Source organism: Parasteatoda tepidariorum, chromosome 3 (assembly GCF_043381705.1).
Source record: "Parasteatoda tepidariorum isolate YZ-2023 chromosome 3, CAS_Ptep_4.0, whole genome shotgun sequence".
NCBI classification, from domain to species: domain Eukaryota; kingdom Metazoa; phylum Arthropoda; class Arachnida; order Araneae; family Theridiidae; genus Parasteatoda; species Parasteatoda tepidariorum.
Window position 1 is genome coordinate 94037634 of NC_092206.1, and position 144179 is coordinate 94181812.

General features: G+C 28.9%; 4 protein-coding genes across 6 annotated transcripts in view; 2 read left to right on the forward strand and 2 right to left on the reverse strand.

Moving 5' to 3' along the window:
• Nucleotides 1–7870: 7870 nt before the first annotated feature.
• LOC107451737 (cysteine and glycine-rich protein 1) lies at nucleotides 7871–66447 on the reverse strand. Its single transcript, XM_071179017.1, has 6 exons — nucleotides 63058–66447; nucleotides 25851–25982; nucleotides 24031–24208; nucleotides 22498–22648; nucleotides 19393–19489; nucleotides 7871–14056 (listed from the first exon to the last, which is right to left on the reverse strand). Exons 2-6 carry the CDS (start codon nucleotides 25945–25947, stop codon nucleotides 13983–13985), a joined length of 597 nt encoding a protein of 198 aa, XP_071035118.1. The 5' UTR covers nucleotides 25948–25982; nucleotides 63058–66447; the 3' UTR covers nucleotides 7871–13982.
• Nucleotides 50213–69880, reverse strand: LOC139424773 (uncharacterized). 2 transcript variants are annotated; one of them, XM_016067929.3, is made up of 3 exons: nucleotides 69756–69807; nucleotides 56593–56676; nucleotides 50213–51398 (listed from the first exon to the last, which is right to left on the reverse strand). In XM_016067929.3, the coding sequence occupies exon 3, from the start codon at nucleotides 51382–51384 to the stop codon at nucleotides 50308–50310; it is 1077 nt and encodes a 358-aa protein (XP_015923415.2). In that variant the 5' UTR covers nucleotides 51385–51398; nucleotides 56593–56676; nucleotides 69756–69807; the 3' UTR covers nucleotides 50213–50307. The 2 variants fall into 2 exon arrangements, with proteins under 2 accessions (XP_015923415.2, XP_015923414.2); XM_016067928.3 differs by lacking the exon at nucleotides 56593–56676 and having other exon boundaries at nucleotides 69756–69880.
• Nucleotides 69881–70027: 147 nt separating this feature from the next.
• LOC107451735 (palmitoyltransferase ZDHHC17) lies at nucleotides 70028–109689 on the forward strand. The gene is made up of 13 exons (XM_071179280.1): nucleotides 70028–70148; nucleotides 71633–71934; nucleotides 74902–74972; nucleotides 76444–76582; nucleotides 78612–78774; nucleotides 81947–82066; nucleotides 84765–84904; nucleotides 88664–88764; nucleotides 90778–90915; nucleotides 94407–94490; nucleotides 95624–95775; nucleotides 96725–96822; nucleotides 99217–109689. The coding sequence occupies exons 1-13, from the start codon at nucleotides 70047–70049 to the stop codon at nucleotides 99365–99367; spliced, it is 1761 nt and encodes a 586-aa protein (XP_071035381.1). The 5' UTR covers nucleotides 70028–70046; the 3' UTR covers nucleotides 99368–109689.
• Nucleotides 109690–120396: 10707 nt separating this feature from the next.
• LOC107451732 (serine/threonine-protein kinase BRSK2-like) overlaps nucleotides 120397–144179 on the forward strand; it is an 86186-nt gene continuing 62403 nt past the window's right edge. The window contains exon 1 of one of the 2 annotated variants that reach the window (XM_071179018.1): nucleotides 120397–120670. In XM_071179018.1, coding sequence (XP_071035119.1) covers nucleotides 120580–120670 — 91 coding nt within the window. In that variant the 5' untranslated portion in view covers nucleotides 120397–120579. The remainder of the gene's footprint in view (nucleotides 120671–144179) is intronic. The other variant, XM_071179019.1, reaches the window with a different exon arrangement.

Consider the following 144179-nt stretch of genomic DNA (forward strand, 5'->3'; position numbering starts at 1 on the left):
AATAAATAAATAATTAAAGTAAATTTATTTTCTTCTTTTTTTAAAATTTCTTCACGAAATTCTTTTTTAGAATTTCTTGATGTATTTAATTGCGTAACCATGGCTGCATATTATTTTATCTTGAATTCTCGAAAATGTTCTAAAAAATAGAAGGATTTTTTCCTAGAAACTGGAAAATAAAAATAAAGAAAAAAACTCGGAAATACAAACAAATTTTCTTCAGTAATATCTAAGCAATTATAATTATAATAAAATTACACTCAAATAAGAGAAAAAGCTCCTACCAATTCCAGTTTCATTTTAAAAGTGCTACCCAAACAATTTTCAGCATCTAATTTACATTTTAAATTGAACTTTCTCATTTACACTACTTTCTTTCTTCGTTCGTAAAGTGTTGATAAAAAAAAAAAACGGGGGGAAAAAACCAAAACAAATCTTGTTCGTAAAAAACTTTCTCGGCACAGCACTGATTAAGTGGTTCAGAGAATTTCAACTTAACACACGAGTATCTTGAAAAAGCAGGAAATGAAAAGCAAAAGGAGCAGAAAGGGTGTGAAACTTAATATTTTAAAAAAAAAAGGAAAAAAAATTCTTTTGGGCAGAAGTAGCTGGCAGAAGGGGGTAAAAAAAAGGGTAAAAGTACCCAGGCAGGAGAGGGATAATTACTAACCTGTATTTTCAACGTCAACACAAGTATAGTAATTAGCTGAAATTTTAATTAGCAGTTGCCCCTCCCCCCACTCCAGTGGGCTGACACAAGCAGAGTTTCTAATTAAGGAATTTTACTTCTTTCCTAAATATGATATCGAGATCGTCGCGAAGGCATAGGTTGCCTAATTAACTGCAACCATGAATAAAGTATAGGAGAATGCCTAATTGCTACGAGTTTTCTCCTTTCCCCATAGAATGGTTTATGTGGTCGAGAATCTTCTGAAAGCTGAGAAGGGTTGAGATGTTCACTCCCTGCTGTTGCTGTGTTGTCGGACACTGAGCATCAAAAATTTAGCTCACAGCGAGAAGATTAGGTTTCTGGAGGTAATTAATCATCGGTGGACATTGGAACAAATTCAACCAAGTCCGTGGAATGTTCTCGAATAATGAAAAGTTTTGGAGAAGTTAAGGAGCTACCTATATTTATTGATTCGATTTTCATGAAGCACTGTGAAGAAGTAGCAATGCTAAATAAGTAATTAACTTAATTAAAAAAACATTCATAAATGGCATTGTTTCAGCAGATTGTACAGCGAGCGAAAAATGTTAACACCTTGAATAACTTTTGGTCAAATGATTAGATTTTCACATTCTAGGACTCAATTTTAAAGGTGCGTTAGGCCTAACTTTTAATCTGTCAATTAGAGGAGCAGACGATAATATTAATACTTTTATAATACTTTATTGTAACGGGCTCTGGTAAAATTTTATTCACTAAAATATTTTCTAGAGAGAAGAAAACAATATATTTAAAAAAGGAAATATTAATTTTTTTAGCTAAGAATTTAAATTTCTTATCTAAATTTTAAAATGCTACTCATCTTTTAATTTTAAATATTTTTTCATTAAACTTTATACAACCGTTATTATTCTAAATAATCTATTTAGATAGAATACGATAAGGTAAGAAATTGTTTGAAATTCAAAAACAATAATGTTAATAATTCTGAGACAAATAAAGCAAATAAAGCAAAGTTTAAATTTTTTTTTAATTAATTTAATGGAAGGTTTAAAAATCCATTATATTCTTCAATTTTTATTAACACAGGCATGAAATAACTTAGAGTTCAATGCGTTCGAAAAGTGTTTTACAAGAAGCTAAAATTGCAGAATTGTACTTTAGATAAAACTCAAAGTTTTCAATTAACATAAGAACTATAGTCTAGAACTATGTATAAAAATTTCCTATTACTAAATAGATATTACAGCTCAGAAATTTTGCCGGCAAGTAGGAAATAGAATTAGGAAAAATTTGAACTGAATTAATCTTGATATTTTGGTCGACTTCTACTTTTTGGATTCTATTTTTATTCCATCTTTTGTTTCAGCAGATATGAATTTAAAAATTAGTTCATGTATTGCTACAAAAGAAAAAGAAAAAAAGAACTAATTTTAAAACATCAAATAATTGAACTACAATAGTTGTTGTTACTTTCGTCACGTGTTAAATCTTGAGTGTTGGTTGTGCCCATCTTAGTTTTCTTGACCTTTGGGCTCTGGGGTGCAAGAGCAGNAAACATCAAATAATTGAACTACAATAGTTGTTGTTACTTTCGTCACGTGTTAAATCTTGAGTGTTGGTTGTGGTTTAGTCATTTGTTTCTAGCAGTGACCAAGTCATATTAGGAGCTCATCCAGTGTCAAAATAGCACCGATGACAATTTTCAGTACACTGAAAAAATACAGTCGCGAAAAAAAATTCAGAATCCCTGACATTGAAAGATAAGGAACTCATGTTAATTCTCTGATTAAGGAGTAATATACAATTTTTACTAGAAGCAATACCGCTTCATTGTTTAGATACGTCGTACTGAATTGCAAAAATGAAAGCCTACTGTGCCCATCTTAGTTTTCTTGACCTTTGGGCTCTAGAGCAGATGTTCCGGTTAGATGGACAGCCCAACGCGGAATCCCCAGTGTTTAGTTCCCAAGCATGAACTACCAACATTCAAAATTATGCTTTAAGCAATTTTTCAGCACAGCCCATATTTGGGTCACTTACATTTGTTGATATTATAAGTACAGTTTCGAAAAAGGTCCACCTTGCATAACTTTTGATCTAATAATCGGATCTTCACGTTTTAGGACATCTTACTGCTTATAGGGGGTGATTTCAAATGCGGTAATTAATTAGTACAGACGATATTTTAAGTTACAACAACGCACTTTCTCTGAATAAACATACCTTTTTTTCGACGGTTTCGGAATTTTGACTCTCAAAATATAGGGGATAACTGCAATCTGAGAAATAGTTGGTCGGGAGAGCGATCCTAAGTTTGAACCCCTTAATGATAATTTTACTTTTGCACATTTCGCCATATCTGGAGAACTTTTTCAGCGAAATAAAAACTTTTTGCACACAATAATAAAATTAGCTTATCCGAAAATAATTCCATTAAAAAAAATTTTTAATTTTACAAAATGTTTGAATTTTTTTATTATTTTATTTAATAATAGTCAAAAAGTGTTTTGAATAGTAAGGTTTAAAGTCTTTTTACATCATTTTAAAGTATGTAATTTTACATGGCAAAATACAAAATTTGAAGGAAATCGGTTGAAAAGTTCCTGAGAAATAAAATTTTAAATATACGACTTTTTTAAAATTCAATTTCTTAGGAAATATTCTACCGATTTCCCTATAATTTTGTATTTTGTCATGTAATATTATATACTTCAAAATGATGTAAAAAATTATGTAACTCGCAACTCAAATTTTTTTTCCGACTCTTTTTTAAATAAAATAATAAATATTTACCAAAAGTATTTTTTTTATGGAATTATCGTTGGATAAACGAATTTTACAATTATTTGCAAACATTTTTCAATTCGCTTAAAAAGTTCTCGAATTATGACAAAATACGCAAAAAGTAATAATAACATTAAGGGGTCCCCAAACTTTGGACCGCTTTAATGATCAAACTATATGGGCACCATATTTCCCAGATTGCGGCGATCATTGGGGTCAGAAATCCGAATCCGTTGAAAAAAAAGCTAGGTATGTTTATTCAGAAAAAGTGAATTTTTGTGTCAGATTTCGTAACTTAAAATATCGGCTGCACTAATTGATAAGCCTACTTGAGATCGCCCTTAGAATCATTAAGATTAAATCCTAAATGTAAAGATCCCATCATTTGATCAAAAGTCATTCAAGCAAGCGAGTCGTTTTTTTGTGCACTGTAGGAGGTCTATTGAATTTAATAGCAATATAAGCTGGAAAGAGTGAAGAATATAAAATATCAATAATGTTAAAACTAAAATTTAATTTAACTCTGGTTTTTATCTGGAAAAAAATGTTCAAACGAAGCTTTCATTGATTCAGATTTTTGAAACATAAATCAAATTGCATTGAAGATATGACATGATCAAATGGCACGCCTAGATATAAAATTGTTTACCAGACAAATCGACGCAACAAACGGTTAATAGGCTTAAGGAACACAATCAAATACAAATAAGATATAACAGAAGACTATCATTATTGCTGTTTGCCAAAGAACTTTTCCTGCCATAGAGATTGGAGTTGTCTGCTACCATGGAAACAAGAAGCACATTTTAAATGAGATTTTGATCCTTCTCTCGGCAAAGTTAGTCGAAATCTGTTCTAAATATTTCCCTTACACCATTTTTTGAAATAGTTCAACTTCGCAACCAGACAGCTGGCTGGATAGTATTTTCCGAAAGTTTTACTCGACCTGGACCCTTATGAAAATNCCATAGAGATTGGAGTTGTCTGCTACCATGGAAACATGAAGCACATTTTAAATGAGATTTTGATCCTTCTCTCGGCAAAGTTAGTCGAAATCTGTTCTAAATATTTCCTTTACACCATTTTTTTAAATAATTCAACTTCGCAACCAGACAGCTGGCTGGATAGTTTTTCCGAAAGTTTCACTCGACCTGGAGTCTCCCAAAAATGGGCAAATATTTAAAGTAACAATTACCAAAATAGAAGGAGATAGAAATGTACAGTTCGCTTCAGTCTGCTTAGGTCAATTTTTTTCTTCAATTTCCATATGGTTTACTAAATTGGTCAACAGAGGCTGCTAACAATCGGAAAAAGTGTAAAATATTGTTTTCTGCTGCATGTTACACCATCATTCCAACTGCAATATTTACACGGACCTCTGTTGAATTTATTCTCAGACTACATTTGATTGTTGTTACAAATGGGAACAAATTTGAGAACATTACTTTACAGTTTTTCTAATATTTTTCAGCAGAGCCATCTGTTGACAAACTTCAAGACTAAGCTTGAAATTCTGTAATCAAATATCTTAATTTCAAAAGTAGAAGGAAGCAAACCGAAATTTTTTTATGATCTTCTGTTTTCCCTTAATTGACATTTGGAAAACATCCAGTATCTTTTCTTTAAAACTATTTGTCAACCCTGTTACTATTGTTCACGCGAATTCTGAAATACTCAATAATGGCATTGTCATAATACAACTACACTACACAATCAATCAACTCAGAAAGTATTTTTCGGAGCAAATTATTAAATTTCATTTAACTTCCAAGATCAAAATTCCTGCCCTATTTTTACCATGCAAAACAAAGAACGAGGAAGAAAAACCAAAACAAATAATAAACCCTTCAGTTTTATATATTATTTCGCTCTATAATCGCAAGCACCACCGTCTGTTTTGGGTGACCAACATAGCGTTACATTTAGTTTAGCTCTTCAAAGACTAAGATTTATGTTTGAAATATGAATGTGGGTAGAAAACTGCATACAAAGGAATAAAGACATTTAATATTCGATAATTAAGTCGAGAATTATTCGCTTTTAAACTTGTAAAAAATATCATGTGGACTGATCATCAGCCCGGTGCAACTACAGAGTTCAAATATAATATTGTTGGAATGGTCATTTTATAAATTTAAGGCAAGTTTTGTTTCCGAAATTTCAATTTGTTCAAAATTTATCGAAGTTTTAAGTGATTTCTTTTGCAATTTATTTTTTTTCTCACTTTATGTAATGATTCAATCCCTAGTTCTCGATATCTTTACTTTATGTGCTCGAGCACGACTTAATGTCAAAAGCATGAAAAAAATAAAATATGTGAAAGAGATTCGATGTTCCAAGATAAAAATCATAACATTTATATTAAAATTTTTCAATATACATATAAAACTCCAGAAAGATAGAAACCAATCGATCTCTTGTTTTTTTTTTTTTTTTTTTTTTATTTTTGCCTCGAATTTTTTCGTTTCCTCTTAAACATGGTCAGACGATCAAAATTGCGAGGTTTATCAACCATATTTAATGCCATACCTTTAGCAGAAATAGGTAAAAGTGACATTTCTGTAAGGTCACTGACATCTAAAATCTTAGTTTCAAACTGCGTGAATTGTGAGGCAAGTACTTGTCATTTTTAAAAATATTTTATCTCAAAAAAATCATTTTATAACCATTTTGTGAATGTTAACTCAAAAACCATTGTATACATAATTTCTCCTTAATTATTGCTTCCTAAAACCAACATTATTTTTTTAACCACGCACCCGTGGTTATGCTCCCTTTGAAATATCCAGGAAACTTGCAGTAAGTGGTAGAGAGACAGAGACTTTCCCGAAGTCTCTGTGGAAGTCGGGAACATCAAAAGAGTGTAAAATATGAGTCAGTCTGATTCCTATTATTCAAACCTTGCTACAATACAAGTTTACTCCTATTCCAAAAAAGAAAAACTTTAGACTGCTTGTAATACAAAACCGCATTACCGTAGAAAATACAAGTATATCTTATATTTTATAACCGTCGTTGAACAGCCGACCCAATTTTTGGGTTTACAACTACTAATGTTCAACTCCGTAGCCTTGTAATTTCGAACCAATCCAGAAGACAATAAAACTCCTGGATCAGTACCCCCCCCCAAAGGTATTGATTTGTTATGGGAAAGTGGAGGACTTAGCGACTCGACAGATTTAACAGGGTGAGTACCCAAATCGTTCAACAAAAAAAAGCACTTTTCAAGCACTAAACAAATATTTTTAAGCACCATTTACATTAGCAAAATGTAAAATTACCTTTTTTAAATTTTACAAGATCATGATTAAATAATTAGTTTCTGACAATGTACTTATCTCTTGATTACATAACCACCACAAAAAGATCGAAAGATTTTCGGTTCGATTTCAGAGGGTGAAAAATGAAGCATGAAATTGAGAATATCTGCCAAAATGCAGCAGAGTTGCATGAATCTCACCAAAACTAGCTCAGTAGATGCACATATGGACTCCCAAGTATTTCATCAAACATGTACAATGATTGGCGCTTTCATACGCTGAATAGAACAATGTGGAAACCACACTTTTGTATAATACATGGCAAAAATCGACATGGAAAAGAAAAAATCTCACTTTCGAAAAGGGAAAATTAAGCACTTTTTAAAAACACCAAATAAAAAAAGCACCTTTAAGGGCTTTTAAAAAACGTAAATCAAAATTAAGCACCTTTTAAAAACGCTATGCACCCTGTTTAACGTGCATCAGTCACCATTTACTACACAGGCAGTCTCCGGCCGGCTGGGATCGAACCCACAAACTCTTAGACCTGGGCCAAGTGCCCTACCAACCAGGTTATCCTGGCCCTTCTGTAGAAAATTTAATGCTGTTACAAAAGTAGTTTCACATGCCCAGATTATTCTTTCATCAAATGACCCTTCACCACAAACCAGTGAAACACTCTTTTTATAACAATACTAGCAAGATGAAGTTTCTGGAAATTTATTATAAAGCACCTATCAAGCTGTACGTTTTGAAAGATAGAAAGGAGAAAATACAAGGTGAAACTGATAAGAAGAGGAGATATTCTTTGGAACAAAAAAAAAGAAGAAAATTAGAATTGGAACAAGGTACGTATTAACATTTTAGTATGTAACATGTAAGTAAGAATTTGCTTTAATTGCAAAATAAGTAAATGGAAAACACAAAAAAATTGGAAAAAAAAAATCATCCTTATTTAATGGAACACAACATGATTTTTTTTTCAGAGGAGGTTCTAACCCCCCCCCCCCTGGATACACCAATGTGTGACTATAAAGCCATATTTAAGCAGCAGTTGGTACTGCTCCTCATGTGAATTCTCATTACGTATAATGCGTACTGAAAATAAAATAGTATTTAATTGTGTTGTATACTCCGATAAAGAGGACACAAGTTCAGATCTGCATTTTATTACTAAAATACAGTAATTTTTTAAAGGTTATAAATTTCACACACTACAAAAGGGTAGTTATTTTAGCTCGATATAACATTTTCTCAAAATATAACTATCAATTTAAATTACATACATTATTTCCAAGATGACGCTACATAATTCCTTGTTGAGTTAATACAAAGGTAGATAGTTCAACAAAATTACTATAATATTGGGGTACAAAGTTTAACTGCTTCTATAGTATATTAAAACAAAGTGGATAGTTATAAATCAGTCTTTGTGCAACAAATGACTTGTGACAAGGTAATAAATTATTGCACAAATAATGAAATAAAAGTTTACAACAGCATTTTTAAATCTTCGAATTTACAATTAATTTCAAAGAAAAATAAGCAGAAATAATGAAATTTAACAACAAAAAAAAAAAGCAAATGACAGAAAATAGGTTTATATTTTGTAAAACTTTTTCATTAACAATCTTTAGGTAAATCATCAAAAAAATGTCAGTTTACGATTCAAAACTTATTTAACTGAAATATAGTTATTACAGCAAATCAAATTTCAGTAATTGAAAAAAAAATCTTTATAAACATAGCCTTCTTCACGTATGGACACTACTTGATTCAGGTTATAAAATTTAACTTAACCCTATAAATAATAATAATAAAAAAAAAACACAATATTTCCGTTGTCATGTTTAAAACTTATCACACAACCATAGACATAAACAAGTTTTATAAAAATTGAGGTAGAATAAATGATTAAAATAAAAAAAATTCATAATAAAATCAAAGTTTAAATTAAAAAAGAAAATATTTTGAAAAGCATAATATAATCAACAATCTAAAATGTAACACATCTATTTACACATAAAACACTGAAAATGAAATAGAAAAAAAATAAACATATGATAATATTAAGAAATAAACAGAATAAAAATGCTTGGTCCACAAAAATTGGAATAATAAAAATAAAATTTCTTAGATAAAAAATATTTTGTTTCAAATAAAGAGGGTTTCCTTACAGAAAATTAATAAAATGGAAAATAAGTAAATATACGTATAAATAAATGAACACACATACCTGCCTATTAACAGTGTTTTTCAAAACTCTTTCACCGAGACAAATAAAAAAAATTTGAAGATGTTCCTAGCAGTCATGCTCAGTATTGATTTGTTAGATTTAAACATCCTTTTCACATTTTTTTTAATTCAATATATTAATTTATAATTCTAGTATATCCTTTCTGAGCTTTTTTTTCCAAAAGGATTCTAAAAATATATATTAAGGATGGTCGATACAAATCACCTTTTACAAATGCATAAGCAGATGTTTAAAGATTTTATAATTTATAAGACTCTTTATACAGTGATTATAATGATTTTTTTATAGCTATTTTTATACTTATGCTCTAAAATATTGGAAGAAAATTAACTTTCTATGCATTGAAACACTATACAATTGTCAATTAGATAATATGATTGTAGACAAGCTAAAATTGTTAATAAAATTCATTAGACGCAAATGAAAAAAAAAACAAAAACATATTTTATGCATATGCTGTTTCTATAAGTATTTATTGAACATTTTAACACTTCATGAGGGAGCTTTCAAACATCAATTCCTATTGAATGCCAACAAAATAGAACCACAAAAGGTAAATACTTGAAGGAATGAATAAGTTTTTTAATAAGAAAAAATGGAATTTATAACTTAACCCTCCGAAAGCCTTAAAGGAATACTCTTGCAATTAGTCCTGCAACTTTTTCTGCAAAACAACTTTCTTTTTCAAATGAAATTCTGAGAGAGATATCTTTAAACAGTCGAACACAGGTTCATATGCCAGTTAAAACTCTCTTAGAAGGTAGATAAATAAATAAAAAATTCTAAAAGCAAATTAAAAAAGTTTCCGAAATTCAGTAAAAATGGAATTCATATTTCGTACAGAGAGGTAGAAATGATATTTTGTGGAAATCTTTTGTACTGTACCATCATTATTTAATGTTACAATCAAACTACAAATTATAATTTTCATATCGTTCTGGTACCGTAGTCATAAATAAAAAAATTTCTACTCTTTTTCTTTTTTTGGTGTTATATTATCACTTTGACTAAGATTTTAATTTTAAAAAAAAAATGAAACAGAGATGCATGAATCTGTGATTATTTTTGTTATCTTGAGAATTACATTTTTTTCTCAAGAAAAAATATTATCTTCAAAACTAACAAACTTTACACAGTGTGGCAAAAAAACTCGGACAAAGTCATTTCATCACAGAATGTTAGAATGGAAATTACTAGTTTCTTTTTAATTCATATGTTCAATAAATTATAAAATGTTTTACATATATCTCTTAGTTTTTACATATCGTTTTTTTTTTTATGCCACGCAAAATCCATAAATTACACGCAAAGTAAGATGTAATCCATATGCCATGGATTGCATCATTTTTTACTTGTAATTCACAATCAAATTACATTTGTGCCTCAGAGGTAAAAATTCAAATAAACGTTTGTGTCCCTGCATTGCTGCGAAAGGCAACCAGTTTGCAACCAATGAAAAAAATTTTTTAGTAAAGGTATACTCTTATTAATATTTGTCATAACTTACAATAATTATAATTTTAATTAATCAAATTAACTAATAATATGCATAATTAAATTTTTTTTATTTATTAATTAATTAATTTTTAATAAAGTTATATTAAAAATTCTTTGTCCCAGTTTTTTTGCTGCACCTTCTATTTATTAAATCTCAAAAATATTTTCGTTGATATAATTACTAGTGGGTAAAAGTAATTAAAAGCAAAGGAAATGTAGATGGTTGTGAAAAATGATTACAATTCAAAATGTTGTATGCTGTTCAAATTAGTTATAACTAGTGCTAAGTGACATCACAATTTCAATATTATGATAGATTATTCGAAAATATAAACATTTCAGCTCTGCTGAGTTAAATTATTTTAACAATAGGCACACTTTTTACAACTGAATGGAATTAAAAAGTTTAAACATTTTTATCACTAATTATTTAAAACACTCAATGAGAAATTTTAAATATATAACAATAGATATTAAAAAAAGTTAGAATCGACATTCACCATAGCAATAAAGGTCGATGATAATGATCACTTCATTATTGAATTTGACAATTATCTTGTTGATAACGATTAAGATATTATGGTATTTGACAGTTACTGTTGCTTATAACAATCATGCTATTATTGATATTGATGTTTGCAGTATCAGAATACATTATAAGAATATATTTTAGAATATTACTGTAGTAGCATTTCAAAAAATATTGATTATTTCAGGAAATATTGCAGAACTCTGCTAGTAAATATTTTTATTGATATAAATAATGCCAAAATGCTCACTAAAAAACTATGACCATTCAACAATTTTTTGAAAAGTACAATTAAAATTTATGTTTCATAATCATGCAAAAACAAATTCTCTTATTCAAAGTATACTCTTTGAAAGTTCCCTCTTCAAAAAAAAAAAAAAAAGAAAAGAAAAAAATCATCCTCTACAGAAAATCTTTGTAAATATTCTGTTGGATTGAAAAATTAAGCTAATCAGACAGAAATTTCAAAAAAGTCAATTCTGAATATGTACTATGATAAATTTGCTTATTTTGCGGAAATAAACAGCCAAAGCATTTACAACACCATTAAAAAAATATATTTCCAATTCTCAGTATTATTTTGAAATACTTTTTTCCTTGAACAAGAAGTATGGCTATTTAGAGCTAAATAAAATGTTATCAAAATCTTGAGAATTTAATTACAGATCATTTGTTGTAAATTAGATTCGTACAAGATTAATTTTCAGTTTAGAGTTGATAGCCGAATAATGATAAAATATGGAGAATATAACATGAACGAAAAATATGGAGACTTTACTTACTCCAAAAAAAATACTGATTTCGTTACTATTTTATCTGATCAATGAAATTTTTTAAATCTTTGTGGAATGTTTGAAATATCAGAGCTCCAAGTTCACTAATTTATAACTACCCAGTACCAAACAATTCTTGAACATTGTCAACACTGAAATTTAAATTAGTTTTGTTTTAATCAGTCATACAAGCAATTTATGTCAAAACACAAAATAAAAATTTAATTATTAAACATTGTTTGGCATCATTATTTAAAATTTGAAGCTATTAACAACAACATGTAAACAGATTGTTTTGGCAACATTTTCTAGCAGTAAATTGAATTTGTAGGAAAAAAGTTGATCATAGGCAACATACAGTTAAAATTTCCAATATTAATTTAGTTCCTAAACTATTACTACACTAGATCAAATTTAACAAAGTGCAACTTTTTCATACAATATTAGTTGAGCTACAAACAATAGAAGATCTACATAAAGCCATTCTAGAAACTATAACTCGCTATAAACCATACTATTTTTGCCGGCGTAAACAATGAAAATTAACAACTAGTCTTTTTTCATTTTGTGATGTAGTGAAGTTAGCTGGTAACCAAGTTTACAGGGTTGCCACAGAAAAAAATGAACAAAATAGTTGCCAAAAACATGAAAATAGCAGCAAAAAACTAGGAAATAGTTGCCTAACTAAAAACAAAAATTCATCAAAAATATGACTAAAATTTTGCTAATGACTTAATTGTCATATACCATGATCATTCAGGTGGCAAATATGATAATTTTTATATAAACGTAAATGTTTATATACATAAAGTGATCACTCAAATTCAAAATTCAGGCATCGTAATATCGTATAAATTTTTTATTTTTTTAAAAAATCATGCGGAATTTCGTAGCAATAATCATTGAAAAGACGATCGAAAAATGAAATAGACTTACAATGGAGTCTGTGTAGATTGAACGAATTAAAAAGTGAAGACTCAAATTTGCAATTCAAAATTTTCACAATTTTTTATTTTTTGAGAAAAAAAAAGTTCAATGTGTTCAGAAACTATATTGTGGGGTGCCGATTTTCCATCCAATTTATGCTTTAAAAAAAACATTGCTAAGAGTTCTGAAAAGTCTCCTAATAGTCTCCTTTTCCTGAAAATAGATGCTTTTTTAGCCTTTTCAGGCAAAAAAATTGCCATAGTCGCCTCATGCCAAAAATAGTTGCATTTTAGTCGTCTGTGGCAACCCTGAATTTACAGGAAAAACATAAATATTTGCTACAAATTCGTTCAAAATCTAAACAAATACTTGCTTGTTCCTCTTTAATCTGTGGAACCTTTTTCCTACTACGAACAATAACTACAGTTAAGTCAAATGTTTACAGAGAAAGCGAAAAAGTTCAGAGGGTTCAACCCTCATTAGTTGCCTATTGCATTAGAGAAATTTCTGTAATTAAGCGAAAGTCATTCATTATTCACAGAAAATTAATTGCTAAGGTGGCTAAACACTCAAAAAAAAAAAAAAAAAAAACTAAAGCTTATGATTCTTGTTTTTGTTAATTTTAATATTTTCGATAATTTCAGTTATTTTCCTTTAAATAAGAGACACTTAAAAGTATTTTCATGTTTTAATTTAACTTCCATCTAATTATTATTTTAAAGTATTTAATTATCAATTAGCTCCAGATATATATATTGTGCATTTAACAGATAAGGTAAGCTTAATGATATGTGAAATGATCGATATAACTTAAAATTCTATAGAACACAAAGCCTGTTTCTCAAGATTTGCTTTATAAAGATCTTCTACAGTTATTATAACAATTGATATTAACAGTACTAATTATTCTAGTAGATTAAAATATATTTATATTATTACTAATAAAGTGAAAATAAATAAAAACATTATTAGTTAAAAGCAAAATCTACTGATGCTAACTATTAAATTTTGATTTAAAGTTGTGCTAAGATATAAACAAAATAATGCAACATAAATGCAACACAAAAAAGCACAATGTATACAAACAAACAATGAATAACGTATAGTTTGAAAAATGACAAGATATTAGGCAATTTACAAAATTAGTCTTTTTAAAATCAAAGCAAACCGCTTTTAGTGCAGCTGCCTTAAATCAGCTCTTTTGTTTCTTCTTGGAAATGTGTCATGAATAGATGCTATAAGGGACTGGGAAAAAAAAGATAAAAGTTCTTGTGCATCTCAATTAAGACATTTGGAGAGTGCCAGCTCCACTGCCATATCCATAGCCTTTGGGTCCATACATTTTCCCGTAGCAGGCTGGAAATTTAAAAAAAAATCATATATATTCATTAGAAAATACAGTTAAAGTCTGTTATAACAGCAATTCATAATAAAAGACAAAAATTGTTGCTATAGGGAGATTGCCGTTATAAGTAAGTGCTCATATTTAGTGTTCAAATGGCAATAATAAAACGAAAAATTTAATTGATATACAGGGAAACCTCCAAGAAAGATCACCTCTGCGTAGCGACCTTCTCTATTTAAGATCACTTTTGGGAGGCACTGAACTTTTTCCATAAACTTTATGCTGAAGAAAACATTAAGGAGAGACCATCAAAACCTCTCCCTACCAGTAACAGCAAACCTCCGCGGAACACGAAAATGCGGAAAAGGTCACATAAGGAAAACACAAAAAAATATTTTTTTTAAAAATAATTAGACTCAAAAGTGTTCAAGATATTTGTGAGTGGATCTTATTTAAAGAGCTCTTTTTGGCGATCTCTAAAGGAGATTAAAAAAATCTCATGCTGCAGTGCGAGTTGAAACTTAAATTCAATAAAAAAAGTTATTTCAGAAAAAAACTTAGCATCTCAAACAAACCTCTTCTTGTTTTTTAAAACAAACTATTTTTTATGATTTAAAATTAAATGCACACTTAAACAAATAAATAATTGTTTATTAAATTAAAACAGTTCTATCACTCACAATTGGTAAATTTGTTTTTACACATAACTTTATCTGTAGGAGTCATTTTTATTGATGGTAAATTTTATTCATTGATCCAACACAACTGGCTTTCAAGCATCAAGAAAATTACACCGAGTCAAATTAAAATCACTTTCAAAAAATCATGTACCTTCGATAACATTTTAAAGTCAATGGGGGTAACACCAAAGAATGACCAACCTCCATTAATGACTATTTTATTGTGGAATAAAGAGTATTGACTCCTGAGATGTTTCACTGCATTAACCTCGTTTTTTATTTTTATTTTGTACCACTATTTCGACTTACAATACGTCTCAGACAGGAATGTTCAAACAACAAATTTTTCAAATCATAGCAAGCTTTTAAAAGAAGAAATTGAAATAAAGTTATCATTGATAATAGGAATGCTGATCTTAACAATAAGTTGTTAAGAAAGGAATAAGGAGATGAACAAAAGGGGAAATGAAATGCAATATTTTTTAAACATAGTAAAAGTACTTTCTTTTTGTCATAAAGAATGTAATTTACCTGATGGTCACCGACACATTATTTAATAAAAATAAGACCTTCAAACTGTAAGAGGGAAATAATGTTTATAGCTTTTTGGTATTAATGTCAGAAATAAATAAAATCTTTCTATTTAAACCAAGTTCATATAATGCTTATTCAAATAACATAAAAGTGTATTCCCAACAAAATTTTTTGTTGTAATAGCAGAAAACTTTTAATATTTAACTCATACACTTTTTGTATAGTTTATATAGCAATTTAAAGTGACTTGGAAATCTTTTGCAATGGCAGACTTTTCATTATGTGCCACATTCATCAGATGAAATTTTCACTGTACATATAAAATGATTTCATTACAAAAACTAAATTTGAAGTAGTTTATAATCGCTTTAAGCCCATATAATGCGCCAAACAAAGGTCTATGCATTACAAAACTGATAACTATTCAAGTTTGACAATATAATAAAACAATAAATATATAAAAATAACAAAACAATAAATACAAAAAATGTTGTATTGCTAACAAAAATTTTAGCAAAACAGAAGCCACCACATCTGAGGGAATAAGGGTGGTGAAATCCATAATTATGAAAATATAAGGTTTAAGGAAGTAGAGGGGTAATTCCATGGTGATTGACATTACATTTTGATAGGTTTTCTTATTCATGACTATTTATTAATTTTTTTTTAAAAGTTGTATGAGATATTTTTCAATATCCTTATATTATTAGAAAAAGCTGTATATAAAGCTATGCATATAAGAAAAAGGAAAGAAAATTATAAATGATTTACTTAGAATATAAAGATAAAATATAACTGACGTTGCATAAAAAAAGACATGGAGTAAAACATTATATTTTTATTTTAAAATACTCCTTTTTTAAACAGAAAAGGGATTATTTTTTTTAAAATTTATTTAAAAGATTCTTCACATTAACAGGAAACATTGAAAGTACTCATAAAATGACATAGAAAAAGTGGCTAATACAGAAAAAGTTCTAGTGACTATGCTACAAATAAAAACTATATTAACATTTTAATAAACATTTTTTTTTATTAATATTATTATAAAATATTTAAAAACTACAATTTTATTTTTTTTAATCTAAAGTAGTTAATAAAAAAATTGGTTAATAGAGGAATAGCATTAAATGTTTATTGTTTCGTTATGTTGACCTTTGTATTATGGAATTGCCTTGAAGTCACTAAGGCAGCTCCAACATGTTTTAATAATAATAAAAACATGCTATGTTAATAATAAAAACATGTTATAATAATGTTAAAGCACATTCAAATGAAGAATCAGAAAGTTGATTCTTAAACTTTGATGATTAGGATAACAAAGTACAATACTGCAAATGAAAGTTATTTTAAAACATATTAAATGATAATGTAATTCAAATGATTATTTCAGCAAACCTTTACCATTAAAAATGACCATTCGCTATTTTTTCAAGAGTCATTTGGCTAGTTTTTAAAATTAATGATTACATTATTTATATATTTAGATTTTATAAAGGAACGCCACCGTTATGTTTTTTAAAGTATTTTTCTATAATAACTGCTCTGCTAACTTTCATTTTCTTATTTTTTCTTTATTTATATGATTTTAAGTAAAATAATACATAAATTTTGTTTACTTGATAGCATATGAATTTTTAAAAAAATAATACTAGTTTTATATTACATAGTATATAAACAAAGTATTAAAATGAAATCTCAATACCGTTTCACCATATGCAATTTGTATAGTGCTTATTAAAACATTACAAAATAGTATATATTATTCAAGTTTGTCTCAAAAATCAGATAAATTCCAGTAACAATTTTATTTTATATAACACGCTAAAAAATTACTAAAATGAAATCTAAATGTTAATACAAATTCATGGTTTAAGGTATTTATAAAAATTCAAAATAATAAATTATTTGAACTTGCTTCATTTTTTCATAAGCAGTAAATAATTATACAATTATGTAATTTACGTAACATTAATAATAAGCAGTAATATATTATAAAACAATTAAGTTATTTTCATAAAAATATTTTATTGTGAATTCTTGTTTCTCAATCTTTTGCTGAAAAGATTCCTAGTAAGTTACAGTGTTCTCCCTAAGCGTTTTTAGAAGGGCAGTCCGCCCTGAATGCCCTTTGAACCTTATACATGCACTCTCTTTGTCTTTTTTGTAACCATATAGAAAAAGAATTCCATTCCACTGTAGCCATTCTTAAATTTTTTTTTAAATCTTTTTTTCCCATTTTGCAATTTCATAATAACAGCTTTTAAAAATGGCGCAATCAGATTCTATACTAAATTTGCGCCTATTGGTAATCGAAATGGGCTACAAGTGAACTATAAAGAAAGCTATATGGAAGATACATTAAATAATGGTTAGGGTAAACTTTAGATAGGCTTAACTATGGAAGTTAGGGAAACTATATGGAATTGAAAACTTCATTGAACAGTTCTAAAAGAAAGCGCCATGGAAATTTCAAAGAACATTTTTGACAGTTAAATACAAAATGTATTAGAAAACGGGAAAATATCATATTACATTCCTATAAAACTAAGAAGAGAAAGAGAGGGTTAAGACATGGAACCGATCTTCTCCTCAGATGGTGTATTCGAGTGTTGCAATAGCGAATAATAGAAGACTAAAAAAGTTTAAGGTTAAAATACTTTTGACTAACAATAATTTTGAATTGCCCGAAATGCCCTCTTTTTTATATATCATAACAAGCATATTTTTAAATATATTTTATTAATAACACACAGTCGAATTATTATACTTTGATTTTCAAAATTATTATTATTCAAAAGAGAATCCTTGCTTAAACTTGTTCCATTGACATTTCATATAGAATATGCATGAATACCAATAATGATATTCTTAAAAGCTCTTCTAAGAGTACTTATTAGTTTTGACATACAAGATTTTTCAAGACACTTTCAATTGGTTGGAATGAATACATATAACCTATTTTATTGATTATTGAAAAGAAGTCAAATCAATTGAGATTCTCTTAATACAGTTAAAGATATATCTAACACAACTTTGTAAACCCTAAACCACATAAACTTTTTCAAGTGTAAACACTGAAAATAGTAGATAAGCTCTGTCGCAAAGGAAAATAAAAAAGCCACAGTTTAAGTGACTTACACTTGAAGCAATGAGATGATTTTAAACTATATAATCTTGCCGTGAAGAATTATCTGGGCTTTAGAACAGACAAATAACTTATGTATTTTAAAAGTTATTTAACTTTTTTAAAAATCATCAATTTGGCGACATTTTCCAACCCAGGTGAAAATTATCAAAATCACTGCCTAATTCTCAGTTTCTGCAAAATTTTATGAGCAGAGGTAATACAGCATTGGAGTAAGTTTCTAAATACTAAAAAAATTAGATCACAAACACTTTTCACTTCATTCAACTGTGGCTTTTCTCCATTCTGACGTTTTGCGTCATTTTCAAAGTAAACATAGACAGCGTTGGCTTTAGATAGGCTAAACTTGACCAAACAGTCATGAGTAACAGGTGCAAACTCACAGCAGTTATAAAAATACCATATTGTTCGCAAAAAAAAACATAATTTCGTATTACGACGTAGCTTTTGTAGAACAGCCTTGACTTTTAAAATCATTTGTTAAAAGGTGATAATTTCAAAAATAAAACTAATGAACATTAATTCATTTGTTTGTTATTAGTTCTAATGATCCAGAAAACTTTAATTTGTTTCCTTATAAATAATAAAAATTATTTTAAAACAGTTTATGATTGGTATGTTGTAGACTATTATTACTGCTATGTTTAGTAGGGAAATGTAAAGGCATGTTAAATGAACTATAAAATATTAAATTTTATTAAATGAAAAGAATTTCAAAGCATTCTTGCATTTCAAAGTTGGCATTATAAAAAATCTTTTACTCTACAAGCAAATCCAAATGATCTTTTCTATTTTATAATTACAAAATGTTAGAATGTTAGAGACTTTCATTAATAGTTTAAGTTAGTGACTGGTGCTAACTAGTTTTCTAATTAAATAACTACTGCAATTAAATAAGCAGAAGATGACTAAATTAAATAATAAAAATGAATGATAATGTTCAAATTTCCTTATTTATAATTCAGATTTATTAAACAATACATACTTTTGCAGTATATCTCTCCTTCTCTCTCACATAATGTCATCGATTCTAATCTCTTGTGGCACTCCTTGCAATTGAAGCATGTCGTCTTATGCCAGGCCTACAAAAATGGTTTATATGATGAAATGCAAAATTGCACAAGACAATATAGAAAGCATTTTTTATATACATAAGTATATACAAGATACTTTCTACACTGTCCCATAGTACAGAATAATTGTTAACTTATCAAAAAATAAATGTCCAGAATTAAAAATATTAACTTATCAAAAACCAAAAGCATTTGTTCTGGTTCTTAAAACTTGGAAAATTATGGCTGACTACTTTTACATGAGTGAGGATATGTAAAAACGTCACGATAAATATCTATTTTAGGAGTCAAAAGAAAAAAAAAAAGGAAAAATATATTTTTTAGAAAGATACAGCGATTGATGCTTTCAAAAACTAAATAATTAGAAAATAGACATTATATCGACATAAATTAAAAAATTTATACTTCAAATCATTTAGTTATACATTAATTTTACTTTCCTTATGATTTTAAAAAAATAATATAATAAATGTAAGAGTTAGTAAATATCAATTTGCCAAAACAACTAATGCTTTTCTAAATGCATATTAATTACAAATGTGCAGAAAATAAAACAAATCCATAAAACTCTCAGCCCAACTTTAAATAAAGTAATTATGGAATATATTAATTACTCATCTGATTAAATTGCTTTGATAACGATTGGTCAGCAACTGATACTCTTCTTTTATAATTTAAACATTAATGTGTCAACCCTAATAATTCTTTATTTCTTTTCAAGGATGATATAAAAATATGTATAAAAAGTGGTCATTTAAGAAAATCCTGTTTATTTAAAGAATTTTTTCAAAAAATGAAGTTAAAAAAAATACACACAATGAGGAGCTCAATACACACAAAAAATAACAAAATCATTTTTAACCTCTGATTTCCAGTGTCGATATTAATAAAGGAGAGAAGAAACTAAATTAAAACCAGTTCAGTTGAAGGTGCAGTTTAAATGTGATTTAGGTCATTCAAATATTAGGTAAGAACTTAAAGAGGGGAAGGGAATTTTGATAAGTTTACTTTTTACTGACAAGGAGGTGAAAAGGGTGTAAGTGGGAAGCTTTTTTAAGACTCTAAAATCTCTTTAATATCATTTTTTTTAAATGAAAAAAATTTTTTTTTTTAATTGGATATTTGATCAGGATTACATCTTAGCATGTGAAAATCTGATTAGTAGATCAAAAGTTATTAAGGGATTCTGTTTTTCAGTATAATGTGCAAGTTCAGGAAAAAGGGGAATAGAGTGGATAGTTTTTATGAAATTTCTAAAAAAGCTTACAAATCATTATTTTGAACATATCTTGTATTTTTTCAGTTAATATTTTATGACAGTTGTTGAACAGCCGACTCAATTTTCGGGTTTACGACTACTAATGTTCAACTCTGTAGCCATGTAATTTTGAAAACAATTCAGAAGACAAGGACTCCTGGATCAAGTATTGGGAGACATTTGCCTTCAAGGAGGACTTTTTGACGGAACTAACGCGCATTTGCGTTACACGGAGAGGTAGACCACGAGAACCTCCTACGGTTAGCCTGACGACAAGGGGACTGTTACCCATGATCCGTCTACCACTGAGGATATTTCACGTCAGCACTGTGGTTGGTGCAGGCCAGATGAGAAATTCGTATCGACTGGGATTCGAACCCGGTTCAACTCATTGGAAGGCGAACGCTCTATCCCCTGAGCCATCGCGGCTCAGGGGATAGAGCGATTTTCGTATTTACCCGAATTGAAAGTTACACCATGCGATTCGTACTCACGCAACTTAAAAATCGTGAATCGCAATTTCTATTCACGCGATCTAAAAAGCGTCGTCGCAATTCCTATCCACGCCTTTTTAAAACCAATATCACAATTCGTATTCAAGCGAGTTTAAAATCCATTGTCAAGATTTATATTCACGCGTTTTTAAAATCCAATTTTCTGATTCGTATCCACGCAGTTGTAATATCAAACATCAATTTTCGCATGTATACGTGATTTAGAAACTGCGAAATGTGATTCGTATTCGCGAGACCTAAAAATTATGCATCATGATTCGTATTCAACGCGATTTCAAAAAAAAAATCTATATCGCAATTTGTATTCTTGCGTTTTTAAAATCCAATATCGTGATTCATATTCACGTGATTTTAAAATCTAATATCGCGGCTCTTGAAGAAGTTAGGTTTACTCCTTGAATTAGTTACTATAACATGAAGTGCTGTTTTTACTAACATACAATTCTTCTTTTAGAAATTCTTCTTTTCTTTTGCTTGATTTATGTTTCGAACTTTCGAAATGACTATAAAGGTGTGATATATATTTATTGGAAGGTTATTTAATTATAAATGTTTGTTCAAAAAATTATATTAGATACGAAACATGCATTGATATTTTGCACCATCGAGATCGATCTTTTGCGCATAAAATTTTCGGTTTTTTTTACTTTGTGTCACAATTACCCCTGTCAGGGTGCGTAGCCAAATTATTCAACAAAAAATAAGAACAAAACTTAAAAGCACGTTTCAAGTACTTAAAAAATATTTTTAAGCACTTTAAAAAATATATCATAATTACGCAGGGTTGGAAAGTTTTTGAGAACTGACAATTTTATCTTGTTTTAAACGTCATGTCAAAATAATAATAATAATAATAAAAATAAATAAAAAAAAACCTTATGGCATTGTTTTTGACAATTGTCAAAAATCAAGAAATTTTGATTCATGTAAAACGAATGGCGTTTTCATATGCTACGGACTGCCAATACGCCGAAATAGATTGGGATTGAATTAATGGAGAAACCGTTGAATAGAACAATGTAAACAGTGTCTTTTTGCATAATTCGTAGCGAAATTCAACATTTTCAAGGAAAAATTTCATTCTCAAAAAGGGAAAATTAAGCACTTCTTAAAATCACTCAATGAAAAAAGCACCTTTAAGCACTTTTTAAAAACTCTACGCACCCTGCCTGTTACAGTAAAATATAAATTAAATGAAAAGGTGAAAGCAAATATGAATTATATAAAATAAATAAATACATTACCGATCCCCCACCCATCATTTTCTCAGCCATGTAGACAGCTTTTCCACATCGCGGGCAGATGTCTGCACCACCCCATTTCGGCTGTGATGACTTTGACACAACAGGAGCTTGTAAAGGAGCTACATGTGCCTGCGCTACAGCTGGGATATTGCTGCAATCAAGCAATAGTTTTAGACTCAGTAAAATATTAGCATATTCAAAATACAGTACACTCTCGATTATGTAACATCTACCAACATTTGCACTTCTTTGCACTGGACTCTCGTTCGTGAGAACGGGAGCTTGAAGAATCAACGTGCAGTAAACGATTACTAGTGCATGTTAAATCTGTCGGGCCACAAAGTCCTCCATGTTCCCATAACAAATCAACCTCTGGGGGTACTGAATTGGAGATTGATTGTTCGCTGGTTCAGGTCAAAATTACGATCTGTGGATGAATGAATGGATGTATGACTGGGTCCACCCTACAAGAGGGTGTGAACTCTTGGCCATAGATGGCACCACTAAAACAAGAACAATCTCACACCCTCTGCCATAATGGCAGACGACAACAACAATTAACGTTTTTTCTAATGGTAGTAAAAGCAATTGTTTTCACAATTGTAACCAGAACTTTTAAGTACCCAAAAAATTTTAAAAATTCTACCTAAAACATATTGCAAAATTAAAGTTCATCAGGGTCGAGAATCTTGCAATATCATACAGTAAACTGTAAATATTTTTAGTGTTTCTTCAAACCAAAAAAGGTTGCAACTACTTTACACATAAGTTTTGTAGTGAAACGCTACAGAAAACTTTTGGTTCTTCGTGTTTTATTACAAGAACCAACGATAGTTCCTAGTATAATGAAACACAGAGAATTTTTTGACACTAATTGGCACAAAGTAGCTCATAGCTACAAAGTAGTGTATAAATATTTTTAGAGTATAAACATGAAGTTTCAGAACATAAATAATGAAGGAAGATTTGCTTTGCTGAGAATACTTTGGAATAATCTTTTTTCTTTTTTTTTTAAAATATTTTTTTAATCTAAACTAAATTATTATTTTATTTGATATCTAACTAAAATAAAATATTGATTCAATGTCTTTACAAACTCTCGAAATTGAGATTGAATAAAAACAATTATGACTTTTTCTATAATTAGTTTATAATAATTAAATAATTATTTTAATCATTTTAGTTAACATTAAGTACTTTAGTTAATTGTTTTTGAATAGTAATAAGCATTATAAATATATTTTATCAGAGCCTTAATTAATGTGTGCAAAAAAAACTGACTTAAATAATAAAAAAAATCTATTTTAAATAAAAAAGAAACACTTTTTTTTATTTTTAAAAAATAGGAATTTAGCGAATCCTGAAAAAGACTTTAGTATGATGATATTCAACGATAATTGTGGACATTTGCTCATTTTGGTTCAAAGAGTCGATTCTTTCACTAAATTATAAACACATTTATTCTGTGATATGATTTATAACTGAGATAATGAATAAAAAAGAATGAGTTGTTCAACTTGAAATGTTAGTTACCAGGTGGGAGGTCCATTGCGGTAAGCATCGGCCGTGTCCATGGATAAAACGCCTGCCCCCACTCCATATCCATACCCTTTGGGACCAAAAAGTTTCCCATAACATGATTTGCAATAAATGTCTCCTTCATGTTCCGTTAAGTTGTTGCTGTCAAGTCGACGATTGCACTGTTTATTAGCTGTGAACAATAGACTCATTAAATAAGAAATACAAAAGAACAAAATTTATTTTATATGGAAGATCTCATTGTAAAACATTGAAAAAAAAGTTTTTCCCCTAGATCAGCGTTTCCCAAAGTGTGGTAGCGCACCCCCAGGGGTACGCGTTCGTATGCGAAATATCTTGCAACAAATGAAAATTTCAAAAATTTTTATTTAAAAACAAAGCTAGCCATGAAATTTTACGATTACGTATTTTTTATTGGCTATTTTTGGCAGAGTTAACAGTTAATAATTAGTGATGTCAACAGCCAGTTGTGATTGTTACATTAAAAATAGATTCATTTTTTTTTTATTAGTGGTACACAACATTACGAAACATTTAGAGAAGGTACACAAAAGTCATAAGTTTGGGAAACACTGCCCTAGATTGAAAGGACATTTTATTTTGTTTATTTATTTTACAATAACAACGGCTATTTTGTTAAGAGGCCTCTTTACCGAACTCAACTGTCGAGTAAAATTTAAAATATGTCTTTAATCCATTTCATTTAATTTTGACAAATAAACTGATGAGCCGTGGTTGCTTAGGAGATAGAGCGCTCGCCTTCCAATAAGGTGTACCGGGTTCGGATCCCAGCGATGACTGGTTGTTTTGAATTCTGCACCCGGCTCGCACCGACCACAGTGCTGACGTAAAATATCCTCAATGGTCAACGGAGCATGGGTTAGAGTCCCCTTGCCATCAGGTTCACCGTGGGAGGTTTTGGTTAATTTCCTCTCCATGTAACGCAAATGCGGGTTAGTTTAATCAAAACAGTCCTCCTCAAAGACAAATTTTTCCCAATACTTGATTCAGAAGATCCCTTGTCTTCTGCATTGGGTTCAAAGTTACAAGGCTACGGAGTTGAACATTAGTAGTCGTAAACCAAAATTGGGTCGGCTGTTCAACGACGGTTATAATAAATAAATAAACTGACGGCGAACAGTTGCTCTAATTGGCGGTACCTTTCAGAACATTTAAAATACAAATAACTGCAAACAATACACATATTTAATTGTAAAAACATAATATTACAGCAGAAAATAGATTTTCCTTATTTTTGATATTGCTTTTAAAAATTTTATTTCGTTGTAATAATTTTTTCATTCATTTAGTAATACGTATTAAAATGAAAATGTTTGATTTTTATGTATGGGAGAATTCAACTAAGTTTCAAATTTGGGAAGAAAAAAAAACAAGGGTAGGTGTTAATATTTTTACTGGCTATACAATATTTCTTACAATTTTAGAAGAATAAATTAATAATACAATTTTCATATTTCTTAAGAAATACTTAAAGAATCATTTTATATCTTCAGAAGTTAAAACATGCTATTTCTCACAAATATCAATGAAGTGTAAATCTTTTTGAGGTTAGAAGGACCGACAGATTACAAACGAAAAATAGTGTTTTTTGAACAACCTTTGCCAAAAAATGTAGATATAAATTTATAACTTGTAACAATTATTTGCGTTATTAGGTGCCTAGCTTAAATATTTATGGTAATATGGACATTTTTATATAAAACAAATGTCGTATGTTTTTGTAATAGCTTTAAAAATATTAAATTTCGATCATTAAATGCATAATTTTGAGAAAAATTGAAATGTGTTTTTACCGCAGCTGAAACAACTCTTGTGCCATGACTTTCCGATGGCAATCTTCTCTTCATTGAAATAAACAACGGTGCTGCATCGTGCACAGGATCCTGGCATGATGCAATAAATATATAGTATTTAATTTACACAACCTGCAATGAAAAAGCAAACAATCATTAGTTTTGAAAAGCAAACATAGACATACACTTTCTCTGTTTCATTATTCATTTAATAGGCAATTTAGATGCTCAATTTAGCTGTAATCCAAATAAAAGTTTGTTTTTATTCTATTAGTTTTAGTACTACAGGTTTCGTAGTGTATCTCAAAACAAAAATCAAGGTAACATTTTACAAACAAAAAAATTATAATAATCAGGACATTTTTGGGTACGATACACACACTAGACGATTTTTGTTGTTGTTGTCGTCAGCCATTAAGAGAGGGGATACGATTGTTCTTAGTATCCAGTGGCGCCATCTATGGCCAAGAATTTGACTTCTGCTACACCCATACATCACACCCGTTTTATAGGGCGGACCGAATCACATATCCATTCCTTCATTTTGACCTGAACCAGAGAACGATCAATCTCCAATTTAGTACCCCAGAGGTATAATTTGTTATGGGAGCATAGGGGACTTTGTGACCCGACAAATTTAACGTTCACCAGCCACCATTTACTACTCGGGGAGTTATCGGCAGGCTGGATTCGAACTCCAATTCTCACGAATGTGAGTCCAGCAAAAAATCTATTCTAATCCACTGCATTAAAAATTTCGTCAGTGTTTTCACTACAGCGCGAGAACATATTTTTCTCGCATATTTTTTTCTTTTCTCGCATTAAAAAATTATTACTGCGAGAAATTCGCGCATTCTATAAATCAATTTCAAAATCCGCGAATTTCTCGCATTTTAGAAGAAGCTTCGAATTACGCTATTTAGAATAAAATCCGTTTCACTTTTCTTCCTGGATCTCTCATTATTTTCAACATTTGCTCCGTTATCTAGCTTCCCTATTTACCAGTATTGTTCAGAACCTTTTCGAACAACAGAACACAACCGAACCACGGAACCCCTTTCAGAACACATTTCTCTGCAACCACGTGTTTACCGTAGGTAAGGTTTTTTCATGTAAGACGTTCAAATTTTTTATGCACTAATGTAAGATGGACAAATACCTAGTAAAGGCAAAATCTTCTATGATGATGCAGCAAGAATATTCAATGCTTTAAAAAATAGAAGACGTTAAAAATGTATTATAATAAAAGAAATGATTTTTTTTTCCAAGTCTATTTGTGTTTTTTAACTTTTTGGAAATCTCACTTAACTTTCTGAAATCTCACCCTGTTTTAGAGAAAGGGTGAGAAATTCTCACCCATTTTTTTTCTATGATGAAAACACTGAAGAGTCATATTTCTGTAACTGTCAGCTAACTACTATAAAGTACATGTACAACACTCAGTGTCTTCAAATAAAAAATTAATATTTTAAAAATATACAAATAATGATTTCGTACAAATCGATCACAAATGAATTTAAAAAGCGGTGTGGCTTCGCGTAGATACAGTGAGAATTCTGAAATGAATTTTCTGACTTTGGATCTTCGGAAAATTTGAATTTCCTAAACTAAACTTCGCAAATAGATTCAATATGAAAATAAATCGGAATAAGTTTATTTGAAAATTGATAACTAATAGTTATTTTCAGGAACAAATAAAAACTATATCGCAAATAATATAAATACTAAATACAAAAATAAATTATACGAAAAAGTAATCCATTGTAATAAAATAAAAACTGCGAGAGAGTTAAATGTCTTTATAACACTGGATAAATAATCATAGCTTAGAGCAAAAAAAAAGTGGGGGTAACTTTCGAACAAATGGGAATTTCGAAAAACAAAAAGTCTCGTTAAGTTCATAAATAAAAATAGTCACTTCAGAACATCAATATTTAACTTAGCAATTGTATTTCTACGTATTGCAGAATAGCTCACAAGGTAATTTTTTACTTCAAATTTAACAGCTAATATTTCACAAATTAATTAGCGAATAATAATTTTTTCATCGTTTTTCTACCCAGCTTCGTAATTTAAAATTTTTTAAGACTTATAGTTTTCGCGTAACAAAATAAAATGTAAAGCAAAAAATGCTTAACAAAAAAACTCATTTGAAAACATTTTATTACATTTTCAGGATCAGTTGAATTACGTTTAAAAAAAATTTTTTTTTTTTTGAATAAAATTGGCCAAATGGTAAAATTAATTTTTTCTAGGGAGCGTTTCTCTTACTCGTTAGTTCAATAAATTCAATTTCCAATCCAGCCTGGAAAAATTTCGCTTACCGTCGGGTTGACCATGGAATGTTTTCGTGTTTTTTCCTTTCGTGTAACGCAAATGTTTGCTTATTTAACGGAAAAATGTTTTCATTAAACCAAAATTGCCCCTTGACTGTTGCTTGATCTAAAAGTTGCTTCATCTTTGGAGAATTCATTACCAGAATACGGAGATAGGTTCATAACAATAAGGACAGCAAAACCGCTATGTGAATTTTATGTCCAACATTGGTTAAAAGATCTAGAATCTAACAGTTTAAGATATTGTATAAAAATAGGTCATAGGCAGGGAAAGAGGGCACAATTTTATTTAATCATTATTAGAGAGGGAACAATCATCCAAGTGCTTCCGGATGAAAATTAGGGAAAATCTTGCAAAATAAATCCATAATACATTTCGTCTTAGGGAATTAGGGAAATCTGAGAAATTAGAATTGGTCTATTAAATAGGTGAAGGGAAAAGGTCTTTCTCAAGGTTCAATTAAAGAGAAAAAATCAAAAATGTTAATTAATGCTTAACTTGAAGTCAAAAATAGATTAAAAGACAGGATGTGAATATTAAAGCGAGAGAAAGAGCGTTTAGTTTAGAATAATAGATTAATAAAAATATTTAAACAAAGGAATAATATAAAAAGATTAGTTGAAGCTTTTTATGTCACTCACTCACACACCCACACGCTCGGAAGCACACACGCGCACAAAAATATATATATTAATAATTTTTTACTCTTATTCCTCTCGTTTAATTAATCTTTAATATTTTGAATGTTTTCTCTATCTTTCTAACTCTCTATATATTATATAATCATTTCGTGAAACAAAAATCCAAATATATCATTTGAATGCTATATAACTAAACTAAATATAACTTTCAATCTAACTAAAAATTATGATGTAAAAGTCTCATTATGAAATCATTCGCTCCCCCCTGTTGAAATAATTGTGCAGAAAAATAATAATTTTTTTTCTTCTTTTTTTAGTTTTCAATAAAACATTTGTGTTCATTTAAAAAGACTGATTTAAAACCGTGCTAGTAATTTACAACAAAGGGGACATTGGAAACCTTAAATTGTAGCTGTAGTGTTGTTAGGGTACTTCAATTGAGAGTGGATAAAAGCGGAAGCCGTCAATTAAAAGTGTCCGAAAATGATGAACACTCGAATCGACCTTTAAAAAAACAACCAAATAAATCAAACTAAAAAATAAANATTTTTTTTTCTGTGTATAACATTATATTGCTAATTGTGTAAAATTTATTGAAATTTGCAATTTCAATCGTGGGGAGTGTTAATTCCCATTAAACATATAGATGGCGCTGTAAGCGTAAATTGAATTTAATTGTAGAACTGAGTGCTGGAAGCAGCAGTGTATGTGTAATGTGTATGAGTAACGGGCTCACGAGCGAGTCCGTAATGCTGGTACAAAATAAATGAGTATAAAATAAATACAGTCCAATTATTGTGTGTGAGCTATTGATCTGACCAAACTGGTCACTGCCCTAGATTGAAAGGACATTTTATTTTGTTTACTTATTTTACAATAACAACGGCTATTTTGGCCTCTCAACCGAACTCAACTGTCGTGTAAAATTTAAAATATGTCTTTAATTCATTTCATTTAATTATGACAAATACACTGATGAGCCGCGGTTGTTTAGGCGATAGAGCGTTCGTCTTCCATTGAGGTGTACCAGGTTCGGATCCCAGGGATAACTGGTTGTTTTGAATTCTGCACCCGGCTTGCACCGACTACAGTGCTGACGTAAAATATCCTCAGTGGTCAACGGATCCCCCTGCTATCAGGTTAACCGTGGGAGGCTTTGGTGGTTTTCCTCTCCATGTAACGCAAATTCGGGTCAGTTTAATCAAAAAAGTCCTCCACGAAGACAAATTTCTCCCAGTACTTGATTCAGAAGATCCCTTGTCTTCTGGATTGGGTTCAAAATAACAAGGTTACAGAGTTGAACATTAGTAGTCTTAAACCAATAAACTAATAAACAAATAAACTGATGGCGGACAGTTGCTCTAATTGGAGGTATCTTTCAGAACATCTAAAATACAAGGCGGTCATCTATTCTAGATTCTCTATTCATTTTTTCTTACAAAAGTATACTAATAAAGTTCTACAATCAGTAGTTTTTGAAGCGTAGTTAAATAGTATATAAAGTTTCTTGCTTTTAGATTTCTGATAAATATCTTTGCTTTTGCGTAATTTACATGAAAACTTTTTTTTTAATCAGATTAATTTTCAATAGTTAACATCGTAATAAAATTCAGTTCTATTAATCCAAAAAACTGACAAGTTTTGAACGACAGACTCTAAACCACGAATCGCAAAATTTTATTGTTTTCAAGATTTGAGAAAAATTCGTAGAAATTCTAAAAATTATCAATTATTACTGTTTCTCCTCATTTAACAAAAAGACACCTTTATTTTTCTAAAAGGAATTGTGTTGTCGAATTATATTATATGATCAAAAGTTCAAATACAAAAAATATCAAGAGAACGCTTATCAAAAATTTAACTTAAAATCCATGATGGCGACGATAGAGAGGCCTCTTAATTACATTTGGTAAATATAATTTATGTTACTTTGTAATTTGCATTGAACCAATTTTCAAATTTGTGTAAAAAAAAAAAAAGACCGCTTTTATAATACCTAATTGCGCGTAACAGCAAATAATATACATATTTAATCAGGCTGTGTAGCTAAATCTTTCAACAAAAAATAAGCACCTTTTAAGTACTTTTTGAGTACTCAAAAAATATTTTTAAGCACTATATACATTAACAAAATGCAAAATAATTTTCAAAGACTTTACGTGATCATGATAAAATAACTAGTTTCTGGCAAAGAACAGTTTTTTTTTTATTATATCAGCCATAATCGAGAGATTTTTCAGTTCGATATCAGAGGGTGGAAAATGAAGCCTGAAATTGAGAGTATCTTGCAAAATGCAGCAGAGTTGCTCATGAGAGTTCAATAATCTCACCGAACTCAACTCAGTAGACGCACAAGCGGACTCGCAAGTATTTCATCTAACATGTAAAATGTTGGCGATTTCAAACGCTATGGACCGACGGTACGCCGAACTGGATTGCGATTGAAATATTGGATAGGACAATGAGAAAATCACGCTTTTGCATAATACTTGGCGAAAATCGACATGGTAAAGAAAAAAATCTCATTGTGGAAAAGGGAAAATCAAGCACTTTTTAACGACACAAAATGAAAAAAGCACCTTTAAGGGCTTTTAAGAAACGAAAATCAAAAATAAGCACCTTAAGGACTTTTTAAAAACGCTACGCACCCTGTTAATTGTAAAAACATAATACTACAACAGAAAATAGATTTTCATTATTTTTGATATTGCTTTTAAAAATTTTATTTCGTTTTAATAATTTTTTCATTCATTTAGTAATACGTATTACAATGAAAATGCTTGATTTTTATGTATGGGAGAATTCAACTAAATTTCAAATTTGGAAGAAGAAAAAAACCAGGGTAGGTGTTAATATTTTTACTGGCTATACAATATTTTTTACAATTTTAGAAGAATAAATTAATAATACAATTTTCATATTTCTTAAGAAATACTTAAAGAATCATTTTATAACTTCAGAAGTTAGAATATATATTTATTGTAAAAATCATAAATATCAATGAAGTGTTAAATCTTTTTGAGGTTAGAAAGACCGACACATTACAAAAAGAAAATAGTGTTTTTGAACACCCTATGCCAAAAATGTAGCAATAAATTTATTACTTGTAACAATTATTTGTGTTATTATGTGCAATTATAGCACAAAATTTCGTAAGCCTAGCGTTAATATTTATGGAGATAAGGACATTTTTATCTAAAACAAATGTCGTATGTTTTTGTAATAATTTTAAAAATATTCAATAAAACTGAAAAATTTTTTTAGAGCAATTTAAAATTAATTACAAAATTTTTGCTTTAAAATTTGAAAAACACTCGTTGAAAACTAAGCAATGCAAAAATAATTAAAGTAGTTTATTTATAATAAGCATATGTCGAAAAAAATAAAAAAAATTTTTCCATAATGCTGTAGTGAATCAAATTTGGCTACTAATGAAAAAGTTTTGAATGTCTTAATTTAAAAAGTTTTAAGCAATTTTCAAACTAGTATTTTTACTTTTTAAAAGAAAGCTTTAAAGATTAAGGGGTTTTTTATAAACATTTTTTTTTTTGGTATCATAAGACAAATTAAATAACAAATGATAATACCATTCAATAAACGTTCATACACCAAAATAAAGGTGCATAAGGAAAGGAAATATACTTTTTTGGGGGTTGATCCCCAACAATGGCGGTGTTATTTTTAAGAATCATGGTGAAATCAAAATGAAATTTGCGAAAAAAAACCACTTGTTATTTTGAGCTTACTTTTAAAAAGTACGAAACTACTTGAAAATTGCTAAACTTTTTAAATTTCGAAGATATTCAAATCGGACTTACTTGAAATTGCTCTAAAAGTTTTGTTTAAGTTTATTGAATATTTTTAAAGTTACGGTAAAAGAATGTAAGACAAAAAAATTAGTTTTTTTTTTTAATAAAAATGTCTATATTTCCATAAATGTTTTGGCTAGACTTAAGAAATGTTGCGCAATTATTCCATGTAATAACTAAAACAATTGTTACAAGTTACAAATTTATGGCTACATTGTTTGGCTTAGGGTATTCAAAAAACACTATTTTCCATTTTTAATTTATTGCTGCCGGTCCCTCAAACCTCTAAGAGCTTTGAAATTCATTGAGAAGTACGAGAAATTGCATAACCTAAACACTTCTAAATTTATAAAATGATTTTTTAAGAAATACAAAAAAAAATGTAGAACATAAATATAAAAAAATGTGTTTCTACATTATTTTGTCTACCCCTGTATCTATCAATATATATTCGGCTTTAGAATAAAAGAACTAAATGTGAAATGCGATACAATTAAGCACAGAAATATATATATATATATATATATATTATTTAATAAACACACATTATCTACTTTATATTTTATTTTTCTTTTGCGTTATTTTTTCCCCTGCTGAAAAAAGTTACGTTCAATTTTAAATTTTATTGTATTTTGCGCANATGTCCTAGCAATTACACGGTAAATCAAGTAGCAATTTTAAAAAAAATGATCAGGTTTTGTTTTTAAACTAAACACCTCCAATCAAATTTCGATCATTAAATGCATAATTTTGAGAAAAATTGAAATGTGTTTTTACCGCAGCTGAAACAACTCTTGTGCCATGACTTTCCGATGGCAATCTTCTCTTCATTGAAATAAACAACGGTGCTGCATCGTGCACAGGATCCTGGCATGATGCAATAAATATATACTATTTAATTTACACAACCTGCAATGAAAAAGCAAAACAATCATTAGTTTTGAAAAGCAAACATAGACATACACGTTCTCTGTTTCATTATTCATTTAATAGGCAATTTAGATGCTCAATTTAGCTGTAATCCAAACAAAAGTTTGTTTGTTTTTATTCTATTACAGGTTTCGTAGTGTATCTCAAAACAAAAATCAAGGTAACATTTCACAAACAAAAAAATAATAATAATCAGGACATTTTTGGGTACGATACACACACTAGGCGATTTTTGTCGTTGTTGTCGTCAGCCATTAAGAGAGAGGATACGATTGTTCTTAGTATCCAATGGCGCCCTCTATGGCCAAGAATTTGACTTCTGCTACACCCATACATCACACCCGTTTTACAGGGCGGACCGAATCACATATCCATTCCGTCATTTTGACCTGAACCAGAGAACGATCAATCTCCAATTTAGTACCCCAGACGTACAATTTGTTATGGGAACATAGGGGACTTTGTGACCGGACAAATTTAGCGTTCACCAGCCACCATTTACTACTCGGGGAGTTATCGGCCGGCTGGATTCGAACTTCAATTCTCACGAATGTGAGTCCAGCAAAAAATCTATTCTAATCCACTGCATTAAAAATTTCGTTTTGTGAGGCATATTTCTGTAACTGAAAGGATAAAAAAGAACTAGAAAGTACATGTACAACACTCAGTGTTTTCAAATAAATAATTAATATTTTTAAAATGTACAATATACAAATAATGATTTTGTACAAATCGATCACAAATGAATTTAAAAAGCTGTGTGGCTTCGCGTAAATACAGTGAGAATTCTGAAATGAATTTTCTGACTTTGGATCTGAATTATCTTCGGAAAATTTGAATTTCCGAAACTAAACTTCGCAAATAGATTCAATATTAAAATAAATCGGAATAAGTTTACTTGAAAATTGATAACTTACAGTTATTTTCAGGAAACAATAAAAACTGTATCGCATACATAATATTAATAATTTTTTATTCTTATTCTTTTCGTTTCATTAATCTTTAATATTTTGAATGTTTTCTCTTCCTTTCTAACTCTCTATATATTATATAATCATTTCGTAAAACAAAATCCAAATATATCATTTGAATGCTATGTAACTAAATATAACAAAATATAACTAAACTAAATATAACTTCCAATCTAACTAAAAATTACGACGTAAAAGTCTCATTATTAAATCATTCGCTCCCCCTGTTGAAATAATTGTGCAGAAAAATAATAATTTTTTTTTCTTTTTTTAGTTTTCAATAAAACATTTGTGTTCATTTAAAAAGACTGATTTAAAACCGTGATAGTAATTTACAACAAAGGGGACATTGGAAACCTTAAATTGTAGCTGTAGTGTTAGGGTACTTCAATTGAGAGTGGATAAAAGCGGAAGCCGTCAATTAAAAGTGTCCGAAAATGATGAACACTCGAATCGACCTTTAAAAAAACAACCAAATAAATCAAACTAAAAAAAAAATAAATAAATAAATAAAAACATTTGAGTAACACTAGACTAAGAATGAAAAAGACAACGCCGTATATCTTGAAGTTGATAAAAAGAGAAAATCGAAAAAAAGACAGAAAAATTCAAGAGCTACTGAAAAAAAAAAAAAAAAAAGTGAGGCTTGGGATTTATTAGATGGATAAAAGATGACTTGATGTTGTGCGCATTTCTCTGTATCAGAAGATAATTAACTTAAGAATTACAAGCATATCTGTTTTGGATGAAAAAAAATTTATTGAAAATATATCTGTATTTTATCTGCTCTCTCAATACAATTATTATATAACAATAATAATAATTATTAAAATTTAATTATTAAATTAAATAAAAGAAAGAAAAAGAAGGTTGAAAGTTCGTTGCCAGTGTTGCACTGAGCGAATTTTTTGAGGCAAATTGTCAAAAAATTTAAGAATATAAACTTTTATTTGTAATTTATTATTGTACAAAAGTAACGATAAAAGTAGAAAATAGTTAAAAATTCAGAAAAATTGCAATTTCGTGTTGCATTTTTTTTATTTCTATCATTGAAAACTAAGAAGATTTAGCATAAATTCTGCTTAGATATACAACTCTAATATGGTTTCATAAAGTATTCTGTTTAAATGTTATATAAAACAGGTAGCTGTCAAAACTTCATCTTTCGGGAGAGCTACAAAAAAGTCTCAATCGAAGTGACTTAGATCACTTAGATTATGATAATACAAGGGCACATTAGCAAGAGCATTTTCGACAATGTTTAGCATATTTCACAAATCGTAACTAGAGTGATTGGTCGATTTTATGGCATATTGCAAAAATGGTTACAATGCATCTTTTAAGCTCGTGAAAAGTTGATGGTTCAGCATATTTTGCTCGGACATCGATGAAAAATGCTATTGTTTGATTTAAAAACACTTCTAGGCTTCATTGAGGCTAACTATCATCTAAGCGCATATAAACTCAATATTTTAAAAGATGTAACTATTTCACCATGTATAAATATTTGATCGCCAACGGCGAGTTCGGAAGTGAAAAATTTGAGCTCTGAGTTAAATTTTTAAGAATTTTCTGTTTGCAAGATAGATTTTAGAGATTTTCAATATGCAAGTTTGGAATTTGCGCACGATGGACGAATATCAATCCACTCCTATGCCTTGATTTTTTTGAATTTAATCCTACACTAAATTTAGTGTAGGATTATTTTTTGAATAATAAAACAAGGCGTCATTTGCAGGAAAAAAAAAGAGTTTTTTTTTAAAAAAAAAAAGCCGTAATATATCCCGGAGTGAAATTTCTTTGATTCGCTGATGGCTGGAATTCACCATGCAGAGATATAGTTTTGCTTGTTTTGTTTTGCTGATGCAATCCAAGAAGAATTTAATTTTTCCTTGCAAGATACAGAGTATTGATAAGAGTCGTACTATGCTCGGATGCCAATGTTCCATAGTAAATTTCATGTTATCAATTCAGTGAAACCAAACCATTGATGACGTTGATACAACAAATCTCTCAGAGACTGATGTTAAAAAGTGGTGCATTGGTGCTTTTTTTTTTTTCGAAAAATAAAAACATATTTTACTACACTATCTATCTTCATTTTTTTTAACAGCGGACTTTCAATGAATATGACAAATAGTCTTATTTCAGCTCAGCTCAAAGGAAGTGATTTCTACAGAATAAACAGGTTGTGGATTTTATTAATTTCTTTATTGATTTCAGTTTTAATTAAGTTTGTTAAGATCGTTCAAATCAAGTTAATTTTTTTTAAATGGGTAATTTTGCGCACCACTTTGTAAAACACTCTCAATATGACAGGTCATTGATTACAGGCCATTTTTACAATAGGAAATTTTATTTGGTTGTTTCTAAATTTTTGATTATTAAATTATTAACACGTCAAATAGTGAATATAATTTTTAACTTCAACTAAAAAACTCACAAAATCGATAATTGTTTGATTTAAGTTTGATTGTATATAATAATTTCAGTTACTTTTTTTCAAAATTACGTTTAATCTTCGAGATTTCAATGTCATTCCCTTATGTTAAATAAGTATTTTTAAGGCTGTTTTTCGAAAGCTCCGTCGTAATATTAAATGATACTTTTTTGAGAATATGCTATTTTTATAACTGCTGTGAGTTTGCAACTGTTACTCATGGTTGTTAGGTCAAATTTAGCCTGTATAAAGCAGTAAACGGTGTTTAGGATTACTTTGAAAATGGTGCAAACGTCAATACCACCCTTTTGTGAAAATGAAAAGAGTTTGTGGTCTAATTTTTTTAAAATTTAAAAACATACTCCAATGGTGCATTACCTAGGCTCATAAAGAAATTGTAAAAACTAAGAATAAGGCAGTGACTTTGATAATTTTTATCTAGGTGGGAAAATGTCACCAAATTGATGATTTTTAAAAAAGTTTAATAGCTTCTAAAATATTTTAGTTTTTTATCTTGTTTAAAGCCCAAATAATTCTCCAAGGCAAGATTTTATATGAAGTTGAAAATCATCGCAGTGCTTCAAGTGTAAGTCACTTAAACTAAGACTTCTTTTTTTTCTTCCTTGGCGACAGATCTTCGAAAAACAGAGTTAATGATTAATTCTTAAAAAAATTATTAGTAACTTTTAGCACAACTTTATAAAGCATTTGGCACACATTATATAACATTTTTCTCTAAATTGTTAATTCACATCACATTGACGTGAAAAGATAAAATTGTTCGAAAAGGAACGGGTACTCTTTATTTATGAGATACGACATAAATGGTGTTATTTCCTTACTTGTCTACAAATTTACTTCTTCCTTATCGATGGTAAACCACTCAAATTCACTTTGTAGCGATCAAATAGATCGTGTAGTGATAGAAGTGAGGAAAAATACAACATATTTAATTTTATTTTTTTTTAGAAAAAAAAAACTACTTGTATACGAATATTATCATACTGAGTTCCTCGAATCCGAAATACATTTTCATCCTCTTCATAGTGCGTGAGGCAAGCATGAAGGTCAAAAGTGGCATTAAACAGCTGGCTACCAGCATGGCATCATCGAATGAGGGGGTTTCAAGTGTTAGCAAAATGTGTACTTGAGTTTAGACAGGGAAATAAAAACATTTGAGNGGGGGGGGGGGAATGAAGATTCATAAAAACAAATTTCTTCCAGGATATAATAACGAATATGTAGAATTTTCAGGATCTGTAAGAAATGCGTAAAATATATCGATACCGCAATGATGTTAAATTGCTTTTATTTTTTAACAAGTTTTTTTCGTAGCTCTCTCGCCAAGGAAAATAAAGAAGCCACAGTTTAAGTGCCTTACACTTGAAGTAAAGCTACCATTTCAAACTGTATGTGCCATCTTGCGGTAAATAACTATCTGGGCTTTAAAATGAAAAAAAAAAACTAAAATAATTTTAAAGTTATTTAAACTCTTTTAAAAATCGATTTGACGGCACTGTTCCACAAAGATGAAAATTATCAAAATCACTGTCGTATTTTCAGAATTTGCAAATTTTCATGAGCCTATATTCAGCATTGGAGTAAGTTTTTAAATGTTGTAAACTCAGTTTAATTATGAAAATAGCAAATTATTCGTATAACAGTATCATTGCATATTACTACAGAATGACTTCGAAATTTATTATTTTTCCGTCATTCAAGCAGCAAAACGCTGGTTGATTGAGTTTAAAAATAAAACTTGCAGTCATTGTGATTTTTAATGCATTTACTATAAAGATTTCATACATTTATTTTAAAAAATAAAAATTGGCAATTCGAAATATCGAAATTTTCATGGGAAAATTAAATCATTAAATAATTTTCATCATTTTATTTTTCAATCCTTCGAAATAAAATTTTAAAAAATTCCAGATTTATTTTAATTAACCAATATTTAGTACATTTTTGGTGAGTAAAAAATTATTAAAAGAAATTAAATCATTTGAAAGTTTGAGAATACCATGAGGGCAGTTCAGTAGCCTGATGATATGCAACTGGCATGTTGAAAACGCCATTTTTATTTAAATTAACAACAACAAAAAATTTCTCCGGAAATTCTAATAAATTTATTTGAAAATTGTTGCTATTATAACTGCTTTTTCCACCTATTTTTCTCACTTTTTTTTAATTTTAAATAATGATTACTTTTTCATTGTTGTAAGAAACATTATCTATCTCTTTCGAGATCTTTATTTTATAAGCTCACACTAGATTTTGAAAGAACCTAAAAAATCGAGATAGATATTAGATGTCTCCAGGCATGAAGATTAACATTCATATTGAAATTTTTTAAAAATATGAAAAACTTAATTTTAAAAGATAAAGACCGTTGTCAATTTGAACTGTTAAATGCATCGTTAACAAGTAAAATTACTCCTCATTTGTCTTTTTTTTTCTTATAGAGCAAGACATTATGTATTCCTAATTTTAATTTTTTTCAAATACAGTTGTTTATTTATCAAATACAAGTTATTTTTTTACTTTGTTACGATTGACATGCAAACACAATGTTTTTTTTCCATAAAACTATAATAATTATAAATTTTATAAACAACGCGAGCTTTTCTTTATAAAAAAAAAATATCAATTTTAAAGAGAATGAATAATTAGAGCCATGATTAATTAGCAGCAGTCATGGGGTTTGATGAGCAGACCAAGCAGAGGGTATTGTTGTAGTAGTAGGTCATAAATATCACTGTGAGCGCGATTTTTTTTTGTTTTCCAGTGGCGCCATCTACAGCCAAAAATTAGACTTCATAACAGCCGCTTATTGGGCGGCCCCATTGTACATCCACTCATTCATCCACAGAACGTAATTTTGACCTGAACCTGAGAACGATAATGGCTTAGTGACCCCACAGATTTAACGTGCACCAGTCACCAATTACTACACGGGGTGTCTTCAGACGGCTGGATTCGAACTCCCAATCTCAAAAACGTGAATTCAGCACCCTAACAACCAGGCTATCCCAGTCCAAACGGTCTTCTGATTTGTTAAACAATCTGAAATTTGGCATAACGAACTCATTTGAGCTAGAAATGCGCAATCATTTTTTCTAGGAAAAGGTATCTGGATTGGGATCGATGACTTAATTATTTCTTAATGTAATAAGAGTAATCTTGCTTTGAAAGTTTAAAAACAGAGCATATGTATATTATTTTTAAATTTTAAAAAAAGCATTTTAAGTTTTGCAAACTTTAGCTTAAAGCTAGTTTTAAACTTTTTCTGCGGAAAATTTTTCTACTGTTAAGGGGCTGTTCAAATATTACGTGAACATAATTTTTGAATTCTGCCCCTTGTCAGCAAAAATAAGCAAATCACAAAACCCTCTCCCAAGCATACATAGCAATTGCATAATAACACCATTTTGCTTTAACTTTCACTTTAGTAATTTAAAATCAAATAAAATATATTAAATTTAAATAATTAAATTAAATTCAAATAAAAAACATATAACTTCGCCATGAAACAGATTTTACATTTTAATTCATCTTCTAAAATTAAGTGGAATATTCTTTTAAAAGTCTTTCGTGTTTTTCTTCAATTGTCAACATCTTGATCCCTTGAATCCTTGAAGAATTTTTGTTCAACTTTTTTCATACACAATTCTTCCAATCTTCTTTCTTAATTTCTAATTTAAAATTTATTTACAAGTGTAATTTTTACCTAAATTATTCGGTTATAACTTTTTATTATTGGAAAAAAATTGTTATTAGAATTTCAGGGAATCCATTCTCAGGGAAAAACGAAACAAGTAAATCCTGCAGCTGCTTACGTAATATTTTACTGTTCATCAAATATATCCTTGAGTTATATTTGTTTTGAACACGTTTTGGTCGAAAAACATTTTTTTAAAAAAGGTTGAAAGATTTATGTTTGTATATATCGAATTTTATTACAATGGCTTTTTTTTCCAAGTTTATTGAAATTTGTGAGAAAAAAAAACAGCTATAAAATTTCTTCCGCTAGTTTGTGTTTTCGAATTAATTTTTGGTTTAATGGCAGGGGTTCGCACTTTAACCATTTAAGGTCTCAACCAGGGGTGATTGTGAGCCCAATTCAAAAATCCTGAAAATTTCTAGAGTAAAATCATTAATGATCCCATTTCAAAAAATGTATGTCTTTATAAATTTAAATAATTTAAATTTTCAAAACATGAAACTCTAAATAAATTAAATGCAGTATAATTTAAATGAATAATTATGCATGAATTAACTTATATCTCTAATGACATTTATTATTCTACCAAAAAAATATTTACAAATGAAAGAGATGCCAAGTATGAATTCTAGTTCGAATATTTTTAAATAAAATATACAAGAATTTTTATACATAAATGAGATCGATGATTTCCGAAACTTCCGGATCACAGTTAGCTAAAAATCCAGAAATCTGGATGTTTTCCAGAGCACAATCATCTCTGTTTAGTATAGCTTCTAGGCTTTGAATTAGGTACTCAGATTTTGGGGAATCAAACATGATTAAAATAATAGTTCCTAATGATAAGATAAATTATTTTTCCAGTCGTGGTGGCTCAGAGGATAGAGCTCTCGCCTCCCAATGTGGTGCCCCGGGTTCGAATCTCAAAGATGGCTGGTCGTAACGAATTCAGCACCAGGCTCACACCGACCACAGAGCTGACGTAAAATATCCTCATTGGTAGACGAATCATGAGTAAGAATCTCCTCACCATAGGGTTAACCGCTGGAGGTTTTTCATGGTTTTCCTCTCCATGTAACGCAAATGTGGGATAGTTCCCTCAAAAAGGAAAATTTCTCAAAATGCTTGATGAAGGAGTTTCCTTGTCTTCTGGATTGAGTTCAAAATTACAAAGGCTACGGAATTAAACATTGATAGTCGTAAACTCAAAATTGGGCCCCCTGTTCAACGAAGGTTATAAAATATTTTTCCACATTTTTTTTTTATCTTTCTTCTCCAGTGTTCCATTTGAACAATGAAAGCCTTTAGAATGAGTTAAGAAAGACAGCTGATTAAATAACGACAGAAAACTGAGAAAACAGGAAAAAGGAGAATTTGTTTGAACAAATGGCATCGAATCACTCAAGTGACAACGCAGTTAAGAACTTCTCGAGGACGGAGTTTTAATGAAGTATTACCCACTTATTCACATAAAATGATGAATACGAGAAAGACAAACTGATTCCGGAAACAGCCGATAACTCCATCATGTATGGAACATTAGAGTTTGTAGAGGGAGTTAGGTTTCTGGTTTGAAACAACAATTTATCAATATCTCCACAGAAACTTGAATTTTAAATCATGGAAGTAAAATGAGATATTTACTTATATGTTGCTCAGCAGAAAGTTATCTCTTAAATACAATAAAAAACATTTAACATAAAAAAAAATAGAAACTTTTATTTTTAGCAATTTTCCTATTTAATGGGTTATTTTATAGCGAATTTCTTCACAATTCGATTATGAACGACGAGTGTCAGGCTGAAGTCATATTCTTGGCTAAAGATTGAGCCACTGAAGAACAGAAACGCGCCCTCTGCCTATAAATATATAATAATAATACTATTATTCAACCTGATATAAGCGGGCGGGAAAACTTAACAGAAGAGTTCATTTTATAGGTGGGGAAACGCGCAAAATATGAGAGTTAAATAAACTCTAGCAATATTTTTACCTTGGCCCAAGTTGGGCTCACAATTGACCCAATATAAGTCCTATATGAATATGCAACCAATTTGGGATGTCTAGATTTTTAATATTAGTCCTATATAGGGCCAATATCAGAATTAAAATCAGAATAGAACCTAAATTGGCAAATCGGGTGTATCTGACAACACTATATAGTCGATATTGGTTGTAAAGTGGTTGTAAAATATCGGGTGAATCGGACAATTCTATATAGGGCCAATATCGGCAAAATAACGGCCCTGCGAACCCTTTTTGAGCCAAGATTCGTGAATAATGGTGAATATCATCGTAAATATTGGTCAATATCATGCATGAATATCATCGTGAATATTGGTGAATATCATGAGAGCCCAAGTTATTTTGCTGCTAGATAGGGAAGAGTCTATATTCATTTTTCCCGATTAGACTTTCTTTGCCTCCCCCACCCTGAATAGCTGAAATAAACTCTACCGGTACGCTTAACTCTCAGTTTATACACGCGATGAGATATCCGTTAGCTCCACTTATTTTGTCAAAATTTCTTCATACAAATTTTCACTATCATTGGCATCAGCAATATTCTTGTTTTATGCTGGCCATTGGTGACCTGTTTGGCAAATTTAAAATACATATATATTGCTTAGAAAATCATTTGCATATATATTGCTGGATTTTTAGGTAAATATGCCGGGTATGTTTCTCATTACTTTGACGATCTCGGCGACTTTTTACATTCATACAGCTTCTACTGTAGAATTGACATTCGAGTTACCGGATAATGAAAAACAATGTTATTACGAAGACATTCAACAAGGAGTAAAATCTACTATTGAATTTCAAGTAAAAGACAAAATATTTTCTTTTTCCAATGTCTACAACTAATTAATGAAAATTTTCAAACTTTTTTGTCTGAGTCGTTTTATAGTTAGAGGCATTTCTTTCATTAGGAAAAAAAAAAGTTTTGTCCTTGTTTTTAATAAAAATACTATAAAGTAAAAACAGATGTAAATTAAACTATGGTCAAGACAACATAACTAATGTAAACCTGAAAATAATCGCTCGCCACGTATCGAGTCATCAAAAAAAGTGATCACTTCAATTAAATAAACAATTTTCTTTTTTCTTCCTTGAAAATCATTAAGGATAAAAGTACATCAATGCAGAAAGACTATGGAAAACAAAATTTTCATTAAAATATTTCATGCCTCCATTCAATATTTTGATCCTTCAGAATCCATCAATTAAAAATCAAAAGATTCATGTTACAGAAGATTCATGTTACCTTAATAATTCACATATTTCAAAATTGTGATGTATAACGTTAAATGAATTTACCCTCCCCGAATATTTTCAAGTATTTCAGTACATTTTACTACATTTTGTCACATATTTATATTATTTTTATAGTTGAATTAACTTTTTATAGCCATAGAGTATTTCTAATAAGACTTTTTTAAAAATACCAAGCTAAAGAAAAGTTTGCAAAAAGTAGCTAGCTATTAAATGAAAAAGACCTATCGATATCGGTCACCGACTCATTTTGTTTAACCCCTTCCTTCTCGCTCCCGTGAAAATGACGGGGCGAGGTTTCGCCTGCTATTTCTCGCTCCCGTGATATTGACAGGCTGGAGTGTTCAGTAGTAACGCAGCAATAAGAATAAAACCAATTCATATCTTTTGCCCGGAAAACATTTTATTTCTCATTTTACACACTAGATGGCAGTAACAGGATATTTTTAAGGTAATTGTAAAAAGATAGTTTATTTTAAAAACTAGATGTTAGAACTAATCAAATACGTAATATAAATACAAAAGCCAAAAAAATAGTCGCTGTAATGAACGTTTTCTTGAAAGCTAACCGATCGTTAAGGAGTTAAGAAAAAAGTGGCTACTAAGTTATTAGTGTCGTCCGGCCACTGGCCCTTAACTGAAATTTTAAATTTTCCGGTCTACCTTACATCAGGGATTAATGATTGGATATTCTACTGCCACATTTAATTTCTATTATCATGTCTTTATTATGATAAAATAGAAAGTTTTTTTATTTTTAATTTTTTAGTGTCTTGCGTACTACAGTCTGGCTTTCGCTAACAACGAATAGACTTAAGGAAGAAAAAAAATCTCCTNAAGGTAGGCGTGTTCACATCACGTCCGAAGGTCACCAATGTGGGGGCGGAGTTATCGACCATGCCAACCGTCATCTATCAAAAGGTACCTCGACATAGAGTCGAGTTAACATGTCTTATATACTAGTGAATTGTAGTTGTAATTTTGTAGTGGTAGATACGCTACACCTCCATTCAATATTTTGATCCTTCAGAATTCATCAATTAAAAATGATAAGATTCATGTTACAGAAGAGTTCCTTAATAATTCACATATTTCAAAATTGTGATGTATAACATTAAATGAATTTACCCTCCCCCTATATATATATATAGTGGTAGTGAATTTCACTCATTTTTTTTTTTTTTTCATTTTAGAATACTTTTTGTTTTATAAAAATAATATGTTCAAGAATTCTTTATTTATACTTCAATATATTCTAACTACAAATATAGGTGCATACATCTAAACTTGCAAGAGGATTTTACCTCCCGACAAAATCGCTTACCGTTTAAGGAATTTTTTTTTCTTTCTTTTTTTATTAAGAATTTAATTCTTTTCTACCATATAACTTTCAGTATGAAAGTGTCTTAAAGCCTGTGAGAATCTTATTAGAAATAGAAATATGACATTTCATCACCACTATTTTTAATTCAGGCGCAGTTCGCACGTCTAAAGTTCATACATTTTTCAGCCTCAGCATGACAGTCTAGAGCACATAAAATTCGTTTCTACACACAGTCTCTAATTGGTTCTGTCATATGCAAGATTTCTGAATCTATTGATGCTGATGATTTTAGGATAAATCCACGCTGAATGAAGTTGATGGTAAAAGAGTCAATCTTATATTAGGTCTTCCCCTTTCCAAGGGCAGTAAATTTATCACACGGCTTGGAACAACTATGACCTTCTACAGGCTGCAGTGCCTTGAAAGAAGAAATTTAGCAAAGCTAAGTTTACTAAGCTACTGGATCAGCTAGATCTTTTGATAAATATGGTACGGCCCTATTTAATTTCATTGGATTTAATAACTTAAATGATTAGTTGTTTACATTTATCATTCATAAGATTACATTAAATTCATCAAACATCATTTGCTTATACGATCACTCCAAAGATGGCTCGAAGAAAGACTTATCTATACGCTAGTATTTTTCTTACAAATGTCAATATTTTGAAGGTTTTGAGCGGTGGCAACTATGATGTTGATGTCCTCCTGGAGTCACCTACAGGAGATGTACTCTATCGTGGATTAAGAAGGCAGTACGACACTTACTATTGGACTGCTGATCTAACGGGGGAACACAAACTTTGTTTCAGCAATGAGTTTTCTACATTAACTCATAAAGTTGTATATTTTGATTTCATTGTGGGAGAAGATGAGAAACCTCTCCCTCACCTTGATCATCATTTAGAACAAGTAACTGAATTGACGGAAAAGGTGAGTCTTAATTTAATTGAAAGTAGCTTTTCAAAAATTACGTTTTTTAAGTTAAAAAAAACCTCGATTTTTGTGAGATAAAATTTCTCGTCTATGTCATAATAAATGTTTACCGGGTGTCCTCCAAAGGATTGACCTGATTTCAGAACTAAAATTCGCGGAAGCAAAGGTCAATAGAGGAATGAGAGCCATGATGACTCAGGGAATTGAGATTTCGTCTTCCAATGAGATGAAACGGGTTCGAATCCCTGGATACGATAAGAAAATATGGCTTGCAATGCTGACGTAAAATATCCTCAGCGGTAGACGGATCACGGTTTAGAGTCCCCTTGCCACCAGGTCAACCGTGGAAGGTTTTTGCGGTTTCTCTCGCCATGTAACGAAAGTGAGGGTTAGTGCCATTTGTAAAGTGGCTGNACTTACTATTGGACTGCTGATCTAACGGGGGAACACAAACTCTGTTTCAGCAATGAGTTTTCTACATTAACTCATAAAGTTGTATATTTTGATTTCATTGTGGGAGAAGATGAGAAACCTCTCCCTCACATTGATCATCATTTGGAACAAGTAACTGAATTGACGGAAAAGGTGAGTCTTAATTTAATTGAAAGTAGCTTATCAAAAATTACGTTTTTTAAGTTAAAAAAAAACTCGATTTTTGTGAGATAAAATTTCTCGTCTATGTCATAATAAATGTCTACCGGGTGTCCTCCAAAGGATTGACCTGATTTCAAAACTAAAATTCGCGGAAGCAAAGGTCAATAGAGGAATGAGAGCCATGATGGCTCGGGGAATTGAGATTTCGTCTTCCAATGAGGTGAAACGGGTTCGAATCCCTGGATACGATAAGAAAATATGGCTTGCATCGACCGCAATGCTGACATTAAATATCCTCAGATAAAATGATCACGGTTTAGAGTCCCCTTGCCGCCAGGTCAACCGTGGAAGGTTTTTGCGGTTTCTCTCTCCATGTAACGAAAGTGAGGGTTAGTTCCATCAAAAAGTCCCCGACAAAGACAAGTTTCACCCAGGCAAGAAAATAATATATTATATATATATTATTTTCTTAGACCAAATGAAATAGGTTTGATGTGCATCATAACGTTTACCTCATGTAAAATTTTAAATCTGTAAGCTTTGCCGTTTACTCGTATCGTTCGGACATAGGCATTTTATTTTATTATATACATAGTCTAAATTTCGCATGGGGCTCTTAGCCGAGAGATCCTTCTGCCTAGATTAAAATTTTAATTTCATTCTTTATTCAAGCTTGTACGCTACTGATGCATTAAATTTTAACAATAGTTTAGTTTTTATCAAAAAGGTTAGTTTTAAGCTTTTATCAATTCCCATCAAATTAATAAAGAGGCAGAAAAAATATCTACATTGTAATCGCCCAAGCAAAAATCTAACACAACACTCACACCGGTGTGCTAAGTACGGGTTGTACTGTTTGTATCAAGTGTACGTAGCCCGCAATGCTCCAGTCAGATTTTCAATCTTTGGGGGCTTATCAGACAAATTTACGATCTGATTGGTGCAGCAACAAGACGCGTGATGCGCACGCACAAACTTTACTGTGTAGATTTGTGAAACTTATATTTAAATGAAAGTAATACAGCTGAAGCCTCTCTTAATCGGGCCTTGATTATATGTAACAGACTGTGGTTCTGGCAATAACTTGTTTCTCATTTCAGTTGGGAAACTCGTCAATCAACGTACACGAATCTCTTAATGCCATTATAGCCTACCAAACGCACCATCGCCTCATGGAGACACTGAGTAGAAAGCGGGTAGGAGATCTGAATGCGTGTGTCAGCTATTGGTCCATGATGGAAACCATCATTATTCTTTTTATTGGCATCGGGCAAATTATTGTTCTCAGAAACTTTTTCAATGAGAAAACATGATTATCGTTAATAATACTATTTGAAAAAAAGTATTTTAAATGTAGAAAAATGTCACCAACTTTAATATGTGAGAAAATATGCCGTTCCTCCTGTTTTGTATGCTTTAAAATAGCATTAAAAAGTTTACAGAGTTCAAGAGTTTTCATGCTTAGTGTAATCTTTGGTGGTATATTTTTTTATAGCAGTAAAACAACCGAACAGAATTAGGTTATTCTTCTAAACAAACAAGCAATCCTGTTATTTCAATCCCCAAGAACTAAATGAAATTAATATAACTTGAGGAAATTTATACTTAAATAAAATACTATTGTAATGAAATAAAAGAAAAGAATGAAAAATGTTTAATATTATACTAAGAGTATGGTTAATACAAAGAGCTGTTATTAATTTCCTAGACTGATCTAAACTCCTGATAATATTTTGTGAATTATAAAACTAATTAAAAAGCACATGATGTATTACATTTCTATACTCGGGTGTAAAAAAATCAAAAACATTTAAAGTTCGAAATGCTTTTTAATTCTGACGTTGGAGATTCCTTATTGATTTCAACTTTCTTACACCTTGTTCCTACAACGAATTTGGATGATGCGGAGAAGAATTATTCACGTATTCTTGTTATTTTGAAAAAAAATCTCTTAAGAAAACTTTGTTTTAGCAATAGTAGAAAAATTGCAATATTTATGAATGTCAGAATTGAAGAACATTCCGAAGCAGAACTTTAAATGCTGTTTGTAAAATTTTGACGTCGGAAAACTGCAATGGTGGAAGTTACTTACAGATCATAATATTTTCAGGAGTCAGTCTTCAAAATTAATAGCTACAACGTATACAATAGCACCTAAATTATCTGACGTCAAAGAGATCTAACATACTTTTGGACAATCGAAATATTAGGATTATCGGGCTCCATTAATTGAATCTCGAACCATAGCCATTGGAAATGTAAAATAAATAAAAACATAATGTATGTGAGTTGAATGCTAAATTTCTAACCCATAACTGGAAATGTCATCGTAAGGGGCACTTCCCTCTTTTTTGAATGATGAACTTTTTTGAATAATTATTGAATGAATATCGATTGAATTATTATTGTCGAAAATTCATTTAAATTACTTCAGTGTTAGACCTTTAATTAGATTTTAAAGATTTGGCGAGTTTGTCAAAGTAATCGCGAAGTCTTTAAACTATGATTATAAATCTTTTACCGAACCAATTTAAATGCCAATTTTAACAATAATCACTAGAAAACATGAAATTAAAGTAATTTGATAAATGAAAGTTACTATTCATAAACACACCAAAAAAAAAGAATGCATAATAGGGAAGCGCCCTTACAGGCGTACGATGTCATTTCCAGCCATGAGTTCTCATGCAATTCTTAATCCTCATGATGTGCCCTACCTTCTCCAGGTTTGCTCTCTTTCTCCGCCATATTGTGTGTATATATATACACACATACACAAATAATAAAATAAAGTAATAAAAATAATATAAAGAGAAAGCTATAACAAGGGGAAAATCCAAAGTCTTCCTCAAGACACATCTACTGGAATAATTAATGCGATATTTCTGAATAAAGAATAATTATCCTAAGATATAAATTATTCTTTATATGTGTCGATATCGCAAAAAATATTTGTTGAAAAAGAGCATGAAAATTAAAAAAGAAAGCAGTAATCAAAATTACCGGCGTGTTGCAAAAAGCGGTTTAGGTTTAAATGTAGAATAATTAAACAATTAGCAAAATTCGCGAAGAGGTAAAATATTTGAAGTTGTGCTCACAGCTTGAATCGAATAATATAAAATTAAAAAATATATTTGGTAGATGAAAATATTAAGCAAGTAATATATTAGGGCTGCCATCTATGAGAAAACCAGAAAAAAGTTAAAAGCCCCTAGCGCAAATTGATTAATGGTTTATTGGGGCGACCATTCATGTCTTTTTTAATTAAAATCACACTTTTTTCTAAAAATATAACCCCTTCATATTTTACAGCGCACCCTACATTTCAGAGTGAAATTACTTCGTAAGGGTTTTGAATTTTTAAGAGAAAATAACAACAAGTCTTTTTTTTAAATTAAACTTTTTTAATCGACTTATTCAATAATAAATGTTAAGTATTTCAAAGATTTTATTAAAACAATTCAAGATTTTTCAAAAACTAGCAGAAAGAGAAATGTCTTTCTTCAAGATCTATTCCAAATGGAGCCGAAGGAAGCATACGATCTATTAAATCTAACTTCTTATGCTCATCTTTTTTAATAACAGGAATGTCTTGACAAGTGTGCAAACGGTCCAAAAATGTTCTTGCTGCTTTTGACGAACTTTTTAACCAGTCCGGTTGGATGTTATCAAACAACAGCAATTCAATATGTCGGCCCATTTCCAGGGAGTGTTGGGGGGAAATCGAGTCAACTTGACGCTTTTCTTGTAAATTATCCCCCAACTGAAATGATCTGGCAGAGTTCAAGTTTTTCATTTGCAGTCGGATCAGGTAATGACTACATACGTGCGCTGCAAGAGTTACAAGATCTGCTTGATTATTACACGTTCCTATATGTGCAGCCATTGTCCAAGTGCAGATCAAAATACCGTCTGTAAGGCAAGCGCCACGTAAGCTACTCAAAGGTCCAAACTGCATGACAGAATAAATTTTCATACTATTAATTTCTTTACGTAACTCTGTATCACATAGGCTGTTAGGTGCCAGCAGCCTATTCAAGCCAGTTCTAAAAGCAGATAACATGGGTGGGCTAAGCAAAGAATTCAGTATAAATTCCTTGCTATCTGCAGGCATCGTGATAACAGCATTTTCAGCTTTAGGGTTTTCTTTTGCATAACAAATAAACGATGATATTTCCTGCGAGTAAAATTCTGCCTTGGTCATCTTCTCTTCAGATGTAGATCTCAAATCGAAGAAGGCTGAATATCTTTTGTAGAGTTGTTCAACATCCATTGTAGTGTAGTGCAACAGGATCTGTAGATTAATTTTCTGGGTGAGGTCTGTGAAATCTTGACTCAAGTAATCAATCAGAGAGCTTGTTGTGCTGGGTTTTATGGGTAAATCTTGCTGACACACGTTAAAAAGGATGGAGTTGCGCAACGTGTTCAAATCAAACTCCCGCATTGGAACATTCAAACCATGGGGAGGAGTCTTTGGTTCATGCATCTTCCAAAATTCCTGCAGGTCAAAATTCTCCCCTCGATCGATGGAAATCACATCTTGAAACAAACTCATTTTGAATATTGGAACTGAAAGAGAAATGAAAAAAAAAAAATTATCATAAACTATCCCAGGCTCTATGAAGATGGCAGTGGCATGTTAGACTTATAAAGATAATGATTTCCATCATTAGATGCGTTAATATAAGTTTATTTTTATAATCATTAGGAATTGAAATTCGTTTTAAATTTTTCATCCAGATCTTCATTCAAATCAGGTTCATTTATTAATTCCACGTTCGTTGCAATTAATGTTTTACTCTTATCCTTTAATGCTACGCCTGAAACAGTAACTTTTTCTTCTTTTAGTTTTTGTGCTTTCCACGAATTGTTTTAAAAATCCCTTGTAATTTTTAAATTAAAAGAAAAAACTTACATTTAAATAAAAAGTAATACTTAAAATTCCCTGTCATTATACTTCTTTTGCTAGTGCATTAAGTTCATCTCGCTCTTTATGATATGCTTCTAGTAATTTTGATGTCTTTATATTTTTAATTCTTTAATACTGAGATAGACAACATAATATTTTTACAATCTGATTCACACATTTTGGAAAATATACAACTAACATTCGCTCTAAACTAAATTTTCTGTTCTAACATAAGTTTCAAAGTGTCCAATTTCTCAACCAATTTATTAATTATATATATTTTGCTGTTTTAGAAGTAAGTTTGATTGTTATTGAATGATAAAATATTAACCATATTAACTGTATTCAAATCATGAAGACCGAAAGAGAAGTACCGTGCTGAAAGTATTTTTTACCAAGTAACGGGAACTAAAATGCAGCTTAATGCAATGTCCATTAAAAATACGTAAACTCGAGAACAAATGGAAACAAACTGGAACAAAAAGATAATAAACAAGAATAAATATTAAAAAATCTGAAAGATTAAGAGCTAAGACACTCTAAAATATTTAATACAAATTAATAATGAAACAAAAAGAAGACAAAGTGACGATAAGAAAGTTCAGAAAGCAATTAATAAACCTAATTTTAAATCAAGGAACTATATTCAGTGAATATTTAGTAACTGTACATAATTATAAAACAACTGTAGAAATTGGATAAACCAATTTATATTGGTCAAGCAGTACTTGATTTAAGCAAGACCCTAATGTATGATTTCTAATATGTTTTAAAAAATGAATTCAAAGATAATATAAAATTACTTTACATCGACACTGAAGCATACATATTTGAACTAAAAAATCATAATTACTATGAATTTATAAAAAACCATTCTGATTTATTCGATACAAGTGGTTATCCTAAATATAACCCACTTTACTCAGCTAAAAATAAAAAGGTTATTGGAAAAATGAAAGATGAATTGAATGGTGATAACATACGGGAATTTATCGGTTTAAGAAGTAAAATGTATGCTTATAGAACTGAAAATAAATCAAATAAACGATTGAGAGGAATTAAAAAAGCTGCATTAAAAAAAGAAATTCATTTTGAAGACTATAAAAAAACACTCTTTGAGTGTAAGGAGTATTTTCATAAACAGAAAGTAATCAGGAGTCATAAGCATGTTATCTACACTGAAGAATTAAATAAAAAGTAGCTAAGTGGGAAGGATGATAAACGACACCTAATACCCAATTCAACTGAAACACTAGCTCATGGTCACATATGCAATGTATGAGTTAACTCTACCATACAGTGCTAAGACCCTAAGTATCTACGAGTCCTAAATAAACTTAGGTAATATACCTTGTTTTTTATTAATATTTCTTTATCTATTAATCTGCTTCAAATAGCAGGCCTACTTTTTAACTGGGCTATGTTATTTATTGTATGTCCCCGACCCGCCCATCTATGGGCATACGGGAGAAGCATTAAAAACACAAAATACAAAAAACACAAAATTTACATGAAGTGGATGGATGGCAACAGGCCATCAGATACAAAATTTACAATACGGACTCATGAAAATAAAACCAACCAGTGGTAGTACAAAAAGGTTACATGCGCTCAAAAGATTTAAAAGTTAAAACCAGCAACAAGTCAGGGCCGGAGAGGTATGCAAGTCAAGACTAAAACACAAGAGGCGCACAAAGTAAAAGCAAGCGTGCCCGGATGCCGGCCGATGGCTTTACTGGGAGAACGAATGAAGAACTGGGCTATGTTATATAAAACCCTCTGCTTCCGACACCCCGTATGCTGGACTAAATTGTCTAGGCCTGTCAGTTTCTACAACGCTACAAACTTCTACTCGTGGCTTACTGGCTTATTATTTACTGGTTTATAATAAAATTCAAATTATTAATCTATATGTTTACTTACGTACAATCCTTAATTTTCCTCTGTTATTCTTGTTTTTAAAATCTCTATAATTTCTATAATAAATAATAATGCCTCTGGTGTGATTCGAACCTGTGGAGTCTAATCTCCAGCATTCAAGAGCGAGGACGCTGACCACTGCTCCAACGGGGTAATCACATAAATGATTAGGCTACTCATTGTAGGGTTTTACAGCATCGTCCTTCTTAAACACCCGGTCTAACACAGCCAGAGCGCCATACGAGAAAATGCCGCACGAAGCAGTCTTTCGGCAGATTTTACTTCCCTTGTCTGCATTATTATTTAATGAAATCGTTATATTTCTCAATTATAAACGTCTCACGCCTAAAAAAATACAATTCCCAAATTCCAATTTGCATTACAACGCTTCATATAATTTCTTTATACTTTTTAAGAACTTAATAAAAACTTTTTTTAAGGAAAAGAAAACTATTTCTAGGCTTACCTCAACAACCATGAGTCTTAACTGTAGCACAACACAACGTCCGCTTGGCAGTTCTTGTTCAGGTCGATGCGGCTCGCATCGATGTTTTTGTGACGTGTAGATGAAAAATTAAATTATAGATGAAATTTTTAATGGTTTCGGTTCTAAAATGTATCATGTTGACGCGCCATTATGATAGTACACGATAGTCTCATTACGAAAATTAGAAACGCTCAGGAAGTATATAGTGAAATCCAAACAGTTAAAGAGCTTTTGAAAATTAAACCCTATGATGACTTTTTTCTTAAATCTGGCATACTATATATGTTTATGGTGAAGAACTTCTTGTCGTTCCTGAAAGTATGCAAAATGATATTATACGAAATGCTCATCATCGCGGACATTATGCCTCTAAGCAAACTGAAGAATCATTGAAACATCAATTCCATATCCCTAAAGTAAAAGAAAAAATAGACCGTTTTATTAAAAACTGTGTTCCTTGCATTTTAATAAATCGAAAATGTGGATTATTACATCCGATCGAAAAAGAAACCATTCCTCCGCACACTTATCATATTGATCATTGCCTACCACAAACAAGAATTATAAATGCATATTTGCAGTTATAGACGCTTTCACAAAGTTTGGCTGGTTATACCCATCGAAATCTACAGATGCTACTGAAGTTATTTCTAAATTAGAGTCTCAAAAATAGGTTTTTGCAATCCATTACAAATTATTTCTGATCGTGGATCTGCATTTACTTCCAAACAGTTCCTTGAGTATTGCAGTGCTGAACAAATTGAACACTTTCCTGTAACTACTGGTTTACCGAGAGCAAATGGACGAATAAAAATTTTTAATTCTACCATAATTTCTGTTATCTCCAAATTATCAATAGAAGATCCAAACAAATGGTACGCTTACATAAAAGACGTTCAGAAAATCATTAATTCTATTTTTCAACGAAGCATTAACACTACTCCTTTTCAACTGTTATTTGGTACTGCTATTAAAACAAAACAAGATCTGAAAATTACAAATATGCTGAATGAGGAAATTCAAGCCGTCTTCGATAACAGCCGCGACGAGTTTCGGAAACAAGCCAGTACAAATATAGAAAGTCCAAGATGAAAACAAACAAACTTACAATCTTCGGCGAAAACCATCTGCATCCTTCAAAATTAACGATCTAGTGGCAATAAAACGCACACAATTTGGACCAGGATTGAAACTAAAACCGAAATACATAGGACCTTTAACACGATAACAAAAATTAAACCAAATGATCCTTTTGATGTCGAAAAATGTGCTTTTTTTGAATGGACCTTCAAAGACATGTGCAGAATACATCAAACATTGGTCTGATGGTATTACTTAAAATGACATTTTCTTCAGAACTCCTTAGAACATTTTTATTTTTTTCCCAGAGATTTTTTTTTTTTTAATCTTGAAAATTATTTCTTTATTGTGATTATTAATATGTCTTTTGAAATCTTTTTCAGATGATGCATGAGTAATTAGGAATGTAAAATGATATTTAGTTATTATGCAAGTATTTTTTTTTTATATGCCCACCTGAGGGCAGGTGCTTCCCGTCGGATGGCCAATGTGGGATTCCAACCTCCGTACAGCTGCGCCATCCCACTTTTGTAACACTTCTGACCAAACGCTTAGACGGAGCGGTTGTTTCCTATCTATTGTTATTTTTTTTTTATTAAATTTGTTTATTTCAAAAGCGTAGTCATTCATCTTATACCTGACGCCAATCTCCATATATATATATATATATATAGTATATATATTTAAAAGATAATTCGCTCAAGAAATGATGTTTTCTCCTTCATTTTTTGAAAAGAACACCATAGTTTTTAAAGAACATGATAAAAACATTTTATATTTTAATAAAATATGACTGTGAGTGGGGAGTTTGTTACAAATTCAGATATTCGGAACAGCAATAAATCGATTTCCACTCTAAAAATTTGATTTCTCGGTCACCTAAATCCATGACTTTTTTTAAAAATAAAATTGATAAAATCATGACATTTCATGACAAATTTTGTTCAATTACGTAATTTATGACTTTCCATGATTTTTCATGACTTTGCCGGTGCGCAGATACCCTGTAAAGGCCACTTCATCGCATTTTTTTTAAACAAATTAAACCAATATTTTACCACTCTTTATGAGAAATATTTTAACGGATTGCACGAATTTTTTGAATTTTTGGGAGAAATAAGAAAGCTGGGAACAGAAAAATAAATTCCAGTACAACATAAAAATAGAAAGACCCTATTAGACACAGCGAACTGTATCACAGTTAAGCCTTTAAACAAAGAATATTGATGATATAATTAACAATGAACAATAGTTATTCTATTTTAAAGATGAATGACCCGCAGAAGGTTGTTAAAACGTTCTGAATTCATGTAGATAGGAAGGTCGCACAGCAGTGGACCAGTACAAAAACATAACGAATTGCTCACCATTTCCTTCGACCTAATCAGCCAATTATCCAATTCAAAGCCACTTAATGTTCTAAACTCTCCAGTCGTTGGCGCGATAATCATCTGAAACAAATTGAATCTGGAGATAGGCGTTATTTAACTTAACGGTTGTACTTTTAGATACTATAACATGTTCATAAAATGAAATGAAAGGTTTACTTCAATTTGAATCATGTTCACTTAGTGAAATAGTTTGAACTTACAAGTATATGAAACAACGAAGGAAATTATTCCCATAAAGTTAAAATTATTCATAGTAAAAATAATTTTTCAGCAATGAACAAAAATGGTGCGCAAGAAATAAATTTATTCATAGCTTTCCACTATGGAAAGTTTTCATTATAAAATAAATACATTCTGATCTTAAAATTTTTTTTGTTTCATCATAAAATAAAAAATTTTTAGAAACAAACGGGGAGTTTTCAGTATAAAATGGATAAAGTTCACTCAAAATCAATTACAAACGGTGAGATTCCATTATAAAATGGAATCAGTCCACTTGAAAGCGAAGAATGATCTTAATAGAATGAATTCTTTCCCAATTAAAGACGGAGAGTTTTCAGTATAAAATGGATAAAGTTCACTTAAAAACGAAAAAAAATTTTATAATAAAAGTGATACTTTTCAATTACAAACGAAGAGATTCCATCATAAAATGGAAACAGTCCACCTGAATGCGAAGAATATTCATAATTTAAAAAAAAAGAGCATAAGAAATATCAGTTATGACACATTCACATCTCTTTTTCAATCATTCATAATAAAAACGAAGAAATAAAATGCTTTCATTTCGCCTTTAGAAATATACAAAGAAACAGAAAACTTCCTTTGTATCTTCTATCACAAAGAAATCTGATAATAATTACTTTAAAATGTTTTTTTTCTTTTTTTTTTTTTAAAAAACGCAGTTGAATTCAAAATGGCGTACGGTCTAAAATGGTTAGGCATAACGACCTAAATGTGTAAAGATACAATGAATAGCCACATAACAGAGAGATACATTAAATTCAAAAATAGGTTAAGAGGATTCTAAGTTCATATCTCGTGCACAACAAATGCATTTCTTGGACCAGAACAGAGAAAACACGGAACCGGTGGTCATTAATTTACTCATCAAGTCACCTTACAGATCAATCTTTATTAGTGCAATATCGAATATTTGTGATAATTAGTAAGGCACAACAGATACGACGCTTATTAAAATTCAGCAATGTTAACGGCGCAAGTATTATACAACAAACAAAAAAACACTTGTCTTAATTGCGAAAGTGCCAATAAAAGACAGAACAATAGCAATATCATAATACAAGAATCGGAACCTAAAGTCATGCGTATCTCGCCAACCATGGCGCTTTTTTTTTCCTCTTTGTTTGTTATATAGAAACAAAAGTGTAACCTTCTGAAAACAAAGGAAGTATGATACCGCATGAATTTTAATAGCAAATAACAAAGATGTAAGTTTTCGTTTTAACTTTCAAAAGAGAAAAGTCACGAGGCGATTCAGTTTTAAAAATAAAAAAATGGTTGTAAACGTTGATATCTTTATCAACGTCGCTGCTTAGAAAGTTAGCAATATGACAATGAGCATGAACACAATCGGGCATTTAAGGTGAAATAATGCCACGGTATGGCAACAGCTAGTAAATAGATTTTAAAAAAAACAAGAAATATCAATTTAGGATGATGGGAATAAACAAAAAGTTAATTCAGGGTAAAAAGTAAAATCATCAAGGGAACTGCTGTGACCTTGCATATACTTTATGTACAGACTATATTTTCAGATGGCGATTATCCCCCATGTTAGGGAACCAAAGGAGGGGGGGGGGAGATTCTTATTCTAAAAAAGCAAACATGTTTAGGACTATACAGTAAAAATTTTCAGTTATGATTGTTTAAATAGGGTGCGTATTACGCAGCGGTTGGAAGTACCTCACTTCAAGTAGTGAAACTACTGTAATCGCCACTTTTTTTCGTAGTTTGTAGTGCAGTAAGAAGGGCGATACAAAAAAAAAAACAGTAGTTCGTAGCGATTCCAGGCAATTACTTATAACGTTAGTTTAGAAACTCGGTTCTAACGCAACTAATTTTTGGAATTGGACGGGTACAAATCTTCGCGGGTCCATTAAAGGATGCAAAGAAAATGACCCTGTGGCTGCAGTTGAGAAACTAAATTACGTCACGTATAACTAATATTTAAACTAACCATTACTATAAATAGATAATGAATCACACTTTCACATGCGAATGCACACTCGTAGAGCATTGATGTTATTTCAAAGGAAAAGAACGTATTTTTGATGTTCTTAATTTCTTAGAGGAAAAAAAAAGACCATTAAGCAATTGAAAAATGCAAGTATTTGTTAATTTCCCATTTCTTAAATTAAATATTCCCGTCGAAAATTTTTTTTTGAAATAATAAACTGGGTCACGTAAGCATGAATAAATATTTCTTAATTATTCCCTTATTTTTAAAGTAAGCCAATTTTTTTTCAAAACCATTTTGAGCATAGGTGTAAATTAAGTTCACCAGCAATGATCGTCTCCTTAAAGTAGTTATTACAATACCAAAGTAGTTTGCAGTTAACTACATTTGCAACAAAGTAGTCGTAGTTATAGTAAACTACAAAAATAATGTTTTTCCGACCACCTGTCTTACGCTTATCGTCTTACATCTAACAAAAAAAAAAAAAACTTATTTAAAACTTGAAAAACTTAATTTTTATTTTATTATTTTCTTTGTTCCTGTTTATCATTTCCTAATTGTAAGAAAGTGTTCAAAAATTTTGTTCAGTTTAAAATTCAACATTCTATTTTACGGTGAATAGAAGAAATTTTAATTGACACTAAAACGGCGGTTTAAATGTTGTTTTTGTAACATTTAGGAAATGATTGATCCAGATCTTGTATGGGGATCCAGATTTCCAGTTTAGATTTGATGACTAGTGAAAAAGCAGTTAAAATTTTAATTAACGATTGATTCCCTGGAACGATATGATAATGCATTCTGTTTGTAACTATCATAAAACATTAGATTAGAACCAAACACAACACTCTAGCGGAGATTTGAGAACTCTAATGAGTAAAAAAAATAGCACTAATTTCAATACTTAAAAATTCTCTGTCTGATAAAAACAACCATAAATTCCGCTTATAGTCATCAAGAAATGATTAAAAACGTGCCTTTTCATCAGGCATGGAATAGCAGAAATTTGAGGGCCCTGGCTAATGGAAAGTGGCAAGAATTTTAATTAATCATGAATTCTCTAGAACGGCAATATGGTGACAATGAGGAAACAATTAATTCTCGTCAGATACTGAGTTCCAGTGAAGATTTAAGAACTCTAATCAGTCAAAAAATGGTATAAATTTCGAGGCTGTCGATAAATTCTCAGTGACAATAAAAAAACAAAAATAAATTTTGCTTATAGCGGTCAGAAAAAATGTTAGGAGTGGTCAAGGTCTGCTTATGGTGGTATCATCAGGTAGACTTCCAACAGAGATTTAAGTGCTCTAGCTAGTCGGGAAGCGATTGAAATTTCGACTGCTAGATTTCACTGAAACAGACACAAAAGCAAACAAACGAAAACGCAGCAAAATAAAGTAAAAATTTTATTTGAAAAATACATTTGTTGCCGCTGACCTAGTCACTTCGCACCGCAAGACGATGATGGCTTACAGCTGAAAAATCAGACAGCGGCATAATAATCGCAGAAATGCGATAAAATAAGCTGTCGATTGCGTGACAAAATCAGCTGATAAAGGCTTTTCGCATAAACCTGGGAATGTTGTGAGAGAGTGAGCATTTGCATAAGATTTTGATTACTAAAAAAAACAAGCGCGACCGCAAATCACCGCGTCTTTTCACTTCCTGTTTATGCAATGTCACTTTTTCTACATGCCAGACACGATTCCATGTCATACTTATGAAATAGTTATTCACCTTCGAGTATGCTGTCTTCGTCGTATTATTAACGATCGCCGCAAATGAACTGTAAACAAACACAATTATAAAAAGATCACGATTGATCGCAAATCGATGGAGGGAAAAAACAGAGATGGCAATTTTTTTTTTTTCATAATGGAAAATACCACAGTAGAAAATTACCCCGGAAAGAAATGGATTTCTTCCAACTCGGTGAAAGAAACTCTTTTTCAAAGAGATAACTAATATTTCTTAATGGTAATCTAGTTTAAATAATGTCATTAATTTTCGAGATATTTAATATATCATTTTTAAGTAAGAGAAATTGAAAAGCACAAATAAAAATAATTAATTTAATGAATTTCTTTAAAAATTAAAATAACAATGGTTTTTCAAAATTTTATGTAATTGAGTATAGCGAGACCTAATCATTTTAAAATTATATGAAGAACTCTTAAAATAACAATCAAATTTTATTAATACTACGAAATTAGCAAATAATATACTAAACATCTATAAAACACAAATTCAATTCACAATTACAAATAGCATACTAATTTTTATAATCAGATGAATAATTATATGTATGAATAATTATACCGACTTTTAAATAATGTACAAATTTTAAAATTTTGTATAAAACTGAAGAAAAAAAATTGCCTTTTGCAAAGAGTAAATATGAAAAACTTTTAAAAGTTTCTGTTACTATATTAAAATTAATTTTTTTTGAATTCGAGTTATTATTTTAATACTTATTGCTAAACAACTGTAACCATTATTTTCCTGGTATCATTGTCCCCGTGTCTTGGGAAGAAATATGTTTTTACTGGACGAAATGGCAACACTGATACAAAGTTATACGTACACTAAAAATAAGGAGTTGGAAATTTTCCTAATTGAAGGGAGAACAACTACTCGCCATTTTCTAAAATTCATTTTACTTTTTAAAATTTCATGAAAGCTTATATTAAATAAATGTTAAAACTTTTTTACTAATTTCGAACTTTTGGGTAAGCGCATAAAGAACATATGAATAACTTACAATAACTCTTAATCTGATTGTCATTTTATTCACAGTTTACAAACAATTAAATTCTCAACTCTCTCCTAAGTAGAGATGGAATATCTTTCTAAGTTTTAAAAGTTCATTCAAAATAAAATTCTGCGTTCTTTCTTTTTCCCTTAAAAAAAAAGTAGAGAAATCGCAAGTTTAGTTTCACAAATTTTATTTCATATTAATGTTTAAGCATAAGATGTAACAATTTTTATAAACATAATAATAACTTAGAACATTCAACTAAATATTAAACGAATTCTTTCATTGGTTACATGCAACTAATCACGTGGTTGTGCATGGTGTGTTACGTTACATCTTTTTAGCCATGGGTTTATCATCATGCTGCATCAGTATTCGGATCAGATTTAACTGGATAGCTGCGAAGACATTACGCGTAACGTCGTTTGCATCACGCTAAACTAAGAAATCGCAATTGTTACGTGCAAAATTTAAAAATTGCAATACGGAGAACGAACTTATAGGACTTTTTAATTTTACAATAGAAATTTCTATAACTCATCGGCCCTGAAATAGAGAGAAAATAAGAACGTGCCTATTATATTATTCTTCTATATTCTTTTTAGTATTTTTAATCATATTAATGCCAATACATTTTTAAGAGAGTATAACTATTTATTATTAAAAAAAAAGGATTTATGTCCAAAAATATGCATTTCTTTTAAGTTAGCTGTAGCCCCACCTTGCTTCCCCCTCAATTTTAAAGGTGATACATTTAGACAACAAAAAGCTATATATATATATATATATATATATATTCTTGGCGGAAGTTTTTAATAAACTTAAACTTGTATCAACTAACTTTCTAGAATATCTTAGGGAGATAATTTTAACAATAAAAATTCGAATTCATAATGATAAATTAGACAAATAGATAAAGAGCTCATTATTAAAATTATTATTAATTAGAATAAGATTGATAATTTTTTTTTTTTTAAAAATTTGATGCGCATTTTAATGATTAGAATATTAATTTTTAACGCATTTTAAGAAATTAAATGATTAGAACAAAAGCGAATTAGGATGATCCGTTTTTCACGATACAATTTTATCACCAACAATACAATGATAAAAATCAAAAACTAATAAAAGAAATTCATTTTTTAAGAAATGAAACTTAATACGAAAAAGGAAATAATTTGAATAATATCTTATTATGATTCATTTCATCAATTACACAAATTGTTTTTATTCATTTATTTAATTTAATTTTGTCAACTGTTCAAAAATAGTATAGGGATATGCACATTTTGAGCCATTTGTTGTATGTTATAATAAAGGAAAAAATCACTAATATTCTCACTAAAACATATATATTCCAGCCACAATCGACTAATTTGTAACAAATTAGATATATGCAGCAATTAATTAAGCATAGAATTAATTAAATTTAGTAAGATAAAATATAATTTAGCTGACAAAGTTTTTGTTATATTGCATAACTTACCCCAACGTCAATCCAAAGATAAAAGATTTTCACGTGTTTTAAAGGAGAGAAAAGAAAATTTACTTTATCCAACAACCGTGATGCATATTCGAATGATTCAAACCTGAGGCCTATGTCGATCTTATTTTCCCCTACGGCGGCCTACTTTCTTAGACCAAACAGCTCCGCCTACCTTAATCGTTCGGAAAGATTTTAATTTTGTTTTGATGTCTTTATTTTTATTTTCTTTCACAGGGCAAAGAACAGGTTGCAGACAAGGACCTTGACATTGAATACTCACAAATCCTTAAACAGAGCATTCAAGATAAAGATTGAATTATGGGTGGTGCCAAAAATAGAACATTCAAATAACATCGCGATACCGCTAGAAATTGAAATAATTTACATAATCAGGGGTCTGTTTAGAAGAAATTTGGGTCCGTTAGCGGACCCTTCACAAAATATTTTAACTTAAAAACGCTTCTTGTCACTTCTTTTTGACTAGCCACGTGGCTAATGATTATTTTCAGGGCTTGCAGATAATTATAGAATTTCTTGGGATGTTTCTATTTATATAGTAGATAAAAAATTTAAAATCTAAAAATCAAAAGTGAGCAGAAATATGTAGTAAAATTGCATGAACCGGAACTGTAGTTGGTACAAAATGCGGAGCTAGAGCATCGAAAATGCTTCGGATCTGGAAGCCTGGACTCAATTTTTAAAGCCGAAAGTTTGTTGCCATTATGGAGTACTTGTAATTCTATACACATATACCGAAATACTATAAGAAATACGCGTAATACTATAAGAAACACACGTAATTCTATAAGCAATAGTGGAATTACAGTGTTTAGACATTGCAATTCCACTATTGGTTATTGACTTCCTCATTTCTGAGAAATTAAATTGAAATACTATTAACTGAAATTTCTAATCAACTGCAAGACTTTATTTTACACAACACATTTAAAATAGATTTTCGGAAGAGTTAATTTAAAAATCATTGAAACATAAGTCAAAAATTGCGCATTACAGTGATGAATAATATTTTCTGGAATTATATTTTGCTACAATTTTATATATCGTTTCGTTACTATATTTCCTAAATTATAATTGAACTCCTATCGGCCCCCAATATCATATATAAAACCAGACTTTCTAACTCTAGCGGCTCAAGTTCATACGAAAGAGATCTCAATGCAGTACTCTCATATTAGTACTTATACTCGCGAAGTATGCGGTCGTGCGGAAGCGATTCTTTCTCATTCCAGCTGTCTTGAAGGGGTTAATATTGAACAGGAGTGATTGTGACACAAAATGACAAACCCTGAAAATTTTATATGAAAAAACTCGATAACAAGATATCAATTTATATACTATTCACATTCAATTTTTTTTAATTTGACCTAAGATTTGTAATTAAATTACCTACCAATAAAGAATATAATATTTTATAGTAATTAATTTAAGAAAAAACTTAGTTCTCACAAGAATCGCGATAATGGATTTTAAAATCGCGTGAATATGAATCACGATGTTTTATTTTATAACCGTCGTTGAACAGCCGACCCAATTTTTGGGTTTACGACTACTAATGTTCAACACTGTATCCTTGTAATTTTGAACCCAATCCGGAAGACAAGGGAACTCCAGGATCAATCATTGGGAGCAATTTGCCTTTGTAAAGGACTTTTTGAGGGAACTAATCCGCATTCGCGTTACATGGAGAGGAAAACCACTAAAACCTCCCACGGTTAGTCTGACGGTAAGGGGAGTCAAACCCAGGATCCATCTATCACTGACGATATTTTGCGTCTGCACTGCGGTCGGTGCAAGCTGGATGCGGAAAAATCGAAAAGCCATCTTTGGGATTCGAACCCCGGTTCACCCTATTGGAAGGAGAACGCTCTATAGCCTGAGCCGTGATGGGGATAGAGCGTTCACGATATTGGATTTTTGAATCATGTAAACACGAATCTCGAAGCATGATTTTCAGACCCCGTCAATACCAATGGCTACATTGGATTTGAAACTCGCGTGAAATCAGATCACGATATTAATTTCAAAAATGCGTAATTACAAATTGCGATATTGGATTTTTAAATCATGTGAAAACGATTCACAATGAGTAACTTTTAAATTAGGTAAATAAAGAAAATCGATGCTTGGTATTAAATCGTGAATATGAATTGCGATACTAGCGGATTCCGGCATAGTTTCAAATATTAAAAACGATAAAAAAATACAACAAATCAATAAATAAAAAAATCAAAATTGCGGAGGAGTCACGTGTATGAAAGCGTCTCATTAACGGTATTTAGCCAAGGTTTCAAAATTCAAATTTTAGAATTTAATTCTTACTTTAAATTTTAGACTGCGGTGAAAATTTCGTTGGATTTTAAGTTTTGATTCGGGGAAGTCCAAGAATCAATGGTCTTGAAATACGCAGCATTCCGTGAAAAATCACACGCCCCCTGCTCCTATAGTTTCGAGACTTGGGGGAATAATACGAAAAGCCCCTGGAAGCTTCCAGCTATTGCATATTTTACAAACATATAAGATAGAAGAATCTTTTTGAGTTAATAAAATAAAAAGAAAATTTTTTTATCATTTTTAAATAAAAAAATAAATAAGACAAAAAAAATCTTTCAATCACCTTTTTTTTTCCTAATAAAAATAAATGAGACCCAGATTGTTGACATTGATTACACATTGTCGAGACTAAATTTTTAAGAGATTCTCCCTCCATTAAACGGATACCGTATATAAATATAGGAGAAACCGCTAAAAGATTTTAAGATAAAAAACCTATTTTAAATAAAAGCATTTTTTATTTTTAAATGGAATAAAATTAATGAGGCATGGTTTATCTCTATCTTCCAACTGGTTGAAACAAATTGAAAGTATATCGTAAAACAAACTGAAGATAAAAATCGCTCCTCTTTTACGCTTTAAGCTTCTCAGGCACTTCTTGTTGATTATCAAGATTTCAAAGGGAAATGTTACACATGAAGCTGATGAAAAAGAGCCGTCACCATGTTCTAAAACAGCTTAGATGAGTGATTTTAAAGATAAGCAATAATAATCTTTTTTAGTTGAGACGAGAATGATTTTTCACACGCAATTTTGTGTCAGAAAATATATGCATGCAACGGAGCAAGAAAGATCGACACGCAAACACTTTGTCGACAATTTTATTTTAAAAAAAATAGCTACACCAGTGTTCTCCCTAAGCATTTTTAGAAGGGCGGCCCACCCTACTTGCCCTTTGATCCCGATAAATAAACTCTTGGTCCTTTTTGTAAAAATAAGACACCATACCTTAAAAATACTGCCTTTTTCATCATGTTCCATTTTAAAAAAGACTGATTCACTGTTTAAATAATAATTACACCCAGGTAAAATTATCTGTGTTTATATGTTTAATTTTGATTACTATTGTTTACAAGTATCTCTTTTTTCGGAGGAGGATATTAATAAATTTTCAAGTAATTTAAAATTAAAAAAAAAAATTTTTAAATAAAAACATTTTTTAAAAATTCACCTATGCTAATTTTTAGTTTAAATTATAGAAAGAAGCTTTCAAGTTTTTTTTATCAAATTAATCTATTTCTTTTTTTTTTGTTTACTTTTTCTGCAAAAAAAAAAAATTCTGCACAAATATTGTCTTTTAGCATGCCTTTAATTATTTTTCTCTTATTTTGATAATGAGAGAGAATTAGTTTTAAACATACATATAAAGTAGTATTTTAGAGGGCAATTTAAAAATGTTTGAGTATAAAATTCAGTTATTACGTCATATTACACATTTTGATAAATTTTTACGGATTTGAGTAAGCGCCCTTTTCAGAGAGAAAACGCCCCATAACTTTTCATTACTAGGGAGAATTGTGAGCTACATCAAATACTATTCATATACTACTAGATTACAAACCGCATTTACGATTACGGAGGAATGATTTCTGTTTAAGGGTGACTCTAAGGAACTGAAAATTTCAATTTTTAGTTAACATAGCCAGTGGTCTGTAGACTAATTACTTAGTAGCCACTTTTTCCTCAAACCTAAAGAGTCAGTGACCGGTAGATATTTTTAAAATTCTGTATAAAAATAGTTTCTTCAATAAATGTGAAAAATTTTTAACTTTTTTTTAATAAGCCTTTAAACATTTATATTGGTCTTTTTTAGTTTCTTCCAGTGTCCTGAAAGACAGCCATAGTTAAAATATTTCATTCCTTTTTTTTTTATTTAAATATATTTAATAATATATATCATTAATAATGTGATTATTATTAATAATACAATAATGTATCATTAATAGTGAATTTTATTCATAATGTATTTCAGTTAAATTTTGATAAAATCTGGAAATTTTTTTAAATTAATTGGAAATTTAAAATTCTTGTCTTCTTTGACATTTTTGCAATGTGCAGTTTTTTTTAAATACTGAGCACAGAATAATCAATTTGTGAAAGTGCAAAACTAAAATATGATTGTTTAAATTAGTATTCAAGAAGTTCACCTCAATTCTATGAAAATAAATCCCTTATCCCGAGAGAATTTTTATAAAATTTTGGATTTGTTAATCTAATTCACTATTTCTGAATAGAGTAATAGCAGTGACTGAAAATGATCCATTCAGCTATTCACATTGTAAAAAATTGTTACAATTCAAGAAAATTACAAGAAGTTTTAATATTTTTAGCTATATTTAAATTGCCAAAATCATAAGAGGGAGAGATTTTTGAAGAAAACGCCAGTTTAAATCTTAAGACCAATTTTTAAGAAAAATTTTCCCATGAACCAAAAATAAGGTTTTTATATGGAAAGTGACAAAATTAATATCATAAATGACAATACCTGAGATAACAAACTAATATTTTGAAAGAATATAGAAGTTTTATTTATCAACAATACATTTTAAATTAATCTAAATACAGAATTAAATTTAAGTTAAAATGGGCTGACTGGACAAGAAGGATTGACTTCAAATTTTTCAAGTTATTCTTAAAGAAAAAGAAAGGAATAATAGCTGATCAAAAACAGTGTAAAAATGTTAATAAATTAAAAAAGCATTGAATAAACTTCAAAATCTCGAAGTGAAATATGTGTTTAGATTGAGTTACAATAAACAAAAAAGTCAAATGAAAGAATTTTTTTTTATAAGGAGATACATTTTAACTGCAGATTCTTTAAACATTATTAAAATTTGAATTACTTGATTTAGCTTATAAAAAAGGCATACAAGGTTAAAAATGAATAACTGGATTGAAAATATTTACATTTTTTAAACTACTATAACACATTACTATAAATGATAGACAAAATTAAAGAAAAATATAGAAAAGTTTTTATATTCACAGTGTTCTTTCGTTTTACTATAAATATCTAATCTATAATAAAGGTCTTTTCCCATATTTTATAATTTCCTGCTGCCCATGGTTTCCTGGGCCGGATTAAGCGCGCGAGGGGCCCTAGACCATTCAAATTTTTGGGGCCCTTAGATAAAAAAAAAATTTTTCTCATATAATTTTTCTTTATTCAAATATCAAATTATTTATAAATTTTTTCATCTAAGAAAACATATTTAAAATAAAAATAAATAATAACAAATTATATTTTACTTTATTTTGTTAAATTAAAACTAAAAAATAATTTGAAATAATTTAAAAAATAAATTTTTTTGTAAATATGTAAAACATAATGTTTTAATTATGTAAAAAAAATATAATAGTATTTTATTAATACCTACATATTTGAAACAGACCTTTTTTTTAAAAAAAAAAAAAAACTGTTTTCCTAAATTTTTTTTCAAAAAAAATTTTTTTTAAGGGGCCCCTAATTATTGGGAGCTCCAGGCCATGGTCTAGTCTGGTCTAATGGGTAATCCAGCCCTGATGGTTTCTAATGCTGCACAAAGGTGTTTTTTAAGGTCTTGCCATGTTTTAAACATTGTTAAGTCCATAAATTTGTCTTGGGCATGAGAGTGAAAGTAATCCATCAATGCCATGTGTCTCTGGGAGTTGCATAATGTAAAAGATACTGTTATAAACCACTGTCTATAACAAAAGGGACACATGTTAAACATTTGTTACAGAAAAAAAAATCTTGATATGCTTTTCCTTAATTTTGTGTGTTATTAATTATAATACGTGAGACATTTCTGTAAGTGTTGCTGTTTTTTTCCAAATAAAATCGCCAAGAGGCCAAAAGAATTTTAAAGTAAGAAATTTTCTAAATAAAATATATATTTCTAATACCCAGTTATTCGTTTTTACTATCATTTAAATTAATAAACAGGATTAGAGGGGGAAAACTCACTATTTGCAGAAAAATAACAGTTTAAAAAACTAAAGAAATAAAAATGGAATATTATATTTTAATTTTATTGAACATTAGCAACAATTAAAAGTTACCACTATGTCAGCAAGATTAGGTGCCTAATACAGAGAGCTACGCTCTTGCTTTAAAACAAAAACATGACACATCTATAGCAACTAAGAAGAAAGATTAAATTACTTAAATTTAGAAAATTTACATGAACAAATTTAAAGCACCGGCGTTACATTTATTCGATTATCAGGGATTTGCTTAAAAAATATTTTTATAAAAAGAATATGCATGAAAAAAACATATTAGTACATATAATATAAAAATTCGGGAAATAGTTTAATGGAAATAATTATATTCATACAAAAAGCAAGGATATGTCTTAACTTACAAGATTTATAAGTATCACCTGCTCTTCAAACACCAGCAACGGACAAACGATAACAGATTTACCCATGAGATTTGCTAAAAAACATAAATAACAAAAGTTTCTGCTTCCATGGTCACAGTTAAATAAGATGATCATGTCTAAATTATTTCATAAATTAATCAAATTTCAAAAAAAAGGAAAAAAGTTCTATACAATTAATAAGTATTTTATACTTTTGCATAAAATAAAATACTAAAATTTTTTATTTATTTCAATATTACCACTGTTAAAAATATACTTTTTTTTCTGGCAATGACTCCGCTGTTTGCTTCTTGTTTCGCTTATCAACCACAAAGAATGGCGGACGAGAAAGATTCATCTTGTACACCGGTTTACTATGTGGGTGAAACGGAGGTATATCTATAAAATTTTTATTATGTGAATTGGTATATCATTGTGCTAGTAGATCCTCATTGCAAGCATTCCATTGAGATTCTCTGATCTATTTTGTGCACGTTATTCTTATTATGGGTGTCAAATCTAATCTCTCTATTTGTATTTCAGATATTTAATCAATCAAATTTAATAAAAATTAGTGCAATAAAAGGGAAATAACTTAAAATGTGCACGTTATTAGTGTACCCTCTCCAATTTACTTTCATTTTGATACATTCCATACTACATTGTTAACTAGTGTAAACAAATCCACTTTATATTACGAGTATAAATAATTAGAAATTTAAAGTTGTTCTAATTTGTTATAGGATTAGATTGTTTTTTGCTTATTTTTTTTTATCTAAGTATGATTTTTCTCTTAGATCCCATATTGTAATTGCAATTGTGCCTAATACCTAACAATCGTTGACGTTAAAATTTTCATTTTTCACACTCATGTGTAAGTTATGACAGACTTCCGCCCTGCAGTTACTTTATTTAATACTAAACTTTTCCTGCTTCTCATAAAAAGAAATGAAGAAGAATACACCTTTAAAAAATTATTTACTGAAATGTATAGATTTCATTTTTAAACATCTCATTTTCTAAATACTATGGAGAGATTTCTGTAGTATCATGATCTGTGGCAGAATAATCGCCAAGTCTTAGCAACTTCCAGGCATCGGCCGACTAGAAACTAAAAAAAGCATCACTGAAAGGGACCAACTCGAAGGATGTAACTCGTTGTCACCCCCAAGGCTATGATATTAAAATCTATTTGACACCTTGGCAATTGTAGTTGGTGTGACAGACCACGATACAAAAATGTCCCCATATATCAGTGTTCCCAAACCTTTTTGTCATCGCAGACCTGTTAACGTTGGATAATTTTATCGCGGCCCTCTGGGGGGGGGGGGGATNGCCCAGTGGGGGGGGGGGGCGTTGATTGTTTATATGTTAGATTATTTTGATTTATTTATTTTAATTTAATAGTATTTAAACATGATTTCAAAATAAAATATAGTTACACCAAAAAATAAATATTAAGTGATTTACCTTTTAACTTTGAAGAAAGTTAAATCAATGAGAACCCTGAGCTTGTTTCTTTGCAATGAGACGGTTCCATCTGGGGATAATGGAGACAATGATACATTTCAAACATTAAAAAATTATGTCACTACCTTCGGCGGCCCTTTTTTTTAAATAAATAAAATTTTAATGGAACACAGATATTTTTAATTTGGAGTATAAACCTAGGAGTTTAAATTCAGTTTCATTGAAATGTGCGGCACGATATCATTTGATCAACGGACAGGGGGTTGTGGAACGCTGCCCTATATTATTCCACTAGTCCCCACTTTTCCCTCTGATATGCATTATAGTGTGTTAACGGAATCATATTTTTTAGTTGCTTGCATTTTTTGCGACTAATTTTTTGAAAAAATTATCTTATTTTATTTCAGAGGACAAGACATCATAGTGAACCTATGTTAGACACCACAACATGTCCTCCACCCGCTCCTGCCGAAGATCACAGTACCTTTGATATTGTTAAAGCAACTCAGTTTGGTGTGTTTGAAAGATGTAGGGAAATTGTTGAGTCAGGGTATGATGTGAACAGACCCGATTCAGAAAATGTTACATTGTTGCATTGGGCAGCTATCAATAACAGGCAAGAAATTGTAAAGTATTACCTTTCTAAAGGTGCCCATGTGGACACTATAGGAGGAGAGCTGCATTCCACACCCTTGCACTGGGCAACCAGGTAGTAATAGTTATCTGATTTTTCTTTCTTTCCTTACTATTTCTACACAAAACTTTTTTTATTTAATTTGAGTTAGTATTTTTAAAAATACGGTATACTCTCGATATCTTGAACTTATATCAGGAAAACCTCGTTATTTCAAAAATATATTTTTCTCCTTGGCATTATATATCCACCTAATGCTAAGTTGAATTCTTATGTCGAATTTTTTTCAAAATAGAAACTGAATTCTTTCGCAAAAATCACAATGCAAGTTCATTGTAAACCGGTTCCTTTTTATTTATTGCATACTTATTTTTATCTAACTTTAATTAGCTTAGAATTAGTTAATTAGAATGTTTTATCTAACTTTAATTAGCTTAACTTATTAACTTAGAATTATCATTGTTGTATTTAGACTTATAATTAATGATCATTACACACATATTTATTAGTAGTATGTTTCATGACTCTACTTTTTAGAACATATTTAGTTCTGAACTTGTTATCTTGAAAATTTACTATTTCAAAATTATTTTAGTGTCCCTTTAAATTTGAGATTTTGAGAGTATTCTGTATTATTTAACTTTCTAGATATTAGCTAATTGTAGAATTTTACATTAAGGAACACTGCTAAATTTTAAAAACAATGTTTCTACTGATTCATTTATAGATAATGATTTTGCTCATTTTAACCATCTGTAATTTTCTTGCATTAAAAAATTTTGAGCTTAAATTTTGGTAAAAAGGAAGATTAAAAATATATTTAAAACTACAGTAAGACCCAGCTTAACGCGTAGGATGCGTTCCATGAAAGTAGAGCATAATGCGAAACAGCGCTAAATGAGGCTAATGGAGTTAGGAGAAGATGGATAGAAAATTGGTTAGGTATTAAATTTAATAATTATGTTTTTTTTTAATAAAAATGAAACCAAGCATTTATTTCTTACAAAAATAAGAACAATATTTACGAATATGCATATTTATAAAAACAAATAAAATTCTAAGTCAGTCAGATCATTCAGTCTATTTTGTGTTTCCAATTTTCTGCCTTTTTCTCAAGAAGGCATCTAATGTAGTTTGTGTTTTTCTTTTGCGTTCTGTTAGAAGTTGTTGATAAGTGGATAAAGCATCTATAACACTCCGTCTTGCTTTTGAACTCCTGTCAAAATTTGGATCATTTTCAACAAATTGGTCAGTTATAGTGGTCAAACTCCTTTTTACAAACACCATCAAAAGTTGTATTTGCTCTTCTTCGAAATCACTACTATCAATATTTTTGTTTTCTTCTTGCTCAGTTAATTCCTTGAGCTCATCATTAGAAAGACTAGCTGCTGTTTCTTGACCTATTTCTTCGCAACTTCCACATTTACCTCATCTAAATCGGTTTGTTTTGCTAATTCCACTATTTCATCCATATCGACAGAGTGTCCAATGTCTTCGCTCTTACTTAAATCTGGCCAAATGTTCTTCCATACTCCTTTCAAAGATCTTTCTGTTATCTCATTCCAAGAAAGGTTTATGTTTTCTACAGCATTCATGATATTGTAGTTTTTCCAAAATTCTCTTATTGATTGCTTCTCTTCTCCGTCTATTTTGTCAAACATCTGCTTTAATGTTCATATATATTACATATTTGGACTTTAATGTTTATATATATATTACATATATATAGCGGGAATCCCTGGATTAAAATAAAAGAGCGCTAAACCGAAACAGAGCTAAACGGAACAGCGTTAAGCGGGGTCTTACTGTATTATATTTTATATCTTTCAGCATAAATTATATGAAAATAGCTTATTAAAAATATTTTAAGTATTTATATGAAAATAAATTAATTGAATGAAATGTTTACTCTTTCCAAAAGTTTTGAACTTGGCAACATGCAAAAAGTTAAATTATTTGTAAATGATTATTCTATGAAATATTATTTAATTATTTTTTTTAAATATTTTCTGGAAACAAATTATTGTCTTTATTAAATTTCATCATAAATTTTTTAAAAACATTATGAAATTTTGTATTGGGAAGTGTGGAGTTATTTTTTTGTAGTAACTCCTCATTAAAAAAATGCTAACTTCTAGTAGTTATGTTTTCCGAACAAAGGTTGAACTCGGGTCTAATATTTTATTTATCTGATATTTTTAGTTTTAGACATGATATCATCAGGTCAAGAACCATAAATTAAACTGACACAATAACATGGCTCTTGAAATTTAAAACAATTTTATTCTAAGCTTTATTTTAGAAAAAAAAGAAGAAAAAAAAAGAAATCTGAAATAATAACCTTATATTTATGTTATATGATTATATGAGCTTTATATGATTATCCACCTGTTGAAAATGAATTGAACTTAATTTTTGTTTATTGTAAAAAAGCTCATAAAACTTATTTGATATTTTTCAATAAACACTTTAAAATTAACAATGAAATCCTTATTGTGATTTCGTACCTTTGCATGATTATCAACCCATTGAAAATTAATTGAACTTAATTTTTATTTATTGTAAAAAAAACTCGTAAAGCATATTTGATATTTTTCAATAAGAACCTCTGCTATGTAGAATTAATAATGAAATCCTTATTATGAGTTCGTGATTAAGATCACAATCTTTCGGTTGAATATTAAAAATTACGGTTTATAAGAATTGTCATAATAATGTGTTAAAAAAAAGTTTTTTTTGCCCCCCCCCCTTAACTACCAAGAGTTCTAAAATAGCTATGTTCACAGCCAGTGTTAGAGAAAAAGATAACACTTAATTATTTTTATTTTGTTGTGAATTCATGCATAATATATAATATTATTAATAGTAGGTATGCACCTGTATAGTATTCAATTGTAAAAACAACTTTAAATTGTGCTGATTTCAATTTTGTTAACATTATATTTATTATTGTACTAGCTTGGATATTTGACACCACTGCATGCTAATGAATTTCCGTGTGTGTAACAATATATTGTACTTATATAGAATGAAATCTTTCAGGCAAGGACATTTAGCAATGGTTGTCCTGTTAATGCATCATGGAGCTGATCCATCCATTACGGATGGAGAAGGTAATAAAAATTCTATTCTATCTGTCTATTGCTTTATATTTTATTTTATAACCGACCCAATGCTTTGGGTTTACGACTATTATTGTTCAACTCAGTAGCTTTGTAATTTTGAACCCAATTCAGAAAGCGAGAGAACTCTTGAATCAAGTATTGGGAGAAAATTACCTTCGTGGAAAACATTTTGATGGAACTGACCCGCATTTGCTACGTAGACAGGAAAACCTCCCTCGGTTAGCCTGATGGCAAGGTAATTCTAATTCCATGATCCATCTACCACTGAGGATATTTTACGTCAGCACTGTAGTCGGTGCAAGCCGGATGCAAAATTCGTTTCTTATTCTCTGTGACTCTAAACCCAGTTCATCTCATTGTAAGGTGAATACTCTAACCCCTGAGCCATCATGGCTCTATTGTTATGCTTAAGATACATTCTGAAAACCAGGATCAGAGGAACACATTCCAAATTTCCTAAACATTTAAATTGAATGGTAATGAATAATGGTCAGAATATTTTATTTTATTATAATTTTTCTTTTTAAATAACTCTGAGAGAGAAAACTATAGCGCTACTTCAGAAGGAAAATTTTATAATAAAAATCCTTTAATATGTAATCCGTTATTTTCAGAAACTAAAGGTCTATTCTTTGTTCATCAAGTTTAATTCGTCAGCTTGAATTGTACCAATTAGTTCCTGAGTTTCCTTAGTTAAATTTCCATTGCTGTTTTAATTTTGTAAAATAGTTATACAAAAAAAAGAAGAAAAAAACAGTCTGCACATTGCTCTAAGTTTGAGTCAACTTATACTTGGCAGAATTTTTATATTATTTGCTTTTTACGTCTACTGGTTATAAAATTTATAATTTTACTTGCATTTCTGCTTTATTAATATACAAAGTGTCTTGTATTGAAGAATTTTTGAAAAAAATTATTTTAGCCAATTCTTAATTATTGCACAATTCTCAATTAATAATTAACACAATATTGCTATGTCATACACAAGTTTAAAATTGCTTGTTGTGTGTACAATGATAAGTGATTTAATCTGTGAGATGTATCCTGTAATGGTTAATGTTACATCATAAATGTTGTTTGACAGTTTGTATTTATGGCAGTCAAGTTACATATTTAGAAATTTTATGTTTTAGTATCAGTTTCACTTTTAATTCATAATTTTATCCCTTGAATAAGTTATGTTTACAATTTATCTAGTTAATTCTTACTTCTGTTTTTTAATGTTATTCACCATTTATGCCTGCTTAGTTTAAAGTTTCATGCATATTTAGGTTTCAGTCCATCTTTTTTATGTTTTTAGGGTAACAAGTGGTGTTGACAGTTTTTGTGTTTTTACTTATATTTAATTGTAACTAACTATTTTAATGGAAAAAAATCTTTTTTTTCCATATAGTAGTTACATGTTGGTTTTAATATTTTTTAAAAGCTAATAATGAACGATTTTTTTTTCTTCCTAAAGGTTGCCAGTGTATTCATCTGGCTGCTCAATTTGGACACACTGCTATAGTTGCTTATTTAGTTGCAAAAGGACAAAATGTCAATGCTACTGACAGAAATGGAATGACCCCTCTCATGTGGTCATGTTATCGAATATCAACGTAAGTACTTATTCTGTTGTTGTTTAGTACTAATATAAGATTTGTATAAAGATGTATTCCATCTCTGAATTTCCATTTCATTTTGATTAAATATATATTCATTCAGAGTTTTTATAAAGATGCCACGATATCCATGTAGGGATTAAGATTTTTTTTAAAGCACGTTTTCGACCTCAAAATACCTATATGGAAACAATACAATACTATGTGGAACAGTAAAATGAAAAAGTGTTACTTCTAAAGAAAATGTCCCCTGTCACTGTACTTCTAATTATGAACATTCCTTAATATTCAAAAATTTTTTAGTGAATTATATTTAAACCTCTTTACCTTAAGACTTTTGAATTACTCTTAAAACTTTTGTGCATGTGAACCATTTTTTACATTGAATATTTTTATACAGCCTTATGCATGTAGCTTGTTGACCTTGCAGATCCTTATTTGTGACCTTAAATATCTTGCTTGTAATATAGGTTTCAAATTTGCATATATATTTCAAGCATATTTATATATTTTCAATCTTTATTTTAAACCTAGTTATATATTTTTAACCTATACCATATTTCTTAATGTTTCTGTTATCTAGAGTTTTTTAATAAAAATGTATCATTTTTATTTATTTTCTTCTTTGCCAATCCAATTAAATCATGATGAACGTGTTCTGAATTCAATATATACCCCATCAATCATAGAATTTTCTAGAAAAATCATTATTAAAATAATTTAAATGGTAAAAAAATAAACTGCTGAAGAATTGTTTGTTGTGAAGGAAAAGTTGCAGCAACTAAGATACAAGAACTATTCCTTTTTTTTAATGGATTTTACTCATTTATTATTTTTTTTCTTTTATAATTATGTTGAAGTTTTGAAAATTCTAGACGAAAGGGCAAATATCTAAAATACTTATGTATGAAACAGAGTGCATAGCATTTTTAAAAAGCTCTTAAGGGTGATTTTTTCCATGGAGCACCCATAAATAGTGTTTTAAATAATGCTTAATTTTCCTCTTTCCGAAATGTGATATTTTTCTTTACCATGTTGATTTTCGCCACAAATTATGCAAAAAGACTTTGTCCTATTCAACTTTTTCACAATTTATTCAACCCTCATCTTTTTCGGCGTCCCATTGGTCTGTAGTGTATGAAAATACCATTGGTTGTACATGTTTGATGAAATACTTGCGGGTCCGCACTTGTTTATACTGAGCTGGATTCAGTGGTAAGGATTTTTGTCTCTTATGTGTAACTCTGCTGTATTTTTCAAGAGATTCTCAATTTCAGACTTCATTTTCTGTCCTCTGTAATAGAAGTGAAATATCTCTTGAATTTTTGCTGATTTTGGAGACAAACTAGACACTGTAAAACTAAAATTAGAGAGATGACATTCTTGCAACGAAGCTCTTCAAAAACATTTTCCTTTCACTATGAAGAAACTATTTAATGTGAAATATTCTGTGCAAAACAACTGACTTGATGTATGTAATGTCATATTAAGTAATTCTAATTAACACTGTTGTATGTTCATGACTTTATATTCAACTAGTAATATAAGATAAACCTGTTATTTATTAATTATTATAAGGCTAAATTATATTTAATTATTTTAAAATTGAAATTTAAAAATTATAATGTGTCCAGTAAAAAATTTGAAAGATTCTTGTAACTGAGCTGCTAAAACATTTTTTTTTATTATGTAAAAACTGTTTAATGTAGTTCTATACAATCAAGCAGATTTGATGTCTGTAATGTTATTTTATGGGACACTGGTTTACACTGTTAAACTTTACACTGTCGTAAGCTCAATGCATAAGAATATAAGCTAAGGCTTTTATTTATTTTTACATATTATAAAGCCAAGTTATATGTCATTGTTTTAAAATTGAAATTTAAAAGTTAAAAAAGAATCTCAAAGTGAAAAAATGCCCAGAAACATTCTTTTTTGATCTGTTGTGCTTTTTAAAATCCCCCAAAAATATATTATTTAAATGTTGTTGTAAATATTTTGAAAAAATCCCTTTCTCTGTTTAAAGGAATGATCCTACAAGATTACTGATGACTCTTGGTGCTAGTCTGACTATGATTGATCTTCATCACAAAAATACACCCCTACACTGGGCAGTGTTTGCAAGGAATACAAATGCAGCAAATCTACTACTTAAAGCAGGGGCCAGTGTGGATGAAGCAAATAATGAAGTAAGGATTTTATGGTGCATTTTTTTCAGTCTTGTACAACAAAATGTGGTATTTTTTCATTATAATGTGCATTATTGGGATCTCGGCTGCTTTTTTTTAGAAACTGTTACAGTATGAAATGTATTTGTTACAAATAATTTTATCATTGTCTTTCTCTTAATAAGTTTTCTGAATTTACTGATGGTAAGAAGATAAACTTTAATTTTCTTGGTTTAAATATATCATAAAAACGAAATCTGCAATCTCTCATGGGGATAAACTGTCGAAAAATTTAGTCACTGATCCAAGGGACCTGTAACTAAAAGATTTCACTAGTCTGTTACATAATTTCACTTGTCTGTTCACATGAGTCGGTTAGATTAAGTGGAAGATCCGTGGGTGATTATGGCTACAGGTAAAATTTTGCCTGGGGCAATTAGGAAAAGCTCATCTAGTAATTAACTTATTATTGATTGCATTAAGATTCAAGTATGCAAATCAATGATTAGCAATGAAAAAAAAGTTTAAAAATACAAAATTACTAGTAACAGTTATAATTATAATTACATTAGAAAGTAAAATTATTGTCAATTCACCTAAAATACTTTCGAAAGATTCTATTTTTTTCTATGAATCAGTAATTAATAAGTAAACATATGAAATTATTTTTAATAATATTTTATTGAAAAGTTCTTTTTTTTTATATAAAAATAGTTTTTATTTTGAATTTTGAAGGCACATTAAATTGTTTAACTAAAAATTTACTTTTTTGTTAGAAAAACCACTCATTTGTACCAAAATCATTTATACCACTTGTATATTGCCTTAACTAAGACCACATTTAGTAAGCAAACACATATTATTTTTAAACAAAAAACTTATTTGTGTAATTGAAATGCAATTTTGTGCATGGGGATAGTAATGACAATTTATAAAGTTAGAAAAAGTTTTTTCACTATTTTTTTTCTTTCAAGTTTTTTTTCTTCCAACTACACTATTAATGCTAAATTGACAATTAAAGAACGAAATATATGCTTTTTGTTTTACATTTTTAATTATAGTTAGTTTCACCTAAATTGGCTATGGTATAGAAAAAGGTAGAAATTGCCTTTTGTGCCATTATTTAAATGGCATATACTTTCATTTTTTATAATTTTTTGTTTGTCTTGTGGGCAATAAAACTTTTCATCCAAACAACCCATAATTTATAATCATAAAGCACCATATTTTTTTACATTATCTACAGCAGCTTAAGATATCCGAAAAGAAATTTAATCTGTTATATAAATAATTTATTATCGTAAAAAATAAATGTAATATTTCTGAATCTATCATCAAAATGTTACTCTTCATATAATTTTATATAAGCTTCATGTTACTGGTGTCATTTATATATAGGTCCAGGGAAAAAGTCTTTACCACGAATTAGTTGAAGGGATAATCTCCAAAATGGTAATTAATGCATACTTGAACTTAAAAAAAAGATTAAAAGACAGGGTGTGACTTTTAAACTGTGAGAAAAAGAGTTTTGTTTTGAATAATAAATTAAGAAAAAGATTTACTGAAAAGGAATAACATTAAAAAGATTAGTTGAAGCTTTTTATGCGACATATATGGGTGGGTTGTTTATGGGACTCTGTGAAAGTATTTTGAAAATCAACTTGTTATATTTTATGTTCCAACTGTTGAACCTCTTAGCAAAATCGTACTGCAATCTCTATGCATAACTCATCTACTGAATTACAAAGGCAAAATTCAGTTTTTGACGTAGGAAAGCTACAGGTTTAAAATGCCAGACGAAATGGGGGTTAATGCCTTAACAGTTATGGTGAAAAAAAATTGAACCTTTTTATTGTCTTTCTTTTACTCTTAACATATCGGTGTCACCATATAAGCGACATAGCTTTTCAACTTACTGAGTCCAATGCTGTGCATGTGGTGACAAAAATCATTTTAATATTTTTATCACACTTATTGTTTCCATTTTTGCTATTATTTTATTTGTTATTAATTACTTAATTACAGTTATTATTATAATTTATATTATAATTATATCTGGTAATAAGTATACTTGAAAAACTTCCAAACCATCTACACCAGAAAGACAGCTAGGCCCATTTTGGCCCCTCTTGTTTTTTATTGTAACTCAAATTTCATACTAAAAATATTGAGTATTTCTGACTTTATATAATTTGATCCAATTGAACGGTCTATTTAATCATTCATGTGTTAGCCTTATAGGAACATATATATAGGACCCTATACCTAGAATGACGGGATGAGCCAGAATGGCCCCTAAGGTATTTTGGAAGGTTGCCCTTAACCCCAGGTAGGTTTAGGTTTAGGGTACCCTTTTGTAAGGTATGAGGTACCCCAGTTTCATTCAAAAATAAAAAGAATAAAGAGTATTTCAGCATATCTTCAATTATAATTTATGGGGAAAAGGAAACTCAATTATCTCCTTTATCCAGCAAAATTAATCAAATCACAAACTTCTTACCCCTGACAGGTGTTTGCGCAATGTTGGATCAACCCTTTAGGGCCACATTTTTTCAAAAAGTGACATATCCTCATGAAACAGTTNCTTTTTTTTAATTTGTCTATTATTTTTCTTTGTTTTATTCTTCATTTTGAACATATATATATATATGTATATATATAGAAACTTATACCTAGAATGACTAGAGGGTCCAGAGTAGGCCCCTAAGGTATTTTGGTATGTTCTCCATAACCCCAGCTTGGTTTGGGTATAAGCTTTCTTTAGCAGGTATATGATACCCTAGATTCATAAAAAAAAACAGGAGTATTTCATCATATCTACAATTATTATTTACAGAGAAAAGGAAACTTAATTATCTTAAAAAAAAACTAATGTTTAAGTATAAATATGAAAAATCAGTGTTCTGTTTAATCAAATACTTTCAGCAATTGAATTAAATAAAATACCATAGAATTTTGATGTCCGAGTCTCTGATGTATTTCTTATCAAGTTAATTATGATTATATTTTAAAATTGTGAATGTCTAATTAATATACACACAAATAATCTGGGAAGGGCTAGACTGGCCCCTTCAGACTTTCTAGGTATACAGAAATGTTCAGTCTCTCTAGTGTTAAAGGTTAATATGACATGTATATTATTAACTAATTAATATCTTTAATTATATTAAAACTGAATAATGTTTTGTTTTAGAAAGACTCTCCAATTGACATGGCAAAGCGATTGAATCAAACATATCTTGTAAAACGTTTTGAAGAAGTAAAAAAAGAAAGGGATAGGAAAACCAGATGTCTTTCAATATACAGAGATAAGGTAATTGTTTACTTTTGGTATTTCTTACAATACTTGTTGTCTCTTGTTAACTTTTAACCATCCTATGATGTCATCATTCGCAAAAATGTCATTATCTATCAAAAATATGAAAACTTTCATTAAATATAAATAAATTTTTTCTGTTTTTGCAATACAGTGCATGACATTTAATGTGATGGCATATCTGTAAATAAAAGTTTTTATTCTAGTTAATGGTATATTTCACTATAAAATATCTACTTTGCATTAGAAATTAAATAGTATTTCTGCAGTTTTTTTTTATATCATTTTGAGTGTGGGTATTTAATAGGATTCAATAAAGTAAAATTACATAAACTTAAAAAATTTAATTCAAAGTGAATGTGAAAAAGAGCCTAATATATTTGACATATTAGATTTTCTTAGAAAACAGATCTACTGGTTATTTCTGTCCCTCCTACTCTATGGCTGTATCTCACACTTAGTAAAATTTCAATGTGTGATCAAGTCAAGTAGTTTTGATTCGGACATCCAGGAGTCATGAGTTTGTTAATCTAGGAAATTTCATTGTTATTTATAAATGATTCCAGGAAATTTAGTAATTTACAATAAGCATTGGAAGTAGATGCTACAAGTAGTGAAATTACTGTAGTTGCTACTTTTCAAAATAATGTAGTGAGTAGTGTGACAAAGAAAAAAAGTAGTTAATAGCAATTCCTGGCAACTAATTTTTCAAATCTAATTTTTATGAACCTTTGTGAATCTATCAATTGAGGCATTTAAAAATCCCTGTGACCGAACATTAATAAGGATTTCATGTTATTAATCTGTAAGCTAACCATTAAGAATAATAATTTATCAATATCATCATACCTTTAAATGGTAATTTATGCACGTGAAATGTTGATGTTATTTCAATGGGAGGCAACATTTTTTCTCTGTAATTTTAAATGTACTTTATTTCTGCAAGGAAATAAAAGAGCATTAACACTTCACAAAATCACAAGTATTCTAGAGTTTCCTAGCATTTATTAAACTAAATATTAAATAAGAAAGGCAATAAAAAAGTTGATGGTTGAAAGAATAAATTCATTGAAGATGGTGCGGACTAACAAACTGACTCAAGTAAACATGAATAAATATTTCTTAATGATTCCTCGTGTTTAATGAGCAAATTCCTTATTTAAAACCATTTTGAACTTGTGTGTAAAATAAGTTCTTCGGAAGTAGCAAAGTAGTGACAACATTTAGAATGTAGTATATAGTCACTACATTTAATTTTAAAAAAAATAGTTGTAGTTAACTGCGTGCGTAATAAAGCAACTTTATGTAACTAAAAAAATATATATATATATTTTTCCAACCTCTGGTTTCTACAAATTAGCAAGCATAATATTGGTATTTATTAAACCTATAATATATTTTCTGTATTAGCATGAACAACGTAATTGTTAGCTAACTAAAAAACTGATATTGTCATTATAAAAATTCATCAAAATTGAAATGAAGTTATTAAAAACTAAACTTCTACTCTCCTAATAGAAAAGAAATTTCTTCCTCTGTATTCAGGGATGAGNATTTCAAAATTATTACAAAAAAATTAAGAAAAAAATCAGTTGAAGACAGAAAAAAGTTCATTATATCCAACTTCCTCACTTTTTTGGTTCACTATATCCACAAAAATAACATTACACGTGTATAGCAAGGCATGGGACCAAACATTTCGTTCACTATATCCGGGAGTTCGCTATAAACCGTGTTCACTATAGCGGGGTTTGACTGTATTTTTAAACTTTTTTTATTAAATTTGTGTTAATTAAAGAACATGATTTTGTAGTTATTGAAAATCAATACTCTAGCTAAATGTCGGCAGATATTTTTTTTTATTCATTTTATAATCTGAAATTATTCAATTATATTCAGATTATAAATTTCAAAAAATCTTTGCATATACATGGAAAATTACTGCAATTAGCAATTAATTTTTTTTTGTTTCAGAAAAATATTTGTTTTTTGTTTCAGTTGTTTAAGAAAAAGATAAAAGATTCTTTATCTTTCAAGGAGAATAGAAAAAATACTTTTTTACTCCTTTTCTTACTTTTTCTCCACAATTTTTTAGACATTTCTCCCATGTTTCCCTGCTAGAAGGTTTCTTACCAGGGGGATATATAAATTGCAATGAATAAAAGAAAGCCATCTTTTTCAAAATTCCTGTAATTCTGGTTATTTTAAATATAAATTGTGAAATGAAACAATAAAAATTACTTGCTACTCTTGGCTTTGTTTTAAAAGAAGAATTAAGATTTAATATGGTATCTCAATAATTCTGATTGATTGCTTATTAGCTTGCACAACTCTGTAGGAGATTTTAGTTTCTAAATAACTTTGTTTGACTTTTAACTATTTATTGTTATTCTTTGTATTCTCTAACTTTCATCAACATAATTTTTAGAACCTTTTAAAACATCATGTTTTAAAAACAGGTTTTGTATTGTACAGTAAATGTTAAGGTCTTTAAAATAACTTTTTTCTTTATTAAACTCTCAGCTTTTGCATATTTCAAAAGTATTTATAGCAGTGAGATAAAATGTTTTTTTTTTCTTTCTCGTTATCTTAAATTTTTATATTTGAATGTTTTATATTATTATTTTCTCTTTTTTGTATAGCAAAGTATGATCCTATAATTTTAGTAATACATTTTCCTCTCATTGTTTCTCAGAAATTAAGGTACAGCTGCATGGTTGGATCTCCTTTCATATTGTTTTATGTTATTGGAGCTGTATTTGAAAGCCGTGAATCATATCTAATTAAAGTTGGCCTATTACTGTTCCTTGGTGTTGCTGTTACTATAGCAGGAAGGTGAATATACTATCAATTTTTGTTCATTTGTTAGTTAATTTATAAACAAATTTACTGTGCCACGAGTCTTTATCCTTTATTTTTGTATCAAAAGTTTTTTTTAATAAATTTTTTGATCAGGCAAAATCAGAAGGCTCTCAGGGAAATTAAAAGTGTTGGAGAATTTGCTTATGGTGAAATAAATACTGCATATATTGGTGTATAAGTTGACATTCTATTTTTCTTTACAAGATTGCAAATTTCTGGTATGTTAGGTGTAAATGTCGAGTGCTGAAAAAAATCTAATATGAAAATTTCTAAAATTAAAAAACTCTTTAAATATAATATTCAATCGTTTTGGAATTATCGGTCGATGGTAAGAAGAAAAAACTATTTATAAAAAAAACAGGAAATATCTGCATTGCTCCTATAGACACCATGTGCTAAATGTTACTAGGTGCCTGTCAAAATGTTGATCTAAATGCTATTATAAATATAATAATAAATAATATAGGTGTAGAATTTTGAAATTTTTAAATGGGGGGGGTTAAAATAACTTTTTTTTTTTGACCGAGCAGATGAGGATAAATTAGAATCTATTGCAGAAAGAGATAGATTCAAATGATAACACTGCTAACGTTATCCGACACAGATGTTTTCAAATTGTATCTTTATGAAATTCTTTTTAACGTTTTCGTTGTGTTATATTTTTTTTAAATAATCTTGAATAAATTATCACAACTTTTCTGATTGTTAATTTTTTTTCTGACATATAATGAAAATATTATGAAAAGAAATGCAAAATTTACTGTAAATAACATTATAAAAACTAGTTTTTGAAAGGCAGTGTTTTCACCACAGCGCGAGAATCTCGCATATTTTTTTCTTTTCTCGCATTAAAAAATGATTAACGCGAGAAGTTCGCGCACTGAATTTACAATTTTAAAATGCACGAATCTCTCGAATTTTGAAAAAAATTTAGTCTTCTGCCATTTTGAAAAAGACATGAAAACAGCTACGACAAGTATTGAGAAAAAAAGTGAGTTCTTTATAATAAGTTGTTTAAAGTTATCTCTAGTTTTCGCTGTTAATGAATTACCAAACTCCCTCATCGACAATTTAGAGCAATTTGTAAAAGTTTAAGTCTGTGAAAACTAATCTGGAATCCCTGACAAAGAGTATGATCATGGAAATAACTTCAACGAACTTCACTATTCCATAACAGAAATAAGTGAAGAGCCTATGCTTGCAGATGTAGAGTATAGGAAAGTGTGTGCACAATGCTACAAATTTAATTAGTGATTCCAAATAGTTCAGCATCTGTTGCAAGGTTATTTAGCCCCCAAACCGAATTAAAACAAAATATCGTAACAGATCGATTGGTAAGCATTTGAGCAAACCTAATGAGAATAGTTAATGAAAAAGTAGATATAGAACGTTTTCCATATGATAATGCAGCAAAAATATTCAATGTTCAATAATTTAGAAATCAGAAGATGTTAAAAATTTATTATAACAAAAGAAATATTTTTTTTCCAAGTCTATTCGTGTCTTTTTAATTTTTAGAAATCTCACCCTGTTTTTGAGAAAGGGTGGGAAATTCTCTCCCATTTTTTTTTCTGTAATGAAAACACTGAAAGGGGTAATTTGATATATATATATATATATATATATATATATATATTCTCTCCTTCGATATTTCGAGATGAACACCTGTCCAACTTTTGGCAGTGTATGATTAAAATTTTGGAATTTTCGTAAAATGATTTTCCCTTATTTTGGCAAAATTTTGGAAATATACAGCAAGTAAATTAGTGAAAGTTCCAAAAAAAAATTAACAATCTTAGTATTTATTAGTGGTTTCAATGAAATGACTCAAGAAATTTGTTAAATATGAATTAGAACATTAAAACTCTATTTTAATCATTTATTATTATTTTTTTATTATTTTTTATTTTTTTGTTACTTACTACCTTTTTGACACATATTGTTGAAGTCTATATAGAGATAAATTGCAACTTATAAAATTTGAGTTCTTTCTTTTTTTCATATTGGTGTGGAACTTCAGGCAATAAATATATAATACAAAACAATATTTATAGCTTTCTTTCTATTTTTAAATATTGCTAATATGTTTTTTAATTAATAAAACTTTACAAATTAAAAATAATTTTAAATTGAAAAAAAAAAATATGCCACTAAAATGGTTAAAGACCTAACCAAAATACAGCTCATTTTCTTGTGAAATCAAAACATGAGAAAGTGAAAAAGCTGAGAATTAAAAAGAAATCCATGTTTAACAAGATATAACTAAGTAGTGTTAAGGTTAGTATAAAAGCAAATATTTTTGAAACCAACCTATTAACTCTTTTGCAGTTTTGACAGTCTAGAAAATTTATGCATGTTTTTTAGGCTGTAGGTTAAAAATAATAATCTGTTCTTAATTAATGATTTTTTCTCTAATATACTTCTCTGTGAATACGGAGAAAATTGGTCCCACAGTAGATTGATCTTAAGACATGGTTCCCAGTCCATTACTGAAGTCAAGCATCACTTAGTTGCGGTCAGTGAGCAGGTCTGTGACCACTTGTATCAGCCTGTGAATAAACAAAGTGTGTGTGGTAAGGATCCTCACTAAACTCTTCTACCGTAAAGTGCCCAATCTCACAAGCAGGTTGTCGGGCTACCAAAGCAGGGGAGCCACCCCCTTTGCAGAGGAATAAAACTGTGATGGTGTGTCTTCGGATTATCCTTAGTATTATTCCCCAGACCTCTGCCCATAGCCCGTTGTACAGCTCTAGTACTACTATTATTACTGAGATAGTTTTAATATAATAGAAATTTATGTAAAAAAATTTTATGGCGATATTTAGCCCACTAAATGGTTAAGTTACCCGTCTTTTTACTAATGTTACCTGTTCTTTTCGTAATAAATAAAAATGTCTCCATGAAGTTTGATTAAACTTCCGATCAACATAAACAAATTTTTAAACTAGTTTTTCATTTAATAATATTTTTTTTGTGTTTATTTGCAGTTATTCTAGACTCGCAACTTTATTTTATTTCTTTCACGCCATTTGGTTATTTGATAGTTATATCGCAAATAGGACTTTACTAATTAACTAATCTGCTTTGAAATGCATTGAGGTACTTAAAATCCACTGTATTTTTGAAAGCTAAACCAATATTTTATAGTTTTAATGAAAAGTATAACTTTTTATGGTTTTCTGCTTAAACACCGGGTGTTGTTTATAATAAATATTAATTGATTGATTTTTCCTTTAAATGAATTCAGAAAAATCAAAAACATTAACAAACTGTTACCTATTGAGGTCAGTTAACATAAAGATGGGATTAAAATAATTAACTGAAGTTTATTTGAAGATATATTGTTAAAAGCAATTTCCAGCAGAGATTTCAGACGCATTAGGCAAACAAAATCATTTTTGTAAAACCCTCCTTCAATTTTCCCTACTTATATGTTAGTTAGGCCATAGTTTGGTATTGCTTTATTATTTAAATATAAATTTATTATGCATATTTTGCCTAGCTCTTTCACTTTATTTTTTTTTATTTAAAAAAAGAAGTGTAACACTATCAATGACTACTTTTAAAAATTATTCATGTTTTTTACAAAATTTTATATTAAACTTACATTTCCTAATTAAAAATTGCATGTGATACATATCAAATGAAAGCATATGCTTTTGGTATGATAAAAAATTCTTGTCTATAATTTTGTTATAATTTTTGTAAAATTGATTTTTACATTGTTTTCAGATTGTTGTTTGATGATAGAATATTAAATGTACTACCAATTTCTGTGTATTTGTCTACAAAATTCTGGATGTACATCACTTGGTTTATGTGGTTCCATCCCTGTATCCTTTTTTTAAAAATTTAATTTAATTTTAAAAAAAAAAAGCAAAACACAGTGGATAATTCAAAGTCTTATCAGAAAACAGAATTACTTTGAATTATTCAAAATTTGTCTGATCTAGAATTGAACTTATGTTATTCAAATATGAAAACAGTCAAATTAACACTAAATATTGTTCTTTTCTTATTTTCCTTTTAAAGTTGTCAAAATAGTAAATTCCAAACTTAGTAATGACATCCAGACCTGTATAATTTACACGAATGCAGTTCGCAGAAACTGCAAAAGCAAAATAAAAAAAATTTTTACACTCTTCCTAACATTACAAACGTGATTTAAAGTTACATTCACATAATTTAAAGTCACAAATAACGATTCCTATTTACATGATTTAGGATCGTGTTTTGTAATGTCCTGATTTTATTTCAAATATCACGTTTCATATTCACGAGGTTTAAAAGCCACTATTGTGATTCGTCTTCAAGTGACTTTAAAACTATACATCAGAATTCGTATTCAGGCAATTTTAAAACTAAACATCAAGTTTTCTATTTTCAGGTTTTTTTTTTGTCAAATATCGCATTTTGTATTCACTTGACTTAAAAGCCACTATTATGATTCGTGTTCAAGAGACTTATAAATTATGTGTCAGAATTCGTATTCACGCAATTTTAAATGCAAGCATCCTTATTCATGTTAACGCAAATTTAAAATAAAACATCAATATTTGTATTAGCACAATTTTAAAATTGAATATCGAGATTCATATTCGGGGAATTTAAAAATCACTCATTAATATTTGCAGTCCCACAATTTAAATAAATAAGTAAAATCTCGTATCAATATTTTTATTAAGCAAATTTCGCTAAAATGAAATAGTGACAAACGGGTGAAAATGGTTACAAGAGTTAATCAATGTGTGCAGAAAGTTTTTTAATTGAGGTTTAATATTCACAGAAAGTTTTTTATTTTATCCAAGTCTGTCAATATTCCTTTTCTTTCTGTTATCCTTTTTACCTTCCTCAATGAATTAAGGTTAAGCATGGTTAAATTGGTAAGATTTCTGTTTTGTTTATTTTTTCTTCCTTGTTTAAGCATTAGTAAAGTTTGAAATCACCTAATGTTAAATCAACACCTTTTTACAAGTAAAGCTTGTATTAAAATTCTAGATACAGCTGTATACGGTTAAATTTTTATTATTACAATCTCTTAATATCCCCTAAAAATGTGTCATAAGGTAAATGAATTTTATACTAGTCTAAATCTTTTTGTAATTATCGCAAAATTATGAAGTTCAATTTAGAGTTTGTCTTTAAATTTTTGTAGTACTAATGAAATATTTTTCTATGGTAGAAAATAGAATCTTAAAAATAGTATTTCTGCACTAATAATAATTGTCTTACAATAGTATTTCTGTAAGGCAGGAATATACCTAATAACAGGAATTTAGTGTCATCTCTACTATTTGTGGCATAGAGAGAGAGAGAGATTGTTTACTGTACTAGTAAAAGGTAGTAGAAATTGTGTACTTGAATTTAAAAAATAAATAAAGAGTTAATTTCATTGAAAGTGATTTCTTTCTTAAAGTTAAATTTTACTTCATTAAAGAAATCTTTAATGAACCTATTCTAATGTTTTGTTTAATTTAAAAGTCAGTGTGCTTATGCTAATTTCTCTGTTTTCTCTTGTGCTTTATGAATAAAAGTGAGCTAATATACATAGGAGTTTATTTAGAAATTGTTAATAATTATTTTTGTGTTGTTTCATGTATTGAATCTTACATTGAAAACTTATCCAAAATCAGCTACTGCATTATTTGAATGCAAAATGTGTTTCTGAAAATAGTTGTAATTCAAAATATATAGCTTGCATTTAAGAGACCATACGAAGAACAATAAAAAAGTTAATTTTCTTTAAATTTATGGTAGGATATTATTAAATATTTATTGAATTACCAGAAACATTTAGAAATATCAACCTTATTGTTTGTTTTATTTCTTTAACTGTTTATCTCAAGATGTTGGTGACATATGGAGGACATTAGGCTTTATGTTGTGTACAATGTTCCTGTTTTATTCTTTTATAAAAGCTTGGAAATCTGACCCAGGCATTATACAAAGTACTCCAGAGCAGAGGTATAAGGTATGTTTCTTTAAATAATCTAATGTTTCACTGGAATCTTGTCATGACATAGTTTAAAAGTAATTGAATGACTAATGATATTCTAAAGTATGAAGAAAGTTGAAGTAATTTAGAAGTTCACCAGACATGCAAAACATGCCATAGAGAGGCAAACAAAGTAGTCAAATGAACCTCCTGAGTAAATGATGTTAGATCTGAAAATAACCCCTTGCTATATGGCAAGTCTGCAAAAAAATTATAGAATCAAATAAGCAGCCGTCACTTTATCCCATTGTTTTTTTAAAATCGTTATTGTTTAATGGTGAAAGTACATCAATGCAGAGAAACTCTGGAAAGCAGAATTTTCAGTAAGATGTCTAATGTCGCCAATCCTTCAGAATCCATCAATTTATAATGGAAAGATTCACATGGAAGAAAAGTTCTTTAACAATTCACATATTTCAAAGTTGTAGTGTATGCATTAAATGTATTTTGCTTCCTCAAATATTTTTTAAATAAAGTTCTTTGTATTCAATGTGTTTAAGTAAATTTTGTCACATGTTTATATTAATTATATTGTTAAACTAACCTTTTGTAGTCTTGAAATATTTCTATTAGAACTTTCCGGAATAAGAAATTTTGTTTAAAAAAAACTACTTTTTTTTAAAATTACGCCAGCCATTGTCTTCTCAGTCATAAGGCGTCTTGCTGTCCAATACAGTAGTGAAATAGCTCTAGAAGGTGAGAGGATACGAAAGTCGTCACAGAAACGAATGTCAAGAAGAGAGGGGCAATCAAATCGATGCTCCCCAGTCATAGGCGAAGTGTTACAGAGCACACAAACAAGTGAATTGACCAGGTTAATTTTAAATAGATAGGCCTGCAAGTAGTCATATCCAGTAATTATTCTAAGACAAGCAACTCCCTCGACCCTGGAAAGGTGGGAAAGATGAGAGTGCTGCTGGCCATCAAGAATGCTAGCCCAGGATTTTCCATCAGCTAAGTCCTTAAGAGCAGATGTTGCTCTGTGTCTGAATTTACTCTTAAGAAGCCGCTTTGCATTTCTAAGAGGAACTAGTTGAGAAGGTGGGTGCAATGCTCTGTAGCCAACATGTCAACCCATTCCTTTCCATAGATGCCACAATGGCCAGGGATCTATTGGAGGACTACCTCTCTTCCAGAACAAAGAAGAGAGTCGATGCATTGTTAAACAAATACTATATAACTAATTTTTTTAACAGAAAAAAATATATTATAGGCTAATGCTTTCAATTCAAACTATCTTTAAATAAATGTTCTTTCACTGTCTAAATCAGTGATTCTCAACCATTTTTTTGTTGTGGCACACTTTTAACGATTTCGAAATTTGACGGCACACAATGAAAAAAATTTAGATTAAAAGTTGTTTAATTACCTATTTTACACTGTGTTAAATTGTTTGTGATAATAATTTTGAATGTGAAATAAAATAATATGTACTACAAAAGCACATTTATTAAGGGATTAATTATTTCTTTCGACCAATATTTTATTAGTTATTTATTTTTTTGTAACAGTTATTTACATTTTTGCTAGTTATTAATTGTTAGCTTGTTTTCTATAGTTATTAACTGTTAGTTTTTTTNTAAATAACGAAACAAGATTTTCCATAATAATTACAACCCTTCCTTGCAATTTATGCAAAAGGCTTAATGTTCAGTGCGAGAATTATCTTTAGAGGGATTACAAGTATAGCGCTCCCACTGCGGTTAGTTGTTGTTCAAGGTAGTCGTGGATGTAGACTCCCCAATTTCGAGACTATTGGCATATCGGTGCAATTGCGGTCAGTATTTCTCACCGACTACTTTTATTGGTCAGGCAAACTGGTATTCATTGATCTGAAGCTAGATGGATTTCAAGCAGCTACTAGAGATAGAACCCAGCTTTTAAAGATGAAAATACAATGCCTTAACAGGGGTCTGTTTAGAAGAAATTTGAGTCCGTTAACGGACCCTTCGCAAAATACCTTTTCATAAAAATGGACCCTTCACAAAATATTTTAACTTAAAAATGGACCCTTCACAAAATAATTTATCTTTTAATTGGACCCTTCACAAATTTGTTTATCTTTACTATTGTTTTGTTAATCGAATAAGCCCTTCCCAGGAAGGGGGGGGGGGAGAGACAAATGTAAACTAACTAAATTTTGTCTTCGGCAGATACTTCTTTCTTTATTCGTCCGAAATTAATATTCTGTGCTGAGCAGTATAGGCTAAATACCAAATATTTGTATGTTGCATCTCTAATTTAGTAGCAGCAATTGCTGTTTATTTTTTTAAAATTTAATTTTTTTTAATTATAATTTTACAGTGTTGAGCATAATCTTGTCTGTCTTTATAATTTAAAAACTCCTTCAAAAAGTTTTCTGTAACAACAGGACCCTATTTGCACAAATTCACAAAAGCAGAACCTTGGTTGAAAGAATGTGACTTAACGTTTATTTTATATTCACAAATTACGAGTAATTTTTTCACAATTTTACAAAAACGGACCTTTTACAAAATGTCTGGACAGACCCCTGCTTAACCACTGTGACTATTAATCTGTTGTAAGTTAAGAAAAACATTATTCTTAAAGAGAGATCCTGTTCGCATCCAAGTGCATGCCAAATGGATGCCAAGCTTCCAGCGCAAATGAATATCAGCATCGCCAACTCTTGAAACAATGTTGAACAGCCATCTTTTTGCTTTCTTAAATCGTGTGAAATTTGGAAAACAAAATTTATTGAATAATCAATTAATAAGTAATAAGAACTAATAAAAATAATATCACGAAATTGTAACAAATATACATCTCTCTGTCCTCATTTAAAAAAACTGATGAAAGAATAATAAATATTGTTTCTTGCAGACAATTTTTTACAGCTGTACAAAAGTAAAAATTCTTTATATTGCATTTGATTTGTGGAGGGTATGTCAGCATAGGATCCACCATTTTTAGTGATCCAATGAAATGCAATGCTCTTGCAATATCATGTAGATGTTTCTTTTTCAAGAACGAATGATCTCTTTATTTATCGAAATATGTCGGCAAGTCTAGTATTCCAGTAAGACTATGAAACTATAACTTTTTTTAAAAATAATTCTATGATAATTATCGTAAAAGATAGCACAAACTAAAATTCTGTGTGACATGTTTAACTTTTAAAAGTTTTTTTATTTGTTTGAAAGCATATTTGTTTAATTTGATAATGAAATAAAACGGAACTAAATGCATTTGCGGATGATTACCTTTTCAGAATTTATAGGATTATTGAAAGATATAAAGAAAAAACTTGGTGGAATAAAATTTCTTCTTATGAAATAGCATGAAAGATATTGTAGGGTCATATACTTATTTACAATTTTTCAAACATGAAACCAAATTTTGAGATTAATTGTTCCAAAAATTCAAATTAATATCTTTGTTTACTTTATTTAAAATAATTTGAATTTCATTAATGAAAGTTTTAAAAACAGTTTTGTTTTATATTTCTTTTACTTATAGGTTTAGGAAATCATAAATATTTTGTGATGTATCTTTTTTGGCTTCTGATTATGATAATGTGGTGTATACATGGCTGTTTAAGGTGTAAGTATAACATATTTTTTTACCTTGTATGCTAAACCCTCTTTTAATCAGTTTTAACAAGGTTTTTGGTCATGACATTCTTAAAATGTTGGCATTGACTGACAAGCAAAATTAAGGAAAATTTCTTTCATGTTTTTAAACGATTTTGATATGTACAGTGCACAAAAAAAATAAATGGATCTTCGCGTTCGACGACTAAATCTTAATGGTGCGAGCAGGTGGCCTCAAATATGTTAATTAATCACTACAAACGACAAACAAACTAACTCAATTATTAAATAAATTCAATTTGTTTTGATAATTTCTACTTTAGAGCACTACCAGAGGGAAAACATTTTCTATAAACTGCAAATATTGGAGGATATGTTAATGATGTGAAGAAGTGATTGAAGTGGTTTTCGAAAGTTATTAACACTTGTCATGTCAAAAACTGGTTTAATAAAAACTCTAGTTTTATTTTAGAAAATTCTTCAAAATTGTGAATGTTACTGAAAATATTTCTATGGTACAGATTTTTCTCTCTAAATGATTTAGTCCTGCAGTGGACTGGTCATTGGACACGGTTCCCAGTAGAACCGTGCTCAGTAGTAGTCAGGCATTACTGGCTGCAGTCAGTAAGCGGGCGGGTGACCACTTTGATCAACCTGCATAGGGACTGAAGGACATATGGTATAGGTCCTCCTTAAACTGTTGGACCTTAAAGTGGTTAACTTTGCAGCAGGTCATCGGGCTACAGAAGTAGGGGAGCCATCCCCTCTGCAGAGGATCAACATTGCAATGGCATGTCTTCGGATCATCCTCAGGGATGTTTCCGAGATTGTCGTCAATATCCCATTGTGCAGCTCTAACGTAGTTGTGCCGTAACGTCTAACGTAATAATCCATTGTGCGACGTAAATAAAGTACCTACCTACCTCTAAATGATGTAAATATTTAAAAAAGTATAATTAAAGCAAGGATGTAAGCCTGAAAAAAATATTAAATGTAAAAAATTATTAAAATAACTTAGTGGGATAAAATATTTAATGTAAAACTTATATTGTTTCATATAATTTAATGATCCATTTCCCATTGGTAACTATGGTATTCGATATTGGATTTAGAAATGTTTAACTTGAATTTCTTCCCATCTAGATTGGCATGGAAACCTAGGAAATGAAGAGATGCATTTTTCACTCTTCATTTATAAAGCACTTCATGTGAGTGGTTGGGTCAGCTGGATTGCAGCAAATGCCTGTTTGCATGGCTTTTGGGTCGGTTGCCTTCTTCTATGTCAGCTGTATCAGGTAAATAATTTAAAATTCTTGTTCAAAATGTGAGCATTATTGCAATCAAAATTTAAATATTAATTTTACTTATTCTGAAGTTGTTATAAAAATAAAAAAGATAAAGTGGAAAACGGAGACTAAATAGTTTAAGTAGGAGAGCATTATTAACATTACATTAAGGGGGTCCAAAATTCGGACCCCCTTGATGTCAATTTCATTATTTTATGTATTCCGCTCGATCTCAAAGATGTCTTCTGAGTGAGTCAAAAAAATTTCCAATTGTCCATATCGTTTGTTATTCTAGAGCTGACTCCATGTAAAAAAAATTAATAATTATTTATTATTGATTTATTTAATAATAGTAAAAATACAGTAGGGAACCGATTATCCGGAACGATCGGGACCATCGCTATTCCGGAAAGCTGATTTTTCCGGTTTTCTGAATCGGTATAAAAAGCCGATTTTTTTATTGTTAAACCCAAATAAAAAAAAAATATTTGGAAATAATCTTAAAAAGAAGAAAAAACTATGAAGTAATACACTAATGATTATTTCTAAAATGATGGTAAGGTAAACATCTTTCAAAAAAGAAAGAAAAATCCTAAAATCTTATGAAGAAAAAAAACACTTTTTTAAAAAAATGGCGGGAAAATTTATCGAATTTTGTTCCGGTTTTCTGATTTCCGGATAACGGGTTCTGTACTGTAATTGAATTGTTAGGTATATCAAACTATTACATCATTTTAATGTATTAAATGACGATTACAAAGTTTAAACAAAAAAGACAAAATAGTTTTTGAGTAATAATTTTTTTAATTTTATTTATTCTCAATTTGATATTATATGCCCCTCCCTAATGTGATGACTATAGATATGGCCAATTTTTATTCTATTGTATGTCAAAGTATAATAGACCAAAAAATATCAAAATGTTTGCTTGTGTTTCTGACACTATTTATTTTTGCAGGTTATATGGCTTGCAATGACAACAAATGAACGAATGAACTGTTCACGGTATCGCCATTTCAAGCGAGATAAAAAAGGCATAATAAGAAGTCCTTTTTAGTAAGTATTCATTTAATAATTTTTACTGTGATAGATGGCTTTGGTAGGGTACATTAATATTTATTTTAAAATAAATACAGTGAAACCACTCTGTTCCACAATAAAGCAATCGTTAATGGAGGTTGGTCGTTCCTAGGGTTACCTTCTTTGACTTCAAAATGATGTCGAAGGTACTCTTTTTTTTTCTGATTGATGAAGGAAAGGTTTTCATGCTTTTTCCTAAAAGTTTTCTTTAACGCAATGTCCATGGAAAAAATTCTGTACCTCCCAAAAGTGGTCGCAAATGGAGGTGAATTTTCACTGTATTTGCATTTAGTTTGTTTTCAATATTTTTCATTAATATTTATTTTAAAATAAATATCAGCATTGAAGATATTTTCAATATTTTTTATTCAAATTAGGCGAAAGCTAATTTTTGTAATTTAAAAAGTATTTAAATTAGCATTTTAACGGATTAAGCCAAAATACAACCCATGGTCTGCAGCTCACAAGAGATCACGGATAATGTGCTTTCGGGGGGGGGGGGGGGTGGNTTGGTTAAGAGTCACTTTAATCATATGTTTTTAATATTTTTAAAGTCAGGACAGCTAACTGAATACAATAACGTTATTTTCTTTATAAAATTTTTTATCTAATTATAATTGTACAGTTTCTTTTACTAATTGCCCATATTATGCCCATTATGTATATAATTTTATATATTTAATTACATTATATATTTAATTTTACTTGTACAGTTTCTTTTACTAATTACTGACAAATATGCCCAATTTATTTATATGTGTGTATATATGTACAGGGTGCAAAAAAAAAGAACTCGTTCAAAATTATTGCATCATAGGATAGATGTTAACTAATTTCTTTTATTTTTGTGTTCATTTCTTGTCTAACATCCTAAAATACTAAATCTCTTTGTTTCATATTAGGTTTACATTGTCAAGCTAAATGTATTGATTACATGTTATGGATAAAATGAAAAACTTTGTGCAAACACAAAATCTCAATTAAAAAGCTTTCTGTATGCATTGATTAACTCTTGTAGCTAGTTACAACCCATGTGTCAAACTCATTTTTCAAAATTTGTTTGAAAAATTCAAATTTTTTTAAAAATATTTAATTTTTATAGAACTATATATTGATTCATACTGCAAGAATGAGTTTGATAAACAACCAAAAAAGCTGAAAATAGAAATCAAAAAATATTCTGTGTAAAAACACTTTTTAAATATATGAAAAAATACCTGAAATATGAGCAAGAAAAAATATATGTAGGAAGTATTTATCCACAGAATGTGGATAAATCAACAAATGCATTATCAACAGTTTTATAAAAATATTGATACGAGATTTTTTTTATTTTTTTAAATCATGCGAATATGAATTTTGACATTTTATTTTAAAATTGTGTGGATACAAGTCTTAATGTTTGATTGAAAAATTGTACAAATATGAATCTCGATATTTGATTTTAAAATGGCATGAATACAAATCTTGATGTTTGATTTTAAAATCACTTTAATACAAATCTTGACATTTGATTTTAAAATCATGTAAATACGAATCTTGATGTTTAATTTTAAAATCACTTGAATACAAATCTTGACATTTGATTTTAAAATCATGTAAATATGAATCTTGATGTTTGATTTTAAAATTGTGTGAATACTAATTCCAATGTACAACTTTTAATTAGCTTGAAAGCGCAAATCAAAATCGTGGTTTCTAAATCGTGTGAATATTTTAATAATATCCATTTAGATTGTTTTTTAAACTAACAAATTCCCACTTCTATCGTTCAATGGCCAAAGAAATGCAAAGTGATTCCGATAAAGACTGAACTCAACCAATTGGAGCAAACATTAGCGGAAGACCTCAACTTTTTGTATTCACACGAACTTTCAGAAAATGAACAGTAATCTGTAGCAAATTTTGAAAATTTATTGTTTGTTGTACTAAGCAGAAAAAGAACCAAAATTTCCAAATATTTTAAATAAACGCATCAATTTATATATCCTTCTTTTGCATCATAAATATTGAAGCAAGAGGTACATAATTTCTTCAACTAAAATTATTCAGTGCAATTTTGCATTATTAAGGGCATTTTTCAAATTTTAAAGGATATTTTTTAGGGATTTTTAAATCATCAAAAAATCTGGGCTCTAGTCGTGATATTTGAGTTTATGCTGTTGGTCCACATTTATTTAATCTTATAAGTATTTAATGTTATAAATTCAATTTCTTTATGATTTAGTCATTCTTTGTGAGTTCTTTTTGCACCATTCAAAATATATATATTCAAAAGAAAGACTTTTTTATTTTCTAGGAATAAAATTAGTATATTTTATAAATACTTTGGATATGCATGTATCTGACTGAACTTTTTATCATTTTCAGTCGTGGTGCCGTTCGAAACTTTTTAGACTTTTTCGAATGGCGATGCTGTGGACTTTACCAGATGGATACTAGGGACTGGAAACAAATATATGACTCTGACGATGAGGGTGAAAGTGCCATTCTGATACGACCTGAGCACCATTATATATAAGAAAATAGTCAATGTATATATTATATTAACTTACGAGGATTTATTGTATGGAAATATCCATTAGTCAAGTCAATATGATGGTAGGACTGTACAAGAGTGGAAAAGAGCTGCTCTTTCGCACCATTCGTCTGGTACAATGGCTCTTTCTATCTTGTCGGTGCTTTTTCTGGATTGTTTCGTCCTCATTGTTTCTTCAAAACATTGCATAGGCCTTATTTATTAAAAAAAAGGACTTTTTGTATTCATAGATTGTATATTTTGCTTGCTACTACTGAACTCTTCACTTGTATATTGTTTTCTCATGTATTTTGTATATTGTATTTTCTGCAAATTGTGATAAACATTGGATGTGTGTAAAATATACTAGACAACTAGAGGTAATACAAATAAATGTTTCAAGTTGTATGGATTTGATACTCTTTCGAGAAATAAGTGCTGACTTCTAGAATGGCTTTTTTGGTTGATGCTATTACTTCATAAAGTTGTCACAAAATCAGCAAAATGATTCAAATAGAACAGCCTTATAAACGTACCAGCCTTTATGCTGAGTGGTTAGCAAATAATTTTTTCGTTATCTGACTTGGTAGCTTCCCTGGTTTTTTTTCTCTTTTTATTGTTGTTGGAAGATAAAGTAGTAAATAGAGAAGAAATTCCCAAAACTTTACTAACTTGAGATTCACTAAGTTTATTAGTTGTTTTTGAAGACGAAAAAAAAAATGCTTACCTTCCTTTTTTTTTATTTAGTTATTTAAAATTTTATATGATTAAAAATTACACTAAATTTCTGTAAAGTTAGATAATGTTCTTTTAAAACTAACAAGCAGCTATGTATCAAAATTTTACAAAACTTCTGCAGCAAATAAATAAATGCGTTATAGGTTTGCAGAAAGTATGTGTGAGCTGTTACACCCATTGCTAAAGGCCCTTATATAGCAAAACGGAAAAGTGCAAAAACTGGTACGAAAGACATTTCATTTTAGCATTTTTTTCGAGAAAAATAAAATGTCTGTAACTATCAAGATTTCTTCTGTAATTTTAGTCTATATATGAAACTGCTTATTTTTCAAGGATAATGTAGATATTGTTGAATAATTTTAAAAAGAATTAGTTAACTCCTCTCGGAAACTAGTTATAACCGAAATGGTTCTACTACCAGCCATTCCTCTTTTCCGTCTCGCTTTCACCCCTGGTTACACCTCTCTCCAAACTTCTACACAACAACGAACGAAAGAACTTTCAGCCACAGCATACTGAAAGTGCACTGAGCTGTGTATACATTCCGATTTTTTTTCCTTCCATTGTCAAGATCACATTCATAATCCCCAGCTTGCTAAAAATGGAGCACCATCATCGAATTCCATTACTTTGTTTATAAATTATTTGTTTAGGTTGGCTTTGTTGACAGAATAACTAAGTAGCATCAACCAAATAAGCGACTGTATTTAAAGTTGATATTTTGTACACATCTCTCGCTAAGTCAAGTCACAAAACTATGGATCATCCTATGCAAGAACTCATTTGTTTCATTGTGTGTAATGATTCATTTATTTCATGATTTTTCTCTGCTGTCTGTAAAGTGTTGCAGTGACAGTGCTCGCAACAGCATCAAAGCACTTCAGTGCAGGTGGAATAACACTGCCTGAATTCAACTCATTCGCAAGTTTATTATAACTCAGGAGGTTGTAAAATAACATAATGTTTATCGTCTTCTTCTCATCTCATCTGTGTAACTGTATTTTTTTATATCTATTCAGTGCACTTAAATCAGTCAGTGTCCTTTAGATTTATAATTGCTAGTACTATCTTCGTTAAATCGAGCATAAAGGTGCGTGGACAAAAACATAAATAAAAAGAAAGGACCGATAATATTGCAAATAGATTTAAGCCAAGCTTTGCATATGCTTCCCTAGTTACATCTCTAAAATGTGTTAGACAGATATTATAAATATGAAAAATATTTTGTTCACAATGTTTAAGTCATAGACTGATTGAATGATGTTGCTCTTTGCAAATGCCGAATGAATTTTTCGATGCACCAAGCTAATTGAAAAAGCCTTCTGCCCGATATTCTCTAGGCTCATTACCATCAGCCTATGTGTCTTTTAGACTAACTGTGTGAAGGATTACTGTGTGATTGATTTTGTTTAGACTTATTTAAATTAGCCTTTTATAAGGCTATTTAAAAATAAGCCTTCACTACTTATTTCAAACTGGTGGAAATAAATCAAGATAATTGAACTGTGAATTACATATTTTCTAATTAATCTAAAGGTATGTAAGTTCACTGCAAGTGTTAAAATGATTAGAAAACGCTGGAGACTTGTAATTAGCATAACTCATTGCAGTTTGTGCGCAGAAACCAAATTATCCATTGTTCTTTTGTCTGATACTCCTTTCGCTGATATTTTTTCTAAGGGTTAAGTTTTATTTTGCTCGACTTATCTATCAATTTAATCAAATTTAATATAAATTCTAATGTATATCATAATTTTAGTATTCGTGGTTTTGTCCAGTAATAGAGTATAATATACCTTTTAAAAAACATCATTTTATCAGTTTGTTTTATTGATGTTACATAATCAAGTGTTTATTTATTTTTACATAATTTTAATGTAAAAAATTGTTTTTCCTTTGCTATATTTTTGCATATTGTTGAATTTCTTAAATCCCTATGGATATTAGTAATGCATTGTTATGTACTGCATTTTTAACAACTTAGTGGCTAAAATTCTTTTCTTTTCCTCTTCAATTTTTTTAAAATTTTAGCTTATTATTGTACCCTTGTAGATATAATGATATCTTCATCAAATATGCAATACATTTTTGACTAAACTTAATATGTATTTAACATTATGTCTAAAATGTCACAGAATTGTGTTATTCTTACAATAATTTTTTCTGTGCTTTAATCCTAACATATGATATGATGTTCTTCATGGAATATATCAATTTTTTTCTGAATACTTTTTTTCATTAAACAATCAATGTCTTTAATTTCTCTTTTCTTTTTTTTTTAAATTGGTTATTTACATTTAATAAGTAAATGCATTAAATTATTAAATTTACAAAATTTTTGTCCTGTTTGTTAAAAACTTAACAAAAAATTTGACTGAAGAAGTAAAGAGTTACTTAATACTTTAGGATAAATTTGATATTTTAAATTTGTTTTATTAATTAGGCTTTGTCTTTTGAAACCAACATCATTCATTATCTCCAAACCAGGCAGTTGGGTAAATGTTTTCAAATTAAACTGAGTTCCAAGATTACTTTAAGATTATTTTTCTTGTCTAAATTATTTTTTATATGTAAATTAAAAAGTACTTTAATAATAACTGGTTTTGATGTATATATGTTTCCTACTTATTTTAGTTTGAAAAAGGACCAATCACAACTGCTTTATGATAAAGTTTTGTTTCAGTCCTTCGAAAATAATTTTAATAAATGTTCTAAAACATTTTTTTTATAATAATGAATTTTATTGAAATTGAAAAATTATAGATGAAGATTAGTTTTAAATGTTTTTTGTAGTTATATTGCAGCTAAGTTTCTTATCAGTGCTGTCAGAATATGTGAGTTATAGGGATTGTTTGCAAATAATTAATGGATTAAAAGCTCTCAAATGTATCTTACCAAATATTATTTACAGGGTTCACAGCAGTAATTTTTATTACTGGTGTAAAAATTTAGTGGTCCAACAGGGCCACCTAGATATTCATTTAGTAATCCAAAAATTTAATATGGTTGGCAAACTTGAGAAAAAAAATTGAAATTTGCAATTACATAATTTGTGTTTCAGTGCACATCAGAAAATATTAATTGCCATCTATATAGCCATAATAACTCATTAGGTTTATTTCTCATATTGATCAAAGGTTAGCATTTTTTTAAAGCTAAGTGAAAAAAAACTATAATATTAGTAAATAAATTCAACATAGAGACTAAGATGCTGAAACCAAATTAATTAATAAATGAGGAAAACTAAGAACTAACAAAATATATTAAAAATTAATTATAAAGAATTTTTAAAATTCAAATGAAAAATTATAAAATCAATTCTGACGGAGCGAAACATTATTTTGTTAATTAACAAATATATTGTCAGTGTATGAATACAAAGCACAGCACAACATGCAAATTTGAAATTTCAACATTTAATTTTAAAAATTTTTGTATCACACATTTTTAGTTACTATACTTGAATACCATGCATTTGAGTTCTATACCATGCATAAAACAATAAAATTAGTACAACATTTTTTTTTCTAATTGCATTTAAATTGATGCCAAAAACAGTTTATTGTTGCAATTTTGTATCCAAACATGATTATAGCTACATTTGAAGAGCAATTATTTATAAAATTATATCGCATTAGTTTGTTAGATGAAAAAATGGAATTCTTTCACTAAATATGTATAAATGTTTTCTTTAATGTATGTATTACTTATATTGTAATTCTTAGACTTAAATTGCCTAATTTTAAAGCAAACTTTCAATTATTTTTTTAAATAATATAGCAGAATTTTGATAAGCAAAGTACTTGGGTCATAATCTTGAAATTAAAGTTTTTTTAAATCATATATTTAAATGTTTTTCATTTTTATGATAAATTCCTTTTATGAACCATAACTTAAAATTCATGACACATTTAAAAAAATTAATTTAATAATCTGTTTGGGGGGTTCCTTCATTTGTCCCACCAATGTCAAATTTTTTAGCCTAATTGACATGTTAAAAATTATTAGCTGTGTTTGATGATGAACAATTAATCTATGGCAAATAAACTTAGCTTAAAAATTATGAAATGGAAATCGATATATGTAAAGAAAAGTTTTCAAATAAATAATAATTGCATAATGAAGATTTAACTGTATTTGCATTATATGACTATCCTAAATTCCTTAGGCGTCAATCATACATTTAAAAATAAATATTGTAATATACCAACATGTGATTTTTTAGTATTTTTACTTAATTAATTATTTTTGAGCAATGTTTTCAGTATCTTTTTGTGTAATTGTGCATTACTATATCCAAATATGTTGATAAATTGTCATCTCTGTTCCATTTCAGTATTTTTCGTTATGATTGGGTCGCATATCTGATTATAATTAATGTTTTTATTGCCAACTGTTTGGCAGTGAAACTGAGCATTTAACTTTAAAAACATATTGATTTTTCAAAGTAATCTGATCTTATCTAATAATTTATTTTATAACATTTTCTCTCATAGTTTTCTCTGTTGTATGGGTATTATTTTGAGTTGAGTTTTAAATCCTGCATAAATGCCACACTAGCATAAAATTAAATCTATTGTTCTAAATAAATAAATCAGAGTTTTAATAAATTAGCAAGCATAACATTCTAATTAATTAAATAATTAATCACATAATTTAAAAGTTTTAAATATTATTAAAAAAAGCAAATAATGTTCGTAATAGCTGAATGTGGCATGTTATGATTTACACATGTTATGATTACACAAGTTTAAAACCCTTTATAAATAGTAATTACTTAAATATTTTGTCATTTTAAGAAAACTATAGCAGAATTGTTTCATCAAATATTCTTATTACTTAGACAAAATGATTAACTGTTTAATGATATTAACTATTGTTGAATTTAAGTGTAATTTCAGCATAATTTTTTTATGAGTGTTCAAATGAAATGTTTCTTGTTTTTTTTTTTTTTCAAATATTCTTAAATATTTAATTTTATTTATCATTACTTTATTCATCAAGGTTAAGACTGGTTTAATTTTTGTTGCTGCTGCATTTTATTTCAACTCGATATTACAATTTATAATTAGTCAATAATGTTTTCTCTTGCACCAATAAGACAAAATTAATTAGATAACAATTCACTTTCTTTATTTGTTTCTTCCTTTCTTAATTTCATAAAATTTTTACAATCAGATCATTTGTTATGCTAAAATAGATTAAACAGTGGAAAAATAATTTATTTTAGCTGAATATTTTTACAGTTTTTATCTTTTATTTTACCACACTTATTGTTTAATGCAGTTTCAAGGTTTAGATTTACTTCAATTTTTAGGAATTTTTTTATTATTTTTTTAATGATAGTGCTAATGTGAGAAAAAATCTTTGTTTTAGTTGCTATATTTTTATTTGTTCTAGGACAAAGTTAAATAAAATTTATTTTTTTCTCTGCATGTTTTTATTGATGAAAAAATATTAAATGTTATAAAAAATCTCAAACAGTGTCTTATATTCTTCCTTCGACTTACTATGTAAATCCTATTGAACATTGTCAAAAAAGTTCTGCTTTCTAACACAATGTTATTTAATCCAATTTACTCAAAGGATTGATGAAACATCTGTTGTGTTTTAAAGTGACCCACTAAGATTAGTAATTTAGATTGTTGGCATCATTTTTACAAATACAAAATTGTGGCACCTTATCAATTTTTTACCCATTTTATATCTGATCATTGCATATTATCTACAATAATAAATATTATGCACCTAAACCTATTATATGAATAAAATTTGTATTAATTATACAGATATCAATTCACTGACTGGTGATTGAGAAACAATTGTCCAACAGGTTATTCAACATATACTTTTTCAATATCTTATCAAATGTTATAAATATTAATAGTTTTTTTTTTTGTAACATACATCTTTCAAAATAAACAAAGTAAACTCCCAACAGCCTGTTGTTGGTCAAGGTGGATGCGGAAGTTATTCCATAATTTTGGGACTAACCCAATGATTACAGTAACTATTGATTTGAAGCTGACAAGTCACCCAACAAAGACAGACTCTTTCTGTGTTAGCTTAATTGTTAGAATCTTCAGTGATAGCTGTAGTTCTTTACAGTGATAGTTCAGTACCTTAACCTCTGTGGCTTAACAGAACAAAATAAACTTGAATCTCGTTTTATTGAGTCAGAACTTAGCAGTTTTTTCAATGTGTATTACATTAATTCCGATACTTTAAGTATCTTATAAAGTATGTCCCAAATAAAATTCAAACCAAGAAAAGTAAAACATGAGCAAAGGAAAGAAGGAGTGTTTATTGAACAAAAACTACAATAAATTTTAAATTCTCGTAATCTGCCAAGCGACAAATTAAGCACATATAACAAGATTATCATAGTATCAACATTTATGGGCAAAAATTTTTTATCTCTTGTTCAATTTTCGTTTTTAGTTAGGCGTTAAATGTCAAGCAATCTGGGGAACTCACAGGCCAGAAATCTCTTTAGGGAAAGATATGATTGACTCAGATGTATGAACAGTCGCACTATCATGGTGAAAGCATCTGAGCATATAAATATTGCACAGGCAAATGCTCTTCCTCGGAAGGTATACTCTCCTTTTTTTCGGAAGTTGTGTTTTGTTTGGGACTTAATGTATTTAACATTATGGACTATGTTACTCTGATCATAAGTTAAATCGAACAATATTGCCAAGTACTTTTTTTTATGTAAATTGTTCATTTTGACTATAAATTAGTAAAATCCTCTATAATTGTATCTCTAAAGTATTAATGTCTAGACTGTTTGCTCATTTATTTAGACTTTATTTTGTATTTTTTGTTATTGTTTGTTTTATTTTTGCTAACTGTACATTTGTAAACTATGTATGAATTTTAAAAATTGAAAATATACTTATATCAGAATTCGTTATTTTATGTTGTTTTTTGTTATTTTCCATGCGCAACATTATGTATGTTTTCAGCATGTAAGAAAAGTTTATTGTAATATTCTTCATTCTTTCATAAAAGCTGTTTTTTGAAGGCTTTTCCGTCATGTTAAATAATACATTTTTAGCAAATAATATGCTATTTTTAACTGAGCTGTAGCATCAGTAGTTGAAATGCCAAACTCCTAACTTTCCTGAGAGTTCGACTCTAACTTATACTCTATTTAAATTTCCACCAAATTCTAGAAAAATATTAGTATTATTAGTTAAACTAAACTCAGTTGCATGACAGCCCATGAAGAGCAAAGGTATTCTGTGCTCATCCCATGAACTTGGGCTCTGAGGTGCAGAAGCAGATGTTCCGTTTAGGTGGTCAGTCAATTGCGGTACCTCCAACGTTTTTAACCCAAGCATGCTTGGTACTCATTTTTTCAACTCAAAGAAGAGCTGAGTCAATTTTGCTCAGCCCAAGAATAGAACCAGAGACCTGTGGCATGTGAATGGGAAGCGCTACCATTCTGTCACGAGGTGTCTTATATTATTTGTTAGTGAGTGTTAATTTCAAAATATGTATATTCCATTTTTTTTAATATGAGATTAGTTTAAAACGATTATTTGATTTTATTTAGCATCAATTAAGACTTAATGCAAAATGTATTTGCACAAAATATTGAAATTGTGCAATAAGAAAATATTTTAATTCCTCGCACATATATAAACATCGTACGACAAGAAGATTTTATAGTGACTGTACATGAACTAGAAAACTATTGTAAATGATACTTAAAATTCATTTGCACATCTATTTCATTGAATTTTCGCCTTTACTAAACAAATTTGTTCTTGTAACTTCTGAATCAAAAAATAGTTTATTGATAAATAACTTATTAGTGTCAAATTCTTAATAGTTAATGAAACATAACTCAAAAATGCTTGTATGGAATGAATTAAGTTTGTAACAAGTTACAATTTGACATTATGTTCATATCTGTTCACCTAATTACAAATATTTGTTCTTAAGATCAAATTTCTTTTAACAAATGGGATCCAATTCATTCCATTAATCTTTTCATACTCGTCTGATTCAAGAAAATTTGCCGCCTCAATTTTTACAATTGTGAGTTTGTAACAGTTATTTATAAATATTGTTTTGTGAAGCTTAGTCTTTTAACATCCTCTATGCTGAATATGAAATAATCTCGAAATATATTGAGGAAAAGAGTACCGTTTTTTTTATGAAAAGCATTTAAGATCTAATTTTTTAGTATTAAATTACAATTTTATATTCATCACATTAGGATAATCAATTGCTGTGATGTTTAGGTTTATCAAAATATGCAAAATAAGACTTCCCCCCCCCCCGGTTGTAAAAAAAATATTCCTTTTTATCTTTGTTTTTTTTTTTTTTTAAAGAGCTGTAATATAATATGTATATAGAAAGCAGTCATTTATTGTAAATATTCTTAATGTGCCTGATATGTTTATTCTTAAAATATGAATTTTTTTTAATGGTTTACCAGTCTTGGCGTTTTCATTACATAGCAATTTATTTAGGTATAATTGTGTATAAGATACATAATTTAAACACAATTTTAAAAAATGCTTTGAGATATTTATGCTTAAATTTTCATGTAAAGTATCATCTCGATTAGTATAGAATAAGCCTAGTCTAGATATTCTAGTCCAGGTCTAGGTGTGGACCTGGTCTTGAGTATTCAAGTAACAGGATGGTAATCAAAAAGTTTAATTCAATTATCCAGGACCAGCCAGAAAAAATGCAAATGCAGAAAAATAAGATGATTCACAAAATATTTTATTCATTTATCTTTAATAGTTAGAACTAGATTCATCTCAGATAATCCAAAACACTGAAATTATCCAAATTAGTTTAAGACCTGTCAGAAAAATATGATGGTCCAGCAAAAAATCAATCCAATTTTCTTTTCTTTAAAAACTTCACTCTTATTTTATTCAGATTAGGTAAGACTAACCAGAAAAATCCGATCTCTAAAAAATAGATGACTCTCCAAAAACAAATCACTCCAATTATTTAGGTTAATTAGAACTAACCAGAAAAAAAAATAAAATGATTCACCAAAAAATCACTCCAATTTTACATATTAGAATCATTACCAGAAATTGAATTTTTTAAAACAAGCCTTGAAGAAAATTCTATACTATGTCACATCATGCATAATTTGCAAAAAGCTATTATAATAATCGAATTTTGATGTTCTCTCAAAATAATTAGAAATGAAAACTATCTTGTATTGTACATTATGTATTGTTAAAAGGAGGTGTAATTAACATTACTTAACAATTAGATTCATTTTATTATTACTTATTTTACTTACGTAGTTTCATTTCAAATGCATTGGTTGAGGTAGTAATGATGAGACTTATAATTTTATACATTTCAAATTAATACTTAGGATGCATGCTTTTAGTGTTTATAAATTAATATTTCATTCAATTCTGAAATGCCTTTCTCAATTTGTTGCAAAATCATTGATTCATTTGTAATAAATACAGTTATTTTTGATAAAATTATTAGTAATGAATCATTTTTCATTTTTGTGTATAATTGTGAACAATCAGAATCATTGTTTGTGCACTCCATGACTTAAAAATAAAAGCTGTTGTCATAATTAACCGCCACTGTGAACTTATTAAAAAAAATAACCTACTCATTTACATTTTCTTGGATCATCTTATTTAAGATTTTCTACATTAGGTTCTGTCCACGAATGAAATTGGTAGGCTGGACTTCAAAAGCTTTTTATTTGAACTTGGCTTAGTGTTCTACCTTTTTTTTAAAATTCGTTTCTCTATATGAAGTATGAGGTCTTACATGGAAAAACGACATCGCAGATTGTGCAGAACATTTCATTTCAAACACCTCAAAACATTAATAATGTTATTGATTCTGTACCCTGTTGCAAGTTAAGAAAAAAAGCATTATCGCTACGGAGACAACCTGTTTCGATCTAAGTGAACGCCAAATAGATGCCAAGCACAACAACATCGCCAACTCTCATTCAGAGAAACTAATGAAAAAATAATTTTTTTTAACAGACGATTTTGTTCTACAGCAAAAGAAAATTAAAAATTCCTTATCTCGCATTTGATTTTTAAAGAACATGTCAGCATAAGACTCGTCATCTATCGTGGTCCAATCAAATCCAATGCTCTTGCAACGTCATACAGTTGTTGCTTTTTCAAAAGCGAACAGTGGCCTATTTATCGAAATATGCCGCCAAGTCTAGGATTCCAGTAAGACTACGAAACTATTACTATATTTTAATAACTAACTTTAACCTTTTTTTTTATAATTATATGATATATATCGGAAAGATTGGCTGAATTAAATTTCTGGCTGACGGGATAATGTTTTAAAACCTTATTTGTATAATTTATTAACGATTCTGATAATAACGCAGCTGATTACTTAAATTTTCCTAACTTGCAACCGAGTATAGCGTGGTTTAAACAAGGATCAATCGCCAAAAAAAAAAAAAATCAAATCGTAATATTCACTGAAAAAAAGATGGTGGAAATTGTTTGGTGATCTAGCGCAGGTGTGATCGATTAAGTTTTTTGGCATCCCGGCTCATGTACAACAACCATTTAGACAAAGTTATGCAAAGAGTTTAAGAAAAATAGCCTAGAATGGTCAACAGATCGACTCCCATCTACGCTAAACTACACTATCTTATGCATAATGATTGTAGAAATGACAGCTGCAAAATTACAATACTTGAAACTTCGTCATCCTTCATAGTCACCAGATTCACTTACCGAATACCACTTTTTCTTTAACTGGGATAAAATTTGAGCGAAATCGGTCGAATAATTCCTGAGAAATCGAATTTTATGTATGTTTTTTTTGTGAACCATTTGACCAATTTCTGTATTTTGCCATGTAAAATTACACTCTTTAAGATAGTGTAAAAAATTTTATACCTTATAATTCACAAAATTTTCGACTATTCTTTATTAAAATAATAACAAAAAATAGATATTTATTAAAAATTATTTTTTGTAATCTTTGAATAAATCAGTGTAAACATTTTTTAATTCGCTTAAAAAATTCTCGATATATAGTGAAATATGCAAAAAGTAAAATTAGCATTAAAGTATCTTATCTTTGGAGCTCTCTCTTGACTATGCTATTGGGACCATATTTTCAAGACTGAGACTACCCCCCTATATTATGGGGGTCAGAAATCCAAATCCATCGGGAAAAAAAGAATGTTTTTAGAGATAAAAGTATGTTTTTGTGTCTGAATTCGTAACTTAAAATATCGTCTGCTCTTATTAATTGGCATATTTGAGTTCACCCCCTTGAGCCATTAAGATTGAGTCCTAGAACGTGAAAATTCGATCAAACATTATTCAGGGTGGTCGTTTTTTTTTTTTTTTTTTTTGGCGCGCTATACTTTCACTTGCCGGCATCTTTCAAAAATGATTAAAAATACTTTCGTAATAAGTTTGCCAGTTTACAATATATGTAAATAGAGAATCGAGGGATGCATTTTATTTCACGTTCTTACTGAAGAATAAAAGCGCATTTGATTTGTTAGTTACCTTGAATTGTCCCGAAAGTGGATGTGCGCAACGTAATAATATACTAAATAATTCAATCTTTATGATTAATAAATTTTAATAAGAAAATTTGAATTTTTATGATTTTTAGAATAATTATTAACTATTATTGAAAAAAATTCTTTATTAAATATTAGAAGGTTTTAACCACGTAATTTTGCCCGAATTTGATTTGCACCTGGTTAAAAATATAAATTTAGTTAACAAGGAATTTTTTTAGTAAATTTATTAATGATTTCAACATACTGAATGACTTTATATGGAATTTAATTCCATTGCAATATATATGTATATATATACTTACTTACTAAAAAATACTGTTTATTACACTGGACAGTTAATATTGAAATTATTTTATAAAGGGTATAATTTATTTAGAAGTTTACTTGATAAATTAATTGATCCAGTATAAAAGGTCATACGTCCTAAGTATTCCGTCCAGTAACTTTAGGAATAGCTTATCCTTATTGGTTCCTACCTTGAAAATTAAATCAGGACTAATTCTACTATCAGAAGAAAAAAAATTAGTGTTCTAAGTGGTTTAAAAAATTTTTTTAAGTGAAATTGAAGGATAGAATAAGGAAAATGGTTATTTATTAAATCTGTTTTAAATTTATCAGTCTCTTTTTAAAACTCTTTATAACTGGAATTATTCCTGTAAAATCTAAGAATCTGTTAGGTAATAATATTGGAAAAAACTTTTTCGGCTAAGTTAAATTTAAAATCAATACTTCTTTTAATTGGAAAGTTAGAATCTTTTCTTATGTCAAAAAGTTTAAATGTAATTTTCCTATCTTCATTAATTTTAAGAATTAAATCGGGAAAAATTTCAAATATTATAGTTTGGTTAAGAATTAATTCACTTGAATAAATTTTCTTAGCTAAACTGTCAAAATTAATAACTAAAAGATCAATAATAAATCTGAGAAAGAAGAAATTTTTATTAATATTAACAAATGATTTAATGAATTCTTGGAGAAAAAGAAAAATATTGCAAACATAAGTACCAAAATTATTTCCTATGGGGATACCATTAATTTGTTGAAAAAGACAGTTATTAAATAGAATATATATGTTGTTTAGGTTAATGTGAATGAAAAATTTCCAATTCTCTTTATCAATAATGTCATCAAGATTAAATAGGCTATAAATTTGAAGAAGGACATCAAGAATTTTATTTGTTGGAAAGGGAGCATATAAGTTAAAACAGCATAGAGAATCATTATTTAGAATTTTTAAAACCTCTATACTATTTTTAATATTCCAATTGAGGTGATTATTACTTTTAGTGTGCTTATTAATTTCAGTGTTTACTTTTTTAAGAATATTTTTAAGCTAAATACCGATTTTTTTCACGTCACTATTAACGGGACTATTATTACTATTATGTTGTGGAATTTTAGATTAGCAAAAGAATGATCTTTTATTTGAAAATTTTCCCTATAGAAAGTTGAGTATATTTCTCTAATCCATTTGCTACAATAAAAGTATAATACAGTCCCTTATTATTAGATGCAACTATAAGATTCTGTGTAAAATTTTAATTATCAGGTGTTTAATTATCAGGTTTTAATTATCATTGTTTTTACGCCACTGAAACCGGTTTACACTTGCTTACGCTCGTGTATCAATTGGTTAACATTGTCACGCAATCCGTTAAAAATAAATACAAATAGGGTGCATATTAAAAATCTCCTGAATAAAAACCCATTACGTGTATGTTTAAATATAAAAATATTGCATATAAACTCGTGCAAAACATGTCATAATTAAAAAACTACAGTGCTTCTAATAATTTGATCTAATTATTATAATATATTGATTAGATACCTGATATAATATATATTCTATATTTATATAATATATCTTCTAGTTTATCCAATCCTCAAATTTATATTATATATCGTCTAATTTAACCAATTGATACACAAACGTAAACATGTGCAAACCGGTTTCAGTCACGTAAAAACTGTAAAGCAGTATAGTAGCACCTTACAATTAAGATTTTACATAAAATCTTATAGTGCGTCTAATAAAAATTAAAGTATAAATTATTATAATTATGAATTATTATAGTTATAAATTATTACTATAAATTATTTTAATTATAAATTATTACTATAAATTATTTTAATTATAAATTATTTGAATTATAAACTATTTAATTATAAATTATTTTAATTATAAATTATTAATAATAAATTGGATGCTCAGAAAGAAGTGCGACAACACTTGTCCTAAAGCAATAAAGATATGAGGAAGTGGCAAAGGTCAGCATTGGGACCACCCCTGCGGATTATGAGTAAGATATGTAGTATAGAGAGGTAGCAGTTCCCACCAAGGATATGTTAAAACTTCCTTGAAATTGAGACATTTTTTTTCTTCAGATTCCTGCCAACAAAATTATCTATTTTTTAAGTGTAAATTTGATTACAAAAAAAAAACAATATTTACTGAGAAATTGTCAGTTTTTTTTTAATCTCAGAAGAAACATAGGAGGCTAAAGCTTCTTCTGGCCCGTGGTCATGATTTATCTTGAATAAAAATAAAAAAATTAATAAAAGCATAACCTTCGTAACTTTACCACCTGTCTATCTTGTATGTTGACCATTAAAATTTGTCTAGGAGTGTAGTTTAATGCCATTCTAATACCTTAATAAGTTTAACAGAAAATAAAAACTTTTAAACAAATTTTCTACGCTATTTGAATTAGAATTTCTAAGAATTTATAAAATAATATTAAGTGCTAACCTTAACCACTTTGCTAGTTGGTCATTTGATAAAGCATTGGAGAGGTTTTGTAACATGGAGTTTCTTTGTATATATGTTATAATCAATGTAATAAATCGCTAAATATTAATAATCACTGTTTATTATTCATAATAATAGGGGGGTTATTATTAGTGTTAGCCAGTAATTACTTATAATAACTGGTAAGTATTATAAATAATTGCTAGATTCATAACTTTAACCGTAACAAAGATAACAAAATTAATTTTGAAATAATGATAATAAAGTTAGATTTCGAATCATTTTTGGAAAAAACATTTCAAATCAAATTTGGTGAGTTCACTTCCGTCATTTATTATTTTTGCTAACCAAACGGACGGATGTATTTTAAATACAATTTTTGCATTCATCACTTTGTGTATGAAGCTGAAAGTTAAGTTTTAAATCATTTTACGAATCACTTTAACCATAATTCATAATAGTATATTAATGTCATTTGCACCAAAAAATAATCATATAATTAGACCCGTTAATAAGAACAAACACCTATTTAAATAACTTTGTCTTAAAATGTATAGTAGAATTACTTTATTCTAATTATAATAATAAAAAAAAGCAATCCTCGTAAGCTCTTAATTAAGAAATCAAACAAAATGAAAAACGTAATAATAATGGTACAGGTAATTTTAACCTTTAAATTAGGGAAACAAAACTATTTAAAGGAAAACAATAACTTTATGACTTATATCAATTTTATGCTGATGATAGCCACACCAATTTGAAAATTAATGTGGGAAAACTGGATCCTACCATGTGATTTTCAAGCCTAAAAAAATGTATTGACAACAATGAAAAACTGCGAAACCATCATTAGATTTTTATAGATAGTAGGAAATACCTTAGTATTCGAGTCTAGGGGATTTTGATTTATGACAGAAATGTGAAGAAATACACGTAAAAAAATTCTTTAATATGCAAAAAATGAAGATTAAAATATATCCTTATGTATTCAAAATTGTTTAAAAAAATTAATTAAGTTTAAGTAATTTTTTTTTTCAAAAATATTTTATTGCATTTTTTAACTTAGGCTTTTTCTAAGCTACATATTTCAAAGAATTGTGACATTTTCTGATTTTTTTTGAAATGCGGGTTTCAGAGGGTTAAACTTCAATAGCACTATTCATTCAGATAGCTGTACTCCTCTTCTGCTCTTTTGGACAACGGGACGCAGAATTTGATTCTAAATAATTAACTAAGCTTATTTAAATATTTCTCTTACACGATGACGAAGAANTATTTTTTCAATTGGTAATTTTTATTTTCACTAAATGTTAAGTATCAATGTAATCATTTATATAATAATAGATTAGTATACAATTGTATGTCAACACATTATTTATTACCTTAAACTGTCTGGAATTTATTGTTAAAGGATTACGCTTGCGTAAAATTTACTATCGTGGAAATTCAGCTTTTTCGCCTTTTGGTTAATCTCATCCCTGAACAATGAAAAACTGCGACACCATCATTAGATTTTTATAAATAGTAGGAAATACCTTTGTATTCGAGTCTAGGGGATTTTGATTTATGACAGAAATGTGAAGACATACACATAAAAAAAATTCTTTAATATGCAAAAAATGAAGGTTAAAATCTATCCTTATGTAATATTCAAAATTGTTTAAAGAAATTAATTAAGTTTCATTAATTGAATTTCTTTTCAAAAATATTTTATTGCATTTTTTAACTTAGGCTTTTTTCTTAGCTACATATTTCAAAGAATTATGACATTTTCTGCAATTTTTTGAAACGCGGGTTTCAGAGGGTTGAAATTCAATAGCACTATTCATTCAGATAGCTGTACTCCTTTTCTGTTCTTTTGAACAACGGGACGCAGAATCTGATTCTAAATAAATAACTAAGTTTATTTAAATATTTATCTTACACGATGGCGAAGAAAATCCTCTGTTCCTTTTTGTGGTGGCAGCAAAGAATTGAACTATCAAGCGTGTGAGCTGTCATAAGTCTGAAAGTATAAAAGCACTTGATGGCAAATTTTTGACTCAATACCCAGATAGCACGTAACCTTACGACAATCTTGCGTCTGTATTTTCTTTTTATTGTCACAAAAAGGTTTGCGGTAAAAAGCTTTTTTCAATAAAGAAAAAAATTGCAATTTCAAATTATTCATCTTAATAACTGATTCGTAAAGCTTTATTAAAAAATAATGTTTCTTTGATAAAGACATAAGCAAATGTAAGCGTTTTTTTTTTTAATTTTGTGTTGTTAATCTTTTTCCAAGGAAACAAAATATGGCAAATATCAACTTTTTCCTCAAAAATTATAAGAAATAATAAAATAATGTATGTAGGAAACTGTATTCTAGGGAAAACAAGCAAGCTATCATAAAACCTTGTTTTTTCTGAGGTCCTACAAAAACACATGCGAAAAAAGAAAACGTGGAGACAAAAAATGAGTATTCGTCCTTTTTTAAAAACTTTTGATTCAGATAATTTTATCTAAAGCATTGATTAAAATTCTTAAATTGAATCTTTAATAATTTTTTTATAAATTTTAAAATTTTTCACAACTTTTTTAGGGATCCTTTGCTCTGCGTTTGCTTTAAATATTTCATTTAATCTTTAAAGAAGCTTTATTCAAGGATTGCTTCAAGCTTGAAAGCAATAAGACAGCCTTGTTTTGAGGTTATTATATCGAAGGTTGTTTCTCAAATTTTTAGATTAGGTGATGAACGTAGAATGGAGCAGATTGTCACAGATCTTGTAAACCTTCTAACCTTAATAGCTTTAAGTTTAGAAGGTTTACATATAAAACCTTTTTTTTACATAAAAAGATTTTTACCGAGTGGAAATAAACATTACATTGCTATCTAGGAATTCTTTTCTCGCGTGACAACGAAACGATAAAATAAATTGAGCCATAAGTTGGAAAGAATTGAAAGGTGAAAAGCGAATACTTCATATCAAAGTGTTTTATATTATGTTCTAATTATTTTTATGCAGGTTCGATAGGGATAATTTTACTCATTGTTGTTGTTATGTAAAAGTGTGAGCGTGAACATTAATTATATTCTTATTACATATTTAGTATTCCATGTTTTGGCAACAGCAGTATTTAGTATTCCATGTTTTGGCAACAGCAGTTCTTGTGTACGATATAGATTTTGAGTTTTTAGAATAACGGTGTGCGTAAATTTTAATAAAAGTAAACAGTAAATGATCTGCGTTTGTTTTGTTTTTCTTTTAAAAGTTGTTTCTTACAGTTATGTACTGAAAATTGAGCAATAGCCGTGCTATTATGCAGTCTAATAAAAAAATGTTTGTTCATAACGCAGAAGAAAGTGTTGATGACAGACGTAAATTGAAAGAACGCGTAGAAAACTTGTCATCATACATGATTTAACTAAAATCAGAAGAGCATGAAATTGCTCTATTGAAGAACAAGAAATCGGTTTAGATTTGTTTATCTTGAGAATCGGTTCAGATTTAGAAGAGTTTAATTTTTCCATTACTGAAAAATGTAATTCATTTGCTGCTCACTTCAGGGCAAAAGAAAAAAATTCTTCTGGGTAGTATACTAAATGTTGTCATGCAATGGAAGTTATTCTATTGCATTTCATTTATTTCAACTAAAAAAATAATTAAATCGATAACTTATTATTGAGTAAAAAATTTCAATTTTAAGAGGAATTTTTTAAAACATTTTAATAATTGATTTAAATTCTTAAGGTTTTACCATACAAAAAATTTCAAATGGGTTTATCTTAGTAGCGAGCATAGTTCGCATAGCAAACCATATAAGATTGCACAACAATCAACAGGGGATGGAGAGCATCGTCGTTCTTACATAAATTCGCAACAGCTGTATTAACATAAACTATTAAAATGAATTGAAAAATGTAAGTAAAAAGAGGTCATCAGTATCTGATCTTCGTTAATCTAAGTCATCTCGACCGCGTTGGTAATTATAAAATATCATGAAAACTAAAATGTATTTCTAAATAATTATTGAACTTAATGTAATAACTTAAAGAAAACAGAAAATTGTTTATATATTTAAGAAATTATATGAAATTTAAGATCGGTCAAATTGAAATATAATTGTGAATTATTATGTAAACAGCACAAATCAAATATTTTCTATAAAAAGTTCTAAATTATTATTTAATTTTGCCTAAATTGATAAGCGTTATCAGTCTTAAAATATTATTTTTTAAACAGGTAATGATGGTTTAAAAAAATTCATTTATTTGTTTTAAATTATTCTTATGTATATTCCCTGTTTTATATTCTAGTTTTCGTTTTTTTTCTACCTATTATTCTATTAAATTTTTTCCTAAATAAACAAATTCAACAGAGCCTTTTTTTTTCATTTTAATAAGCGAAAAAATTTTATCAAATCGCTTTCCCACATTTACTTACTTTAAACAAGATGCATGTTTCATTTTCTTATGTCTTTCTAATAATAAACAAAATTCATCGAGCCATTTTCTCACTTTTTTTATAAATGACCAGTCAAATGTCAAATAAAAAATCCATAGAAACATTTTCTCATATTTTACATAAATAAAAAATTTTCTCGACACAATTTTTGTCAAAATTTCTCTATAAGAACACTATTTCTATAAGATTATTTCACGTTTTTAATTTTTCTTTTTTTAAAATAAGTAAATAAATAAACAAGAAAAGAAAACACCCCGTCAAAAAAAATTTTTTTAAATTTAAATTAGCTAAACTAGCTAATAATTTCTCAATAAAAAATAAAAATATTTCCTCATTAAAAAAAGAGTGCGAAAAACGCAATAAAAAACGTAGTTATCAGAAAAGCTGCTTTACTCTGTTCGTTATATAAGTAAACAAGAAACCTTTTCAAGTCTAAAACAGAATTATATCGAACTATTTTCTCGTGTTATATGTACATATCTATGTATGGAAACAAGGTGGTTCAAAAATATCTGTCAAAAGTCTCCTAAATAAATTAGTATCATTTCTTCAATAATTTTGCTTTTTAGTACATAGCTTATTTTATTTCAGTTAGTAGTAACACTTACCAAAATTAATCAGGCATCTTCAGTGTCAATAATAGTATGAAAATTTTTTTACTCTTTTTTATTGAAGCACGGTTTAAAAGCAGAATGATAAAATAAACAAGTCGTTTAGGATAATTTTAAAAATAGTTTGGTGACATGTTTTTTATTAATAAGAGTTATATGCTAGTAGACATCAATAATGTAAAAAAAAAATAATAATAAAAAAAAAATTGGAAAAAAAACGTGATTTTCTAGAGTATAATTTTCATAAATGGCTAATTCTAAACCATTTATAAAATTTCTTTTTCGAAAATTTCTCTCAAACGACATCCACTACCCGAATTTCAGATCTGCAGCTCAAGTGGTTCTGCAGACAATTTTTTTCAACAATTAATTATTTTCAATAAAATTAGCAGACAATTTTTTTCTTTTATTATTATAGAAGCATTTTTTGCGATTTTCTCATTCCTTTTTCATAAGAAAACAATAAAAGAACCTACGAAAACAAGACTTTTTTCTTATTTAAACCTCTACTGAACTATCTCTAAAAGGAAAAGAAAAATGTTTGTTTATTAAATGAGAAAATAATACAATTAACAATTTAAGGACAAATGAGAAAAAAAATACAATTAACAGAAAAACTGAATTAACTGCGTGAGTTTATAATGATAATAAATTCTACAAAGAAAAGCAAGAATTTAATAGCGAAATTCATTACACTCTACGGAATTATTAAGAATTCAAAATAATTATTAAGAACATATTAGGTAACTTCGAAAAAAAATTTCAAAAATTCTCAAAAGAAAGAAATTGATAATTCATACTCTATTACTGAAGTAATTTTTATCGTAGTGTAATTAGCTCTCTACATATGATGAGAAAAATATAAATTAGATTTGGCGATGTCCTTAATACTACTTTTCCAGGAGAATCACTCGCCAAGAAGGGAAGGTATCTTTAGGGTCAAATCTCCTGTAACCCTACTCTCCACATTTTCTGTCTAAGCGCGGCGAAGTGCCAGGACTTTCGAATATGACATAGCGGTGGTGCATAAAATCCCTGTATTCAGCGGATTAAACATGGATACTCGAAAAGTGGATTTCTTCGGAACTTAGCGACCGTGGATTTCCTTGGATTATTAATCTTTAAACATCGACATGACTTCTCACAGGTCGTCCTCGGATTCACATCACTATCAATACGTCGGTCCTTACAGGCTAGAGAAGACCCTGGGCAAGGGACAAACTGGTAAGCCTAACGAAATTCCATAATTATCGTTTGCTTTCTCAATCACTTTCATGCATCATGAAAACATTCATTATCATGCTTCATCATTCTCGAACATACAAATTGGGGAGGAGGGAAAAAAATCGATCGTTACAGTTAACGAATCAGGACTTTTATGAAAGGCGAGTGAGGTTTTGGGTGCTTCACTGCGGAACTCCTGGCGATATTTCCCTCATTCGAATTTTAGGCTTAGTGAAGTGTGTTTTCAAAACATTCTATCGGTGTGAATGCAGGAATTTTTTTTAGAAATCATATTTAATAGAAATACGGCCGTATATTCTTCACGCTTTATAAATATGTACTCATATTACTTCACGAATATCCAAAACCAATTACATTGTTTCTCCTTAACTTTGTTTTTGTTTTGGGTTTGGATACGCAAAGTTGTTTTAATTCAAATCTATTATGCAACAACTAAATAATTGTGCATATTCCTCCATTTTACTCAAATAAATATAGTTTGCATCAAAAAATTAAATATTTTCATAAAAAATTTTAATAAATATTTTTATTAAATATTTCGTATCAAATCACTTTTTTACCTATTCATAATGTCTCATTTACGCCAGTTCTTTTATCAGTTTATAAACTATTTAGTTACTATTTCACATTAATGACCTGAACTCCAAACTTCCCTGACAATTTTTAACTACACGAAATATTTTAACGAATGCTAATTTTTAGTATTAGAACTAGAACATGTAATTTGAAAAATATTTAGCAAATAAAATTTTAATTAAACTACATTAATTTTATATTCAGTCTGAAAATTAAAATTATATTAAGTAACTACTGTCTACGTAGCGAATACTTAGACCCACAAAACACACGCTTTGTCTATACATGTTTTTTTTAAGTATTTTAATATTTACTTTAATTTTTTATTACAAAATGTAAAAAATGGATACTCTAATTTTTATATGAAAAAAATTTTGGTTTCTTTTTTTATTCTGTTCCAACAAATTTAGTTGCTTCAATTTACGATCTCATAACAATTATAATTTAATATGTAGCTCATAAGAACCATAAACTCGAATTAAATTTCTTGGGCAAGAATGTGGCATTAAAAGTAAATTAGCAAAGTTCTTTTTAATGCAAAAATAATTATTGTTCAATTACTCCCATTTTTTTTAAATTCTATTTTAATTGACTTGATATTGTTTAGTATACAATCCGTGTACTAACTAGTTTAAATGAGTTTTTTCTAAATTGTTTTGATAGAATTTTGGGCAAGTAAAATTTTATTAAAAATTTGGAATAAATGTTGTGTAGAGTTATCTTAGTATAAATTTGAATAAACTATCATACTAACTTTAATTGCATTAAAACCGAACTGATTTTAGATTCTATTAAATAATAATGGACTTCTTTTAAGGCATTAAGTGAAGTTATATTTAAAAAAACTTTGAGCTTAATTTATGGAAATAATAGCTATCAGAGAATATATGTTTCAATAGAATGCAATTTAACATTCGCCTTTAACTTAAAACTTGCGCATAATTATAAATAGTCTACAGACCATTTGATTGAAATGAATTCTTTCATCATTTAGTTCATATCGTTTACGCTAAAAAATGACAGTGGAAGATTAAGCTTTGCTTATAAGCAAGTTAATTTTCCCCAGAAAATAAAAACAATACTTAAATTAATCATTAGTTATTCAAATCTGACGAACATTCGCAGCAAAAAATAATATTCTTCCAAAATAACATAATTAAATTAATTTGTTTAAAAAAAACCTTTATGCTATAAATAATGTTACGTATTTAATAAATAAATGATATTTCTGATTGAAATATTGGTCAATTTTATTTCGGGAATAAAACAATTTGTTTTAAATGTGGCAAAGATATACAGCAAGAAATATTATGCAATTTATTTAGAAAAAAAAATATACGTCTGAAATATTGGTAAAATAAATTTGTTTAATAAAATTAAATTGTTATTTTAGTTGTCAGTGATTTAAAATTGTTCTGCATAGATCTAAAATAATATCAACAAAATTACTCAATAAATAAGGAAAATTTAAGGAAAAGATTTAAAATATTGATAGTAATAATAATAATAATAATAAAACATGTTACGTGATTCAAGCGTAAACGATAGTTTACTAAGAAATCTGTAAAAACTGTTTTTCCTGCGCAATACTCTTCTTGCAGAGAAAACAATAATCAACTTCCAGTAAATTTATCACCTTTTACAGTCGATGTTACATTGATTTCAACTTTTAACTTATCGAAAACATTATAAACATTATATTTTTTACATTCTGATTTCTTTCACAGTAATTATTTCGTAAATACCAACCTTTATGAGTTTAATTGAAAAAAATTTTTCGTAATTATAATGCTCTGTCTAGTGGTACTTTTATGAAAAATGTTTTTAAAAATTACTTATTAATCTTATTATTTAATTTAATACCTATTTTCTTTGATTCAAAGGTATAAATATTTTACCTACTATTAAGCCACGTATTATTAATATCTTGCACTTTAAGCTGGACAGTTAAATAAGAAGTTATGAATAACTAAAAAATTCCATATCTGTTTTAAATCGATAATGTCCTTGAAACTTTTTTTTAAGAAATATTCAACTTAATTCTGTCAAACTTTGATTTTACAATTTAAAAATTCGTAACTTAATATAAAATTAAAGTTATAGTCCTCATACTTTAAATATTGTTTTTGATTAATACTTAATTACATGTAAAAAAAAAATAATGAATAGGTATTTCAAACTATCTTTTGTACAAACGGGTTCTTATGACTGTTTACAAAAATGTTTTAGTTTGCGCAATTAATTCTACTGATAAGCAAAATAGCAGCAAAACATTTTAAGAAAATTTTCAAGACACTCGAAATTATTAAAAGGCGAGAGATTTACGACTGATTTAAAGTTGTTAACGTTGCTTAAAGTAGTTAAATTACGTTAAAGTTAAATTATCTTCTGTACTAATTAGTTACTATTTTTAGTTTGGCATCATATCGTGATACAACTGATTATTGGATCAAAGAATATTAGATATAATAAGATGTAACCAATGTTTACGTTCAAAGAGAAGAAGAAAATTATGAATTATGCTTTGTATTTTTCGGTATAACATTAAAAAATAAACTGTTTCCTGGTTGATCTCGGTAATTCACATAAGAATGTGAAATCACATGAAATAAATATGAAACGAAGGATAACGATTCATTCATCTTTGTATATTTCATTAGCATAAAATTACTAAAAACTGTTAACTGTATAAACCTGTAATTTATTCATGTATCCCATATTTAACGGTATTCAACTGTTAAGTTGTCATCTTAATATTACTTTTCGAATTTAGTTTTTATTTAAAATTAAAAGTGTACTACTAAAAACAGTGTTCCCTTATCATGTTACGAAATAATCCTATATTGATTTATTGTAAAACATTTTGAGCGAAACACATTTGATTAAAACACTAAACATTAAAACGGTAAATAAATAGCATCTACATTTTAAATAAACTGTATTTGCACCCATAATAAATTTTTTGTAAAACCGCATCGAATCAACATATGCAATTAAAATTGTGCATTCTAAATAAAGATTTAAATTTGTAAAACTATATTAAAATTAAACTTTTCGCAATTTTTCTCAATCTCTTTGACGAAAGACTTTAAGTTTTTATAATAATCTAAAATGATCGTAAGTAAGAATTTGAGGTTGAAATTAAGATGGTGACCCAGCGAAATAATTAAACATTATCTAAGTAGAACCAGAAAATTAAATCTGTTTTTAAGAAATAAAAATATTGAGATATTTAAATTGAATAATATTTGATTTAACAACCCGTTTCTAATCAAGAAGTAAAAGTAATTGAGAAGTAATTATGAGGGTTGGTAAACGATGCTAATAGAAGCGGTTGGACTCCCCTAGTATATTGATAATTTATTCATGTCAGTCTAGCTTTTCTTCCGTGATATTTCGATTTAAAAAGTAACGTGAAATATTTTCGCGAATCAAAAAAGCCTTTTTAAAATATTTTGTTCTTGTTAAACGATAATGTTTATTGCATCGTTACCACGTACGCAAAGTTCATAAAATATCAGATATGGTTTACCAGTTTACGTGACCATATAATATGGCCTTTTCAGTCGTTTCTAAACTATTGTTCATCTTTTATAACTACTTCATCTCCTTTTTGAATTGAAAATAAAATACTTCAATTAAGATTTATATCGATAGTAAAATGAATAAATAGTTTTAAAAATATTAAGTTAAAGTTTTGAGTTGAATTATAGCATTATATAGTTAATTATTCGATATATTACATAACGAAAACTTATTAAATTCAATAAACAGATGACTTTTTCCATGTTTTGTAAAATTTTATCTTTGAGGAAAATTTAATGTGCTTGAATAAGATAGAATTAAATTTTTGCAACTGGGTGATTCTCACGAAAAGGTGATTTTTTAAGTCCCTGAGTAATAAATATTAGGAAATACAACAGATTTCTTAATATTTTTCATTATCATTTTTCGTGAAGTTCTTAACTAACAAATCATATGCATTTCTGCTAAATGTATTTAATATTTCATTCTCATTTTTTAATAAACATGACTTCAAAATCCCCTCCGTGGACGTCCCTACGTCTGTGGCACAGAATAATTTTTAATGCCTGTTAAACAATTTAAATGTTATTTTAATGATTTTTGTAGTTTTACCTAGTTAAATGTTTATAGTAACTTTTTATTTAATATATTTTTAAAAAAAAATTATCTTTATAAAATAAATGACTAGTAAACTTTGTCCATCAAAAATGATATCTCCCTCCGTGGACAGTTAATATAGTTCTGTAAATATGCAATAAAGGGCAGCATGTGCGAAATCCCTATAAGACAGCTGCTGGCAGGGGTAATCATTCCATTTTCTATTATTTAAATATCAGTTGTTTTTGTTCTCTTTGGTCTCAGTTTTGAATTGTTGTGTTCAACTGGGGTTTGGCAAAGTTCTCACCGTATACTCCGTGGACATCATAAAGAAGGTAAGAGAAAATTATTTTGTTTTTGATAGATGAATTTTAGATTGAAAAAATAGTATATTTAACAAAAAGAACTGCCCCACTTTTGTAACTTTAAAATTAAAAATTAGAAAAATTCAAGAACTAGTTTTTGTCTCCTCCGTGGACATAACAAATCCACGGAGGAGAAGACACAGTCAATGTAAGAGACTATGTGTTAGATAACCATAATACAATTTTAATAATTAAAAAACTATTTTCTTTCAATTGATATTTTTTAAAATGGAACAAATGTGTTAATTTGTTTCTATTTTTAAAGAAAATCAATTATGTTTAACTTTTTCTTATCGGAGAAGTAAATATTGGCAATTTTTCTAAATAATTTCTGTGATGTTTAACATTTTTTTTCTCTTCAAATTTTTGGAAAANTCTTGCTTCCTTCGTAACGTAAAAAAAAGCCTCAGAGAATATCTAGAAGTTTTAGAAAACAAGATATTTCTTCCTGAATCAGTTCCTTCATCTAAAACAGCGGTTCCCAAAAGTCGTTTTGTTGAATCCTAAAATTTCGTTAAAGGATCCCAGGGGTTCAAAGAGTTGGGATTTTTTTAACTACTTATAATCTTTGAAATCTGTAGTTAGATTTATATCCAATTGACAATGCATAATTTATTTTGGTAGTTTTCATGAAATTATTTAAACGTGAAACAAAAAAGGAAGAACTAAGTTTGAAAAAAAATATTTTTATATCAATATATTAAATGTATATTATTAAAGAATGTATGCATTTGTAAAACAAGTTACGTTATTATTTTCCATAAAACTTCTAATTCATGATAAAATTACTAAGTTCTACAATAAAGAAGTATTTGTCCCTGATAATTGGATCCATGCTTGCGACATTACGCGTAGGTCAGTCAATCAAGTTTGACCCACAAGCGTGACCTCACTTGCAATACAATTAAATCTGATCCAAAAATGGATTCAGGGTGATACTAAACCCCAGCCTTCAATCTGCATCGCTAACATGCCATGCACAACCATGTTATTAGACACAATCATGCGATTAGCTGCAAATACCCAATTCTCAGCGTTTATAACAGCTCATTTTGGTTTTCATTTCAACAAAAATCATGATACAGCTTATTCACTTTCACCTCATGTACTGACCAAAATCGAATTCCGAGCTTAAGTAGATGCTGTAAATTGAACTGCCTGGGACTTAACTTTAAGACTATTATTGATAATTAAAATAACTAGGATAATCATTGTGATAAAATTCAGATTAACTAAAAACGATGCTTAAAAATCATAATAACTGAAATTTATTAAAATTTAAACGTGTTTCGGTGTGCAGTGCTCAAAATAAAAAATGGACCACCCTGATATATTTTTGATCTAATGATTGGATTTTCACGTTCTAAGACTCAATCTTAATGATTCGATGGAGTTACCTGAAATATGTTAATTAATTAGCACATGCTATATTTAAGTTACGAAATCAGACACAAAAACGTATTTTCTTTGAATAAAAAACATATTTCATTTTCGATGGATTCAGATTTCTGATCCCCAATCAAGGAAGAATTATCCCCGTAGTTTAATCAAGAGAGCGGTTCAAAGTTTAAACCCCTTAAAGTTAATTACATTTTCTTCCGTATTTAAGCAAATTGAAAACTTTTTGCACACAATTATGAAATTTTCAAGATAAAATTTTGCACACAATCAATCGATTATAAAATTTTGCACACAATTATAAAATTTCGACAATTATAAAACTATAAAGTTTTTGAGATCTGGCGAAATAAGCAAAAAAAAAAAAATAACTATAAGGAGTCCAAACTTTGGACCGCTCTCCTGGCCGAACTATGGGGGCCATAATTCTCTGATTGCAGCTACACCCTATAATTTGGGGATCAAAAATCCAAATCTGTCGAAAGAAATGTACGTTTATTCAGAAAAAGTATGTTTTTGTGTTTGATTTCGTAACTTAAAATATCGTCTGCACTCATTGAGTCATAGAAAGTGAAGATCTGATCATTAGATCAAAAATTATTCAGAGTGGTCCGTTTATTATTTTGCACACTGTACGTATGTATCTTCACGTTTAATTACGCACACCTTCATCCGTAAGACGAATGACGCAGATAATATAATTCAACCGATGTTACGGCACACGAATTGAAATAAATATGCAGTTCAAAAGTAACAATAATAAATTGACAGTAAAAAGTGAAAAAAAAAGTTTTTAAAAAAAAAGACTAAAAATATTAGTTTTAATTAATAAATTGTATTACAAGTAATTTTAAACATCATTTTCAATTAATTCTATTATTTTTAATGGAGCAATGAATTATATAACTGATAAAACGATGAAGTTGCTATAAAACTGGCTTTTGTTTCCTTCAAGGTCAAACCAAAAGTGCGGAGTCCAGAGGAGAACATTAATGAAAGACTCTTAAAAAAATTAACTGTTTTCGATTTCTCGTAAATATTCAAAAACTTTCATTGATTTCTTTATTCTGTGACTTGATTTACACACTTCATAAGAATTTTTAAGCATTCTTTAACAAACTGTTGTGTTTAATATGTTATGTTTCATTTTTAAAAAAAATTTTTTATTTAAATTAATCTATTAAATGTTCTATTGAAGGAAACTCTAATGCTGTTATTATCAATGAAACTCTAAAGCAAATCGTCTGTTTTTTTCCAAACTAATTGGCCAAAACAGTTGTAACTATCACTTAAAATACTGTAGTCTCATAAATGAAAAAGACAAATGTCAAAATTTGTTTTTAATTTTACTTAATATCCAAACTTCCCAAATTTAAAATTTAAAAAAAAACTACACCTTTCTAAAACAATTAAGTAAAAAAATCCCCCTTAATGCTTGAAACAGCTATTTATTTTAGCTTTTAATTAGATTTATTTCAGCTGTTAATTACCCCATCATATAACAAAATCCAAGTATTAAATTCTTACTGTATACTTAAATTATTGATAGGTAATTTAAGACATTCTGCTAATTATTATTTTTTTTTTTGGCTTAAGCATATATGTTTAAAAAAAACTTTATAAGTATATTATAAGACCTGACTTTTAAAACATTTAATTAATCTTTGAAGTAAATTTTATTAAATTTGCATATGTCTTAAATGGAAAAGTGGCTAGATTTTTCCGAATACCAGTTTTATGTTTAACATTTTGTGCATTAAAACAAATAGTTCAAATGTGAATAGTATAAAAGTTATTTTAGTTTTAAGAAGGGTTCATTACAAATGATAAATTATTTTGAGTGCTTGACAAGTTCGGTCAAGACTTTTATTTATTATTCATTGATAAATGATTTTATTGTTATATAAAGTTATTCAAATTTCAAACTTAAAAATGACGCAGTGGTTATTTTGTAAACCAATTATAATTATATAGCATAAAATAAAATTATTTAACAAACTATGGTAATACGCCTAAAATTTAGTTTCAATATTATCGAAAAATTACAAAGATTTTTTACAAAATAATGAAAACAATTGTCTGTAAAAAATGTTTTAAGCACTTGTAGATTTCAGTAAAGGTGATGTTCATTATTATATTGATCTATGCAAACTTTAAAACTAATCTTCTTATAGTGATGTAGTTATTGTTTCACAAAGCAATTATAATTATTAACTACATTATTTTTATTAGCAAAATATGGTCGTAATTATCATACTAGGAAACAATATTACTGGAGAAAAATTTTAGGGTCTTTTTATAAATCAGTAAAAATAATTGTCAATAGAAAAACTGGTTACTAAAGATATAGTAACAGGTGAATGTTTTAAAAAATGGATTCTATAGGAACTTCTTGGGAATATCTTTCGTGAAGACTTAGTCGTAAAAAATTGTTTTGTCTCATTGAAAAAAGAAAAAAAAAGTAATTTAATAATACCCTCGTTGAAGAAGTGCCTAATGGCATGGAAAAGGAAGAAAAGAAAAGTGCCACAGAATGGGAATTGAAATCTTAGAGAGTGACATTAGTCATAACAAATGATCACAGAGGGAATAAATATACAATTAAGGGTGTCAGAATAAATTATGGATATATTTCTCCAGAAGAGCCCTCTAATATTAAAAAATAATAATGAAATGTAATTGTAGAAGGCAAAAATAAAGACAAATTCCTTCATAAGAAATTGAATTTTGAAATTTTTTTGCAGCATTAAAATAAGTTTACTAATGCTTAAATATTATAGGTGTTTTTTTTTCTTTGAAATGAGCGCTTAAATTAAAACAGATCTACTTTAAAAAAAACATTTTTGGTTAATTTTTGAATTAAAAGTAAATCTATTGTTTTAAATCATAACGATCATAAACGATAGCACGAATTAAATTTTCTGCCCAGCGAGTTTAACTTTTAAAAGCTTTTAAATTGTTTTTTAAACATATTTGCATAATTTGATATAATGAAATAAAGCGGAACTATATGCAGTAGCTGATGATTACATAAATTCTATTCCTCAATATTTTTTTCTCAACTTGCAACGGAATATAGCATTCAGTAAATACCTTCATTTTCAACTCAGGTTTCTTTTTTTTTTCAAGAAATATGTGAAATTAAGGCCTTATTTAAATACACTATTTTAATATTTAATAAATTATTTTCACCACTTAGCCTGTTTTGATTATTTTTGGTAACATTATACTACAATTGCGTACAAAAAAAATTCTGTTAGAAAAGTAATTTTGGTAATTTTAAATTTTCAATTAGCAAAAGTTTTGTTAAGACCGTCACAAAAATTTAAAAAAAAAAGTTCATATTTTGTCAAAATTAAACAATACTTTTGAAAATCTTTTCTGATGTTTTTATCATTGTTTGTAACAATTTAAATGCTTTCAACAGTTTTTTTTCCAAGCATGTAACTTTTGACGAAATTGTGTTATAGGTAAAACATTTTGTGTTACGGCCGTAACATATCTGCATTGTTACATGCGTAACAAATCAAAACCCTGAATTAAAATCAATTAATACTGTAAATCACACTCGTTATAGTTATAAATATATTTGAGAGAGAACAAATTATAACTTTTCTAAATTTTAGCTCTTTTTAATTGTCCTAAAATTTAAATTAAATTTCCCATGTCATTTGGAATGTATTATATTTATAAAGTAAATATTTTCAGAAGAAATGTTACACTAAAAAGTTTATAATATTTCAAAAAGAAATTGCATTTTAATTATTACTACATTATTTGATGCCAGTGCGCTAAATTATCGGTAATCAGTTTGTCCAAGACCACTAAAATGTAACTCATAATGACTATAAAATAATTGGCAATAGTCCTCCAACCCAGCAATCAATGTAAAAGAATAGTATGCAGTTTTAGGTTTTGGATTTCCGGTTTTATGTTTAAGTCGGTATTCTTGTATTTATACAAAATATTAAGTTTCATCATAGTTGAGACATTACACAAATTCTGCATAATCTTTCTCATAAATTCACTTTATTAATTTAAAAATCTAAGAAAGTTGGATATATGGATCAGTGAAAATGTGTACCGACTATACTCTGTTTCAAGTTAAGAGTCCATTATCAATTGTAGTACCATTATCTAAGGGGAGAGCCTGTTTGAATCTAAGTGCATGGCCAAATGGATGCCAAGCTTCCAGCGTGAACTATATCAATGTCGCCAACTCTTGAAAGGGCGTTGTAGAGCCTCCTTATTAATAATAATAACACTTATTAACAAGAATAATCAATTAATAAAAATGATACCTAAAAATCGTAACAAATATTCGTTTTTCTGTTCGCATTTACAGAAATTAGTGAAAGAATAATAAATATTATTTCTTGCGGACGATTTTCTTTTACAGTGAAACGAAAGTAAAAATTCTTTATCTCTCATTTGATTTGTTAAGAACGTGTCAGCATAAAACGTGGCATTTTTAGTTATCGAATCAAATCCAATGATCTTGCAATGTCATAGTTGTAAACGTCAATGTTGTTTCTTTTTCAAGAACGAATACTCCCCTTATTTATTGAAATATGTCTCCAAATCTATGATTCCAGCAAGGCCACGGAACAATAACTTTTTTTTAATAATTCTATGACATATATCGTAAAATATAACTCCAAAATAAATTTCCCACGGACGTGTTTAACCATTAAAAGCTTTTATATTGTTTTGAAAGCATATGTGTATAATTTGATCACGAAATAAAACGGAATTATACGCAGTCACGGACGATTACTTAAATCTTATACCGCAATGGTTTTTTCTTAATTTGCAACGGAGTAAAGCGGTATAGTTTAGTTGCAGGTCTTTCAGACCAGTGACTAAATTCTGCAAACAAAAAGGCTTTCAAATGACAGGAAATATGTTGTTTTATTTTTAGCACCGACTGCAAAAATTTATTAATTTATTTGTTCTAAATTTTTTAATAAATTTTCACGTTTTGACTTCATATAAAGATAAGAAAAATAGTTTTCATTTCATTATTTGTAAAATTAGTTATATTTATGGCATATATATTACTACTTGAAACTGTTCAAAATTTAATTTAACACTCTCTAAAACCATGAGGCCTTTTTAACCTTATTGATTTTTTTATTACTTGAACGTTGCTGCATTAAATAGAGCAATATTTTAACTTTCATGAATAAAAAAATCGGTTATCAGATAAGGAATGGAATCATCAGTTGGATTTTAGTGAGAATTTTACGATTCTGTAAAAGCAAAACAAAGTACAAAATACACACTGGACAAATGACTAATCTAATTTGTAAAGTGTGCCAAAAAAAACGGACCACTCTGAATAACTTTTGATTTAAGTCGATATTTTTTCTGATTGTATCGCACAGCATTTTAAACAATGGTGATAGAACGTGAATATAGTACTAGTTGAGCCTATCACAGATCTAAAGGAAAGGAAAACCTAATTTTTCTGATTTTTCCCAATAATAAAAATTCTAACGACATTGCAAATTTCTTAAGTAAAAATTAATTTTGTATTTAATCACGAACATGATCAAAAAGCTTCTTTATAAATCTTTATGTAATTATTTCTTTTATAAAAGATGTGTACAAAAATTATTTCTTTTACTCAAAAATTTCTTAATAATATTCTTTTTTGCTTATCAAATATGTTCATAAAATCATGACGACTATTTATTCCCTTTTAAGTAATTTTCTCTTGTATTCCTTTATTTATTTACATTTGTATTCTTTTATTTATTTACCATTCTGTAAGAGATAATCGATAATTTAAAACCATAGAGCGTTATGTCTATAACAAACTAATTTAAGTTTTCATATTTATTAAAGAGTTACAATCTTTAAAACTTGAATGATTTCGAAAACTTTGTCATCTCCTGAATATATATTAACAGACTATTTTTAAAAATATTTTGTGTGATTTGTTATAACCTGTAACCTAATTGCCTACTGTGCAATTTTGACATTTGTGGGAGTTACGTCCGTAAACGCTAATACCTATGTATCAATAAAACCGATGATATTTCTTTTCTCACGTTGGCAACAGTTTTCATTTTTAATTGATAGGCTTCGGCGCGCAAGAGCACGTAGTGAGCATCATATGGCTAATCTATATTATCTAAAACGCTAATACGCTTTAATTGATAGGCTTCGGCGTGCAAGAGCACGTAGTGAGCATCATATGTCTAATCGGGAGAATTCTCACCGAGCAAAGCGAGCATCGGATTGCGAAGCAATCCGAAATGAACTGCGAAAGCATTTCCGGGGGTTGGCGAGCGCGAGCGAGCAGGGGGCGAAGCCTCCTAGTTTTCAATAAAAGTTTAAAAATCATGGAAATTAAAAAGTTCCAGAAAAAGTGCAGAGGACTCTAAGAGTTATTCCAACAAAAATATTAAAATTAAATTATTTTGATTAACTAAATTATTATTAAAATTAAATTGTTTTTTATTACGTAAAGGTTGAATTGCCTTAAATTTAAATGTTTTTAAAATCACTATAACAGCAAAGTGATTCAGTTTATTTTCTGACTAATTAGCATTTTCTTTTGTAACGGCATCAATTTGAGTCATTTGAAACCAAATTCACTAAAAAAAGATAGCTTTAGTCAGAAAAAAACTCACATGCGTCGTATTTCTTGACATAATTTGTAATTATCACTAATTACGTGGAATTTTTTAAACAGAGCCATACATATTACATATTACTGCTTCAAAATCTGATATTTAATTCAAATGCTTGACATAACGTAATTCTGTTAGGTCATTTTTTGAGACGTTTTGTTTTTAGTTAACTATAAACTCATTAACTTTGAGAAGTTAAAACAAATCTTAATTAGATTTTCTTTCTAATTTGAGAAATTATTTAAGCATTTTTCCTTTCACTTTAAAATATTTTGAAGTCAACCAAAAATTTGAATTTTATCTTAAACGATATTATACAAAATGAATAATTACCTTATCTAGCAAAGTAATTTGTAGTGATGTTTCTGTTTCTACGTAGCAAAATATTTTTGATGTTCTACCATTAGAATGTTGTAAAGATTTGTCTTGCTTATTATTCTTTCTATAAAATTCTAAATAATTTTTTTGTTTGCTCTGATATTTTATGTGTAATTTATAATTCAGTTTTTTGTAAAATGTCACAATAAGCGATATGAAAAATTATTTATAAAATCATTTTGCAAATATGATTAGATAAAAAATGTTTTCTTCCTCCAGATTTTACAAAATTTTTAGCTTTCTTATAAAAGAACTTGATATCTTTAAATGTTTTATTGAACCAATATTCTCCTTTGTAATTGATCTTATAACTGTAGCGTGTGTTTCATTATTAAAATATAATAATAATAATAATAAAAATAATGAATTTAATACATTGAAAAGTTAAACACTTAAGCGTAAAATATTTCTGAGTAAAATGTTTTACTTCAAATGAATAAAAATCTGGGTCGCTTTGGACGAAAAGGTTCTTTCCATCTATTTTTCACCGTTTGCAATGTAAATTCTTTGCAACTGATTTTAAATTAACCCAAATTTTAACAAACCATGGAAATTTTAAGAGATATTTATTTCGTTTCCATCTGGAGACCAGTGGAATTTGTGCTTGCGGCGATGCTGATGAAGATACTGAGCACATTCTTCTTCATTGCAATCTGTATGCGAGTACACGAATTAAATTAAGGACTGTTTTGAGGCGTCTTTCTATTTGTTGGCCTCCTGTTTTATTAGAACTAGTCAAAAATATCGAAAGTCTTGCAATTTTGTTTTTAATGTAAATTTTCTTGTTTTTGTTTTCTACTTACTTCTGTAAGCCTCATGCTATACTTTGTGGTGAGTGATGAGTTTTCAATCGTTTAAATAAAAAAATAATATAAAAATAGATAAAAATAAATTGACAACAAAATCTTCAAAATTGTTTCAAAAGCTTTTTCGAGAGTGTTTTGAGGTAAAAAAAAAAAAAAAAAAAACATCTAAATCGTACCCTGAATGACTTTTGATCTAATTATCGGATCTTAATGTTTCAATTCAATTGTCTTTAATTGTTCAATTGTTTCTTAAATTTTAATGGCTCGAGGAAGTGATCTCAAACATGCTAACTAATAATTGCTAACAATATTTTAGGTTACGAAATTAGACACAAAAACGCACTTTCTCAGAAAAAACATGCCTTTTTTTTGACGGATGAGAATCTCTGAATCCCAAAATGTAGGGAATAGCCCTAATCTGGGAAATATGGTCCCCATAGTTTGGTCAGAAGAGAGATCCAAATTTTGGACCTCATTACGTTGAATTTAATTTTTGCGTATTTCGCTATATCTCGATTACTTTTTAAGCGAATTGAAAAAGAAATTTTTACAAATATAAAATTCGTTTGTCCAAAGAAAATTCTACGCAAAAATAAATTTTTGTTAATATTTAGTATTTTAATTATTTTCTTTAATAATAGTCGAAAACATTTTGAATTTTAAGGTATACAATTTTTTACATAATTTTAAAGTTTGTAATTTTACATTGCAAAATAAAAATTTTGAGCAAAATCGAATTAACCTGAAAAATCAAATTAACCATTTTCAACCATTTAAACTATTCAGATTGAGTTTTAGTACAGGTAAATCCGATCATTTTAAATCAAAATTTATTCATATTGTCCGATTTTTAAAAAAATTTAATTACTTATTTTGCGCTTTGTATATACTGTTGAAATATGTAAAAATAAAACATTAATATTTTAAGCCTGTTGCTTAATTTTTTGTGCAGAGTTTCCTAATGATTACTTTAAAATGGCACTAGCAATTGTTTTTTTAAAAATTCAAGTAAAATTTAACTAAAAAAAGATTATTAAAATATTAAAAATTACTTAACGATTAAAGAAGTTTCATTAAAAATATTGAAATTGTATTTAACATTTCCTGTGAAAAAAAGTTAAGAAATTTAACTTAAATATGAACTACAATCAACGCAAACTTTTTTAAATTAAAAAAAAAACTCTATCGTATTTTATAAATTACGAACGCGAAGTAAAGGGAGATTTTATTAAGTTCCGTTTTCGAACAGTAATTAAGAATGATAAAGAGCAATCTTAGAACATTCAGCAAACCTATTGGCTGCCGGCTGTGATCGAAACTGAATGTCTTCCTTTGACACTATTTTACGGTTGCGACTATTATTTCAAATATCCTTCTCACCTGAGGGTATAAGTAAGGAAAGAGAAATGGGGAAAACGTAGGGAAATCTTATCGCTAGGAAAAGAATAATCCCCAATATTTTGAATTTCTCCTTCTTATCGTTTTTCGTATTGATACTGGAATTATGAATTATTACAAAAATGTGCTTTTAAGCATACATTAAAAATTTAAAAATACTCGTGTAAAAGAATCTACTGTTATTAACAAATCATAAATACAGCACCGAAATTTTTTTAACATTTTTTCTTATTTAACCTTTATCGTTGTAAAGTAATTAGTTTTGAACTTATGCTGTTTGTACACTGTTAGAATTTTCATTTTGAAATGACGGAAGAATAACTGGCTGCAATTTGTCTTTCCGATTAACCATAAAGTTTATGGTTGCAAACATTTTTTTTTTACCTTTACAGTTGTGAAACCGTTCACAATTCAGGGCCGCGATCTATTCTCCGCCTCTACAAACACGATAAAATCTTAAATTTGGCGAATAAAATTGTGTTTTGGCGAAAGTATTGGCGATTGATTTTTTCCACCGGAAAGAAATAAAAAATTAATTTTTCTAAACAAATCATTATTTTTCATTCGATTACAATAATTTTTGGTAGATGCGGTAGCATAACCAATTCGAATTGGATCCAAATAATATAAGCCTGAAACAAGATACCGTAAAATAGTTTTCTATGGGATAACAATCTATCATAAAAAAATTTTAGGATTTGCATTTAGCGAAGACTTTCAAAAATTAGCGTATACTTTTGATGTTTTGCTAATTTACTGGCTAATAATTTGAAATCCTTAGCACAGGCTCTACACGGTTGTGTAACCATTTACAACTAGCATAGTTTCTAGGCCATAAAAAAAACTTTAATGGACATCGGAACTCTGTGGGTACTGCACCATTTATGTATGAATGATAGTTTCATATTCCAATGAATGGGTCACCGACTGACGAGTGTAGGACACTGGAAACTTTCCATTTATTGAAGGAATAGAAAAAAATATTATGGTGTCACTATTGGGATTCGAACCCCTGCTCAACCGATCATAAAATTGATCAATTAACCCTCTCAGCTGCTCTATGTACTCAGTTACACTGAGCAAAATTGCTTCATAAGGTGGGCCTAGTTGGCACGGATACGATTCTAGTTATTAAGCCGTATTAAAAACAATCAATAAAGTTTTTTTCTCAAACTTATCATTTTGAATACCATCTTTTTATGGCTTTTTTACTATTTCGGTGGAATATGGTAAAATAACAATTAGATAAATTGCTATTTAACCATTTTTAAAGAGAAATTTCTGACAGTGTAATGAAAAGAAATCAGTAACCATTAAGCACAGTGTAAACGGTGGAAACTACTGGTCTTATTGTTTAGTTGAACATTCGTAACGCCATACTTTTTAATGAAAAAGAGATAATATTTATGATTTGCTGCGGTTTGATTGTCGTATTGCCTGATCATCTAACTCTATTACGCATTTGTACTGCATAGTTTTGCTATCAATAAAAATAAACAATAGCCTCAATTGTTAAATATGAATATCTCCAAGCTTTAATTTTTAATAAATAATAGACTATAACGTCGATTGTTGAGCATTTATATAGCTGCATTTTTTGTCATGAAAAATGAAATAGAATTTCAATTGTTGAACAATTATGATATCTTGCTTTGCTTACAATGAAAGAAAATGGACTATTTCCTAATCTGTATAACATTTACATTAATTCGTCCTGTTTTAAAGAAAAAATTAACTATTATTTAATGGTTGAACATTTATACCGCCTCATTTTGTTTATAGTAAAAACTAAACTATAGCTTCAATTGTTGAATATTTTTTATCATCTACTGTTGTTTGCAATGAAAAATAGGCTAGGAGCTTAATTGTTGAACTGCCTGTTTGTTTGTTTTTTTTTTCATTAAAAAATAGACTTTCACTTCAATTGTTGAAAATTTATATTTCCCCACTTTGTTTTCAACGAAAATTAGACTTCAGCGGTATTTGTAAATTCTTTATATAGTTTATTTTTGTTTAAAATGAAAGATGGATTATGACTTCAGTTGTTAAAATTTTGGATTGCTACATTTCGTTCGTCATGCAAAATTGATACGAACTTCAGTTTTGAATTTTTTTTCGTCTTATGTCATTTGCAGTGAAAAAATATATATACCTTCATGAACCTAATGTATGCTTAGTATTTGACTTAATAATATTATTATAGCCTTCTTTTGTTTGCAATTAAAAATAGACCATGACCTCAATCGTTGAACAGTTCTTTTGTTTATTTTAATTGTAATGGAAAATAAACTTTCACATATCAAACGTGGATCATTTTTATGTCTTTCATTCGCTTCGTCAAAATGGAATATAACCTTAAATCTTGAACATTTATATTGAGTTTTTTCGTTTGCAGGGAAAAAATGGACAATAAATTCAGTTGTTAAATATTTGTATCTCTTACTTTTATTTGCGTTTAAAAATAAACTATAAATTTAACTTCAGACTAACTATACTGCTCTTTTTGTTTGAATTAAGATTAGACTATCACATAATTTAAATCTCTTTCATTTATTTGTAATAAGCAGTTGACTAACCTTAATCTTAAATCATTTATATAGTCTTTTTTTGTAGTAAAAATAGTCTATAACCCCAAATGTTGAATATTTATATCCTTTACTTGTGAGGATAAATAGACTATAACCTCCATTGTTAAATATTTGCTCTACCTAATGATCATCTCTTTTTTTTTTAACATTTAAACAATTTATAACTCCCATTAAAAATTGTTTTTAAATTTATCTGTAATAAATGAAACATCTATTTTAACTGCTCCTGGAATTCCCAGAATAGAATATAAAACGAGAGAGTAGAACAACTTGTGACGTCTCGAGTAAAAGTCGTCAGGGATTAAAAGTGTTCTTCATTTTGTCAAAGTTCTCCTTTTCTAGAAAAATAAGTTAATAATTCAGGAAAAGTTCACGGCCGGTTGATTTACGAGGCATTGGGTGTGAAAAGAAAAAGTTCCCGAATCCCCCATCGAGAAATAAAAATAACCGGGGCTGCAGAGGATACTTCTTACAGAAACCGTGGAAAAAAATACTATCTAAAGCAACCCACAGTGTTATTTTACTCTGGAGATCAATCACTCAAAGCAGAGCCTTTCTTCAATAATTTCTAATCAAAAAAAAAGTTCTAAAGCCAAAAGATATTTTTATTCTATCAGCGGTCACTTTCATTTCATGGTCAAAAACCAACTAAACAATTGAGTTTTGAGATAAGCCTCTACTCTTCGTTTTTTTTTCTCTCTTTAAACTAATTTCAATGATTCTCTGAAACCTCCCTGACCCTACCCTCTGTGCCATCGCGACTCCAAATAAGATGTACCAAGTTCGAATCCCGCTGATGGATGGCCGACACGGATTATGCTACCATTTCATACAGACTTCATCACTGACGTTAATATTCTCAGAGGTAGACGTATTATGGGTTAGAGTCCCGTGCTGTCAGGCTAACCGAGAGAGGTTCTCGTAGTCTTCCTTTCCATGTATCGCAAATGCGGGTTAACTCCATCAAAAAGTCCGCCACAAAGGCAATTTTCTCTCAATACTCAATCCAGGAGTTCCTTTGTTTTCTGGATTGGGTTCAAAATAGCAAGGATACGGAGTCGAACATTAGTAGTCGTAAAACCATAAAATTAGATCGGCTGTTCAACGACGGTTATAAAATAAAATAAAATACCTGATCCAGGAGTCCCCTTATCTTTTGAGTAAGGTTCAAAATTACATGGCTACGGAGTCGAATATTGATAGTCATAAATTCAAAATTGTGTCTGCTGTTCATCGCCATGGTTATAAGATAAAAAAGGAAAACTTCTCAGATCAGCCTGTCAGCGTACACTGATTGAAAGTCCATTTATTGTCACTTCTTAGCATAAATAATAAATACTTTGAATGATAGCATTTTTCAGTTTGGCAGCAACCTTAAAAAAATACTAACTTGAGCCATGTTTTTTTTTATTCTTATTGTAAAGATCATATTCACACTTTTTAACCATAGTATTGTTTAAAATTGTTGCAGCGTCACTAAATTGTTTAAATTAAGGTTTGTATTCCTCCCAATCTTGACATTTCATTCATAATATGTTAATCCATACTACTAAACAATATATTTCAGTAAAGAAGTTGACTAAAAATATAGCTTAACTTGACACTATAACAACGTTGCTACAAAACTTTGAAATAATATTTTTAACAGTGTAATGGAAAGTGTCGCTTCATTTTTAGGTTCGAGTTAAGTCGCAGATAAAAATAGTAGATAATAGAAAGTTTGTCTCGATTTGAAAGATAAGACAAACTTTTCATTGTAGACATGATTTTTACTTAAATATGTTGCTGCGTAATTTCAACTAGTTTGCAGGGTGTTTGGATTTTGCACGGCGCATAATCGTGTTTCAGTGGTACTAAATTCATTGTAATGTAATATCCCCGACTCTGTGAAAGTTATTAAATTTAATATACATTCATACATTTTTTATTGTATTTAATTTTTGTACTCTGTCACTTTAAGGTTTTTTTTTTTCGAATATCTGACTAAATTGATTTTTAAACTTCGTGAAATTAATCAAATATCCTATTAGTTTCGACGATATCTTCCTAAATTTTTGAACTTAGTCTATTTTACAAACAACTTAATGATCTCGATTAGTTCTTGTGGCTACAATAATCTTGTGTGAATTTCCCTAGCATCAAATGTTAGATTTTATGCCTTTTTAAGATACTGCGTTCAATCTTTGATATTAGAATTGATTTCGAATTAATGAACAGTAGAGAACCTACAAATCCAAAGTCCATTTAATTTTTTTTTCATTGTTGATATTGGCTTTATGGTTTTCTAATTGATTTTTGTCATAAAGATTTAAATTATTGGTATTGTCCGGTAATAGTTCTTTGCTTTCTTACTCATAATTATCGTCTTTTCTCTTACATTAAATAACTTAATCTCTCACCTTAATTTCTCTTATTGTAATTATTTTTGTAGCAAAATCATAATGAAAATCCCCGAAGTCTTCCTGTAATTTAATGACTTTTGTTTATTATTATCTATGTATAAATTTTCCGACGCATAGTTGTATGATAAACTTCCATAGATCCATGAATTGCTGCTATAGCCTATGGAAAAATTTAATCAAAGGCTATAGCATGCCATAATTTTATGGCAGAAATTTGCTATATAAAAAATTACATAGGATATACCAATGCTTATGGCAAAAATGCATGGTAAAATTTTACCACAGGCAAAACCCCATAGAAATATCCTATGGTATTTTTTATGACAAATTTTCCTGAAGGGCGGTTAGGTGGTTAAGGAGCATGGTACAGAACTCGGGTGTTTATTACTGCCATTCACCCTTCGAGTAATATAGTGTATGCATGCTTCAGCATTATTTTCGGATCATTATTAATGACGAATCCCAAACGATCCATCAGCAGCTCATTAGAATAACTCTTAATGCAGCGCACCTGCGTTTAAGGAAAATGAAACCTCTAAAAAAATTCCTCTCTGTTAAACCAACGGTAATGAAACTGTAACCCACAATACTCTTTACGATTAAGTATAATTTTCATGCAAGCGTTATAATTATTCCAAATGACAGATTCGAACCTGGATTGTTTGGGTTGGCCTCATGAGAACTAATTTATCAACAATGTGCAAATTTGAAGCTACGGATATATTTTTAGTGACGATTAAAAGCTTTTATTCTGTTATGTTAAAATGTCAAAAAAAAAGAAAGGAAAAAAAAGCGAGCTTACGTTCTTTTTTCGAAAATTAACTTTTTTAAAAATTGTTTGCTGAAAAGGTTTTTTTTTCTTAAAATACTACTCAAAATAAAACTTAATTAATATTTTTAAAATACACTTAGTAAACTCTAAAACAGAAATTACACGTCTATCCAAATTTAAACGCCAAGTTTCAGCTTCTTTTTTTCTCTCCCATTTTTTTTTACATAAAAAAAAATATGAAATTTTAGTTTTTTGTATATTAAAATATATTTTTGTGTATTAAAAAAATTATAACGCGCCGCTTAAACTAAAAGCATTCTAAAACTGGTTACCTTTTAGCATAATCAATAATAATATTAAAAATTATGGATGCAATTCTTTTGAAACTTTAATTTTATTTTGCTTTATTTTAGGTAATTGATTGGCTCTGTAACATTATATAAATATTTTCAATATACTTTTTGAACAATATTCTAAAGCCATAGTTTTCTATTAGAGTCTAATTTAAACATATTTCTAAGTAGAAAATATAAACTCGTATTTTCTGTTCATTTTAAAATTCGGGGAAAAATCGCAAGACGACAAAAATTTTGAAGCAGTCTGAAACACCTTGCTTCTAAATAAAACTAATCCTAATAAATAAAATCATTGAAGCTACTTTTTTCAAAAATTAACTTTATTTTGCTTTATTGTTTCTTTAAATGATACACCGCAGATTTGATTGCCAGAGAATTAAAACCCAAACAACATATTTTACTTTCAAAAAATCATTTTTATTTCTTTTTAAAACTCTTTGACAGGCTAGAAAATTCACTTAAAATAATTCTCTTTGGAGTCAAAATCCATTTACCATTTTTCCGCCCCAAAAAGATGTAACCGTGGCCGAGGTTGAAATTACTTTCCTTTCTCAATATCGTGATCACAGCATACCATAGGGGAAAGGAGAGTGGGGTACATTAAGAACGGTGTGTTTATTTCATTCAATTTTTTCCTCTTTTTCGTTTATTGGGTTGAAACATAATAGAAGCGTTTTTCTTTCATAATTTAATATCGCTAGAGTTAAACTAAACAAACGGATTTATGTTTATGTCTTTGTTTCGTAAGATAAGTGCGTTAATGAAATGACAAGACAGAAAAAGTGAAATGAAAAAGTAAAACAAAATGCAAGAAGTGAAAGGTGTTCTTTAGGAGTATTTTTTCTCTTTTAATAAAACATTCCTTTTCAAAAGTGCTTTCTAATATTTTTTTTTCTTTCGAGGATCAATATTTCTTAGGTAATATGTTAGAAAATTAGAGTAGAATGTTGAATGCGAACCGAATTGAAAATAAAAAAAAACGAACATATTGAATTACTCGTGATCATTATTTAATTTTAAATGATAAAATAAAATATTTGAAAGAAATCCGTCGAGAAATCAAATTTTAAATATGTGACGTGAAAAAAAATGAAAGTGCAAATAAAAGTGCTGAAATGGATATACCATAGTTTCGGTTCTATAAGCAAAGCACTTAAGAAAAAAAGTGTCTAAACACTAAATATCAGTTGAAAAGAAGAGAGATTAACACGTGCAAAGTGGTTTAACAAATTAGGACAGAGAAGAGTATTTGACCGATTTTGTCCAAATATTGTTTTAAATTTTGTGATTTAAATTAATGTAAAAACTAATGAACTGGGTTCGAATCTGGCTGGTCGATCTAAATTTCACATCCGGCTCACACCGAACAAAGTGCCGACAAAAAATATCCTCATTGGTAGACTAATCATAGGTTAGAGTCCCCTTACCATGGGGCTAACTATGGCTGGTTTTCGTGCTTTGCTTCTCCATGTAACGCTAATGCGGGTTAGCTTTATCAAAAGTCCTCCACGGAGGCTAGTTTTTCGCAATACTTGATCCAGAAGTTCCCTTGTCTTTTGGATTGGGTTCAAAATTACAAGGCTACGGAGTTGAACATTGGTAATCGAAAAACTCAAAATTGGGTTCAACGAGGGTTATAAAATAAAATAAAATGTTTACATACGAAAGTTGCAATGCTTTGCATCC

Coding starts and splice junctions, on each gene's coding strand:
- LOC107451735 (XM_071179280.1), top strand. CDS start 70,047: ATGACTCCGCTGTTTGCTTCTTGTTTCGCTTATCAACCACAAAGAATG. Junction 71,935..74,901: donor CCCTTGCACTGGGCAACCAG/GTAGTAATAGTT, acceptor GAAATCTTTCAG/GCAAGGACATTTAGCAATGG. Junction 78,775..81,946: donor TGGATGAAGCAAATAATGAA/GTAAGGATTTTA, acceptor GTTTTGTTTTAG/AAAGACTCTCCAATTGACAT.
- LOC139424773 (XM_016067928.3), bottom strand. CDS start 51,384: ATGAGTTTGTTTCAAGATGTGATTTCCATCGATCGAGGGGAGAATTTT.
- LOC107451737 (XM_071179017.1), bottom strand. CDS start 25,947: ATGCCAGGATCCTGTGCACGATGCAGCACCGTTGTTTATTTCAATGAA. Junction 24,209..25,850: donor CAAGAGTTGTTTCAGCTGCG/GTAAAAACACAT, acceptor TATTGTTCACAG/CTAATAAACAGTGCAATCGT. Junction 19,490..22,497: donor AAATGATGGGTGGGGGATCG/GTAATGTATTTA, acceptor CCATTTTTGTAG/GCCTGGCATAAGACGACATG.